Raw genomic sequence first — 121,896 nt, forward strand, 5'->3', positions numbered from 1 at the left:
TTGATGAACAGTTAGTAATAGTTCAAGTAGAAAACGTAATCACCTAATAGTTTAGATAGAAAATTCGCAAAAGAGTGATACTTCGAATATGTTTTCGACTATTATCTCAATATTTGACTGTAAATTCAATTTATTTATTGTATATTATATCAACTCAAGATCTGCCACTACACTGCTAGTTTTGGTAAATCTTTATTACTAGCATAATTTTGAGACAATTAAATATGTCATCTTTTATGTATTGTTTGTCTCACAGCTTATGTTGGTGGGGAAGGGGAAGGTGTTATATCAGAAAAATCATTCAACTTTGGTGATTACTACATAGACATTGATGTGGAGAGGAAAGTGATAGAGGACAAACTTAAGGAACTTGAAGCTCAAAATTTGACATCAAAGGAAGTGACAATGGCCATGAGAAACCTAGGCAATCAAAGGTTAGTTGAATTTTTTAATCATAAAGACAGGGGCGGACTCAGTTTGAGCGAAGGGGTGTCAAGCCACGATACTTCTTGTACATGTCTAAGGGGTGGAGACTAGGGCTACGAGGGTGAAGGGTGAGAAGATGAGGTGTGTTGATCTGTATAGGGAAGACATCATCAATGTGGAATACGTGAAACTTATTTTCCTATTTTTCACTTAGATAGTCATGTTCTTCCTTTTCAAGAAACTTATTTTTCAAATTTTAACCAACCAACGAAACATAAAAAAAGTTGAAAGATACTCGAGTAATATTTTCTTTCATACCAAACATACAATGTCATGACATGCTAAGGGTTTTCATGTTTCAAAATTCTTATTTCCTTTATACTTCATGTACAATCAAACATGTTCCCGTAAAATGAAACGAGGGAATATTTCTATAAAGAAGAATATTTTATTTTAAATTTGATGCCTAGTCAAACAAGTTCATGCTTATATTACATCAACATGACTATTGATCATTTAGGGCAAGGTTACATGGATGGCCAAACACTTATTCCTTCACAAAAGCAATGGGAGAGATGATGTTAGGACACTTGAAAGAGAATCTACAACTTGTCATAATACGTCCAACGATTATCACTAGCACTTATAAAGAGCCATTTCCAGGATGGATTGAAGGCCTGAAGTAAGTTTGTAAAATTGATATACTTTTCTATCTCAATTTATGTGACAAGCTTCAGATTTTGAGAGTCAAACTTATTTACAGTCAAATTTGAACTTTTTGACTTGAGAAATTCAAACTATGCCACATAAATTGGGACAAAAAAGTACTTTTTTAGCTTGTTAATTAGCATCTTTTCACTATCTTCAGTAATTCAACTCTTATATTTGTATATATTATAACTAATTTGCAATTGCAGAACATTGGATACCTTTATGTTGATATATGGTAAAGGTATATTAAATGTCTTTCTTGGTGACCCAAACACAAATGCTGACCTGGTATGTCCTTTCTATACTTGTTCAAAAACATTTAATACGATAAAGTTATTTTCGTGTGATCTATATGTCATGCGTTTGAGCCGTGGAAACAGTCATTGATACTTACATATTTTGTCACAATCGTCATGAAATTGTAATGACTTATAGATTCCAGGTGACATGGTAGTAAACTCAATCCTTGCAACAATTGTAGCACATGGAAATAATAAATCACATCAAAATCACTTCATATATAACATCAGTTCATCTAAAGGAAATCCCTTGAAACTTGATGAAATGAAACTTTACACATTTCATTACTTCACCAAAAATCCATGGATTGACAAAGATGGAAACATCATCAAAGTGAAGGACATCACATTTTTAAGCTGCATGGACAGCTTTCAAGCATACATTTCAAGATATTATTGGCCCTTGTTAAAGGTGCGTAACGTTCTAATTTTATCGGATATTCCTAAAGAAATCTCTTGTTAAAGGTTTCTTTTCAATATAAAGTTTTTAATTTTCTCTTTTTAACCATATATGATAACTGTTCTCGCTCACCTCCCTCCCATCTCGCTCACTACTCTCTTATTTTGCTTGTGTATCTGGTATCCTATATTCATGCGAATCACACCAGATATATCTAGTATGTAACTAGTGTGATTCACATGTATCTAGGATACATAGACAAATTTCACTCGCCCCCTCCTGTTCTCGCTCACCTCCCTAGACCCTATTTCAATGTATCTGGTAGCAAATATATTCATCTAGGTGTATCTGACTTAAAATATGGTATGAAATTATTAATTAGTGAGATAAAATTTAATCATCTCAAACTATAAGGAGAACTAGTAAATATGGTAGAAATATTTATATAATTAGGTAGTTTCTCCTTATTTAATGATAATAAAATTATACTTTCACAATAACACTACTTTTTTTTTTGGTAATAATAACACTTATAACTTGTTCTCTCATATGTTTTAGGTACTACAATTGGTAAATGTATTGACATGGTATTATCTTATTGATGGAACCTACACAAATTTGAAAAGGAAGATTGATAGGGCCATACGTCTATCTGAACTCTACAAACCTTACTTGATTTTTCATGGAAGGTATGTGCACATTATGATTTTTAAGAGTTAAGTTATACGTATTGCCTATCGTCATCAGTGTAAATAATTTTTTAAATCACACTATCAGATGTCTACATGATAGCCAGCCTCCTTAAAATGTAGGATTGGAATCTTGAAAATAAGAATAAAGATATGTGTGATAATTAAAAATTATGTATATTGTCAGTGCATATATTTACTTAAGTACTTATATCAATTGTCGTTGTAAAAGATACTTTACACTATCAAATCATCTAGAAGTTATAAGCCTCTTTTGTTTAACATTTTGTGATCTGTAATCTTGAAAATAAGAAAACCAGAATACGTACTACAATATGCTAATTAGTTGATCTGATAGTGTAAAAGTTTCTTACACTAACGATCTATATTTTTTATACTTTATTCAGCTTTGATGATTCTAATACTCAAAGGTTGAGAATGGCAATGAAAGAGTACACGATGGATGATGTGCTCAATTTTGATCCAAGTTACATCAATTGGGAGGATTACTTCATGAATATTCACATCCCTGGGGTTGTGAAGCGATTAGCCTAACGATCATATTTTGAAGCTGTTAAAGACATAATTACGTAAATTAAACTATATTATTATAATAATTTTAACTAGTTTTGAGATCATGAAATAATTACGTGCTTTATTATAAGCTTCTTGTGTATTAGTTATTCTATCTACAATAAAATAGTTTCAACGAATTTCGTCACTAATTTATCTTTAAATAGCATGTTGCTAACATGACAATTCGTCATTAAATAAGATCAACAATTTTTTGTCGTTTAGGAACAAAAAATACTGTTGACACCCAATTTTGGACCTCCACGTTATAGATTAGTTACTGAGCTTCTTCATTTCGAACGAATAAAACAATTAGTTTTATAAAATCTCAAAAGAAAAATAATATAGTTTGCAAGTTATTTTAAATAGTTGTGTCATTTTTATAATTTTTAAATAATATATGTGTTTTATATAATTATGTATATAATTAGTATATTTTAAGAATATTTGAAAATCATCACAAAAGATTTTACATTTTAGTTAAATATTTTATTAATTTAATTTAGTTTAAATTATAGTTATAATTTTGAGTTAATTAGTTTTTAATTAAATTAATTATTTTATAATCAAATTAATTATTTTATTTCGTTAAGATTAAGAAGCTCATTGATTAATTTATATAAGCTCGTCTTATTTAAATTTTGGCCGATTTCGCTAATCAATTCAATTTGGCTACGTTTTGAACCTTATTGGGTTAGATTGTTAATTCACATGGCTAGTTACAATTTTAGCCCAACTCCATACCTTATCTCTAATTTGGAGACCAATTTTGGGCTTCTTTTTTTTTTACCTCTTTTCAGCAGCCCAAATCAATTCCCCTTCTATTTTCCACTAATCCAAGCCCAATTCTCTTCATCATAATTCCCAGCCCAACTCTTCATCCAATACTTCAGCCCATTTCTTAATTCCAAAAGACCCAGCCCCTATTTAAAATAAGAAAAATCACCTCATATACACATTTAAGAGTCAATATTACAGGTTTTAAATTTACTTTTAAAAAATTCTTGCTTATAACAGTTTAATTACGGGTTATAACATATCACTAATTATTTATAAATTAATTAAATTTTACTTTATTAAATAAGTAATTTTATATTATTATTAAATTATTTAAATAAAGAATACCCCATAATTATCTCTTACACAATTATAGGAATTTTACATTGATTACACTTCCTTATTTAATGTTATACTCATAACCTCCCATTAGTCAATCCCACCACCCTTCCCCCACACATATCCAACTATACACGCTATTACCCCACTTTGACCTTCTTCTCTCCCATTTTTCTCACCAGCCAACTATACCAACATTCAATCTTTCGTCCAAATTTTTTTTCCAACAAAATTACGTTTAAGAAATTCATTGAAACGCTTCAAAAGAGTCCCAGATTGGGTGAAATTGTTGAAAATCCGGCGAATATTCAAAATCCGTCGACTGATGGTTCATCTAAGTTGAAGGAGCGACAAAGAGAGAAAAAATGAAGAAAAAAAAAGGTCACCCCTGCAAATCAAAAGGGGAAGAAGATGAAAGGGAAAATTGTTGAAACCCCTTCTGATTCCGATTTTGATTTTGTTACTGAAATCAAAAAGAAAAAAAGAAAAAAAAATGTAGAAGTTGGAGCATCTTCAAAACCATCAACAAGAAGAACAACAAAAAGTTATTTTTTTTTTAACTTTTGGACAATTTTTTTGTGTTTAAGTATTGATGATATATAATATCATATGTTTTCTTTCAGGCAGATACCGTTTACATATGAATTACTGATGGCCTATTACAATTTCAAGATACTATTTTAAAAATAGTAGTGTGCTTCCAAACTGTACATTTATTGGATGAAATATGTATGAAATCTGATTAATATGTTACGACTACGCTTAAATGTTTTGATTTTGAAAATTTTATGAATTGTGATATAATAATGGTATACAAATGGTATGAATTGCATTTTAACATTAGTGTGATTGTCTATTAACTGTGTTTATGGTATAGATTATTAAATTGGTATGAAAATGGTATGATTTGTCAAACTACTGATTTTTTCTTTAAAAAATCACATTGTGCTTACTTTATATTCTAAACATGTTTTTGGATGAAACATGTATGAATCTGATTAATACGTGTATGCCTATGAGTTTACTACTTTATTGTTGGATATTGTATGAATTGTGATATAATATTGATATACAAATGGTATAAATTGTTTGATTATATGAATTTATCAATTTTTATACATGTTGTTTGGATAAAATATGTATGAAATTTTGATTAATATGTGTGTGACACTAACTGAAGTTAGTGTGGGAATGAAACATTAACTGCAATTTATTTTAAATTTATTTATAGTAGGACATCAGTTGAAAACCAAATTAATATTCATATAAACTTACATTAAATTAAATACTCAGGATACCATAATTACCTTTTATAATTATCACTAATATTTACACTATCTTATGTATTAAGCTGGAATAAATTTTATTTTTAACAGTATGCATCTGTATGATTAATGAATGAACAATGTATAAAGAATGAACGGTATATTAAACACTAAGTTTGCATTTCAAATCAATTATGTTTCATATCAAAACAAAACATTAATCTAAATGACAAAATAAAATAAAAATTATATATAGTCTAAACAAATAAACAATCATTAGTTTTGCACAGGATAATTTGAGCATGCTTCATGTTGTGGCCAACTTGACAACATCTACTGCAAGTAACTTTGGACCTTTTGAATTTCACATCAGCAACCCTCTTTCATATATAATTCATTTCATTTGAAAATCAACATAATTCTCTGTTTCATTAAAAAAGAAACAATTAGTCTAACATTATACAAATCAATTAGAAATATGTTAAATAATATTAACTTTTCATTTCAAAGACAATACACATTTCATCCATAAAAATTATTATAATAACAACAAAATTATACACACTAGTCATTATTTTTTCATACAAATATCATTCATACAGTACATTACAAAACAAATTTCATACAAAACATAATATTTCACATTTAATATTCACTTAATACACATTTCATACAACAATCATCATTCATACCAAATTTATACATTTTCATACTCATTTATTACACATTTCATACAAAACGATTATTCATTCAAACTATATACATTTCTCGTCCCAAATAATTAATTACTGTCACCAAACTTTATACAGAAATAACAAAACTAATATAAACTCAACAATTTCACATTTAATACCAATTTAAAACACTTGTAATACACTTCGTCAAGAATTCCAAATTTTTTTTTACATATTTCTTAACACACTTTTCATACATAATTCATTCGACTTATACTATCAAATTCATTATCAAATAAAATAAATTTTCATAAATTCGTCAACATTATAATTAAATTATTTTTACAGAATAATTAGCACACTTTCATACAAATTTCATTTAATTTATTCTATCAAATTTATTCATAAAATCACATTAAATTTATAATTTCACAAAACAATAACCGTGTACAAAATAAACAAATAAACAAAAAAAACACTAAATTTTTTTACATTTCACAACAGTAAACATATCAACCCTTCGGGGTGGCCCAGTGGTTTGGGCTTGGGACTTCCATGTTGGAGGTCTCAAGTTCGAAACCCCTTGCCAGCGAAAGCAAGGGGTTTGCCTTCTGGGTCGAGCTCGTCGCACCGGGCTTGCCTAGTGCGGGTTACCTCTCCTATGTGATTTGCGAGCTATTGCATAGGAGCGGGGGTTTTACCCTGTGCGCACTCAAAGGGTAGCGGTTGCAGGTTTCCCTTGTCATTAAAAAAAAAAAAAAACATAATATGATATCAATAGTTAACAAAATATGACTCCACCTTCAATTAATCGACATTTTGATCATTTTTGTTTCATTTCACTATCATTCTAAAACAAACGTTAAACAATAATAAATACTAACCCGAAGGATCCCATCTTTCACCATGCATGTTTAATTAAAACTGATACGTAGTTGTCCATCACAACAAAATCAAGAATTTTCAAAGATGAAAAAAACTTCAATTACTCGAATGTGGGATTTTTTTATGTTGAAAATTGAAGAGAGAAACGTTGAATTTTTTTTGTTGCAAATTGAAGAGAGAGAAACGTTGAAAAAAGAAGAAGATAAAATCTGAATTTTTATTTGATTTTAACTGATTTGAGTGAATTAAGGCTACTAAATAATCTTAATTAGTTTAAATCCCTTAATTTGTGCTATTTATTAATTATCTACAAAAGAATGATATGATATGATTTTTAAATTTATCTTAACTGATTTTAAGTGAATTAAGGATAAAAAATATTGTTAGTTTGTTTGAATCCCTTATTTCATGCTAATAATTAATTATCTATAATAAATTCAAATTAAATTACAGGCCACACTTTCAGTTTTTTACTTTATTATCTATAATTCCGTTTTTTTTTAAAAATTTTGTTTTTTTTAAAACTTTTTTCAAATTAATAAAAACATTTCTTTTATTTGTGAATTTGTTATAACCTGAAATTTTTAATGTTATAGCTTGAAAGTCTAAATCTATTGCTGTAACCTGAAAATAGTACTATAATATATGTCATATATGAAATTTACACTTTAAAATACGGTATTAAATAGTTTAGGGAGGTAATAGGTCCTCATGAAAGTTTAGTATCGCAACAGCAAATCCGATCAAAGTTGGGGTATTTTTCATACCCTTATCCCTTTTATTTAGGTACAAAAACATTCTTCATTATTTTGTTATTATAAAGGGGACCTTGCTTCTTAACTTTTATTCAAAACTTATTTTATATATATTAAGTTCTTGTTTGTTTTTTTTTTTTTAAAAAGAGATCATTATTATGGTGTGAATTTGACCGTGATCGACACTCAAAATCATTGTTGGTCCCAAATAAATTTTTGACCTAACTTACTATTATAGTAAGACTATAAATACTATGTGAAAGTTTTTAAAAGATGAGCTACACAATTGATGTAGAAAACATAACTCGAGTAACTTTATATATAATAAGTCTTGAAAGTAGAGTTGTTTGAGAAATAACTGAAATATAATTCAATATGACTCATCTAATTTGTCTATGAACTCTTTATTGAAATGAGGATAAATGCCAGAACAAGATCCACAATTACGTACCTTATTGTTCTACTAGAAATAAATAATAATTAACTAAACTGAACTAGCTAAACTAGAGCCCTTCGGAAGTAAAGATGTCTCACCAAAAACTGATGGAAAGAGATCCTACTGAAAATGCAGTAATAGAGATGAGTTTGACAGAAGATCTTGTGAGGGAGGAGGAGAGAGAATTGTGAAAAAACAGCAGAGGGGAAAATTAGGAGAGAGAATGAACTGATTTGGAGTGAAAGCGTAAATTATGGAGATAATTAAAGGAATAAATAAGTGCAAGAAAAGGGAGACCTTTTATTCCATTACAAATACAAACAAGGAGCAGTAAGGATAGGGGCACCAACAATGATCAATGATTGAAAAAATGATCTTTTGGAATATCAGGTCCATCAATACTCAAAAGTCTTTTGAGAGATTAATGGACTTGAATAGAAGACATCATTATGCATTTATATCCCTGATGGAGCCTTTTCAGAATCCATCAATGCTAGAACAATATAAAATGAAACTAGGTTTTGACAAGGCTGCAGCAAATTGTAATGGCAAAATATGGTACTTTTGGAAAGATGAGTGGATGGGCAGTATATTGTTGGACACCACTCAACAAGTTACTATCCAATTCAAACACAACAATAAGGAGTTTATTATATCGGTTGTGTATGCAAGGTGCAATGCTTTAGAGAGATTGGAGTTGTGGGAGGAGTTAGAGAGTATAGCGGAGAGAGTGCAATGTCCTTGGATTATTCGGGGAGATTTTAATGTCATTTTAAATTGAGGAAAAGCTGGGAGGTTTATAATTTTCTCCCAATGAAGCCATCGATTTTGCAACTTTTATTAGTAGTGGTGCACTTTCTGAAGTGCGATGGTTGGGCAGTAAATTTACTTGGTGGAATGGAAGAATTGAGGAGGCGTGCATCTTCAAAAGATTGGATAGAATATTGGTGAATCAAGCTTTTCTGAATGTTTTCCTTCTTCTGAGGTCCATCATCTAGTCAGACAAGGGTCTGATTATGCACCGCTCCATATGATATGTAACTCAGAAGAGGAACCTTCAAACCTTTCAGATTTCTAAAATTTTGGAGTAAACATAAACAGTTCAAGAATATAGTAGAGGAGAATTGGAAGGTTGATTTTGCTGAAAATCCATTTATCGAATTCCATGTAAAATTGAAAAAGGTCAAGAAAGCATTGTCAATTTGGAATAAAGAGGTGTTTGGTGATATTTTTCAATAAATTGCCACGATTGAGGACATCATTAAGGTGAAAGAGACACAGTTGGAGATACAACCTTCAGCAACTAATAGAGCTGTACTAAGCAAGGTGGAAGCGGAATTAAAAAAATTCTTGAAATTGGAGGAGGATTTTTGGAGACAGAAAGCGGGAATGAAGTGGTTCATGGATGGAGACAGGAATACTAAATATTTCCACTCGTATGTTAAGGGTAGAAAAAAGAAATTACACATGGCTGAGATGATCACAGAGCAAGGGGTGACACTGAGTACTAATGATGAAATTGGGGAGGCAATAGTTCAATTTTCTGAAGAGAGAAGAGTAGAAGAGTATTTAATGCTGGAACATATTCCTAAGTGCATAACCAATGCAGAAAATGAAGTAATGACAAAGCTTCCTGATCAAGATGAAGTTAAAAAAGTGGTTTTCGAGCTTAATGGAAACGGCGCATGTGGGCCAGATAGCTTTACTGGTCATTTCTTTCAAAGTTGTTGGGAGATAATTGGAGAAGATATTACCAAGGTGGTGAGGGCTTTCTTTTGTGGCCAAGAGCTGCCTAAGTTTGTAACTCATACAAACTTGGTGTTGTTACCCAAAAAGGTATCAGCAAAGTATTTCACTGATTTTAAGACCCATAAGTTTTAGTTCTTTTATAAATAAAGTTATATCCAGAATGGTTCATGAAAGAATGGTGGTGGTGTTACCTAATCTTATATCACCAACCCAATCAGGCTTTGTTAAAGAAAGGAACATTACAGAGAATATCTTATTGGCGCAGGAAATAATTAGAGACATTAACAGGAGGAACAAAAATATTAATGTGGTTGTCAAGTTGGATATGGCCAAAGCATATGACAGAGTTTCTGGGATCTTTCTAACAAAAGTTCTGAGAAAATTTGGCTTTGCAGAGGCAATCATTGATATGATATGGAGAATCATGTCCAACAATTGGTACTCAGTATTAATAAACGGCAAAGCACATGGATTTTTCCAGTCCTCGAGAGGACTGAAGCAGGGTGATCCATTATCACCAACCCTGTTTATTATTGCAGCAGAGTTATTAGCTAGATGGTTAAATAATTTACACAGGGATATAGCGTGAAGGGTTATGGCCTTCCCAAATGGAGTCCGGAGATTAATCATTTGTCTTATGCAGATGATACTATTCTATTTGGCTCAGGAGACAGAGGTTCAATTATTAAAATGATGAAGGTGTTAAGAGACTATGAATTGGTTTCGGGTCAAAAGATCAATAAGGAGAAAAGTTTCTTTTACCTTCATGATAAGACTCCTTTAATTGTAGCCATTAGAATGTGTAGATTAACAGGAATAAGGCAAGGAAATTTTCCTTCTACCTATTTGGGCTGCCCAGTTTTTTATGGAAAAAGGAAGATCAGTTATTATGCAAGCATGGTTAAAAAAATTGCCATGAGGGTCCTTACATGGCATAACAGATTTTTGACTTTTGGGGGAAAGTGGGTGCTTATTAACAATGTACTTCAATTCATGCATGTGTACATGTTATCCGCATTAAACCCACCCAAAAAGGTGTTGGAGCAAATACATCAATTTTTTGCTAAATTCTTTTGGGGAAATTTGGGTGGAATTAAAGGAAAGCATTAGGTGACATGGAAAGAGTTATGTTTTCCAAAAGCTGAAGTGGGTTTGGGCTTTAGATCATTACATGACATCAATGATGCTTTATTTGCTAAATTATGGTGGAACTTTTGAGTGTCCACGTCATTATTGGCAAAGTACATGTGGAATAAGTACTGTAAAAAGCTCCACCCTGTGATGGTTACGAGTTCTGGTGCATCATAGGTATGGAGGAAAATGATCAACATTAGGGAGGTAGTAGAGCATGAAATGTGGTGGCAGATCAAAGGAGGAAATTCCAGCTTTTGGTGTGATAATTGGACAAGACAAGGAGCTTTATACTACATAGAAAGGGAAAGGGCACAGGAGGAGGAGCTAGAGGTGAAAGAATTTATCATCAATGGAACATGGAATGAGAACAAACTGAGGAATTTTATATCTGAGAAAATGGTGCAGCATGTACTTACAAACATCAGACCTAATGTTACAGAGGTATGTATTGATAAGGCTTGGTGGAGAGGCAACAACAATGGAACATTCACTGTTAAATCAGCATTCCATATGGTGAGATGCAAAAAGGCAAAAGAAGAATGAAGGAAGTTCATGTTGGTTAAAGGCTTGCCAATTAAGGTTAGCTTCTTTCTTTGGAGAGTGTGGAGAAGGATAATTGCTATAGATGATAATCTTAAAAGGAGAAGGATGCAAGTAGTTTCCAAATGCTACTGTTGCGAAACTAGGGAAATGAAGACTATGCCTCATCTTTTACTAACAGCTCCCATAACCCAAAAGCTATGGAAGCAGTTTGCTTCATGTGCATGTGTCATTATAAGTGAGTTAACCTTACAACAATTGATTTTCAAATGGTGGGAGCACAGTGCATCGAGCAAGTTAGAGCACATTTTGAAAGTGATTCCAACAATCATTATATGGGAACTGTGGAAGCGCTGAAATGCTCATAGATATGGAAATGAAGTAACTTACAACATGATGTATAATCAATGTCAATTAATTGTATATCAGTTAGTAAGGTTAAGATTTCCATGGATTAAAAGAATGTTATTTCAGTGGCCATAGATGGTAGAAATGTTACATAATTACAAACCTACTTTACACTACCATTTGGTGAGTTGGAAGCCACCAAGTGAAGGTTGGGTTACGTGCAATACTGATGGAGCAAGCAAAGGGAATCCGGGAAAGAGTGCTTGTGGGTATTGTATAAGGGATGGAAATGGAGACCTTATATATGCGGAAGCGCACAATATAGATGAGGCCACCAACATGGAAGCTGAGGTAATGGTAGTGTGGAAAGATTTACGTTATTATATGGAAAATAGATATAGTCAAGTTTGATTGGAAACAGATTCTCTAGCTTTAAAAAATATGATAAGAGGATGTTGGAGAATACCGTGGGAGGTGATTGAGAAAGTGGAAGATATCTAGCAAGTTATTCAGAAAATAAATGTACAGGTTTGGCATGTTTTTAGAGAGGCGAATCAATTAGCAGATTTTACAGCTAATACAACGATCAATTCAAAGCAGAAATTAACATTTCAACAGTTCAATCAGCTTCCAAGCAAAGGTAAAAAGATTCTTAACATTGATAAACAACAATGGTCAGCATGCTTAGATACAACATAGAAGTCACAGGGTTCCTCAGCTATGCTATGTACAATTTAGATTTTTTTTATTTTTGGAGCAAAAGAGCTGTACAGGAACATTTCCTAAGCTATGTCAACTAGCAAAAAGTGATACATGGACCAGCAAAAGGAGAGAGTCTAGGAGCCGTATCTGAATTCAAAACGAGCAGTTAGCGGAGAGATCGAGGGGAGGAAGCGCGGGGGCTCCTGGGTTCACTCGTAATCGGGTTCAACTGGAAAACAACAGGGGTCAGATGTTTGCAGAAGAAAAGGAAGAAGAAGACGAAGGAGGTACAAGATGACTTACAAAGCTGAATGCAAGGCTCACACCCTCTTGGGAGCTTGACAAGAACTCTTACCGGGTAGTACACCTACAAAAAGAAAAGAGTGAAATTATCAAAAGAATAATAGGAAGAAGTACTGGAAAAATGAAACCCAAACCTTTGATAGCTGAATGTTTCAGCATTCTTAATCATTGAAGAGCATCAAGGGAACATGGTGGCGGACAGAGATGCAGAAATGGAGAACTGGAAAAAGTGGAAAGAGAAGAAGGATCAAATTAGGAAACTCTAATTGAGTTGGTCCGAATTTTGGGCCAACAATGTACTATTATTCTTTGTTTTGTTTGAACTTTTAGCCCATTAAGGCATTAATAAAAGAACTTCAAGTCCAAATTTTTTCTTTTTTTTAAAAAGATCAATAAATTGTTTAAACACTCGTATTGTGGCAAATAAATAAATAAATAAATAAAATTCAAAAGTATAAATTAAATTAATCAATATAATATGCATAGAATTAATTAAGTAGTTTTTCTAACAATTTTTGCGTGTCAACTTGTATAAAAATAAATAAAGGAGTTTTGCATGACAAAAATCATCAAAAACTCCCACGGCATCACTAACTAACTTGTAAAAAATAAAGGAGTTTGGCATGACAAACATCATAAATAAAATCCCTCTCCATCACACTTATTTGAATCATTAACTTCGATATCAATTATTCATCAGTTTATAAATATTTCTAATATTGTGTAGTATTATTCGTTTTAGACAAAATCCCACCTAATTTTCTCCCTATATACATCTACCTGGTATTAATCTTCTAGCTTTCCTATATAAAAATGAGTACATGAATTCATATCATATATCATTTTTAATATCATTATTCACAATTGTAGAATTTAGCTTCCCTATTTTTACTCTCTTTTTCCTAACAATTTTTACACAATGGAATTATCTAAAATTGAACCATTTCTAGAAGGCAAGACTATTCTCATTACTGGAGCCACCGGATTCCTTGCAAAGCGTACTCTCTTTCTCTCTCTCTATATATATATGTCATCAATTTTGTATTAGTCCACTTTTAAAGAGAATGATATATTTATATATTTGGAAATTATTTAACTTTTTATTTGTGTTGAGTTTCCACATGAATGTGAATATGGATTACTTACCTTCTTATATATACGTTGATTGAAAATCTTCATCTCATAACTAATTTTTGGGATTAAGTTAAATATGAAATTCATTTTCTTATCATAGTATCATATCACATCAATTTCAATTTTAATATCTGATATCAAACCTCATTTTATATTGTCTATGCTTCAATGTCCAATTCTAAGTGTGTGTCCAAGGAGGGTTCGCGGAATTGAGTTCCTTTCTAGGTTGGAATATGGATTATTTGTCTTCTAATACATAGTTTGTCGACAATTCTTTTTTCAACTAACTTTTAGAGTTAAGTACTTGAGTTAGACCCTTTTCTGGGGGTGGGGGTGCTCATTTTTTCTCTAATGAAATAGACACGTAAATCTCATGGTATTTTAAGATCATAAATTTCTTAAATAATTATTTATTTTTTTAATTTCATACATATTATTGTATTTGTTTTTTTTAATTAGTTGTAGTGGAGAAGCTACTTAGAGTTCAACCGAATGTGAAAAGACTATTTCTTCTGCTAAGAGCTTCAGACATCAAACCTGCCAGAAAGCGCTTCAATGATGAGGTATTAGACATGATATTCTTATTAATAAAGATTCATTTGCACGCACCTCAATAATTTTATTGATTTTATCAATATGTTATAAATTATCGATAGTATTTTATAAAGTAATATTTTCTCTGATGGATATAGTATTTCATTATTATTTTATTTAAATTTTATAAAACAAATTGTTGACTTGTAAGTTTGCATTCACAGATTTTGCAGGCTGAATTATTTAATGTTCTAAGAGAAAAAATAGGTGCAAATAACTTAAATTCTCTAGTAGAAGAGAAGGTATTTCCAATTGCTGGTGATATTTCAATTGAGGATTTGGGGATTGAAAACTCAGAGATGAAAGATGAGATGTTAAAAGAAATTGATATTATCATACACTCAGCTGCAACTACTAGATTTGATGAGAGGTATATATTCATATGATCATATTTAATTCGCAGAATATATCGATAATCTCTTATGGACGATGTCTGTAAATTTCATTTAGATATTTAAATTAGATTGTGTTTCAATTAAGTACTTGAACACATAAATTGGAACACTTTCCGTTTAAATTTTGAAGAAAAAATTGTGTATTCTCAATCATCTGTTACGTAGTTAAGTTACCTGCATAAATTATATATACCTCCTTTAGTTACACAAATTAGCTTCAATTATAACATACATGATATTTTACAGGTTATTAAGGCTAATGCGTATAATTAGATAAGGAAGTTACATATTTGAAATGGTTAACTTATCTACATAATGGGCAATTGAGAACATATGCAAATACTTTTGTGCAATTTTAGTTGGAAGATTTTAATCAGAATATTGCTTAATCAGAACAAAACATAGCTCGAATTTCTAAATGAAATTAACTGAGAAATTTAAGAGATTATCGATATATTCCTTAATTTTAATGCAAGAAATTTTGATTTATTTCCCTATGTTTAGTTTCACTAGTATCATTTTTTCTTCTTCTTGTAGATATGATATTGCAATGAATATCAATGTGCTTGGTGCCTCCAATGTCCTCAAGTTTGCTAAAAGATGTGCAAATGTGAAAATTCTTGTTCATGTATCCACTGGTCAGTTTTTTATATGATACACATTTTGGAAGTGAATTAAGAATTTTTATTTAATGAGTTAAAGATTTTGTATGTTTGGAAAATAACTTGAATTGTTGTTCATATCATATTGCATACTCTAATTTAATATAATTAGCATCAACAAAATCATTAATAAGATTAACCACTAAACTCTTTTCACCACATTTTTAAGTTTGCCTAAAAAACTTCACCCTTCTTCTTCACCACATTAATTTTTAAGTTTGCCTAAAAAACTTCACCCTTCTTCTTCACCACATTTTTAATGAGGAATATATCTGTTCTGAATTCAAAGTTACAAATAAATTGAGTTTATAGTCAAATATTAAAATAGTAGTCAAAAACACAATTGAAGTACCATTTTTTCGAGTTTTATATATGAACTATAGGTTTTTCATTTTCTATCTGAACTATCAGTACCAACTATTATAAAACACACCTTGAAGCTGACTAGACCAAGTGTTTGAATAAAATCACTAAAAGTCGCATGAAAACTTAATTTGCCCATAAAATTTAATCCAATGGCAACTGGCTCATTAATGTTGAAGTGTGTTTTGATGAATAGTTGGTGATAGTTCAAGTTGAAAACGCAAACATCATATAATTCAGGTAGAAAATTCGCAACGAGTGATACCTCAAGTATATTTTTGACTATTAGCTCAATATTTTACTGTAAACTCAATTAGGTCATGCTATGCACATGGTCCGAGAGAAAGGGTCCGACCACAATCGTCTTTCATTAATAATTACTATTAATTTTGGTAATCTTCATTACTAGCATAATTTTGAGAAAACCAAATATGTCATCTTTTATGTATAACTTAATTTATTTGTGTATTTATATCCTTTTTATGCTAAGCTTCTTGAAGAGAATTGTCATGTTAGTTACATTTCATTGTTTGTCTCATAGCTTATGTTTGTGGGGAAAGGGAAGGAGATATAGTAGAGAAATCATTCAATTTTGGTGACTCCAACATAGATATTGATGTGGAGAGGAAAGTGATAGAGGACAAACTTAAGGAACTTGAAGCTCAAAGCTTGACATCAAAGGAAGTGACAATGGCCATGAGAGACCTAGGCCATCAAAGGTTAGTTTTTGAGATATGTTTCCTCTTTGTTCCATTTTATGTATGAAAATGATCAATGTGTTTTGGTATGAAGGAAAATGTTTTTTTTTTTATAAAAAAAAACAAGTACATTTCTTACTTTTTTTTGTGTGTGTTTAGTATGTAAGTGATTTTTTTTTATCATAAAGACGGGCAGATCCAGGTTGAATGAAGGACTATCAAGCAACAATGTTTCATTGAAAACTTTTACTAAATATATATATTAATAATATTTCTATAAAAATATATTTCCTTTTAAACTCGATGCCCAGTCAAACAAGTTCATACTTGACAATTATTTTTATTACATTAACATGAGTATTATTCATTTAGGGCAACTTTACATGGATGGCCAAACACATATTCCTTCACAAAAGCAATGGGAGAGATGATGTTAGGACACTTGAAAGAGAATCTACAACTTGTTATAGTACGTCCAACTATTATCACTAGCACTTATAAAGAGCCATTTCCGGGATGGATTGAAGGAGTGAAGTAAGTTTGTAAAATTGATGCTTCTTCTATGTCAATTTATGTTACACAATTTGAATTTTGACCGTCAAACTTGTTTACGCTTTACAGTCAAACTTAAACTATTTGACTCTAAAAATTATTCGAACTTTGTCACATAAATCGTGACATAAAAAATACTTTTTTAGCTAGTAAATTTGCGTCTTTTCCCTACTATCAGTAATTCGATAAACTATATTTGAACTTATATAAAGAAAAATTATATATTCATGTCTCTTATATTTGTATATATTATAACTTTGCAATTGCAGAACATTGGATACCTTTATTTTAGTATATGGTAAAGGTATATCAAATGTCTTCCTTGCTGACCCAAACACAAAACCAGACCTGGTATGTACTTTCTATACTTGTTCAATTTATTTATTTTTATTTTAAAAAAAATATGAGGTGTTTGATTGGAGCAACGATAAAGTTGTTTTCGTCTGATTTATGTGTCACGGGTTCAAGCCGCGGAAGCAGTCACTGATGCCCTCATAAATTTGTAATTTTCTTTTAATATACATATTTTTAACCTTTTGTCATTAATTACAGATTCCAGGTGACATGGTGGTGAACTCTATCCTTGCAGCAATTGTAGCACATGGAAATAATAAATCATATCACAATCACTTCATTTATCACATTAGTTCATCTAAAATAAATCCCTTGAAATCTGGTGATGCCAAACTTTTCATGTTTCATTATTTCACCAAAAATCCTTGGATTGGCAAAAACGGAAACAAAATCAAAGTGAAGGAGATTACATTTTTAAGCAGCATGGATAGCTTTCAGGCACACATTTCAAGATATTATTGGCCCTTGTTAAAGGTGCGTATCGTTCTAATTTTATCAGATGTGTCCCTAAAGAGATTCCTTATTTAAGGTTTCTTTTCAATATAATGTTTTTAATTCTCTTTTTTTAACCATATGATAACAAAAATTTACTCATTCAACTAATCTAGAATTCCATATTCGTGCCACATAGATGATAAGACCCATATAAGGTGAAGAGTTTTTTTTATCAAGAATTTCTCTATATATTTGTAGAGTTTAGTTGTGCGAAGAACCCATTAACAAAAGATCTTATTGATTGTGTGAAGAAACCATTAACAAAAAACCTTTCTTTGATCCCCCTTTTAGGGCTGGGAAGAGAACGAAAATGAACCACATATGATAGTCGTGGTTGATTTTGATTCGAGAATCAAAGTACATTAGAAAGGTACATATAAGGTATATAGAAATATTAATCTTAATGGTGTGAAGCCTTTTTGGAAAAAATTCTTGAAAAATTAGAGGAATATATTACACCATGTTAAGGTTACACTTTGGGGATGTTTTAGCCCAATAACTGGTATCAGAGTTAATGATCTGATAAAACAAGTATGAAATTGGTAGAGTAGTAGCTAGCATGGGCCCGGGGCCTGACATTACGTTTTTGCCCGTCTCCAGGCCGATTTACTTTCTAGGTGGCTTAGAGACACGTATACTTGAAAAGAACCCTATGAACTATAATTTGGTGGCTCTAATCATTCAGATGAACGTGAGTGACATACATTTAATCTCAAGATAAGTCCATGAGGTCATATATCGTATAAAATTTAGTTGAGTGAAAGATTGTGTGATGCCCCAACTTAAGATTAGAAGTCCCGCATTGGAAAAACATTGGAGAGATGTTGGGTACTTAAGTAAGCAGATCTTATCAACTAGTGACACGTTTTAAAGTCGTGTGGGGCTAGGCCCAAAGTGGACAATATCACTTGCGGGCTGGGCCATTACAAATGGTATCAGAGCCACTCCTGCGCCACCCTTGTCGATGTGGGCCAGAGTTCGACTGAGTTTAGACGAATTCCGATAAGGCGGGGCAAACCTCAGTGCTGAGTATAGGCAAATCCCATACGATGAGGCAAACCTCAGCGAGGACGTTGAGTCCATAGAGGGGGTATATGTGACTCCCCAGCTTAAGATTAGAAGTCCACATCGGCAAAACACGGGAGAGATGTTGGGTATTTAAGTAAACATGTTTTATCAACTAGTGACGTGTTTTTAAAGTCATGCGGGCGTAGATCCAAAGGAGACAATATCACTAGTGGGTTGGGCCGTTACAAGTTGTTGATCATACAAATAAAGTTCCACGGTGATAGCCAAAAAAAAAATAGTATAAATGTAACATATGGTTGCAGAATTCTCCTAATGATGTGAGACCTTTTGGAGAAAGTCATAGGGACTTGGCTCTAAGCGAATAATATCACACCATGTTAAGGTTTTTTAGGTTGATCTAGCCCAAAAGACCTCTGATAAGGAATAGCGAAATCTCATTCATCTTACCACATTCTTCAACATGATGTTCTTAATACAATTCTCAATTGTTGGGTTTTGGGTACTTATATTAATCAACCAAACAGGAAGTTATATACTTTTGAGTTTATACTTTATAGTTAGTAGCAATTAATCTAGAATTTTCTCTTAAGTGTTAAGTAAACATGACCTTTATGGTTATTAACCTTAAATGTGTTCCTAAAAAGTACTACTTAATTTAATACTAATAAAGTTACACTTTCACATTAACACTTTTTTTTTTTGGTAATTATAACACTAATAACTTGTTCTTTCATATGTTTTAGGTACTACAATTGGCAAATGTATTGACATGGTATTATCTTATTGATGGAACCTACACAAATTTGAAAAGGAAGATTGATATGGACATACGTCTATCTAAACTCTACAAACCTTACTTGATTTTTCATGGAAGGTATGTGCACGATATGATTTCTAAGAGTTAAGTTATACGTATCGTCAGTTTACACTTTAGGTCATTCAAAAGATATATACATGATAAGTAGCCTCCTTAAAGTGTAGGATTTGAAATCTTAAAAATAAGACTTATTACCAGCTATAACAAATAAAAGATGACTGATGATTAAAAAATATTTATACTGTCGGTGCATATAATTACTTAAGTACGTATATCCAGCGTCGCTATAATATATACTTTACCCTATCAGATGATCCAAAAGATATCTACATGTAAGCTTCTTTATTGTAACATGTGTGAGTTGTAATCTTGAAAATAAGACAACCAGAATATCTACTACAACAGGTAAATTAGATGACTTGATAGTGTAAAAGTTATTTACACTGACGATATATATAACGTAGATTCCAAGCATTATTTGGTTATCAACTTATCATATATTATTTCTTATAATTTTTATACTTTATTCAGATTTGATGATTCTAACACTGAAAGGTTGAGAATGACAATGAAAGAATGCAAGATGGATGATGTGCTCAAATTTGATCCAAGTTGCATCAATTGGGAGGATTACTTCATGAATATTCACATCCCTGGTGTTGTTAAGCGATTAGCCTAACGATCATATGTTTAAGTTGTTGAAGACATAATAACGTAAATTAAACTATTCTTTTTATAACATGATTTGAACTAGCTAGTTTGGGATCATGAAATAATTACGCGCTTTAATATAAGTTTCAACTTCACTACAATATTCCTCAATTGCTTGCACTACAAATTGAGGATTTTGTGCCCTCTTAGAAATCATAAATAGTTCAAACTGATCAACAGATTTTTATTGTTTAGATACAAAAATTGTCTGCCGCTAATTCGGGAAATTCGGGAAAAAGTATCAAAAAGAAAAAAAAATGATCGAATTGATTCTAAGTTGGTAAATTGACATATGAAATCTTTCATACAGTCTACTACCAATATTTAATATAAAATTTCAAAAATGATAGGTTCACAATAACGACATACCTAATATAACAAATAGTGTAATTTATCCTTATCGTTGTCTATCAAATAGTGCATATTTAATATTTTTGTTAATACAACTATATTTAGTGGGAAAATATTAATAATAAAAACTTGTTTATACAACTATATTAGTAATTTCAAAAAATACCACATGGCTCTAAAATATTTTATAACCCGTGTTTCTTTCTTTCAGACCCTACTCAACTAAAAAAAAAACTCAATTCCTCTTTTAGTCAAACAAGCGTCCTAAGCCATTCAAATTGGGTTTGGAGAGGTAAAATAAACAATAGACGAGGTATGAATATTTTAAAGTCACATTTTTTAAATTTAAAAAAAAATCAGTTTTAAGAATATTTTATTTTTTATTTTAGTAAATATAAATCTAGTAACAAATATATATATATATATATATGCATAATTTGTTAGACAATAAAGATTGATATGCAAACCAAATTCCTATTGAATTGAAATATTTTATATTCTTTTAACGAAGGATATATTTATTCTAATGATGACACTGATGAGTTTAATTATCTAAAACATTTCGAGGGCCAAAGTGTAACAACTAAAACTTTATAACAACTCTATAATAAAGGGCAAATATGATCCTTTTCTAAGAATACATGGTAAATATGACCCTTTTTTCGTTTTATAATCGATCGCTAATGAATAGTTAAAATACATATTTTAATTAATTAAATGTTAAATATTAAATATGTAAAATCATATATCACAAAAAATATATAACATGTGAAACTAATAATTAATAATTGTGCATATAATCATATTTATTTAAATTTATTACATAACAATCCCTTCATATATATAATTAATATATAAAACAAACGACTGGTCAATGCAAAATCAAAAGAAATCAAAATTAATCTTTTTTTTCTTTTGTAACTGAAATGTAATCAAATCTGTTATTATATTAATTAGAAGCATGTCACTCACAAAAAACACTTTTCCTGCTGAGTCTTTTTATTTCTATTTTGAGGTTTGAATCAGTTCATTTATTTTATGTATTTATATAAAACAATTTTTTGTTACTGTTAAGAGAATGATTAATTTTATTGGTTTATTAAGTTGATGATGACTAAAATTAGCATTTTTTTTTTGTGCTGTGGTTTTTTTTCTCATTCATATCATGCAATCAGGAGTGGATCTACAATTTTATTTACGAATTTTATTAAATTCAGTAATTTATTTTCAATAGTTATGATTAAAAATTAATTTAATATATACAAATAATTTATTCAGAATTTGGTAAATTAGCTAATTTTTCTAAAATCTGAATTTCATATACTCAAAATTTTAACTTCGTCCCTAAACTTTATTTTATTTTTTTAACCTCCCTTTGACTTGAGTTTTTTTTTTTTTCAGCTTGCAAATGGCATTGAGCATTTTGAAGGAAATCCAATTGTCACTTCTTAATCAAATGTTGCAAAAGGTAGAATCTAACTAGTCTCAATTTCTATACATACTCCCTCCGTTTTAATTTATTTATTTTTTATTTGACTTAGAATTTAAGAAAATTACTAAATAGTATCTTTTTTCAAAAATCTTCTGGTCTTAAACTGAAGATATGTTGATACAATGATCTTAAACGTTGCCAAAAAATGAAAGAGACATTCTTTTTAAAACAAATTTTTTTAAAAATAAGATAAACAAATTGAAACAGAGAAATAGTAAATTTTTTATTTGTTCGACTTAAAATACTTAATTGTCTTTATGCAGGGTTTGATCAATAATGAATTTGAACATTTGATGATTTCAAAGAGGGCAAAAGATCCTCAATCTGTAGTTCAAACAATTGAAGAATATTGTGCTGAGGTTGAAGCTATATTATCACAAATGAAAAATGACATGTAATAACTCTCTAAACTAGAAAAAAACAAATATATATATATTTTATTTAGAATTATACATCATTTTTATTAATTCTATAATAATTTTATGGACTCTATAATTAATTTATCTCATGCAAATATTTTCTTATATGTTGATCATTTGCAGTGATACTCCTGAAGTTGACTTTTCTCATTTGATGGCATCATGTGAACTCGTCAAAGACAAAAGTATAAGGTAATTTTTTATTTTAATTTTTAAAGAATAGAGTGATTAATTTACTGTAAAACTATATATATAATTAATTAATCACTTGATCTTTGTAATATAATTTTTCAAAACTTTTGTTATTTAGCTTTATCCTCTTACATTAAACTTTGGATTATTTACCAATCAATGTGCAAAATCAATTTATTTTTATTTCTTGAAATCCCTTAATTATAAGTAATTGGTAAAATTCTAACTAGTGTGTAGTTATGGTCTATATAGTTTAAAACTTCATTTCTTATAGTCTAGTCTATTCTAATCTGAAGTAGTTACTATGTATAGGCGTATAACAACAGTTTTCTTTAGTACACATGTAAAATAACTTTGTAACCCTAATATGTTATTTCTTAATTTTCATTGGCTTTTGTCTTCGCTATCTCTCATGACTTAGTATAGAGCCACGTAGTTATCAATATCTCATATATACTTTCGTCGTTTCACCTCATGTGAGAGTGTTGTAATTCAAGGAATCAAACAACGATCTTTGGTTATGATTTTCTCAAACTCATTTATAAATATTTTGAATTATTACCTGTGTTAACATATAATTCCTTTCATGTACTTTTCATATATGTAAATCTTATTTTCAAAAAAAAATTATAGGTTTATAACGACCTAAAGTCCACACAAACAAAAAAATTAGATACTTTGAACCTCATACTCCAAAACCCTTTCATTCAATTCAGAAACATTTAGTTCTACATTAATTTATGTATTTCTTATTAGGTAATTAATTTTATTTAACATTCTCAATGTGAAATTGAAAGTATTAATATTATTAATTATATGTTGATGGTGTAGGATTGGTTCTGTACTAGTGAGTTCCACATGCATGCTTCTCATTCGTGTTTGTGATGAGAGAAACAAAAAGAAGTAAGTAACAATTAATTTAATTATTCGATTCACTTCTCATTTCAAGTAAAATGCATGTTCAGCTACATCAGGCATATAAACATATATAATCTCAGGTTTTCCCTAATCTTGGAGTTGTTAAAGAATGATTTTTCAACTACACAAAGCCAATTGGAAGCTTATGCTAGGGTATGTACTCAGCCTAAACACAAATTAATTAATCACAACTTAATTAATTAATTAATTAGTGATGTTTTTGAATTTATTCAATCTTATTAAAAGATGTTAATTGCACTTGCAGATGGAGAGAAGGATTATCATAGTGCAAATTGATGAAGCTGGAAGCTCAAGTTTTTAATTAGAAGGGAAATATTTTAAACTATGTTATAATTGAATTTTTAAACTATGTTTATTTACCTTTTCTATGATAAGTAAAAAAAACTATTTCACCTTGAAGTTTAATTTTTATTTCACCATGGTTGATAGAAATTAGTTGCTTTATTATTCATCCCACATGCAACCAATTATCAAACCTCCCTAAAACATTGCTTGTCTAATTTTATTTTTTTACTGCTATAGTAAAATATTGTTATAAAAAACATATAATATAACAGCACTAATGTGAAGATTTGGTGCTTCTAGAACTACATATAAACTAAACAATAAATTGATTGCGAGAAACAAATAGTTATATCATATGTTTCTATAACAATATTTTGCTATAGCATTTTGTTCTTTTTCAACAGGTTTGATCAAAACATATAAACTAAGTATGTCTATTTTTAGTAATTTTCGTCTTTTACAAGTGAAACCTACTAAAATAAAATAATTATCTTATTTTTAGTTTGATGACCAAAACATCTCCTCTGATAAATATAATGAAATGTCACAGATTATGGTGAGGCTATACGTACTGTTTCCCCCAACTCCTTATGGAAGGTCTCGTAAAGTTTTTTTCAAAAAAGCGACCAAAAGTCATTTCACCAAATATTCATGGGCTAACACACACAAAAAATTGAAAATATCGCCTAATTCCTATAAAAATGACTCCTAAATGCCCAAAAAAGTCGTGGAATAGGGTGAGGCTATACATACCGTTCCCCTATCTCCTTATGGAGGATCTCATAAGAAGATTTTAAAAAAAAATTGAATCGGAAGTCGTTTCACCAAATATTCATGGACTAACACACATGAAAAATTGAAAAAAAATCTCCTAGTTCCTATAAATGGCTTCTAAATGCCCAAAAATGCCGTTGATCATGGTGAGGCTATACGTTCTGCTCCCTCAACTCCTTACAGATAGTCTCATAAAGTTTTTCCAGAAAAATCATTTGAAATCCATTTCCCAAATATTCATGGAGAAACATACATGAAAAATTGAAAAAAACTCTTAATTAATTCCTATAAAATGCCCAAAAATTGCAACAAATCATGATGAGTCTATACATACTGCTCCCCAAACTTCTTATGGAGGGTCTTGTAAAAAACTTTCAAAAAAATCGTCTGAAAGTCATTTCACCAAATTGTAATGACTTTAAAGGTCATTTTGGAAATTTTCAAAAAATTACCATTTTACTCCTCTCGATAGTTGCCTCGAGTCTTGTCTGATCAGTTCACAAAGTTTGTTTTGAAATTTGATTGTAAAGTAGTGATTTTTGAAAGTTTAGAGTTTTGGAGAGTTAAAGTTATTAAAAGTGATTTTTGATAACAGCTAGAACTACAAATCTCGAAATAGAATCTATCAGTTTCATCATCACCTCAGGAACATTACTTTTGAGTTGCGACGACTAATGGCTCAGGTCTTGAGGTATTCAGATGAGTTTTGGAAGAGTTTTTGTGTTTTGAAAGTTGAAAGCTTATAAGATAGTTGACAAAATTTAACATTTGGTGATAGCAAGCTTGGAATGGAATTTCGATAGTTCGGTTAGCTTCAGAATATAGTATCTGGTCTAGATGTATAATTGTTGGTTTGGATCTCAAGACTTTTGGTTTGATTTTGATTCTTTAGATGAGATGCAGGAAAAGTTAAGACTAAAGTCTTACTTTAATCAATGCTTGAGGTTAGAAAGGTTATTTACTAGTTTTAATAATTCCACTAGGTCCAAAGTGATGTTTGGTATAGTTGAAGGTTTGATTTAGTTTCCGAAGCTTTTGGATGAGTTTCATGTCCTTATTTGGAAATTTGGAGATTCTTAAGTTAAAGTTGACTTTGATCAATATCGAGTTAAAGTGACCGTGTTTGGATATTTTGATGATTCCATTGAGTCTGAAATATCATTTTTCAGCTAAAAGCATATTTGGTTTGTGTCCGGGAGGTTCCGAGATGAGTTTTGATTGAGTTTCTAAGCTTTTTTAGGTGTCTTGACATTGTTTCAGTATTTTCTATCAACTAAAAGGTTCGTTATTAGTTTTAAAGATCAAAAAACTGTTTCAAAACTTCTAAAAGTTTAAGCATGAATTATAGGATTGATCTGCAAAGTTTGGTGCATTTTCGCTATCCTGAGATTGAATTTTTATCGTGATTTATGAAATAATTGTATAGCGAGCAGAAATTATATTTGATTAGAAAAATGAGCACAGAATTGAGTACCGATTGAACGAGCATGTTTGTATCATTATTTAAGACATTTAAGAAAAAGAATCGGAACATTTTGCTATCGTATGAGGAAGTTACGACTCTTTTAGTGAAAATTTAAGTTGCTGACGCGTTGTTATAAATATTATTGTACATGTATTTAAATTTTAGACTGTGTTCATTTGGTAATTTGAGCAGGGAGTTCTAGAGTTTAGAATTGAGTGATTCTTGCGGCATTGTTCTCGATTTAATATGGGGGTTGGTATCCAATCCTCATTTCAACATTTTCTCATGATTTATTCTTTTGGTTTCCTTTCCTTATCTTTGTACTTCTTGGGGGGAATTAGGATTTTAACGATTTGGATTCATTTTTTATGAAAAAATATATATTTAGGATCCTTATGTTATAGGTAAGCTGATTTTGACATAAATTTGTTGATTCATCAATTATTTTCATCATAGTAACTGCGTATAAGCTTGAAATTTGGGTTTTATCCTGATAAAGTTAAAGTTTGATAAATTGAGGATTTCAAGGTTGATTTTAACTCTGTTTTTATGAAATTTCATATTTGAACTTTCCAAAGCATGAATAAGATATTTAGATTCTAGTCGGGGTTTCAGACTCGAGTATTGGGGGGTTTTCTCACGAACTTGTGATTTAAATAAATTAGACTTTTTAGCGTGATTTCAATTCATTTTCAATGATATTTTCACTATTGAGTTCCAGAACCTTTGGGTAACTTGATTTTATAAAAATTTCTAAAATTATCCTTCATTTTTGAAATTGGATCTTTTGGGCTGATTTGACCATGTTTCCCAAAATACTTGATATGTCACGACCCGAGCCTACACCTTGGACGTGGCCGGCACTCGAAGACCATTGCTGGTCCCCAAGCGAACCCTCGTCCTGGCTGACTACAAGCGGAAAACTGATTCAAGCATAGAAAGCTTAAAAACTGAAATAAAAGTTCATAAAACTTAAATATAAACTTTAAGTCCAAAGAAAACTCTGTATAATAAAATATATACAACTCGCCATAAAAAGGCAACTTTAGTCTTTAAAACATTTAACAAAATAAATGATACAGACTTCTCAACTATACTGACTATCTATGAAGCCTCTAACTGATAAAGATGGAAGTCGGGACAAGACCCACGACATCCTAACAACTGATATAACTGAAAGGTAAATGAAATCCTCCGAAAGCAAGGAGGCTCACCATAGCTAACTCGAACTCTCGGATGTATCAACGAAGCTCCTGTTGATGATCCTGAATACCTGTGTCTGCATCATGAGAAGATGCAGGCCAAATGGCTCAGTACGTGGAATGTACGAGCATGTAAGAGGAATTCTAAAACATAAACATAAGCTTGAAACTTGATAGAAATGAAACATACTTACCTCTTCTCAAACTTACTCTACTCAAGGAATACTCAAGGGTACTCAAAAACTACTCAAACTTACTCAACTCAGAAGTACTCAAGGATAAGATACTCAACTCCGAGATTAGATACTCAACTCAAGGATATGATATTCGACTCAAAGATATGATATTCAACTCTGGATACTCAACTCTAGATACTCAACTTTGAATACTTAACTAAATATGACTGAACTCATTTCAATATAAAGCAATTTAAAACAAGTGCAATATAAAGAAACAAACTGTTTAAAAATATGCTGTCAAATCTGTGTGTATGCAAGGATACAACATAACTCTGAAATGTATATAAAAATACAATAAACTGATGTATATAAAAAATACAATAACTTCTGTGGGAGTTTCTCTAACCGACAACCATCACATAAGAGCTATAGTGATGATACAGCGATCTACCTCACGCTGCCAGCGCATCCTATACCCGGCCAAAGGTATAGGACCTGAACTACTAATGGATCCACTAGTCTATGTGAAAAGGGTTCATCTAAAAAGTATGACCCTTTTCTACCCATGATGGCTACATGGTTTATGGAGGCTGTGAGTTGTCTGAACTCTCCCCCATATCGATGCTCAATACTACTCCCAAAAATATACTAGCTCTTACGTTTTAAAAAAACATACTTCTTTCTGCTGATTTGAGATAATTGCTCAAAAACTTAGCTCAAAGGCTATCTTGGAAATCTCAGTTTCCCTGCTTGCTTCATTTAGAAAGCTATTACTCTTTTCTGAAAACTAACCCGAAGGCCCTTTGGAAATCTCAATTTCCGTTCTTATTTAAATGTGAAAACATTTATAAACTCTTTGGGAATACTTAGTCCCCATATACTTTTGAAGAAAAGGACTTCAAACTTTACTCTTTACTCTTTACTGAACTCAAAACTTAAGTCTTAAAACAAAGTTAAAACGTTTGTAAAAGACTTCTTAAAATATGGTTCATACCGAATTATGGACATGAACTACTCAATGCAAGGTTTTCAATAACCATAGAGAAAACTCAAATACTTGGAACTCAAGAACTTCAATAATACTACTCATTTCAAGAATGCTCAACTCAGAGGGCTCATGCGGAATTATGACCATGAACGACTCAACTCAAGGACTCAAAGATACTTCTCTTCTCAAGACTGCTCGACTTCTCGACTTATAGGATTCATGCGGAATTATGGGCATGAACAATTCAACTCAAAGACTTTATGAGTAACATGTAATAGTCTCATGCTTAGAAATATAATCTCAAAGGGTATTAGGAACTCAATACTCAAGACTTGGAACTTGAACATACTACTCCTCTCAAAGATACTCAACTTCTGGAGTTCATGCGGAATTTATGTGCATGAACGACTTGACTCGTAGGTCTACATAACATTATGAAACTCATGTATGTGACTCTTCTCATTCTCTGACTTACTTCCTCAAAACTTAGTTCAAATCGATAGTTGATCTCAAAGGATTCACAATTGAACTCAAAGGCTTCCTTGAACTCTACTCTTAACTCTCTCTTGAATTTGAATTATGAATTGTGAATTATAAATTCAAGATTTATGATTCATGATATGAAGGATCTCAATAACAATATAGCTATTCGATAATTAGGAATATAACTTTTAAAAGAAACGTGAATTCAAGAACTCAAAATCAACTTATCTCAAGAATACTCAAATCTAGGGAAAGTTTCCTAGATTACTCTTTTACTGATCTGAAAGTAGATGTAGGGTGTGAGGACGAACTAGTCCAACACTATGATAGCCTTACATACCTAGAAGAACAAGATTCTTGAAGAATCTTGAAGAATCTTGAAGAAGAACTTGATTAGAAGCCTTGAAACCCTAGCTTGAAGGTAAACAATCAAGAAGACCTTTCTTGAGATTCTCGAGTTAGTTTCTTAAAATCTCTATAGCCAAAAATTATGATTTTCATGAGTGAAGATGAAAATCTTATTGTTTTGAGCTTTTTATTAGTCAAGAAATTCGTTGATGGTTTTCTTGGAGGTAAAAAGACAAAAACCGATTATTTTCAATATTTTCCCGTCGGCTAATTCGTAACAGCACTGTATAGGTTACTAAAATAGTCATAACTTTTTACTCAGATATTGGATTGACGTGAAACTGGTGGGGTTGGAAAGTATATTCAATTACCTTTAATTGGATAGGTTATGGCTCACGTAACTCTTAATATTCTAAGAGATATGGTCGTTTAAAGTTGACCCAAGCAGAATCTTATATTAAAACTTAATGAACTTCAAGAACACTTATCAAGAACTTAAATCCTTAAATTTCAAGAACGAAATTACGTTGAATAAATCATGATTGGCATGTGGGTGAAAGAACCCAACACTATGGAAGCTTACATACCTCTTAGGGATCAAACCCATGGCGAAAATCCGCTACAACACGCAAGAATCTCGACGAACGCTTGATCCTCTCCTCTTTTCTCCTCTTTTCTCTTATTTTCTCTTCTTGAACTCTCAACTAAAACCCTAGGTGTATTTTAGAATTATAAAACTGAACCTAATAGTATTAGACCCTTAAAATATTACTAAAAACGAATTAAATCTGGTTGGATAAGGAAAAGACCAAAATACCCCTCTTTATTTTCGGCTAACTTTCATTAACTGGATAGCCGATCTTCAAAAGGCCATATCTCCCTCATCTGACCTCGAAACTTAGCAAACTCGGCGGCGTTGGAAAGATAATTCAAATATATTTCCTACGGTATATGGTAGTACACCTAAATCATCCTGAACTATGAGTTATGGTCGTTTGAAGTCGACCCAAAACTCATACTTAGCTTAACTTACAAAATTTCAGATTTTGCTATTTCCAATTTAATTCTTTTTGAAACTCAAGGTGCTACATCTAGTGACCTTAACACTTAAGAAATTTTAAATTCCTTGGTAAAATCTCACTCACTATGAAGAACGGTTTGAGTCTTAGTTCAAAAATTTTCTAGGGTGTTACATGATATGAGTGTTGTTTAGTGCAAAATATTATTATGATTACTTATTTGAATAGATTTCATTAATTTGGAGACTTAACAAAAAGGAAAAGCTGAAGTCTCGAAGTAATTGTTTGATTGTTTGAGGCAAGTTAACTTCTTAACCTAACTTAAGTATATGAAATTTCGTATTTCCTTATTGTATGATTGGGGAGTAGTGAGATTTAGTGATGGAATTGGCATGCTCACATTGGATGATTATAATTACGAAAGGGGATAATAAATAGGTAACTTGATGATATTGATATATTAAGTGTTGTGGATAATTTGAATGTTTGGATTGATTTACTATTGGAGTTGTATCATGATTGTGTTGATATGGTCTATGTATTGATATGAAATTCATCAAATTCTCATGATTTGTGTGAACATGCCTATTTGCATTAGTAATAAATCACTGTGATGAGATCTATTGTGATAATGACACCGAAGGGAAATGGTTCCAGCAAGTGAGATATGCCGAAGGAAAATGATTCCAGCGGATACATGAACCTTGTGAGTCCCTCATGGATTTCGATCTGATATTCAGTTGATGTGTATCGTAGGACAAATATACATCACTATATTTGTAATTTCATCTCACTGCAGTATAGATCATTATTATCCAGTACTTCTGATTGTTTGTGTGGCAAAATGTGCTTAATGCTTATAACTTTGTGTTGTTGAATTGTATGTGTTGAATAGATGGTATTCATGATATGTGCTTTATTAATTGTGAATTTTTAGAATGGACTAATTATGTGCATATTGTAGTTGTGGAGGTTTGGTTGGAGTGTTTGGAGTACCTGTATTTTATATTGCTTTACTTCATGTTTAGTAGTTTGCTTGCTGAGTATTATGTTGTTTGGTACTCACTCTTTACTTTTATACTTGTGGAGGTAATTACGATCTCAGATCTTCATGATTATTCTCCCTTTCTTCGTTCGAGGCTCACTGTGGAGAGTTGAGAGGTAGTTGCATGTTTCTCGAAAGAACCTCCTACTCCTTTATATGGACTTGTTCTATTATAGAAACAATGACATTGAAACTCTTATTTTCTTCATTTCTATTGTCATACATTAGAGACTTGTACACGCATTTCTATTGTCATACATTAGAGGCTTGTACACGTGATAATCAGATTTTGGGGGTCATTTAAGTTGATCATGAGTTTTGCATCTCTTTATGGTATTAAACTTGTATTCTTGTTTTACTTTCGCAGTTAACGTGCTATTTGGGTTTTAGGCTAACTTATATTGGTGGGATGACACGAGTGTCATCACATTCATTTTGGGTCGTGACACAAATATTCATAGACTATAAGTATTGCTCCCCTTACTAGCTCCTTACGGAAGGTTTCGTAAAGTTATTTCAAAAATTTAGATCGGAATCCATTCATTGAATATTCATGGGCTAACACACACGAAAAATTGAAAAAATCGCCTAATTCTTATAAAATGATTCCTAATGCCCAAAAATGTCATGGATCATGGTGATGCTATACGTGTAGCTCCTCCAACTCCTTATGGATGGTATTGTAAAGTTTTTTTAAAAAACAATTGTCCAGAAGCAATTTCACCAAATAATAATGGGCTAACACACACGAAAAATAGCCTAATTCTAAAAAAATGGCTCCTAAATGCTCAAAACTATCACAAATCATGGTGTGTCACGACCCAACCCACTGAGTCGTGTGGGCACCTACTCTAACACATAAGTAGGAGAACCCTCGATTCTCAACCATTTTAAAAACATGCGGAAGACTTGAGGAAACTAAGATAAAAACAACTTCATGGAGATTTTCATAAAATAAGAGTTTTAACAATTCAAAATTAAGACTTGTTAACACCTCAGTCATCTAGTCTAAACAGGTACAAGAGCTACTAAGAGTACAAAGTAAAACATAATAAAGAAAATACACAGCTCCCACCATGCGGAAGGAAAAGTAGAAGCTGTTGGAGATTTCATTCGTCTTCACCTATGAAACATCATTATTCCTGCAACCAGACTATGCCAAAAGACATAGCAATAGTAGTATCAGTACAACCACCGTACTGGTAGGTATCATCGGTCAACCCAAATATCCACCACATAATATAAGAAATCAACTGGCGAAACATGATTGTTCATTCCTCCACCTTTATAGTTCTTTATCCTTACCATATCCGGATACTTAAATCCCACTAGTACACGTGTCTCTAACTCCTTACTCGTTCCGTTATTGACTTTAACTTATAACTCCAAATTACGCCTATCGAGGCTTAATATCCGTTTTATATTACTACCCCCTCACAAGGAAAAACCCAACTATAAACACTATCAATAAACACCACCCCAAACCTCAACAATAATACTCATGACCACATTTTAATTAACAAGGATAGCACTGGGACCCTTAGTTCCCCCTTACCATACCGCAACCCAATTCGAGACTCTACCAATCACAATTCACTACACAAACAGAGATCTCCAATTAACTTACAACATCACAACCCACACATATACCTATATATATATATATATATATATATATATATATATATATACAAACCTCAACAATAATACCCATGACCACATTTTAATTAACAAGGATAGCACTGGGACCCTTAGTTCCCCCTTACCATACCGCAACCCAATTCGAGACTCTACCAATCACAATTCACTACACAAACAGAGATCTCCAATTAACTTACAACATCACAACCCACACATATACCTATATATATATATATATATATATATATATATATATATATATATTGCGCAACCTAGTTATCATGTCAGGGTTCAATGTACAATTCTACATTCTCAATAATACACATATATGACAAGCCAATGGTTCTCTCATGGAGCCCAAACCCAAACTGTTAGTGTGCTGGATCATGGCACCCGATCCAATATGTATGTCGGTACATGACATCCGATCCCAGTTAGTGTGCCGAAACATAGCACCCGATCCAATGCAAGTTAGTGTGTCGGTACGTGACACCCGATCCAAGTTAGTGTGTTGGAACGTAACACCTGATCCATTCAACATACCACAATCACAATCACAATGTACATTCTCATAATCATACAATCAAGTGTTGATTCATGATATACAATTATTCATTCATACTTATTTACGATTAGTGTGATCAATAATGCAACATTCACATACATACATGCATTAAACTGAAGCAATTACTAACACACATCACACTAACATGAAATCACAATCATCACCATCCCCTAGTTCATATATTAAGGCTTTATCCTACGGTATACGTCTGATTGAATACCTAGGGTACAAGTACAAACATCTTGTTTCGGTAGACGAAAGCCTATGCATGAATTCTACCATCAAATTCAATATACCACGCAGTGAATAATATATTTATAAATACTAAATCAAATAAACCTAGTCTACCTGGGTGCCAAGCAGCTGCACAGAATTATGGCTTCGATTTTTGTTTCTGGACCTCGTGACGGTGGATTTGACTAAGAATTCGCAAGTTATCGACCTCCTTACGCTAGAAATCTTCGTTTCCTTCATTCCCAATGTTAGAAGAGTTTTTTTGGGGTTTTTGGGTAATCTTCGCCTATTTTTTATGTTTTAGGAAAAGGGAGAAAATAAGGTTTCACGTTATTTACATTATGTCTCGCCCATCCCGCTCTGGCGGCTACTTATCCTGCTAGAGCGTTGCCGCTCTAGCGGCATCTGGCCCGCTCTGGGGGGACAATGGCCCCAGTATTTTCTAATGTTTTTTGTTTCCTAATTAACGACAGTTCGAGTCGTTATAATGGATACCAATTTATCCCTCGTTCGTTCCCAAACGACTAGCGAAGGGATAACATTTCACCCTTTTTTGGAGTACTTCTAGACTAACGAATCGGGCCACTACAGAATCACGAAAGATGATGATTTTTCTAATTCTTAGGTACGAAGGGTTCTATACTCAAAAAGGAGGTTATGGAAAGGAGGCCACACACGGAGAAATGAACGCGTCCAATTTACACAGTCTGGCCCTGCTAGAGCGGCAGACTCCCCGCTGAGGCGGTGTCGCTGTGGCGAGGCATCTCTCGTTGTAGTGGGAGATCGGAAACAATAAGGGGGGGAAGGGGAATGGTTTCCCCATTTCCTCCTCTTCATTTTGAACGTTGAAATCAAGTTAATGTTCTTGACCCTCACTCTCTTTACTTCATTACTTACTTAACTAGGCTTGCATGGCATTAAACGATTGATTAGAATAGGTTTTTGGGATAGTTTTCGAAAATGAACATAGGTTGCTTGATTTGTTAGAATAACGTAATATGAACACTTCATTTCCTTAAGTCCCCACCGACTTCACAATGTTCTAGGCGTAAAGATTTCGCGAAAATACGGTCAAAATGGCTCCAAAAGGGTTAGGGAAGTTGAAAGGTCTTCTCGGTATAAAACTTGGATTTGGACACTGTTTAGGGGTTATTTTGCAAAAATAACAGCATATTTAAGTTCTAGGGTACTTAATATACTCTGATCTGCTGAAATTATGTGAAAAATGGGGGGTTTTGGGACGAATTACGCCATGATCACGCGTGATGTTCGTCCAAGATGAAGGCCACTCTGGCGACCTTCATCCCACTGTAGCTCTTGAAGGCCACTCTGGCGACCTTCATCCCACTGTAGCGGCCTCCTTCATTCCCTCTCTGGCGGGATTTGGGCCACTGTGGCGGGACCTGGGGAAACAACAGCCTGGGTCCCTTTAAGGCTAGAAATTTTATTCTTTCCCAACGTGTTTATTAACTTTTTGTAGGCTTCTCTAAATGGCTGGTATCAACGAGGAAAATTTTCCCTTCGTCCGGTTTCTTGATGTTGCCAGTCGGGAAAGGCATCACGACTATCGGGACAATAAATTTTGCTGCGAGAGAGGATTCATCTTACTTAGACTGGAGGAGAAAGTGCCTACCTTTTATGCTTGCCTGATGGAGTTCGGATGGGCTCCACTAACTGAGGCTCCCCCTGTCGCACGTTCCGACTGGGTGAAGGAGTTCTATGTCATTCTACCCACCGTTCACTGGGACGATCCCCATCCTACCATTTGCATCCGGGGAGTTGCCATCCCCCTGAACGCTACAGTCATTAATGAGGTACTAGAGGTGCCCGAGGTCTCAAATGCGGAGTACGAGGCCAAGCTAAAGGAGATGGATCTGAGCTGGCTGAGAGATACGCTGGTGGAGCCTGTGCGCCAGAACATTGTTTATTAGCCTACTACCGAGAGAATCACTAGCGCGGATCGGTCACCAGATGCTAAGAGGTGGCTACACTTGGTTACTAGGAGGATTCGCCCGTCGAGCAATCGTACTGATGTGACATTTCCTCGAATCTTGGTGGTGGCGTGCAATGTACAGGGCATTGAGCTAAATGTGGGGGCGCAGATTATCTCAGAGGGGAAAATGTTCTACCAGGGCAACAAAAAGGTCTTCTTCCTTCCAGGACTTGTGACCGCGTTGTGCAAACAGGCAGGGGTACCTCTCTTAGACACTGATGAGGTACTTTCTATAGATCCCCCCCCCCCCCATTCACCCTCTTCTAGTTAGGCAGGGTTTTACTTTCAGGAGCAAAAGGAGGAGGATAGGCAGGGCCAACAGCAGTCAGGCGGCGACAGAGACGAATGACGAAGAAGGGGACGACGACACTCATCCCACCTGGTCCCAACCCCCACTCTCAAGTGAATAGGTAAAGGAGGATCTGGCAGCCGTTCAGAGGAGATTGGGACGTTCTTATGCTAACACAACCCAGTTTTACCCAACACTGCTTTTGAGGTCGAGATGTTTCGTCACAAGCTGAGTTAGGAGAGAAGGAAAGGTCTAGAGAGGGATCGCCTGATGGTCAGGATATGAAAGGCTGTGAGGATCATATTCACTCGCATTGCCCCCAGACAGGAGATTCCCCGGGTCGAGACCAGAGACTTCCAGAATTACATATTTTTAGATGAGGCCGTGAAAGGCCTAGTACCCCCGAAGAATCTAGATTATTATGATGACACTTCGCAGTCCCAAGGATCCTAACTAGGTTTTCTCCCTTGCTGGCATGTATTGAATAATATTTTATTTTATCTTTTCACTTTACTTGCTTTTTGTAGCACATGGATGCTGGTTTTTCTACTGTTTTTCACAGCCAATAATTAAATGCTAGGTTTTTATAATCTATACTCAGTTGTTGAGCACTGCTTTCAATTGTGTGGATTAACCTATACGCAATTCGTGTCTAGTTGGGTGACTTAGGAAAATGAAGGAGATAGGGATGAGGTTCTGTCCCGCTCTAGCGGGAGAAATCCTGCACTGGCGGTCTCGCTTTGGTAGGAATATCCCGCCCCAGCGGCCCTGACGAAAATATAACCCTACCAACAACATTTTCTGAGGTTCTTCTCTTTTTCTAAATTCCCCAAAGGTTCCCAGCTATAACACAGGCATTTTTGGATAATTCCCTTAGCTGGGATGGTCAATGTCTACCCCAAGTCAACCCAACGATACGCACTCCAAAATTCATTCTCATAAATTCAACACCACAACCACGCACAATTTTGGATATTTAGTATAGCCTGCTGCTATATCAAGGTTCAAACAAACACTTATTGAGCACATAATCGCATCATAGCATTCAAGAAAACACATTATTCACACCAACAGTTAATTCTGACAATAGGAAGTAAACATTCACGGTTTCAAATTACAATGCACAGATAAATCTAAAATTTTAGTTAATTCGGTCCAAGGATGACCATTACTAATCATGCATGCATTTACACAACCCTTAGGGTCAAATACCAATTGGAACCTTCTCAGTTCCAATTTGCTTTGCTTGTATCCCTTCAGTCGTAACCACAGCGTCCGGTTCACTTTGTTGAGATACCAATTGAAATCGAGAGATACCAATTGGACTAAACTCATACCACAAGCGACACTCGCACGAAAGGAGAGAAAAGTTGGAACAACTTCTTAAAATGCTTTCTAGCTTCTTGAAGATTAGATGTGGACGTCAACACTCTAATCCGCAGGAGTCTAGTCCATATTTTGATCTTGTACTTGGAGACCGGTAACCTGGGCTCTGATATCAATTTGTCACGACCCAACTGATCGAGTCGTGTGGGCACCTACTCTAAAACCTAAGTAGGAGAACCCTCGATTCCCAACCATTTTAAAAACATGTGAAAGACTTAAGGAAACTAAGATAAAAATAACTTCATGGAGATTTACATAAAATAAGAGTTTAACAATTCAGAGTTAAGACTTGTAAAGTAATTAACACCCCATGGATCTAGTCTAAACAGGTACAAGAGCTACTAAGAGTACAAAGTAAAACATAATAAAGAAAAGACACAGCTCCTACCATGGGGAAGAAAAAGTAGAAGTTGCTGGAGATTTCATTCGTTTTCACCTATGAAGCATCACTAATCCTGCAACTAGACTATGCCAAAAGGCATAGCAAGAGTAGTATCAGTACAACCACACGTACTGGTAGGCATCATCGGTCAACCCGAATACCCACCGCATAATATGAGAAATTAACTGGTGAAACATGCAATAAGACTGTTCATTCCTCCACCTTTATAGTTCCATATCTTTACCATATTCGGATACTTAAATCCCACTAGTACACGTGTCTCTAACCCCTTACTCATTATGTTCTTGACTTTAACTTATAACTCCAAATTACGCCTATTGAGGCTTACTATCTGTTTTATATTACTACCCCCTCACGGGGAAAAACCCAACTATAAACACTATCACTAAATATTACCTCAAACCTCAACAATAAAACCCATGACCACATTCAAATTAACAAGGATAGCACCGGGACCCTTAGTTCCCCCTTACCATACTGCAACCCGATTTGGAACTCTACCAATCACAATTCACTACACAAACAGAGATCTCCAATTAACTTACAACGTCACAATCCACACATATGCCTATATATATACTACGCAACCTAGTTATCATGTCAGGAATCAATGTACAATTCCACATTCTCAATAATACACATATATGACAAGTCAATGGTTCTCTCATGAAACTCATACCCAAAATGTTAGTGTGTCAGATCGTGGTACCCAATCCAATATGTATGTTGGTACGTGACATCCGATCCAGTTAGTGTGCCGGAACATAGCACCCGATCCAATGCAAGTTAGTGTATCGGTACGTGACACCCGATCCAAGTTAGTATGTTGGAACGTAACACCCGATCCATTGAACATACCACAATCACAATGTACATTCTCATAATCATACAATCAAGTGTTGATTTATGGCATACAATTATTCATTCATACTCATTTATGATTATTGTGATCAATAATGCAATATTCGCATACATACATGCATTAAAATAAAGTAGTTACTAACATACATCACACCAACATGAAATCACAACCATCACCTACCCCTAGTTCATCGACTAAGGCTTTCTGCTACGGTATACGTCTGATTGAATACCTAGGGTATAAGTACAAACATCTTGTTTTGGTGCACGAAAGCCTATGCATGAATTCTACCGTCAAATTCAATACCACACGGTGAATAACAGATTTATAACTACTAAATCAAATAAACCTTGCCTACCTAGGTGCCAAGCAGTTGCACGAAATTATGTCTTCGATTCTTGTTTCCAGACGTCGTGACGGTGGATTTGACCAAGAATTCACAAGTTATCGACCTCATCACGCTAGAAATCTCCTTATCCTTCCTTCCTAAGCTTAGAGAAACTTTTTGAGGGTTTCTAGGGTAATCCTCGCCTATTTTTGGTGTTTTGGGAAAAGGGAGAAAATAAGGTTTCGCGTTATTTACATTCTGTCTCACACATCCCGCTCTGGTGGCTACTTATCCCGCTACAGCATTGCCGCACTAGCAGCATTTGGCCCGCTCTAGAGGGACAGTGTCCCCAGTATTTCCTGACGTTTTTCGTTTCCTAATTAACGACGATTCGGGTTGTTACATGGTGAGACTATACATACTGCTCTCCCAACTTCATACAAAGGGTCTCGTAGAGTTATTTCAAAAAGAAAATCTGAAAGTCATTTCACCAAATATTCATGGGCTAACTAACACACACAAAAATTGAAAAAACTGCCTAGCTAATTCCTATAAAATGGCTCCTAAATGGCCAAAAATACCGCAAATCATGGTGAGGCTATAAGTAATGCTCCCCAAATTCCTTACGGAGGGTCTCGTAAAGTTTTTTTCGAAAAATCATTCGGAAGCCATTTCACCAAATATTCATGGGTTAATATACATCAAAAATTGGAAAAGCCTAATTCCTATAGAATGGCTCTTAAATGCCCAAACGCCATGGATAATAGTGAGGCTATACGTACTGCTCCCCTAACTCCTTATGGAGGGTCTCGTAAAGTTTTTTCAGAGAAAATCATCTTGAAGCCCTTCACCAAATATTCATGGGCGTTAACACACGGAAATCTAAAAAAACTCACCTAATTCCTATTAAATTGCTCATAAATGCCAAAAAATATCACGGATCATGGTGAGACTATATGTACTACTCCCCAATTTCTTACGGAGGGCTTCATAAAGTTTTGTAAAAAAATCACTCAAAAGTCATTTCTTCAAATATTCATGAACTAACTAACACCCGGAAAAAAATTGAACAATTCACCTAACTTCTAGAGATATCACATGATGACAGCTAAAAGAATACTCAGGTGGTATTATCGTAGTGATAGATTCACACATAATTTGATAAGAGTATTATCTATTTGATAGTGTCAAATAAACATTGCACTAATTATGCGGCAATTATAATTTTACCATGCGACAACCAATTAATTAAAATATTGTATTATATAGATTTTAATGTAGTTATGTGTTTCTAATAGAATCCCATAACTTATTATCATTATTTGATAGTCTTTTTGCATCTGGTAGTAACACCATCTAGTTCTGTTCACACCTAATTGAAAAGCAACAGCATTGATTAAGCCTTTGTATTTTGTGTTTGCATCATATATCACTTTTTCAATCTTGAAATTCATATACTTTCCAGTGTTACATTTTAATGTAGTTATTTGTTTCTAACAGAATTTCATGTATTGTAGACTAGCCGTATTTGGAGGGTCATAATTATTGTATTTTTGAATAGTAACATTAAAATCTATATTTATTGGACTTTATGTAACAACGTAGCTATCTAAAATCTTAATGCAATAACTAATTGATACTAACTTTCCATAAACTTAACTTGAAGATTGTTTTTTTTTTAGATTTTAACAGAATCCCATATACTATAGACTAGCAGTATTTGGAACGTCAAAATTATTTTATTTTTGAATGGTAACATTAAAATCTATATTTATTGGACTTTATGTAACAACTTAGATATCTAAAATCTTAATGCAATAACTAATTGATACTAACTTTTCATAAACTTAACTTGAAGATTGTTTTTTTTTAGATTTTAACAGAATCCCATATACTATAGACTAGCAGTATTTGGAGCATCAAAATTATTTTATTTTTGAATGGTAACATTAAAATCTATATTTATTGGACTTTATGTTACAACTTAGATATCTAAAATCTTAATGCAATAACTAATTGATACTAACTTTCAATAAACTTAACTTGAAGATTGTTTTTTTTTAGATTTTAACAGAATCCCATATACTCTAGACTAGCAGTATTTGGAGCATCAAAATTATTATTTTTTTTGAATGGTAACATTAAAATCTATATTTATTGGAATTTATGTAACAACTTAGATATCTAAAATCTTAATGCAATAACTAATTGATACTAACTTTCCATAAACTTAACTTGAAGATTGTTTTTTTTTTAGATTTTAACAGAATCCCATATACTATAGACTAGCAGTATTTGGAGCGTCAAAATTATTTTATTTTTGAATGGTAACATTAAAATCTATATTTATTGGACTTTATGTAACAACTTAGATATCTAAAATCTTAATGCAATAACTAATTGATACTAACTTTCCATAAACTTAACTTGAAGAATGTTTTTTTTTAGATTTTAACAGAATCCCATATACTATAGACTAGCAGTATTTGGAGCGTCAAAATTATTTTATTTTTGAATGGTAACATTAAAATCTATATTTATTGGACTTTATGTAACAACTTAGATATCTGAAATCTTAATGCAATAATTAATTGATACTAACTTTCCATAAACTTAACTTGAAGATTGTTTTTTTTAGATTTTAACAGAATCCCATATACTATAGACTAGCAGTATTTGGAGTGTCAAAATTATTTTATTTTTGAATGATAACATTAAAATTTATATTTATTGGACTTTATGTAACAACTTAAATATCTAAAATCTTAATGCAATAACTAATTGATACTAACTTTCCATAAACTTAACTTAAAGATGGGTTTTTTTTTTTTTAGATTTTAACTACATCTATTTAGGTAAGTCATTAATGAATACCTTAAAAAACAGATTATGCAATTTATTGATTTTTTCTATATTTTAGTCAGGCTAATTCAACAACTTACCATTATTTAATTATGTGGTCTTATAGACATCTATAAATATAAGTCAAACACTGTTATTTTTTATTCAGAGATAGAAACTCACTCATACATTCTACTCTTTTATATTTTGTGTACTAAAATATGTCTAGAAAGAGGGTGTGTTTGACCACTAGCGATGTTGATGAGGGAATTAAGAGAAAACAAAAATTGGATGAAAAATTAACATCACTATGTAAGAAAGCATACGAGCTATCCATTCTATGTGATGTAAAGGTCGGAATAGTTATTTCTATTCCGGAAAAAACCGATGTTTTTGCTTGGCCGTCTTTACCAGAGGCTCAGAAGATAGTAAATGATCATATAGCTTTTCCAAAACACAAGGTAACTATACATAACAACTTTCTTCAATCAATTGTCGAAAAACGGGAAGAAGAAGTTAGGAAAGTAGAGGAAACTCTTGAGAAGATGGAAATGGAGAACCTCTTCAATGAAATTTTCAAGGGAAACAAACTCTTAAATGAAGTAAATGTTGGGGAAATAAAGGGTTTGTTAAAGTTAATTGATGTTAAGAGGGTTCAATTTGAACAAAGGAAGATACAAGTTAATGAGGTTGTTGCTAATAACAATGTTGGAGAAGAAAATAATGTTGGACATCCTTAGAATGTTGATTGTGCATTTAATGCTTTTTATTTTTCTCGTCTTGTCTTTTAATTACATTTTCTAGTTACATGTTTGTTGCTTTTTGTTCATCTTTTCATGTTATTCTCGTCATTTTAGTGATATATGAAATATATTCTATAAAAATGTAGTTCATTTACTACAAAAAAAAATGTTAAATTGTTTTACATTTCCTTTTGAATGGGTGTAACTTTTGAAATTTGCTTATTCTTTATTGTTAATTTACAATTATACGAAATTTCATAATCTGACTTATCAAATCGTTGTTATAATAACAACAACAGAAGTAGTATTATTTTTATCATAAAATACATAGGTATTTAGAGCCATAATTTTCACTATCAGTAAATTGTTAATTTCCGATGGAATTGGTAGAATTTGAGTCACCAATAATGTTTTGAGTGTATTTTCATGTAAACAATCCTTACCAACGAGCTAAATTCCATAAAAAAAAAATTGGCACTTTTTTTATCTAATAGTATATTTTAATTTTTTTTTATTTTTAATTGTATTACAAGTCTATGATCCTACAAAAGAGAGCACGCCTTTATGAAAAAGAAAATATCAATTAAACATTCTTGAGAAAAATATATTTGCTAAACACATAGTCGGAGCCATGATTTTAAGCGTTGAAATTCGAATTTTAGTTAATCCATATATTGCTAAATGCATGTATTCATGTTCTATATATAATAGTGCATACAATACAACAAAAGAAACATACAGTGGCAATAGATTTTCCTTATATCATTGCATCCAAAATTGTCTTTAGCAACAGCTATTTATATATATTATTATCGCTAAATATAATAGAGCGGCAATTTTTTTTATTGCATCTAAATCCTTTATTTATCGTAATTATAGATTCACACATAATTTAATAAAAGTATTATCTATTAGATAGTGTCGAATAAATTTTGCACAAATTATGCGGCAATAATAATTCTACCATGCGACAACCAATTCAACAAAATATTATATTATACAAAATTTTATGTAGTTATTGATAGCTCCAATCTCTCAAGTAAACTATAACACCGCTGAAATTCCAACTCATATCAGACCTTGAAATAAATTTCTTCAGACTGGTGTCACGGAAAGCATCTATGGCTCTTAGAAGTATCTACTGACCATAGGTGAGTTCGTAGAACCATACTCTAAAATATTGCTCTCAAGTCCAAGTTTCACGAACCAGACTAGAGCTCATAGAACCTTCTACAGTTCGTAGAAGGGCCTCGTGGACTCCAAGTCTTGAAACACCCTGTAAGCTTTCTACGATTGAACAAGACTGCTCGTCAAAGTTCCTAGGGGCCATAGAAAGGATCTATAGACCCCAACTTCAGAGATCCAGAACCCAACTTGTTTCCTATGAGAGGGTCTACGGTCTGTAGACTTTTGTACGGATGGTAGATGGCCTTCCGTAGACGACTTCTATCAGTTTTTGACAGGGGCTATTTTTAGTATTTTCCCACCCTTTCTAATCTTATACCCCAATTACCTAATTAAGGTCACAAGAAACCCATAGCACAAAGTTTAGTTGGAAGCTTTCTTATTGATTAAGTGTTGATATAAGATTATACTTAGGTCAACTTCAAATGATCATATCTCTCAGCATTTAATGAATTAGGTAGCTTATAATTCATCAAATTAAAGGCCTATGAATTTTCTGTCCAATGCCACAAAGTTTGCATCATTTTGAGTTTGGAGTAAAAAGTTATGCTCGTTTTAGTGAATCCTTGTCAGGAAGTCGAAGTTCTACGTAGAGCCTTTCGTGAAGGGTTGCTGCACTTTTTTTTAGGAACTTCCTGCACGTGTTCCAAGGCTATTTTGGTCCTTTCCCAAGCTTTCTAACCCCATTTTAAGTCATTTTGGGTGTTTTAACGGAGTATATCATTCAAGTAATTAGATTTCCTTCAAAATCATCAATCTAAACATTCAAGTATCTAGAAATTCTATCAAAACTCACCTAGGGTTCCTCTTCTCAATCAAGAACCCTAGAACTTCCATGTCAAAAATTCAAGATACAAAGAGAATCCTTCCACCCAAGGTTTTCCCAAGTTTTTCCACTCTAAGAACTTCATAAAAAAGTTTCTTCTCTCAAGATCAAGCACCAAGATTCCTAGATCAAAGATTTCCTGATAGAGCATCGAATAACTCTGTCAATTAAGATAAGAATCGGATAAAAATAAATTTTACTTAGTATTTTTGACGTTTTACTTCATTGATCGCTACATCACACTCCTAGTGCAATAAAAGGCAAAATATGCATCACACTCGTAGTGTAATAAATGGTAGAGCATGGATAACATCTTTTTTAGTTGTAAAGAATACATTATCTTAGGAGTAGAAGAGCATGTGATGTATTTGGCAACTTATTAAAAATGGTTCTGAGGTTGGTGGTGAATTTATCAATTGGACGTGAAATCGGCCTTCCTACATATATGGTGAATTGCAAGATAAGGTATATGTTGATCAACCCCATGGTTACATTAAATATGGGAGCGAAAATGAGGTTTGCAGATTGAGAAAAGCATTATATGAGCTTCGTATAACAACAACACTCGAGTTAAAGTGGCATTTCATTGAACACACATGCAGTGATATGACTTTTTGATAAATCAGAGAATTGCATAGAACAACACATAGTTAAAAGGATGAAACAGAACACAAAGGATATTGAACTGATTCAATAAAAATGCAAACAAAGGTTATGAAATAGTAGCAACGAAAAACAGAGAAAGTGAATTAGGAGAGAGGAGGTGCATCTTCGCCCTCAGAGTCATCCTCTTCATTTCTGGATAGAGCCTGCTCCATGGCTTCTCTTGCAGAATTAACAGCAGCGTTAGCTTCAGTAATAGCCAACGGAAGATCAAGGCCGTCTTGAATCTCATGAAGGGTGTTCAACCGGGTTTTTAGAGCCACCCAATTCCTGTCCATTTCAGCTTCATACTTATCAGTGTTGCGTTTCACCTGCAATGCGTTTAGCTTAGCTTCAACTCGAGCTCTGTCATGAACCAATGCCAAATCAGCCTCTAACTTGGCCACCTTTTGTTGCAAGGTATAGTGCGTGGAGTGAAGAATAGCGTATCTGTCCTTCCTTAAAGAGACTTCCTCGAGTAGATTCTTGTTGGCTTTGGTTAGAACGTACAATTCAACTTCATTCTCCTCTTTCTCCCATTGAATCTCTTGAAGTTTTTGGTTCAAAGAGGATGTCGTAACCTTTAGAATCTCATTGTCAATCTCGAGCCTTTGATTCTTTGACCGGAGCTCATTTGCCTCAGCCTGGGAAACCCCACGTTTTCGATTTTCTACAACCCTCGTCATCATACTTTGAATGTTAGTAACAGCGGTCCCACATGAAGGAGGCAACTTGACAATGGGACCTACAAGAATCTCCAAAAATAAAATAAATTAAACACATCGGAAATAGTATAAAACAAAACAATATATAGACAAGTGTTTGTTCTTATAGACACTTACCGTGGTTTTTGTCTATAGGGGCTTTTCCTATTCGACGTTGTCGTTGAACAATTTCTTTTTCACTCCTCTCCTCATTGGGAGGAGACGGATGTGAGCTGTCCGTCAAGGATAGGGAAGATGAATGTTAGGACAAAACACATATTTCATTGCTAATGAAAGAAAACAAGTATCGTATCGAATCGAATTGACCTTAGTACACACATGGTTCCGTGGGAAATATTTTCCATGTCATTTTCTTGTAACATGTTGTAACGTGAGAACCAATTTCTTGGAACCTAATCGAATAAATGTACAAAAATTAGCTTGTAATTATATTTATGTTGATTTACAAAAAAATAATGTGAAGTATTTGAAAATGTAACAATTTATATGCATCAATTGTTGAAAGAAAAAAAGAGGAATAAATTACCATAAGAGCTTTGAGAGGATCAGTGGATGACTTAGTTGCACTATCAGAGAGAGTCTTTTCGTTTGACGACATTTTTTTAATCATATCCTGTAAAATAAATTGAGAATTACAAAATAGACAAAAAGATTATATTAACGTCATGCAATTTAATTATTGTGATCGTGAAAACATACAAGATTGTAGCATGTAGTAAAATCTATAATTAAAGATATATTAAAGTCTAGAATATTAGAAAATATTAATCAAACAAAATGAAAATCACACACACAGACAAGTTTTTTAATAGCTTATATTTTACAGAAGATATTAATATGAAAGTTCAGTACTTTTAGTATATATTTATATTACTACATGTTGTTAATGCCACTAAAGATTTGTGTCGTGAAAATCTATGTTGGATTGTTGCAATTAGAAGAATTCATTTTTATGTAATTAATATTTTGATACATAAAACTTTTTTAATAAAAAATCATTAATTCTAACTGAGACATTCTATTATTTTAATTTATAGTAGTCTAAAAATGTAGTTGCCATCCAACTCTTGCTTATTCATACAATATTTGTCTAATTTGAACCCAAAAAAAAATTGTTTAAAAAATAAAAATAATAAAAATAAAAAGAGGAACGATGGGAAATGATAAAATTAGAAAATCTTTTAGGTTAAAGAAAAATAATTAAAGATTTTCCTTTTTTGTTCACAGCAACTCACCTCTGATTTAGGTAATTGAATTGCCACATCATTATTGATTTCAAAAAGATGTATATTTAAGGACTTGCTACAATAGAATATATTCAAGAAAATATAATCTAGAATTTTTAACACAGTTTATATGGATAAAATAATTTTATTTAAAATCTAAAAATAAATAAATAAATAAATACAGATGTATGAAACAAAAATAAAGAAAATAATCCTAATTTCTTTAGGTTATCTTTGAAAGTGATTAACTTTTAAGAGTCTTACCAACTCAAATTTTCAACTTTATGATTTCTCAAATTTTAAATCTATACCATTTATGAAATTAAATGTTAATGTTTTTTTCCTTTTCCAGTATTGTATATGTTGTGATACAAAATTTGAATTATATAATCTAAAGAAAAAAAACGAATGTAGGACATAGACTCGTTAACTAGGACTCACAAAATAATTTGTAGAAAAAATGAAGAATTAAAAGAGAAAAATTATGCTAAAGTATATATGAGAAATGAAAGAAAAAGAGAGGAAAGCACCTTTTATGAGTTTTGAGGTATGTGGAAAAATAAAGAACAAAAATGTTTATATTTATAGGATTATGGAATTCAATGAGAAAAATGGTCAATGAAGTTGCATCTTTATTTAATTTCTTATTAATTATATTATGACAGTAAGAAAAGGGTAAGGACAAAAAATATTAATTTAAAAGATTGAGAATTATTTTTTCTTGGCAACTTCTTAAATAGTTCCAGATCACACCACAAATATAATATGAATAAAAAATAACTTGTTTAATTTAGGAAAAAGTATAAATATATTTCAAATCTAAGTAAAGTAGTTATACAAAATAACTCAATGTAATACCATAAATTAATTAGAATAAACACTATGGATTGAAATTAAATTTAGATTGTTAGATATTATCACTATTGTGGATTTCTTTAGATAATATTTTTCCTTGGTTTGTAGTCTTGGTTATTTTGATATGTCTTTTTGTATTTTCTTTTTGGTGTACCTTGATCATAGTTTTGCGTTGTATATATATTTTTACAAAAACCTGTCTCATTTTATTTTAATTGTTTTTGTATTTGTATATTTGTACACTTTTCTTGTAATATTTCCATAACATGCTGTATTTTATGCCCAATAGACCAATTAGCATTTGGATTTTGCATAACTCCTTCTCTTTTGCTCCATCTTTCTTCTATTTCTCTTCCTAAGGCTCCAGGGAGTTTGTTAAAAAGCTTTTTTCCTAAGCTTTGGTCAAACGCATTGCCGCTTATAGCGTAATAATAAAAATAGTATGTTAAAAAGTTTTTTATATGGCTCCAATTCGTAATACTAAGTTGTTCTAGTTTTATTAAAGCATTCTTTTGTAAAACTACTAATCCGCTATTTGGGTCTTCTCCTGTTATTAGGTTGTGTATTTTATTAGTGAAATTATATGGGTTTGGTCCCATATTTACTAATTCTTGGAATTCTTGAGGGTAAGCCACCTTATATGCTTCTCACATTCCTTTGATTGATTCTCCTAAAAAGGTTTCCATACATCTATACATAGTTTCTGCATCTGTTTCACTATAATGATGTATATAATCTGCTACCACTATTCCTTTCCATACGTCTATTACTGAGTTCCATCTTGAAGCTTGATAGTCGCTTCTATTGGCATTCTTATTCCTATTGGTCTAACCATTTCTGGTTCTGTTGCCGGGTCTTGCCTATATACCCTGTGACGTGGTAAATTACCTATAGTATATTCTACTGGTGTTATGGGGGTTGTCTTTTGAAAAGGACTTGAACTAAAAGAAGCGGTTTCCATGAATTCTTTTAGACTGCGTGTTGTCTCGTCATCGCTTTCTTCTCGGGTGTTTTCTTTTTGTCTATACCCATAATTATCCATTCTAAATTTGCATTATCTAAAATGTTATTCTACTGTAGAGATATCAATTTTCCCACTTTACAACCTTTACATTTAAACAAAGTTGTTTTATTTTCTTGATGTAATTCTTTAGCTTTTGCTATTGATAAGTCTACTTCGTAGTCTTCTTTTATTTATATTTTGAATATTCATATCTTCCATATTGATGGTTGATTCATTATCTTCTAAATCTTCCTCTATTTCTTTTTGATCTGTATATTTATAGTCAGTGAATCTAATTGATGTCTCTCCTTTAGTATTAGTGTATGTGAGGTGGTCATTTGATCGTAATACTTCCTTTTTACAATTTTTTTCCAAATTTCATTCTCTACCTGCATATTCTTCTGAATTTATTTTTAAAGGGTTCATTAGTTTGATTCCTTTATTTCCCATTATACCTACTGCATCGTCTATCTTTATTTTAAACCTTGAACTGTTGTTTGTGGCTAACTTGCCTATAAAGCCAACACAAACCAAAAGATTGTTTCCACAGTTCATTTCTTCGTAGCCTTTGGTTTGTATGCCTATTTTTATGTATTTTCCAAATTCTTTTGAATTTATCATAAAATCTGGACTACAGTAAAAAATTCCTCCATTATTACTCATGTCTACTTCTGTTAAACCTATTATTGATCTTTTAGATTCGGACCATCTGCTATCGTATAAAGTAATCAAACTATATTAGTAAATTAGTATTACCTTTAGGATAAGCAACATAGAACTCACCCTAAATAAAAGTAATAATATATATGCCATCTAGAATATATAAGAAAAGATTTAAGCCATACGACGAAAGATTATAATTAACCAGGAGTATCATTGGTATCTCTTAAGAATAAGACAGAACTATAAAGATATATACGATTTTCTGATAGAACAAAGACAACTATATTTCGAACAATTAAGGTTATTTTCAGATTTGTTAACATCCTCACAAATATTGAATATACGCCAGGAAATAAAACAAATAGATTTACAAATACCAACTATAGGAGTTAGAGTTTGTCACTACATAAAAGAAATTAGAATAGAAACACAAGATTGCAAAAACAGAACTCTATATTTAGCATAATAGGAAGTATTAAAAGGTTAGAATACTTAGATTTAGAAATAGTTTCAGAAAAGAAATATCGAAAACTAAAATTTGGATCATTACTTAAGTGTAATTTCGCAGAAGGAGACCATATCTTACATAGTGAGAATCAACATTTAAATACTATTACAGATTTAATAATAAATTTAGTAGAACATAGTCAGTCCAAAGACGATAGACTTTTAAAGATAATAGAGACCATCGAAAACCTGCAGCATAAACAAAACAAATCATTAGAAAAGATAGAACAAAACTTTGATTTTCTAAAGAACCAACAAATAGATATAATCTCTAAGGTACAAACCATAGTAGCAAATAGAATAACTGATAACAATCCAATAAAAACAATACATAATCAACTAGAAAACCTTTATAAAGAAACAAAAGAGATTAAGAAAGAATTAGGAAAGCTTAAAGACTTAACCCTTTCATGAACAGTCTCTTTTATAAGGAAGTTTTTAGAAAAACAGCATAATTTCAAGCTAACCCTGAAGGATTATCAGATTATACACCACCAGGCAAAACAGACCTAATAAGTGTAAAACAAAACAATCTAATAATTTTTGTTTTATTAGAATTAAATAAAAATCTAGAAGACCAAATAACCGAAATAAATAAAAAATTAGATAGTCTACTAGAAACAAAAGTCCCTACTAAAGAAAATAAGCAAGAAAACGATATATAAGCTTAAATAGAACAGCTCAAAAGAACTAAAATCACACCTCAAAAGGATAGACTTACAAGAAAAGAAAAACCTTGGACATTTTTTCAAACAGGAATAGAAACTCCCAAGAAAGACAAAGGACCAGTTTCTCTCAAGATAGATTAGGTAATAATATGTTAGCTAGAATAATGAATAATTCATCTCGACCTAGTAGTAGTCATCAGTTGGATGAACTTATAGATGTAGATAGAGACATAGAAATATTCAAACAAAATAAATTAAAACTCCTAAATACACAAGTTCTTTATAATACCGATTTCTTTTCATCAACAACACATCTATACAGACATTATAGAGAAGAACAGTTAAGTGTATCCGAAAACGATAGTGAGAGTATAAATTTAATTAGTAAAGAATTTATGCAAGAAACACAGAAAAAAATACGTTTAAATATATAAAAAATAAGTAAAATACGTTTAAATATATAAAAAAAATACGTTTAAATATAAATCAGATTGTTTGTGAAATATAAGCCGCGTTTGTAAATATGTTGTAAAATCCTACTCAGTACTCCCTCTTCCTACTCAGTTATCCTGTTTAGTAGTAATTTGTTACTAAATCTATGTAATTTCTCCCAAAATTATCCTTTTTTTATTATTATTTTTTATTTTTACTTTGTTCATCTCTTTTCCTTAACTCATGTTCTTAGCATCTGCTTCTTTAACCACACCCTGGGATACACAGTCATTTCGGTTCATAACCATGGCGGACTTTCAACTTCCCTAAGCATTTACAGGTTAATCCATCGGGGTTACTAAGAAGATAAGGAACTAATCATTTACTAAGAGTAATTTAATCATTATATAAACATTTAGTAATATAAACATTATATTAGACATTCATAATAATAGAACAATAATAATATCTACGTGGGAGAAGATTTACAAAGATCTAGAAAACTAATAACTACTTACATGATAATGGCCGGAATGAGGTTTCCCTTTCGGGAGTCCCCGGGTGACCTTGCCGCTACTTGAAAACTAAAACACTCACACACTTTGTACACAAATACTTACTCACTCTTTTTTTTTTTTTTTGAAAGGGAAGGGGAATATGTAAACTATGTAAACTATAAAATGCTTACAATCTTACAAAACTTCTTTTCTCAATGCTCTTCTTGTACTTCATACTCTACCTTCTTCTTTGTGAATGGTTCTATTTATAGGGGTGAATCCGGACTTGAAGTTCGGATTTCAAATTCTAAAAAACTTTCTTCACCTGCCGGGTGCTCTTTGGACCCCATCGTCACATGGCTTTGTGAAACTTTTTCAAATTTGAATGGATCCTTTTGTTGTCTTGTGATAGTGGAGTCCGTAGTGGATATGTAGTGGAGTCTTGAATAGACCTTCTTTGTCGTCTTGTTAGTAGTGGACATGTAGTGGAGTCTCCTTTATCATAATGGCTTGTGATGTCACTGCTTACCTATTTGTTTGTCTTCTTGTGTTGATGTCATTGCTTACGTATTTCTCTAGGTATCCAAGTTGTGTAGTGCGTCGGAATCAAAACTCATCCCTGAATCAGTCTTCATTTGGGTCGTAGTGCTGATTAAATTGGTCTATCGATAGATCATTTTCATCACTGCTACTTTCTTCGTGGTCTGAATTTGTTGCATCTGGCTCTGGATTTTCTCGTATAATTTTTTCCTGTATTACCTCCATAGTCTTTTCTGTGAGTAACTTGTAAAGGAAGCTTTTTATTATTTTTCTATCATTTTTTTTTCTTTTTTGGAGGAATCCCTTTGTCCTTTTGCTTGTTTCTGTTATTGTATTAAAACTTGCTGGTAGAATTCTTACACTTTTTGGTAAAGTGTCAACCATCAACGGATTTGATGAGTCTTTACCCGCTACACTTACTGGTATCAGAGCTATTAAGGTTTTGAGTACACATTGTATTAAGAATACAACTTATTTCAAGTTAATAGATATAGTATTTTATAATATATGAAAAAACACCATTTTGCCAATCAATTAAGGTTAAATTATTGATACTTATATAGAGAATTACAGACTAAATCTGAGTTGCTAAAAATAAAAGAGGTTTTAACCCTATATCTAGAAGTACTAGAAACAAGAGACTTAACAGACAGACTTTGTAGAAATGGGGGTCTATATTCATCTAATCGACCAACCTTAGTCAACCCAGAGCTATTAAGTGCATTAAAGTGTGAAGTACATAGCATAGAAAGTAACATCCAACACGCAAATAGACGCATAGGAGTCCAAAGGAACTATATTAGTAAATTAGTATTACCTTTAGGATAAGCAACATAGAACTCACCCTAAATACAAGTAATAATATATATGTCATCTAGAATATATAAGAAAAGATCTAGAATCTTTTATTTTTAGCAACTCAGATTTAGTCTGTAATTCTCTATATAAGTACCAATAATTTAACCTTAATTGATTGGCAAAAGGGTGTTTTTTCATATATTATAAAATATTATATCTATTAACTTGAAATAAGTTGTATTCTTAATACAATGTGTACCCAAAACCTTAATAGCTCTGATACCAGTAAGTGTAGCGGATAAAGACTCATCAAATCCGTTGATGGTTGACACTTTACCAAAAAGTGTAAGAATTCTACCAGCAAGTTTTAATACAATAACAGAAACAAGCAAAAGGACAAAGGGATTCCTCCAAAAAAGAAAAAAAAATGATAGAAAAATAATAAAAAGCTTCCTTTACAAGTTACTCACAGAAAAGACTATGGAGGTAATACAGGAAAAAATTATACGAGAAAATCCAAAGCCAGATGCAACAAATTCAGACCACGAAGAAAGTAGCAGTGATGAAAATGATCTATCGATAGACCAATTTAATCAGCACTACGACCCAAATGAAGACAATTGGCTCAAAGAAGTCCTCTCATCCTGAGGTGAGGGTGGGATGCCTATCGAAATCAGAAAAGATGGAAAAGGCTATCTACGTCCAATTCAAAGTTTCTTGCATTTTCCGATGTAGTTGGCGACATGATTCTGACACACTACACAACTTGGATACCTAGAGAAATACGTAAGCAATGACATCAACACAAGAAGACAAACAAATAGGTAAGCAGTGACATCACAAGCCATTATGATAAAGGAGACTCCACTACATGTCCACTACTAACAAGACGACAAAGAAGGTCTATTCAAGACTCCACTACATATCCACTACGGACTCCACTATCACAAGACAACAAAAGGATCCATTCAAATTTGAAAAAGTTTCACAAAGCCATGTGACGATGGGGTCCAAAGAGCACCCGGCAGGTGAAGAAAGTTTTTTAGAATTTGAAATCCGAACTTCAAGTCCGGATTCACCCCTATAAATAGAACCATTCACAAAGAAGAAGGTAGAGTATGAAGTACAAGAAGAGCATTGAGAAAAGAAGTTTTGTAAGATTGTAAGCATTTTATAGTTTACATAGTTTACATATTCCCCTTCCCTTTCAAAAAAAAAAAAAAAGAGTGAGTAAGTATTTGTGTACAAAGTGTGTGAGTGTTTTAGTTTTCAAGTAGCGGCAAGGTCACCCGGGGACTCCCGAAAGGGAAACCTCATTCCGGCCATTATCATGTAAGTAGTTATTAGTTTTCTAGATCTTTGTAAATCTTCTCCCATGTAGATATTATTATTGTACTATTATTATGAATGTCTAATATAATGTTTATATTACTAAATGTTTATATGACAGTAAGAAAAGGGTAAGGACAAAAAATATTAATTTAAAAGATTGAGAATTATTTTTTCTTGGCAACTTCTTAAATAGTTCCAGATCACATCACAAATATAAATTTAAAAAAATAATAATATGAATAAAAAATAACTTGTTTAATTTAGGAAAAAGTATAAATATATTTCAAATCTAAGTAAAGTGGTTATACAAAATAACTCAATGTAATACCATAAATTAATTAGAATATACACTATGGATTGAAATTAAATTTAGATTGTTAGATATTATCACTATTGTGGATTAATTAATATATATATATATATATATATATATATAGTTAACGAGAAAGGAGATGTCAACAATACAGACCATAGTTTTAATAGCTAACGAGAAAGGAGTGGTCAACAATATAGACTCATGCAGTCTTAAAACAATGCTAATCTCTGATATCGTTATTAGTATAATTTCTTCGTGGTCTTGTCTATTGATAATTAATAATTAAGCAAACAAATAATTAACTAACACGTCATTAGTCAGAAATTGCAATTCACACTAACGACATAATTGTTGACAAGTTATATTGAAAAAAAAAAATAACATTTTGATTAAAATCGACTCTATAAATTAAGTGAAGAGGTTGTAATACTTCTATGAGTGAGGACAATTCAATGTAATATTTGAAATCAACATAAATTATACGGTATACGTCAAAATTAAACTTCAAGGATTTAAAAAGAAAACTCTAAAAATTAAAAAGTTAAATGTCATTAGTACTCTTCTTTTTAACAAAATTATCCAAACTTGACGTGCTAATAGTTGTGATTAGTCTCCTCTTGAAAAACTAAAATCCCTATTTATCATTGAAATTATCCCAACAAAAAAATTCATCTTGAGTTAACTTCACTAGAATTTTGAATATTGTGTCTGAATACATTTCATTCAAAGTTTATAGCAATAACAATATACACAGACCTAATTTTTACTTCAAATTTAAAATATCTTATTAAAATTTAGTGAAAAAAGATGCACAATAAAGTTTCTTGTTGTTCATTTTGTAATATGGAGAAAATCAGATATGACATATATATACTAATCAAAAGAAACTTTCATTCATTGTTGTATATTTAAGTACAGATTAGTTATGATGATATTTTTTAGGTTTATCTACACTAGATAGCAATAATACATAAAAATAAAAATAAAACTACAACTATACAAGTTTATAGAGAAGATAATGAATGATCCAGGGTTTGAAGTTTATTAATTTTAATAAAACATAACCTTTTTTTTCTTATCGAGGTTCTCGATAGATTATTTATACATATCAAGTGAATTTCTCCGCCCTTGTGGCTCTAAGCACGCCTGTATTCATCCCCGCAGTCGCCAATAACTTTTTGAAGATCTCTGCCCTTGTTTGTAACTTGTAGGATGTTGCTAATGTCTTCTTCATCAAGAACAAGAGAAAACACAGCATTGGCATCTTTAATATGTTGTGACAGACCAAGCCTAACACCTATCATTGATCCTGCCACGGCTGGCTGCAGTTGTGCAACAGTTTTTGTCAAAATGAAACAGATTGACATGAATCTTTTTCGAGTTTAAGTTATATACACCGTTAGTGTATCAGGTCATCCTAGTTTGTCTTATTCTCGAGATAAAAGATTCCACATTTAGAGTAAAAGATACTTTGCATTGACGGTGTATATAACTTAAACTAATTGTTCTCTTTCGGTACGCGAGAAAATGATGAAAACTGGAAAATACCTGATCCAGTATAAATCTCACAGCAACTGTTGGAATGGAGACTCCATGTTTGTTGGAAACAGTTTTCAGTGTCCTGAGCAACTCTTGAAAGAGGCTCCACCCTCCCCAAGCATCAATCATCTGCAATTGTTTTTTGAAACACAGTAAATTTGTTGATCCAAATACCTCATATAATACAATACGGAACTATATCTTGCTGTAAAAAAAGAGCACATTTCTAATGCCAACAAAACACGAGGGCACATAATACAGTTTGTTAAGCTCCGGTTCCCCAAATATAGGTGGATCTAGGATTTGAAGGTTATTAGTTATGAAGTTTCTATGTTGGCATAACACATTCAAACATTTTTTCCAGGGTAATTACCCTTTTGTACTTCTGTAGTGAAGGAGTGTTCAATGCAGGGCCAGCAAAAGGTATCGTTAAGTTGGTATCGAGGAACTTTTCAGATAATAACCCTCCCATTACTGTTCCATACCTGCATTCAAACAAAATTTAGTAATACATCAGAGTCACGTTATTAGACAATCACATTAACCGATTAAATAAATCATATCGTTCTAACAAGTTGAGAGAGAGAGAGACGTTATAAGTTTGACTCCTGTAAGCTGACAAAGCTCTGCCATTTTCTGTTGAGGACGCATGTCAACAATTGAATGTTGTACCTGCAGAAACAAATCCTTTTACTTCAAAGCTGAAAATACGAAGTAAAGAGCAGAACAATGCGAACTGCCTAGAACTCGATACCTGATTGCTAACAACCGGAATCCCATTTTCCAGAATTATCCTTAATCTCTCAGTGTCAAAATTAGTCAGAGCAATGGTCTTAATCTTGCCTGCATGTAAGATGTGTCACTATGTAGCCTATCGACAACTCTGAGATGAAAGCTCCAAGACAGAAATATACAACTAACCTTCTCCTTTGAGATCCGTGAGGTGCTTTAGTGCGTCTAAGTATCCAGGATTAGAGTAGTCCCACCTGGTTTTCAAGCAGAACAACAAAGAGTAAGAGAAACTAACAGTTTTGATTCCGAATTATTTCAGTTGATGACCGTAAAGACTATGATGCAGCCTGGATTAGTGCAATAAATAAAAGAATTCTTCTCGGATCCCAAGGGCCAAAATTTGTCTGATATGACTTGTGAGACAGTTCAACTTGAAGTTCATAAAGGTAAAGATCGTGATATACTACATATTTAGGAAGTGGAACTTAACATGTTGAAGCAATTTTGTCCACTTAAAGGATAACATTTCAGAAGGAAACATGAAAACTCATTTCTCAAGATATTGCTCAAATGCTTCATCTCAGAAGATCGAAAACCTCAAGGAAACGAAATTTCATTACAAAATAATTTTGTATTGTACTCCGGTAAGAGTAGAACAAGATAAGTTTTTCTTGACCTACTGTCTTGTGCAACTTACAGTAAGCTCTTTTTGTGCTAAACCACTTTAAATCCCAAGATGATAAGAAGAGCTGTAACTACTTGGTGTTATTTCATATCTAAACATCAGATGAACCGTCTATTATTAATTTATCACTGCCATTTCCTAACACGTGAACAATGACATATTAGCAAAGACTAGAGAAGGTTATTACCAATGAAATTGAAGCATGTCCAAGGCTGCAACATCCATCCTTCTTCTTGAAACATCAATGCTCTCACTGACAAAACTGCGGGTCATCTTGACCGGTGGTGGCACCCATTTGGTAAGACTGGAGGTAAATCAGAAGAATAACTTTACGGGTTGAATTCCTCCCTCAAGCTCAACACAGAAAATTCTAATGCCTTTGTTACTCACCCTCTCACAGTTTCTAGAAGTTCTGGTGGGCGCTCTCTACGTACTCTGTTAATGAAGATGCCATAAAGATCTTCCGCAGGTCCATCTGCAAGGCCAACAATGATAAGAAAATTTTTTTACTTACAAGCATCAAGTCTTTGTTATCCAACTCAAACACTTCTCTAATCCTACAAAATATGTTCCGTTAGCATGTATCAACAAAATTAGATCGATTAATACAATACAAGTCACGCGCCACAGAGAAAACATTCCACCAGCATGAAATTATGACTTAAGCAATGTAAGCATAGGAGCAACAATAAACAAGAAGATTAATTTTTACATATATCAGCCAAGTCAAAAGTGTTAAGTCCAGCATCAGCATATTGAAGCATAGCATTAACTGCAGTGTCTCGTTCAATTCTTCCCCATCCACCACTAGTCTGCCACGTCCCATTGACAACTCTACATATATCCAGTGAATCTTTCCCATTCTTAACTATAGCCCGTTGCTTATCTTCAGTTAACAAGCACTGGAATGGCCTTGGCATTAATGTCCTTGCTTCATTTGCTCTAAAAGACTTAATCTTGATAGAGTTCAACGAGAACTGACGAAAACTGTTGTTCAAGAGCTCTACCATTCTTGATCAATAAAATAGTTTAAAGGGTAGTTGAAGAACCATCCCACTTTACCTAGAATGACAACCAAAATATGACTAGTCACTAGTTCATTTGAAATAAGGCTTCTCTTATCTGGTTTTGATCTTTTAGCTCCTTATCCATTGTCTGTCCAGAAATATTTGGACAACATTTCCAAATTCTCTCTCCTTTTTAAAAAAGGAAAATTAACTTAAATAGTCACGCACCCAAAAAAAAATAGCCGAGAAATGTATAATATATGTATACTAGCTAGCATTTTGTTAGTAATATTTTAGGCTGAGTGGTCAAATGTGTAACTTCACCTAACATATATCCTTGTCAAAATGAACGTTGTTGGCATGAGAGGACCATAAGTGCAAATACAACATCTGTGGTAAGAAATTGAAAATTCTCAAAAGAAAAAGGGGTTAATAGGGAAAATCCAAAAAATAACAGATATGCAGACGTGTCCAAACATAACACACAAGAACATCTAACACAAACTGTGACAATAACATGCAACGTATGACCAACATGGGTTGTGGTGCACTGGTGGATTGTTTCACCCTTAACCAAAGGTCTTGAGTTCAAGACTTGGGTACAGAGAAAATCATGTTGGGAGTGCCACCCCCGAATGAGCCCTGCAGAGCGCAATCCGAATTTAGTCGGAGCTCCAATGTGGGCTCCAAACACCGGGTGGAAAATCAAAAAAAAAAAACGCAACGTATGAGGTTAACAAACCACAATCACTACTTGCCATACGTATAAAATAGCGGAATCAAATTTTCATTAATTTTTCTTTCAAAATATAAAAAGTAGGCAAAATAAAATTCAAAATTCATTATACACAAGAATAGATACTCATACTTCCTCCATTTCAATTTATTTTAACTTGACACGAATTTTACAAAGCAAAGAAAGAATTTTGAAGTGTACAATCTTAAACTAAAAATATGTTAATGGTTCGTAATCATAATCATATAAAATGAAAAATTAAAACCACATAATTAGTTAAAAAAATATAAACTAATTCATACAGTGGTCAGCCATGTCGAAAGTAGAAAGCCCAGCGTCTGCATAATTAAGCATAGCTTCAACGGCGTCGTTTCGATCGATTCTTCCCCATCCACCACTAGTTTGCCACATCCCGTTCAATACTCTGCATATTTCCAGATTATCGTCGCCGTTCTTCAGCAATTCCCGCCGGTTTTCTTTCGCCGCCGTCGCTACCTCCGCCGCCGGCGACGGCGAGCAACACCTAATCGGAACCGCACATTTTCTCCTACTCCTTATACTTCTACAGCTGCTAGCGTAGCTTAAAGGGGTGAATTTTTGGAGATTGCAGAATGCTTGTTGTGTATAAATGGCAGTCGACCCCATTTTTGCTCTCCGATTCGAGTTTCGACTAGCTTTGAATTGAACCTTTCGTTTTCAGGTGAAGGTTCTGGATGTATACTTGTGTAATGACGATTATGACCCTACTATATGTTCAAAAGTCGAGTTAAAAACGTCAAAAATATATTTAAACTATATCTTTTTATTGAGTTTCGTACTTGAATATTATTGAGAGCGTGAGTTTATTACTGATTATAATCCAAAAGTTAGCGAAACACATCTTGATTAACTTCGGATCGGATGATTTTTTTATACTCATTTTCTTGCTTAAAAATTCTGCTACATGGAAAAATAATTCCATTTCCCAAAAATATTAGATTAAAAGTTAAGGTTAAAGATTAAAATTATTATTGTGTAAATTATTTTATTTCAATCATGACATTCATAATCTTCTTCTTCATTTTCTTACTAGTGCTCTCGTCTCTGTCATGACATCAATATTTTCGATGGAGAGTATAGAATTTTAAAAAATTAGTATGTCAGCAAATAGAGCGTATGTCAGGTGGACGAAAATTTTACAAACAAATGCGTCTAGAAGTATTTTTAGACAAAATTTTGATCTAGTGAATGTGTAGGTGTGTTTTGCTAAGCATTAACTGATGATAGTTTAGGTAGGAAACTCAATAAAGTGAAATAGTTTAGACGTGTTTTCGACCCTTATCTTTAAAAAGTATGATACATAAATGTGTTTAATTTAGTTTTACTTGACATTTATGCTCTTCAAATTTGATTATGCTCACATAGACATTTAAATTTGGTATATAGTTGAGCAAATAGACATAGTGTCTTACATGACAATTCACGTGGAAATTGAAATACACTCAAACTATTTGTGTTGCGTAATGTACAATGTGTGTGTCTACTTATTCAACTTCATACAAATTTAAATGTTTAATTGTATAAATTCAAAGTTTAAGGACATCAATACCAACTGAGACCAAATGAAAGGATACATTTATACTGATCGAGGCCAAATGAAAATGAAATGAAATATTTATATTTTATTCCATTTTATTTGATATATACTTGAACAACATAACTAGTTTTTATCCTACATTTTATACTTTTGATAGCTGGTTAAAGGTTTAAATTATTTATCTATTAAATCTTACATAAATAATCATGTCTGATAATATGCTCTTATTATGAATACAATTTAATATATTTAATTAAGTGTTTGACTTGTAATTTAGAAATTATATAATTAATACATATATTAATTATAAGATAACCTATAAATTATTTTATACATGATAAAAAATAATGAAAATTACAAGAATATAGTATTTACTACTTTATTAATAATATATGTATATATTCCTTTTTAATTACAAAACTAGTTTTTTAATTACGAACATAACCAAAAAAAATGAAATTTATTTATATATTATTTAGCAGTATATTCTTCCCTATTTTTGGGGATAATGGGTGGATTTAATGAAAGTGATAATTATGGTATTATTTCTCGTCTTTCCAACCATAATTGTAGTCATATAGTTACCTATTTTATATATATAAAAATATATTAATTTTCTCACTTCTTTAGTATTTTTTCTATCTATGTAAAAGATAGTTCTCTCTTTCCTTTTGACTATGCAAATTCGATTTCACCTTTCTTAAAATTGCTTCTTTCTATGTAAAAATATTCAGTAATTTAACTATACCAACACATATACTACAAACACATACACATACACCAAATAATTTAACTATACCAACACATATACCACAAATTAATATAATATATATCTTTAATTACAATAAACATATATGAGAAACCACTATAATATTTAATTTTCACTAAAAAGATCATTTGTATTATAAAGAAAAACAATTTTTTGACTAGATAGAATATATACGTAATAGATAATCATTTTTTGTCTATTTAGATTTTACAAAATCATTTATAAATTTAGTGTATAATTACATATAGTTATCACTTGTGTATCACATACTACAAGTGATTTTAGACCTCTTGAATTTCACTTCATTAAATTTCTTCTTATTATCATTATTTGATAGTCGTTTTGCATCTGGTATTAACACCATCTAGTTCTGTTCACACCTAATTGAAAAGCAATAGCATTGATTAAGCCTTTGTATTTTGTGTTCGCATCATATATCACTTTTTCAATCTTCAAATTCATAACAGAGGCACTACATAGTAAATGATTATATAGCTTTTCCAAAACACAAGGTAACTATACATAACAACTTTCTTCAACCAATTGTGAAAAAATGGGAAGAAGATATTAGAGGAAACTCTTGAGAAGAAGGAAATGGAGAACCTCTTCAATGAACTTTTCAAAGGGAAACAAACTCTTCAATGAAAGTAAATGTTGGGGAAATAAAGGGTTTGTTAAAGTTAATTGATGTTAAGAGGGTTCAACTTGAACAAAGGAAGATACAAGTTAATGAGGTTGTTGCTAATAACAATGTTGGAGAAGAAAATAATGTTGGACATCCTTAGAATGTTGATTGTGCATTTAATGCTTTTTATTTTTCTCATCACTTATTTTGTCTTCTTGTCTTTTAATTACATTTTATAGTTACATGTTTGTTGCTCATTGTTCATCTTTTCATGTTATTGTCGTTATTTTAGTGATATATAAACGATATTTTATTAAAATCTAGTTGAATTACTACCAAAAAATCTTAAATTGTTTTACATTTCCTTTTGAATGGGTGTAACTTTTGAAATTTGCTATTTTTTTATTATTAAGTTACAATTATATATACACTAGTTCTGGGAACGTGAGTTTCATGTTTATCCCAAAATATTTCATGTAAATTTTGTATTGCAAATGACATATTTTATCCTCTTCAAATCTATTGGTATTTACTAAAAAAATCACCTTTTTTACGATAGAAAATACATCTTCCTAATAAAAAGAGTAGATTCTTAATTATAAAATTGATTAAAAGCGCATAAAGTAAAAATAACAAGTTATTGTGAAAATACAATATTCAAATGAGGATACTAAAATACCACATGCTAGGCTAATGTATATAAAGCAACAAACCACTGTAAATTCTCAATAATAACAACAAAACAATAGAAAGTTGTACAACAACAACAAATAAGAAACATAAACACTAAACAAAACAAATAAAAAGGGACAAGCTAAGAGAAGAGAGCTTAGAAAATTTTATATTAAATAAAAAAATTTGAAAAAATTAATATATAATTTTATATTAAATTAAAAAAATTGAAAAAATAAAATCTTATATCACATGAAAATTATATAAAGTAAGTATTTGGGAAAAAGAAAGAAAGGATTTATATTATGAAATAAGAAAATAAGAATGAAATAGAAATAATAATATAATATTAAGGAGAGAGAGAAAAAAATCGTTTTTAAAGAGTAAAATAGAGAATTGGATTGGAGTTGATTATCTGAAAAAATATAAAATTTTATATTTGGAGAGTAAAATAGAGTTCAAGGTTGGAGATGCCCTAAGTGTGTATAATAGTATGTCAAATATCATTATTTATAGAATACGATTGAGGAACACAAAAAGTTGTCATGAATATGACATTAATCCATTTGAGATCATAAATGAGAATGAGAGATGCGACTAAAAACCACAATGAATATAATTAGTGGGAGTTACATATATTCATATAATGGAGAGTTAGTAGTAATAAAATTTATGGTAATATACTTCACACATTAATACAAATATTTATATATGTAAAAAGAATATAATATAAGCTTGTATGATTTTTTTCTTTTTGTGAAAGGACAAACATAACCCATTCATATTTTCGATTAGACTATGAACAAAAAAAAAATCATTAATTTACTCCAACATGAAATTAATACAAAGAATATATATTCAAGATATTTTATGATGGTTAATTCATGTACTAATATAATGATTTACTATTTAATATTTAATTTATTAAATAATTTATAACATTTAAATTTAATATAAGAATAAAATCGTAATTTAACTTTTGCCTAAAATTCTCACTTTTAATATAATATGATATACTGAAGAAAAAAAGAGAGTATAATATGATATGATTTATTATCCATGCAAAATACAATATAGAGTTAATGCGAGTTTTGAAATGTTATTGATCGTAAATTATTGAATATCTAATCTAACAAGAAGCACTATTAATGCTATTGATCTAAGTAATTTATTAAGTAGTTAATAAAATATCATTTCCTTAATTTAAATCTTAGTTTAATATATTGACAAATGCACATGCTTAGTTAGACATTTCTATCTATAGATTAAAAATCGAAATCCTTAACTTAAAAAATAAATTATTTAAATATCTTCCTTTTTAATTAACTTATATTCCTTATTTAATTTGATTTAAGAAAAAACCTTCATCCAACAAAAGATAATGTTTCTTGATTTGTGCATAACAAAAGGTTGTTTCTATGATATACTAAAATTCAATTTGTTTAATTATGGTTTAAGATTTAATTTTCTTTGTTCGATCCTTCAGGATGACCCAGTGATTTAGGCTTAGGACTTCCATGTTGAAGGTCTCAAGTGCAAAATCCCTTGCCAGCAAAAGCAAGGAATTTGTCTTCTGGGTCGAGCCCGTTGCACTGGGCTTGTCTAGTGCGGTCTATCTCTCCTATGTGGTTTGCGAGCTATCTCATAGGAGTGGGGTTTTACCCTGTGCGCACCCAAATGGTAGCGGTTGCCTGATTTTCCTTATCATAAAAAAAAATTTTTGTTCATCTTTTCAAAATTGATTTTAAGTACCTAATAATTTATTAATATTGTTATCTATATAACATACCAGTTTTTTACTTTTTATTTTTAAGAAAAAAACTTTTTAAAAATATTTTAACACACTTTGACTTTTTTAGTAAGGAAACAAATTATCCAGAATTAGTTATTCCCAAATTATTATCTCCCCTCAATATAGCATAAAAATAACACTACAATTCAAGATAATTAAACCCAAAATAAAAAACGAAACAAATAGCATTCTAAAACTATTGAGGAGACTAATTATCTGTTATCCCTCACCAAACTCGAGGTTTAGCATATTCCCTATATTTTCATCAATTTGGTTGTGTTTTTTTTTTTTTTTTTGGCATTTTTCTTTCGATTCCGAAATCTGGTAATTTATTTTTTCTCTTCTCACCCTTTTGAGTTTCTTGCTTAATGAAGTACTTAGACATGATAGAGTAATTAATCTTGAACTGAATGCAGAATTTTTATAGCTTAAAAGTGTATTGACAGAGCTTGTTAACACTAAATTCCATGTATTGGGGTGGTAGTTTAGCTTCTTGAATGCACAATGCTTAGGATGACTTGATGCCCACATAGTGTTTGACAATATGCTTCACTGAATAAATTACTTATTGACATCTTTATCGAAAACAATCTCTTTACCCCCTTCACTTTGGATGTCGCACCCATGTTGAATTCTCCAAAAATACACTACTTTTGGAGAATTCGACACGGACCCAGTGGCATTTTTTAAGAGTTCGAGCAACATAAAGGTAGGGGTAAGGTTTGTATACAACAGAACCAACTTGTGGGATTGCATTGGATATGTTGTTGTTGATATCTGTGTGGGAGTTATCTAAAGTTTGAAAATGGTGTGAAATGTTTTTCATTTCAGTTGCTTATCTGTATGATAATGTTTTGATTGATTTGGATTGTGATTAATCTCTTTGTTGCTTGCTGGTTCCTTAACTCTATAAATTTAGAATGCTATAATTTTTGTTTGGATGAGAATGAGCTGTGGGAATTGAAGTTTGTTCGAATTTGCAGATAATGGTACTAAATAGGAGATTATACTTGCACGATGGAAAAATAAAAGATCTTTCTCTTCTACTCTCATAACTTTCTTTTGGTTTGTTTTGTAGCAAAGTGCAGCATTCTGTTGCAAAACCTTTTTTTTTTTCGCCAAACACAAGAAATACAGTCGTCCACGTACCAAAGTACCCTGTGCATCTGTATTGACTTGGGATCTTGGAGAAACTCATTGAGGGTCTGTGAAAAATCACTTCTTTGGTGCGTAGAATTGAACATCTGCTGGGTCATAGCAAAAGGAGGACACCATGGATGGTAACTCAAAACTCTTTGCATATTATTTCTCTCTTCAACAAATTTTTTTTAATTTTCCCCTTTCCCCAAGCTTTCATTTTGATTTTCTTGAGCCGAAAGAATGTATATTATTCAGTAAATTAGAAATGTTTTCTTGAGCCGAAAGAATGTATATTATTCAGTAAATTAGAAATGTTACCATGGTTTTCTTGTGTCAATTGTCATAGGCAGATTATTCATGTGTTAAGAAATATTGGCTGAAATGGTATTATGGAAACTCATTCTTGCATTCAGTTGTGTAATATTGTGCATGTCATTTGTACTAACATGAATTTATACAAAGTATTTGCTTGCTTAAAAACAATGTATTTAATAACACACTTCAGGCAGGCTTAAGCCCTGGAGTTTGGTGCAACACGTTGAGATATAATATAATTAAGTAATTAAAAGTTATATTCTCTCTAACAATGGCTCTAAGCTTTTAGATAGAGATGGCCACACACTTCTTCACGGTATGCACCTCTACATGGTATGAGATGATCATATAGATTACACAACATAAGTTGGTGCTTGACCTCAACTAATCTTTGGTTCAAGAACCAAGGCATTAAGCATGCGCCGCAATGCAAGGGGCTATGTTTTAAAGAGGGAAGCACTAAAGATAACTATAACGTGAAAAATAAAAAAATAATTGTTAATGATTTAGTGTGTATGAAGGTACTGGGATTAGGGTCTGAGCTATAGGAAATTAGAGATTTATAATAACAAAATTACAAAACTACATACTAGTGTTAATTAGAAGTAAGATTTTGTCTTTGTAGTTGGGTTCACAATTTAAAATGGTGTTTGAATTTAATTGGCACTATTTTTACTTCACATTTCACTTAATTACAAATATGTTAATTTCTTTGTCCATATATTATTTTTTTTGCATTACATACAGTTTTAAAATCTTAGCATTTTTTTCTTTTTTTGCCTTTGAAAATACCGTTTGAACGAAAGAAAAGAACAGACATATAAAAGGACCTTTTTAGAGACTTCAGCCTCAGCTTCTGAGACTCAACATTACTTGTTCTTTTGCATTTGGTTAATTATATTGTGAAAGAGGCAGTGCAAAGGATTCAACAGTTTGACTTATGCTTGATATTTTGTTGTATTGTCTTTTAGTTGATTCACAGCAGACTATGGAGGAAACCATCCTGGTGGGTGATGATCTGATGATGGGCCCTCCATCACCAGTCATTCCACCTGAGATAGCGTCTCATGTACTTGAAGGTGTTGATCTCTGTGACGGAATCTTGAGGAATCTGTTCCTCTGTATGTCTTCTTTTCCTCGATGATCCTTCTCTGACTCATGTGGTTTAAAATACTCATCAAGTCAAGGTTTTTCTGATTTAGGCTTACAAATCAATGATATCGAGCCATTCTGTCAGGATGAGATTGCTTTATATCGGCAATGTGCAGAGAGAAGGGTGAGAATGATAACAAAGGAGTTAATCTTTTAAAATGTTTGCTCATATAAAGTTGATTTTCATGTATTTTAAATGAGATTTTGGTTGCTTGAAGAAATAAATTTATGTTGTTTAGAGATTCTTATGCTAGTAGGAAATATAGAAAATTTCTATTACATCTTTTTTTTCTTTTATATAATGTTTGCTTTCGATGAATTTAAAATGGGAACATGCTCAGTGAGTATTCATATAGCTGACTTCAATTTTCTTGGGATTGAAGCATAGCTGTTGTTAATCTGAAGTTGTCATCTGTAGGATAAGGAGCTCAGGCAACGCCTTCAAGATAGTGAACAGAAATTAGGGATGTCAATGCCTCTTGATCAAGCAAAGGAAAGAGCCACTCAACTAGAATCAGAAGTCACATCACTGGAGAGGTTTGTTAGAGTAAAATTTAGTAATGATATTACTGATTCTGTCTTTTCCTTGACAATGACTCATTAAGTATTTAGTCAGCTGAAACTTACAGGCTATCTCTGAGCATTGACGCAGCTCATATGCATGAAACTGCCATTATCACGTGTGCAGTTATTTGTAGTAGTTGCTTTCTAGTGAAACAAAAATAACCCACTTTACTTAATCATTGTGTTTGAAACGGCCTCTCTACCTGTCCAGGTAAGGGTAAGGTTTGCGTACACACTACCCAGTGTAATCCCACAAGCGGGGATTGGGGAGGGTAGATTTTATCAAAAAAGCATACAATATTGGAACTCTCATCCGTGGATACATAACTGCTCCTATTTAACATTTTTGTCAGATTTGACAATTTGATGGTATCATTTGACCTTAAAGGTAGTTGGTAATCCCACGTTCAGCAAAAGAAATTTCTAATGTCTGATGAGTCGACCAATTCCTCTACCCCGCTGCTGCCCCTTCTCTGTTTACAGCATCTATGTAGTAATATACAATAAGTATGTTTTCTAAATACCTTCCTTTTGTTCTAGGCACTTAATTTTGGCTAGCGGAGTTGAAGGTATGGAAGGTTTTCGGCAACGATGGAGTCTACATGGTCGCGTAACTGATATCAAGTATGATAACTGATTCTTCTGTTATTTTCCTGGGCCCTAACTTTGTTATGGTACTCTTGGTTCTAGCATAATATTTATTTAGATAATGTGAATCTGTAAATACTGTTCTATTTTCTTAAAGTAACTCTAAGCATGCTATTACTTGCGCTATATAACTATAATGGAGTAGAACCATAAATTTGGCAGTAGTATGCATTCAATTTAGTGGATCATTTGTTTGTGTACTTTGCATGTGGTACAGTCAGTCATGTCAAATGGTTAGACATTCTATCTCAATTTTCCAGTCAGAATCCTATATGCGATGGATTATTTTGAGGATCGTAGTATTCCTTAAACCATGGTAGTGTATCTTATCTTGCCAATTGAAGGTGCAGCTATAACTTTGATTAACAATATATTATGCATAAGCTGAATTTGGTTTGTAAGAGATGAATCTAACTTAAACTTGAACCTAGGTTGTTGAACAAAATCAAAGCTGGAGTATTTGCAATCCAGTTCTTGAGGTTTATGGTGTCCACTGTTCTTAAATCAATGACATGTCTTTTTTTATTATTATTCAATTAAAAGTGAAATTTTAGGAGAGAACTATCTGAAAGACCATTGTTGACAACAAAGCTATATACGCAAACAGTCCTTCTATTGATAACTATGCATATCCTACTTCCTTGTGTCGAAGATTTTGTTTGAATTTAATCCATATGCAGGAGAAGGCTGGAGGCTCTGAAGGGGGGAATGGAGAACAGAAAGAAGGATGAGCCGACTGAAAATATCTCTACCAAGAAAAAATGGTCCTTCTGGTGAAAACAATAGTTACTCCTCCTTCACCATCCAACAAATTGTTGTTTTTGTACTCTTTTATCGCCATTGTTGTTTCGTTTTACACATGTGAATCCAGGATTTGAAGATTTAGGGTTCCTACAGCAACCTCATGTTAGTATACAATAATATTTGGGTTCACAGTTAAAGATGAATATAGATATTCAGTGAATTTCTTGATATGTACATGTTCTGTGCAAAAATACTTGGATTCATGTGAACTCGTATTATATGTTAGAAAACTTAGAAGTTGTGTTCTTAGGAGAGTTGCATTTCTAGTACCACAAAACATCAGTGTTGTCTTTTCCTCGTTTGATGGCTTTCATTCTTCCAGTTTTGTTAAGTGAATGACATTATCATCTTAGTGTCCAAAACTATGTTTTTGCTATTTACTGAAACACAGCAACAATAAGTCAAAAGTGCGATATTTTCAGACATGGAAGCTTACAGAATTTCACAGATGCAGTGGAACGATAACGAATCAATTCCAAGTAATATATTTGTCATGTAACAATGTCACAACAGATACAAGTCAAAATTGTGACAAGATAACTAGTCCACAGTACTGTAATCTTGTATGAGACAGGATTATAACTAGAGGTCTAGAGCCCAGTAGTGCATGAAGATATAGCTTAGTGAGTCGTTCCGTAAACTAAATATAGATTAGAGCCACATGAGTGTCGAAATCTCACCAATTGTTCGGTTTGATTCTGAAACTACACACCTTACACCTAATTTTAACAACCAACAAGGTTTGATACAGTAGGCTTCCATTGCCATTTACTAATCAAAGTATAAAAGAAAGATGACTATATACATTTCACTGTTCTTGCAATATGAACATCATACAGCTCAACTCTTGTAGCATAAAAAAATTTTCTAGTGCATGATACATAAAATCTTGTTAAGATGTTGAATTGGTGGCCACATATTAGTAATTATCTGCATGCTCTCTGTATATAGCAATCAGTTCTCCACCAAACCGGCAAATCTGGAACTAAGTATGAGTATACCGGATGCAATACAAATGCTTTTTTTCCTCTCTGAAGAAAGAGTGCAGCTGTATAGATAACTGACACTCCTCGAGGGCATTTACGAAAGCCCATGCAGACAGCTGAATTTCTAAAACAGATCAGCTCTCATTTCATGGACTCCTCGAATACCTGGACGTAATTGTGTATCAATAAAAAGTAAATCTTGTTTTGGACGCCATGAGGCAGCCTTGCACCATGCAGAGCAGCCAGTAAATGTTAAGTGCTCAAACGATTTGTCACTGATAATGAGGTGCACTTATCTGATACTTGTAGTTATCTGGCTTCCAAAATCCAAGAAGTGCATTCTTGGAGCAATTGAAACTTTTGATTTACGGCTATGTTCAAGAAGACTTGCATTTTATTGCGGAAATCTGAGACATCTTCCTTGCAGCTAAATGATCCGGCACAAGCACAGTGATCTGATAAATGTGCAGCTTTAATCTGGTGGCATTTTAGGCATACTAGATCCTGAAGATGGTATAGCCTCTCTCTCTGCCGAACAATTTGAACAAGAGCATTTTCCATTGCTTCACGATCATAAGGTTGCCCACACTGGGGAACAGCACAACGCCACTCCTGAGAAATCAAAGCTCTGTCTCGACACAAGTCAAGGTCTCTGCAGTCATTGCAGTAACTGAAAGCAACAGATCATGGAAATTAGAAAGCAACTAATATCCTGGATATTCTACAGAAGACAAAACCCAGCAGTGGCAGATACTCCCACCTGCTCATGTTTCAGGTGAAAGTAACTCATATTTCCCCTACATTTACCTGCAAATGACATTTGGAAGGGTATATGATACAGAAAGACTACGAAATTCTGCCTCTGGAGCAAATTCCCTCACACGAACAAGTTTTAATAAATTTTTCCTCATGATCTGCATAATAAGAAGCAATAAAACTAATTAATGGCGAGCTGCAATTAAATGTTATTGTTGCAGAAGAATCAATACTAGTGAATCCAACATATATTTGGCCATTAATAGACTGTCACACGCTACTTTAAAACACCACATTTCAACAGGTATCACTAAATAATTTAGCACTATGTGTTATGCAGAGCCTTCATGAGACTTATTGGATGGGAGACATAAGACTAAGCAATCGATGTACGTGTGGTTACTATACAGCAACCGGGGTCCCTCTGTACGCTAGACTAGACTTTCAGTGCCGGACGGAAAAAACGATGTCAATAGGTTTTACTAATACATATTTAATACCAGAACTTCAAGCTAGAAAAACATTTAATACCAGAACTTCATGCTGCACATTCTGGTCAAGGGCCAAAACTGCACAGACATGCTTAATGAACTCTAAAGCTGGATCCCCCTTTTGGACATGGCTAATAGATTGTGAGTTTGCATCTGGTGTCTCCTGTATCTTCTGAGAGTTGTTCATCACTTTCATTTGAAGATTAGGGTCACAAACAATTTTCAGAAGTTTGTCAGTGAAGTAAGTTCCAATCTGCAGGCAGAATTTTCTAAAGTTAAGTTCTCACGCATTAAAGAACTCAGCACAAAATTGACGAAGACAAGGGATGCCTATGAATGAGTCCTAGCAGATACCTTCTTCTTTAGATCTTCTGCCATTTGCAAATCAAATGTTTCAGCAAGTGCAGCAGTGATTGATGGTGTACATAAATCACCATCGCTAGCAGATACTCGATGTGTAGCTTGTTCTTGTGCATATTTCCATGGACCATACATAAACTCCGAAACAATCAAAATGAAGCGATCCTACATGAAAGACCAGCATAGAATAATAAGGCAGAATATTTTATCAAGGAGACTGAGGATCAACTGTGTTCTGTTGCAATATGGTGCGAACTAGTTAACTGGTATTTCAAGATCGGGGTGTCCACTTGTATCTTGTTGCACCTTCATTCATACAATAAAAGCAATGTTCCTGTACAGTTTCTAGCTGGGGAAATACCTGAGTTGCCTTCGGTAAATTTTCTGCAATGTTCCAGCTTGACACGATATCGACTTGAGATTCACCACACACACTTTCTTCACCTGGTTCTGAGTTAACTTCTAAAGGTTCATCACTATGTCTAGCTCGAATTCCACCATAATTGTACTATCATAAAAGGAAAATTGTAAGACGGAACTTTAATAAATGAGGATAGAAAGAACATATTTGTTGTCCGAACCATCAAACGAAAGTTAGCTTACGAACTCTTTACCCAGAATAATGGACTACCCCATGAAGCAAGCAGCATCCAATTTTTTTCTATCCTATTTACAAATGGATTTTACCTACTGATTTGATGCATTGCAATTTCATTTAGATTATCATATCTAAAAATCATTTGGGTTGAAAAGGTAATACAAATCATTTCCCAGCACAAAGAAAGCTGGCTAGGGCATTGATAGCATGAAAATACTGCCAAGATTCTAGTGGGCAACATATTCATCACCGTGAACTCAAACAGGGATTCAAGTAAATTAATGATTCGAAGAAAATGTGAACCATTAGGATACAGCTAGAGACTCAAACTGATCAGCTCCTATCTAAAATTCTCAATGCATGTATTAGCATTGACTTAAACACAACAAAAGGATCTTTTTGTGATTTTAAATGCATAAATCTGTTTCTTGGAGAAATGAAGGAAGAGACAGAACACAAAGCTAAAATGTTAATAACAAGAACAAATCAAGTCAACTGCCACAGCTAACCTGATCCATGAAAAGCAACGAGTGCCAAAACTGCAACGGCTCAAGTTCAATCCACTCAAACAATTCTCTGCAGATAGATAAGAGTAAGGGAAGAAAGACCAAAAAAATAAAAAATAAAAAATAAAATAAAAATAAAAATATATATATGTGTGTGTGTTGAGTAAACAACTTCTGATTCAAGAGACTGACCTTGATTGTACATTTTTAATAACATTATCACAGTAGGCTTTGGCAGCAAAAATATCTGACTTCCCAGTGTCAATTATGATTTTTGAGAAGTTGGCAAACACAATAGCAGCACCCAATTTTCGGAGTTCAGCCACAAGCAATGCAAACATCTTTTGCATAACCTGCCAATTATGAAAATATTAAAGCATCAGTTTTGATGAATGCAAGAAGAAATGGAGAAACCACGTGTGAATGAATTAGCATGCTGGGACACATTCCAGAGAAAATAAATGACATCAATGTCCCAGTACTAATAGCACGAAGGCACGTCATGCATCTCGACTTCCAAATAGAACTCTTTATGTTCTTTTTAGACAACCCAGAAGTTCTTATTCAATAAATTACCTTGTGAAGCATACTGTGAAGAGCTGGGTCATGCAGTCTAGATCGGGGGCTGCAATAGTTAGAAGGACAATGTAGCATTAGCAATCAAATATAATTGTGAACAAAACTGAAAGAAGCAAGCCAACCTGCAGAGCCATCGGTACAAATGTTGCAGCATTGCATCAGCAAATATGTTTCCTGATGTTACTGCATCTGTAAGGCACCTTTGAATCAACTGCTTAAGTACACGAAATGCTGGTGCACAGGATGTTGTTGCGTCAAAGAAGTACTGTTCATTAGTAAAATCCGTCGTAGGGTTCAAGTCCTGGTCCAATCCAAACAGAGTGCCTCCTTCCATTTCGTTTACTTGGTTGCTTTTCAGTAGAGCATCAACAGCCAGATGATGAATCTGATCACAATATCAGAAATAAGAAGAATCTTTTAGCAACAGTGTAATAGTATTATCTGTGTATTGGAAAAAAAACTACCAGACAAAGGAAAGAAGTAACTCAAGAAAATTGATGGAAATTAAAACCTTCAGCTCAACAGTAACTTTTCTATATGCACCAGGATAAGTAAGAACTGGCTGATTGACCTGCTTTCATAAAGCACAAGATAGCATAAAAATGTGGTCAAGAAAAACATCAGAAGGCTAAAAATTCTCTTGAATAATCAGTAAGAGAAATAAAGAAAGCAGATATTATTGTAAGAAGTTGATATGTTAAAGTTGACCTCATCCATAAAAGATGATACTTCATCATTTATGCCTCCTAAGTCAGGGATTCCATTATCAGATATCCACAAGACCTGTGAGAATCAAAAAGATTTATACAATCACGCAAGGATATCTAAAAAAATGCACTTATAATGCACAAAAAAACTTAAGTTGCTGAGAGTTCAACACAAATTCTTGCTTGGAGAAGTGCAAAATGAGAGGAACATAGGAAACAAACAATTTAAAACAGTTACGTATGAAGGTGGATATAATAGCACTCTATATCATCAGAAAGAATAAACCTGTCATCAAGAAGAACAGTGCAATATGAATGAGATAACCTGTTGCTGATCACGAAGTGCTCTGGAAAAGAAGATATCTGCTGTATGCATGAGCCAATCAACATCAAAATTCCCTATGGGAACCTACAATTGAGGCAATTGGAAACTTTAACAGTCAGAACTCTCTTGATTAGGCAATACTAGAGAGGAGAGAGTAAGAAAGAAATTACATGGGCATATCTTGAGAGAGTGATCCTTTCATTTAACCACTGGGGGGATGTCGCGCATCGCTGCATTCCAATCTTTGCTGCTACATTTTGCCAACCTAGTGCCTGAAAAGGAGAATTCTTCATTGTTTCATTGAGTATAGATAAGGATCAGATGTACTAAGCAATTGCTCCTTCTTAATCAGGTACTATTAGCATTTGTTGGACCTGATATTGACTATCCCGAGCATTACATGGGATGCTGATGCAAGGAAAATCCTCCAAAGCTCGTATGCCAGACTTCAGTAAATGGGCATTAGGGCACTCAATCATGGCAACTGCAGGTCCATGATGCCTGAATGTCAACCAACGGATTTACATGAGACACTTACCAAATGATATGGAGCTAAATATATGTCAACCAACGGATTTACATGAGACACTTACCAAATGATATGGAGCTAAATATAGAAGAAAATGTTTTAGAAAAAGCTGAATCTCTCGTGATAGCTCAATTTCAATATTTCAAGATAGGAAAAATCAAACAGAAACATAAATTTGATAATTCCAAAAATATGTCATCAGTCTATTCCCCCAACATTCAAACTTTATGATTGACAAGAGGGCATATTAAGAACAAATAGAATGACAAAGATTAAGATAATGAAAAATAACCTATGCTCATTAACTGCTCTCTGTAGAATCCTCTCAGCATCCTTGATGTACCCGACATAATCCAACTAAAATAAGAGCCAAAACACAAAGAGGATAAGAAAGAGAGCATAGACAAACTGTTAATGCTATTTTCAGGAAACAATGACCTTACCTTGAAACTAATACCTTCCTTTTGTGTGATAGGCTGCCCAGACAATGTTTGGCAAGCTTCATAAAAATGTCTTTCAAGAACGTTTTGTGATAATTCCTTGTTTTGAAATGGATTGACAACCACAACATGTATCATCTTGGACGCAGGAAAATGTCCCACATAAATGGCTCGTACATCCGACACACTGAAATATAATTCAGATATTACATATTAAGTCATGATAACTCGTTAAATCTGTAATGTAAACTTAAACACTTGTGTGACTAAATCCAGAAGAAACAAAATTGTGTGCGAAAAACGATGCAGGATTTCAGAAGCAACATGCCCCCAATAGAAGCTAAACAATTAATATTGTTCTAACAAACTGCTTAATCAATGCTAGTGATGATTGATATGTTTGCTTACACATGAAAAAATTTGAAAATTGATTATTCAAAGTAAAATATTGAGGCTCTGACTTGGTGCATTTGGATTAACGAACTACAGGTTTTTGGTTTAGTTTTTGGGAAAATTAAGGGTTCTTTTTTGGACCACAAATGTAAAAACGCGTCTGTTTGGATAAAAAAAAATTGATAACTAGTAAGATTGTATTCTTCAGCATTAAGAGCATTCTGCTACCTGCCTACCTCTGCACCAAAGACAGACAAATTCAACTCTATTTTCAAGATTGAAGTTGAAGTCCCCGCCCCCTAAAATCTAATATGATCTCACTAAGAAATGGGAATAATCAATCTAAGAAACAATCCAAAGAGCTAAGCAGTAAGCAATATCCAAGTCATTTACATAGAAAGAGGCGAGTACAGTTTCACTTGCTTGGTAACCTCTTTCCCGGTCAAATATAGGAAAGAATCCAAAGCTTGCAAGGATATTAGGCTTCAAATGTTGTTAGGACGGATAAATTGGGAGGCTAGGACGAAATAACCTACCTTGAATACAAAATAAATTACTAGACGGATTGGTTGGCCCACTTGTATGTAATTGAATAGAGATCAAGGCAAATTCCCCTGATGGAAGTAAACATAAGGATTCCTCACGAACGAATGCAACACATGGAAGGCTTACGGATGTAGTACTGGACGGCAGAGTAAGGCAAGAACTTTGGATACCAAGTAGATTAATGGATGTACTACAAGCCAGCAGAGAAAGGCAAGAACATTGGATAGCAAGTAGATTTAACACAAGACAAATTAGATCATCAATGGTTTTGGAACTTCTGAGCAATTTTTAGAATATTAGCAAGCACTTCAAATTTGTTTGCTGTGACTCTTAGAAGGAACCAGGTTTGGCAAGTGAACGGGTTTTACGTGGTAATTGACAGGTGTCATGTCTATATAGTACCCAACAGTCGAGCATGGGTCATGCAAAGAGGATCTTTTAATACATGGAGAGAACCTTTTATAGTCAAGTAAGATTGTATGAATATATTAAAATATTTGATTTGATGAAATAAACTGTTCTATCTATCCTCATAATAGTTAATACAGTGTCACCCACCAACATGTTTCCTCTTTAGGACAAGTATTACCATGAACATTGAACTAAACATAATATATCATGAATCATCAAAGAAAATAAAATATCAAACTTGAAATGGAAATCTTTCTGTAAATTTTAGCAGGTATATAATAGAATCAAAGGGGTCCTAACTTACCTATGATACAAGTAGAAGAAAGTTATGGACTGATCCAAATACGGGCACTCAGTTGTTGTCTTCATATGCAGCTCACTCAAACTCCAACCATCTTGTGGATTCCTTTTCTTAGTTGCTTTATCAACTTTACAAACACAACCCATCTGAAGAATAGCACTGAACTCTAATGGAACCTTTGTTTCATATATTCCCTGATCAAAGAATCTCGTAAGCCATGTTGCAGCATATACAGACATTTAACATTCAACCAGAAGAGTAAGAGTTAAAGAGACAAGTTCTTTTTCAGTAAATATATGAGATCACAATCATGCAGTCCAGAAACATATATATATATATGCTGAATGACTGGAGTGCACAGGAAAAATATCATTTTTACCGAACCCCAGCGGGTTCTCTATGATGAAACTGGAAGTGAATCCTCCACAGTTTTGAATTACTTCTCGGGTATTATGATTGCTATAAACAAGGGGAAGATCCACCATTTTATGTTGAGAGAATCTTTTGTTCATGAAAAGCCGTCTCATATCAGATTCATAAAGTATTGCGCTACTGTTATTCATTGTCCTCATCTATTAACAACTTAAAATTACATTACTAGTAATGAAAATTTTCTAAACTATAATTTTGTTGGATCTTTTTTGTTACAATTTTGTTGGCATACAGAATTCACAAACTATGTACATAGTAACGGAGGACTTCATTTTTTAGTGCATGATTTAAAACTAATTTTACAGAAATAAAATGGTACTGAGAAATAAATGTAGGCCATATTGTACCAATTAAAACCATATTTGAGAGAGTTCTTTTTTGATTGATAATGCAAGTAATTTATTGATCTAAACCAGCAAAAAGATTGCTGGTGAAAGCACATCTAAAAGGGGTAAGTACTAACAGTGAGTGTGAAGAGCTAAGGAAGGAATGTTGTCTTAGCTTTCATACCTGGCACAGTATACAGTACAATCGTACTTGAATTTAGCCTTTAAGGAATGTTGTCTTAGCTTACACATTAATATATTGCCCCTTACGTTTCTTAATCCATTCTACAGGTCATGTAATCTGGCTGCCTTGCACAGTTGCACTTAAACATTTTAAGGAGATTCAAGAAAAAATTATGAAGTTTCAAATTTATCAATCTAAAATTTGTCTAAATAATTTGAGTTGGATCTATACCCACTCTTATTATTGTCAATTCATGATATTCCATTTTTCAGCAAATCCTCTTAATAAAGTGCAAGACAAATATCAAACAATTATAAAGTAAAACTATGTCATCAAAATCTCAAGCTACAGATTTAAGATTTTGAATATAGAATGGCAAAAGAAACATCATGAATGGGAAATTCAAGAACCTAACAGAGAAGACATGTATGTGCAATTGGACAATTAAAATCATTACTAACAGTACACTTACAATACAAATTGATTCAACTTTTTAAAAAGAGAACGGAAGGCAAACACGTTGACAGATCTTATAAAAGAACTTGACATCAAAAGTAAACTTCTGATTACACTTGCAATTGCCATTTATGAGTGAAGTGCATGCACCAAGCATGTTCAGGTTTATGAACAATACAGAACTTTAGGCGGAAGAAATACTGACCTCCACTTCTGGGTCAGCAAGGTGAGCTGCTAGCTTTTTGCTTTCTGACTTGAATTGATCCTCATCAATAGTGACCTAGTAAGAAATAGAAATTGTGCAATGACGGAACCTAAAACCTTCGCAGCCAAACGCATTAAAGTATGATCAGAACTGATAATGATCAATGTACCTCAATTAAATTGTAGCTATGGCGTCCATGAGGAAGAATCTTGTTGACACGTCTTCCAGGAAATTCCTCAGTTATAGGAGCTTTGGAGTTGAGGTAAAACACTCTGGGGATAGTTACTGAAATTTTGTGCATGACTCCTTCCACAACTACCCATGCAAAAAATTGTCCATGTTGTGAAGTCGGTTCAAGTTGAACTATCTGAAGGAAAGACAGATTACATAAGAACCAATGGAAGAAATGGATTCAGCAGAATACTCATTAAAACCATATGAGCAACATCACCTGCCAGTGATTTCGTGTGAGGGCTAATTCGTGTCGCTCAAAGTAGGAATTAACCCCAGTTTTTCCCTGGCGTTTGCGATTTGCCATGCTATGAAACATGTCAGCACTGCCACTAACATGGTTTACTGTCCTCGACGTATCCAACCTAACAAATACAATAACATCAGAAGAAGAACAAGCCACGATGCACCACAGAGAGTTCAATTGAAAAAGAAATGCTGAGATATTTGGATGAATCTGTTGTGCCTGATTTGATTTAGAAATAGATATTTGGATTTGAGTATCTGTTGTGCCTGATTTGATTTATCTGTGCAAAAGTATTCAAGTAGGAGATATTTATCAAAACCCAAGACAACAATAATAAAAGTTATACAGCAATGTGATATTCCTTATTATTTGGATAACGAGGTAGCTGCAGTAGGTGTGACCGGTGAAAACTGTGATGATATGAATGATAAAGGTAACAGGTTTCCTCTACCCATAAATAGAGGTCATTCTTCCTTCATATTTGCAGAGGTTTCCTCCACCGATAAATAGATGTAGTTATTTTGTTATATTAGTCTAATATTACTCCCTCCGTCCCATTTTATATGAATTAGTTTGACTTGGCACTATGAAGAAATACCATCATACTCCCTCCGTCCCATTTTATATACCATCTTTTTGGGACTGACTAAATAGGAAAGTAAGTTATATAAACTGGGACAGAGGAAGTATGATGGTATGTTCTTATGGTACCAAGCACTATGAAGAAATAACCTCAGTTCTCACTGTAATTTTCAGGGAGTTTGTCAAAATTCTGCACCTACTCTTTCTATGCCCCTCAAATTCTTTACTACTTCCTTTCTTTTTTGTCTGGCTATTGGATTCTTGTCATCACATCCATTCTAGTAACTATTTTTCTTATAATCATGGTGTCAGGGCCAGCTTGCGTGCACATCACAAGGTACTTGCTGTCTCCCACCAGCACAGGTACTAACTTTGTCTACCAGGCTTGGACAGCTAGGACGAAATCACCCAGTGTTTTTGTCTCCGATGAGATATGAACCTGAGACTCATAGTTCAACCCACTTCATTAACCAATGTGTCATACCCGTGAGTAGCATTTAGCCACCGATTCCCAAATATTTTTGACAAGTCATTTTTGTGTGAAGTTTCACCATACGTTTGGCCATAGATTTTGGGGAGATATATTTGACTTTTTAAAGAAACATGTTTAATACCCATAAGTTCCAAAACCTATTTAAAATATCCATAAGTTTGTATTATCATTTTATAATAAGCACGTTCCGCGAAAATTCATGACAACGAACACAATTAATATGAATCTGAAAAAAAGAGGAAGAAAAAAAAAAGGAAAATACCAATGATATATCTACAAAAAACTACTATTACTACTTGTAATTGGAAGTGACTTTGGAGAGCAAACTCGGACAAAAACTGTATAAAATATGTATATAGCTGTATAAATTTTGTACTACGAACTAGGACTGAAATTCTGTTCAAAATTATAAATGATGTGTGTTTTTATAAAATATAAAAGTGGGGTAATTTTTAAATTTTTAAAAGTTCCCAAATACTAGTTTTTTCTAGTATTTGAGAATTTGGATTGTTTACCAGAAATATTTGCCAAATAATGGAAGTCGTATGGCCAAACAATATTTGCCAAGTTCTTTTCCAAATATTTTTGGGAAAAACTATGGTCAAACAGGTCCTTAGCCCATGAGTGCCTTCTCTAGTGACTATTTACTATCGCACTACTCTTCACTGTTCTACTTATTAGTAGTAATAATGTTATTTTAGTATTATCTTATTCTTCAATTTTTTTATCCTACTATTTTTGCTTTAGATACTTTCCTTTTTCTCGGTATTTTCATCATTGCTTCTTCACTTTTGTATTGTTTGAAACAATTTTCTTGAGCTGAGGTTCTATCGGAAACAGCCTCTCTACCGAACACAAGGTGGGAGTAAGGTCAGGGTACACTCTAGACTCCCCAGGCCCCACCTATGCAATTATGCGATCACGCTGGGTATGTTGTTGTTGGTGTATTGTTCACTGATCTGGTTTACTATTCTGAGCACCATGCCGAGCACTATTCTGCCAAACATTATTCCTCTGCCAATGTATTTTTTCCTTGGGCGATTGCATCTACTTTCTAGTTTTCCATCTGCATCATATTAGTTGACAGCAAAGGAAGCTTCTAGGGATGGTATTTTTAAAAAAAATCATAATCTACCATTATTATGTCAACTTGACATTCACTTTGGAACAATTAGAGAATGTGTATAGACTTCTTCAGTCAATTCAAGTTCGTCCTGATACTTCTCGCTCTACATGCTACCTGATCATACATTTCTATTAGTAGATCCAGGTGTTGGCAACACGAGCCTTTCACATTTTAATTCCAATCACACTTCTCCCCCTGATCATTCTTACATTTACAAAGCAAATGGATCCTTAGCTCCTATGTGAAACACTTCTCACTCTGATCTCTTCTTCAGAATAGTCTAGTAACTATAATTATTGGGCTGCAACCTTAGTTTTCTTCAACACATGTTTGACAATTGACACATCAATAGAAGTTGTCTTACTTTCTATGTTTGATCTTTGGATAGTTGTGTTTGTAATAAATATGCTACATATTGCAAATTATTCCTCTTATAGAGAATTAGAGATAAGCATACCTTTGGCGTTTCCTTTCTTCACGAATCTCTTTCCATTTTCTCTTTTTTTGCTGTAGCCATCCATGATAATCTACATTCCTGTCAATATCTTCCACATCAGCAATTTCTTGTGATGGTAACATCTTGGATGGACTGCTAGCATGACCATTTTTCTGTTGACTGTCCAATCGATCACTAGTGTTCACTAGATGTTCTTTGTTGACTCCATGACGATGAACAACAGGCCTTGGACCAAATATAGACGATTTACCACTGTGTCTAAAGTCTTCCAGGTCTTCAAAATTTTGCTGATTTTTAGAATGTTTACTGGCCACTGTGTCATCTTTGTTCACTGAACTGAAGATATCATTCAATTTTCGTTGGCGAAATTTGTCTTCTTTTTCACGAACCTTCTTATGCAGCCAATCAGGATGAACCACCCTTGGGACAGGGTTTGAAACCTGAAAGCACCAGAATCATGTACTGGAATTTGCAAATTACTGCATCTTAATCCATAAAATTAGACAGCTAGCTGTACCTTCTGCATTGCAGCAGGAATTGTGATAATCTTTTGGATTGCTGAACCAAGTCGTTGCTTGTAATAAGACCAATCAATAATGGAGCGTATTCCGATTTCCGATGATATTTTGCACCACTTTTTGACATAGAACCTCATGATCTCTGAAGAGCCAAGTGTATAAGCAACTAATGCTCTTTATGTAAGGTAAAGGGCAAATTATAGCAAATTAATGCAAAAACTTACCTGCATTAGTTTCAAATATTGCAACAGGAATAGCACGTTCGCTTACTGGGGTTCCCTGCACGATAAGACAATTGTAAAATTAACTGCAGAAAGAGAGTAGCCAAAATTATGGGAAGAAAGAAAAATCAGAGTAAAAAAATTAAATTCTCTATCTCTTCAATGCTAGTTCAACCTTAATCTGAGAGGCAACTGCGTGCGTCTTGGAAGTACCTTTTTAAGCAAAAATGATAGGAATGCCTTCAAAAGAAAACAACTGGCCTTCCATAATTTCTTCAGATTTTTATTTTTATTTTTATTTTGATAAACAGTACTTAGGTAGTACTGAAACCATATTTACAAATGGGACTCTAAAACGCTTCTATCTCTATCTATAATGAATCAAGTACATCAATAATAGGCAGACTCATTAGAATATATCTAGTTACACCAAAAACAGAGCAGCAAGATAAAGTTATGTTTGATCTTCTGCACTTCATTTTCTACACCTTCATAGCATCTGGAATTCCTCTCCTTCCACACTGTCCACCAGATGAATGCCGGGAAAAATTTCCAGCTACACATATTTTTAGCTATTCCTCCTACTTCCGCCCAACTTCTCAGAACTTCAGAAACCTTGCCTGGCATAACCCATTTTAGGCTTTTAAGGTTCAAAATTATACTCCATAACCTGAATGTGAACTTGCAGTGTAGAAATAAGTGGTTGACTTTCTTTAGATTTTAGGATAACCAATCATATTAACTTAACCTTCACTGGTTCTAGCTTAAATTTTCTTCCTTTTTCCCCCAATATTCACATGGAACAAACTTATATCAAGTGTGGAAACAATCACCATCTGAGGGGCTACCCAAATGAATTATTCTATGAAAAGAAAATGGGCAAGAATAGTATGTATTGCAACATCTAGTTTGTGAATGATGCACAATAGAGGAGCTCACAATAAAGCTGAGGAAGGTCTGTAAGCAAGTGAAGTAGTAAAAATGGCATGTACATAAGGCTGAAAAATCATTGGGGAGAAGTGATTAAGATTAACGAGGACATGACCTTAGATAGGAGAAGATGGAGGTCGCGTATTAGGGTAGAAGTTAAGTAGGTAGTGGCCCTATTCTTGTTAGTTCTAGTTTTAGATATCTATCTTCATCTGTTTATTATGTTTCGGCTACTGCACTATTCTGTTGTTGTTCATATTCTTTTCTTCTCGGCTTTGTACTGCTTCTCCTATTAGTTGTTATGTTTTTGTCACTGTTTTCTTCTTCTTTATACCTGAAATTGATGCACTTGAGTCGAGGGTCTATTGGAAACAATCTCTCTACCTCCACGAGGTAATGGGAAGGTCTGCGCACTCTACCCTCCCCAGACCCCACTTGTGGGATTTCACTAGGCATGTTGTAGTTGTAAATGGGGTAATTTGGCCCTTAGTAAGACTTTCACACTTAAGATAAACTAGTATAGCTTCAGATAACAACAGTTGCAGTAAATGAAGTCAATCGGTTCATGATGTCAAAGGAAGAAACATGAAAAAATTATCGATCAATACTGAAAGAAGCAAAAACTGGATATTTGTGTCTAGTGGAACACTGAGGGCAAAAACTTATAGGGGTTTTGGGAGGGGCATAGCATAGCATGTTTCCTGGCCAAGATGAGAATTATAATTTTCTCAGAATTGACCACAACTTGTCCAAAAAGAACTATTTTGGAAGTTAGAGACATCTTAACAGGACTTCATGCAAATGAGATAAGAATTATGCAGCTAAGAGCAAATTAATCCATCTCTATCAAAGAGCATTTGAAGCAGCCCTTTCTAGTTTCCCTCATCTTTCAGACCAATTTCTTGGATGTGTCCATTTCCCTTCACAATATTATGGCTAAAGTAAAAGCCAACTCTAAAAAATAGCCATGGAAATATATTTATTGAGTAGATCAAAAAAAAGTTCTTCATCAAAACTCTAACTACAGAGGGGAACTACCAAATCAAGCTGAAACAGGTATACCTTTGGCTCACATGCAACAATATATTGACAAAGCAATCCTTTCTCTTTGACCATTGCATCCCCCAGAAAATCAGCAAGCCGTTTAGCTGTAGTTACTGCACATGACTTTTGCTCACCATAATCGGCCAGGGACTTGCTCATTGTGCTTGATTCAGATATATATCCGAGCAACTCACTGTCTGCAATATCTTGGCCTTGATTCTGGAGAAACAACAGACTTATAACTGCAACTATAAAAGATTTTAACAAATGCCACTTTTGATCGCTCTTGCATAAGTTATTATACATTGCATGCTTAAAATTAAGAACTTCACAGCAGTTTGCTAAGATAAATCTTCACTTACATCAAGCAGGTCAAGCCACCGATCTGCCACAGCAGCAACTGCTGAATAGCATTCCTCTAAGGTTGATCCATGGAGGAACTTATCAAAAAGCTCAGCCTGCAAATATGTTCACTCAAGAATCAATTTGTATGACAACATAAAGTAGATAAAACAAGTAACCACTAAAATATCAGTAAATCAGATGTTGGATCCTCATTGACCATACTATTCTAGATTGAGTTGAATGGGCCATAGTAGCTTAAATAATCAACTTATGCTAATTGATGGAATACCAAAGAAAAATCTCACAGGATTAGAGTTGTGCAACTCTTCAAGATTGAACTATAGCTGTTTAGAGGCAAGAATGTGGCTACAACTCTCACACAGTACAGTAAAGTATAATAGAATAGAAAGGGATAAACTGTTGGCCAGTTCATAAAATGCCAGCTGGATATAATGGCAAGAGTAGCAGCTTCTTTTGTCCAGAATAAAATATGAGCAACAGTAATGATGAAATGGTCTTAATTTCCTCACTCATTACTATATAGAATTCATACCTAACTTTGTTATAAATGGAGAAATCAAAAAACTGTGCATTATAAGACATTCATAGGTGCATCCAAAATAACCAGATGTTCCTTTCTCAGTCATTAGCTAGGACCAACTCAAAGGTTGCAGGTGAAGCAAGATGCAATAATTCAAGTCAGGACCATAACCACTAAAGAAGTAAACATCTATTTATAGATGATAGAATTCTCAATTTCTAAGATGCACACCATGTCAATCTTCCATGATAAATCAAAAACATAAGGGGGCAAAACAGAGGTATCTTTTTTTTTTTTGATGACAAGGGAAACCCGCAGCCGCTACCCTTTGGGTGGGCACAGGGTAAAACCCCGCTCCTATGCAATAGCTCGCAAACCACATAGGAGAGGTAACCCGCACTAGGCAAGCTTGGTGCGACGAGCTCAACCCAGAAGGCAAACCCCTTGCTTTTGCTGGCAAGGGGTTTCGAACTTGAGACCTTCAACATGAAAGTCCCAAGCCCAAACCACTGGGCCACCCCGAAGGGTCAGAGGTATCTTCCACATCAGGCTCTCTCAAAACCTCCTAAATAATTCTCACTAGTTTTTTTTCAGATCAGCCAGTAAATCCATCTAATACTAAGCAATGGGAAGGCCAATGCCTAAGGATATTAACCTACAAGACAATGTGAAAGAATCATCTGACTTTAGATGTAAACAACCAGCAGACATGAATTTATAGTACGGTAGAAAGAATGCATCTTATACTCCCAGATAATCTAACTTGCATCCTAATTAAGTCAAACTAGTTCTCTTTCAATTACTTTTCTCAACATCTAAAGTCACTGATTTAGCCAACAATGTATAAGGACTTCTATATAAGAATCAGGAATTAGAATCCCTTTTGGGCCTAGAATAGAAAATTCCCACAAAAAATGTAATAAGATTTGTCATAACAACGTATTAAGTCCACTATGGAAGGAAATACATTGGGTGTACACATAATATCTACTGGTAGCTGATATAAACCAGGGTCAAAAAGTTTAATATGAACTACTCCAAATCGAGATAACCATATATTCCCCCTACATATGTGTACAGTAAACGTCGTTTCAGAAAACAGTACACTAGTATGGGATTCCATAAGTTGAACTACCTAGATATTTGTCTCATAAACTGGACTACATATTTTGATGTAGTGTACCAGTGGATATATAGATTAACTGTTACCAGTCTCAAACTGTTAGATAGCATCTTTCATAAGAGTACTGAGCCCTGAAAGGCACAGCCTAATAATCTGCATATTACTACTCCATTTTGTCAAACACTGAACAATGATTAGTGACCCATTTTATAACTTAAAAGTTGCTCTAAATTCAGAAAGAAAAAAATACACTTTGGATGAGGTTTCTTTAAATGTACTGGTGGACTGGCGGTATCATTTAAAGAGGTCTAGTCCAAGTGTTCTGCATCTTAAAAACAGGAGCAAATTGTTGTCCCCTTATATAGTAAAAGGTCTTAGAATTTGACAGATGTGACATAACAATAAAACAAGATGGAATCAGGAAACAGCTGGAATCAGCAACCTAAACAACATGAAGGGGAGGAGATGCTTTCAGAAAGCACAACAACTACACTTCAGTCCCAAACAAGTTGATATAAGCTTAATGAACCCTCACAGACCATGTCTCTCAGAAAGTAAATAGGAGAAAAATATCTTTTACTTCAAAGAAGAGAATAAATAGTGTATTAAACAAATGAAGTGAGTACCTGAAATACTTTGATGAGCTTTAGCTCACCTCTACGTTTAATTTCAAAACCTTTAAGTTCGGCAAGCGTACCATCATCATTGAAAACTGCATAGCGCTTCTTTATTAGAATACCTTCTTCCTTGGAAGCGGGAAGAATCATTGCCTACTTGCAGAAAAAAATAAAAGAATAATCAACATAGTTATCATGCCTTATTAAACAGCACAAAGTTCCAAAAAGGGACAACACAACGAACACGAAAGTTTGCTTATAGATGTGTGTAGGTGTTTGTGTTTCACCTTATATGGTCCATCCACTTCAAACTCAATTGAGCATTCACTGTGTATTGTATACGTCTTATTGATGGGGTCCTTGAGCGTCTGAAAATGGAAGAGGAAATAGTTTCTTTAATGCAGTAGAAAACAGTGTTTCTAGTTTATTTAAGGTTACAAAAATGATAGACTAATAGTCTTGCAAAAACAATCTGAAAGTGAAACAAGCAGAGTACAGGACTAGCGTCCCCTCCAACCTGGTACTGATCATTGGTATTGTTTCTTGCCACATCAACATTCAGCATTACACAAGGATAAGAGATTGTTAGCTTCTTCTTTGGATCTCTGAAATACACATCCATAATCATCATGATATCCAGTAAAACAGCAGAAAAAATACCATTCTTAATATAAAGGACAAACCTCTACAAAACAGAAATCATCTCAGAAAATAAATATCATACAGCACAAATTACAAGAACAGAAGAAAGGGCAACAGCAATAACACTTAAAGAAACAATGTTTCTTAAGAACCAAAGCATACTTTGTCTTGAAGGTACAATTCTCAGGGAAAGAGCCTGGTAATGCACACCAAATACCATCTGTGTCTAATTCGAGGGGCTTTCCAATTTTTTCAACCAACAATCGAGCATTCTGAATGATTTTTGCACCTGTATATGTGACAACTCCAGCCATCTCCATTGAGTACCATCTTGCACCCCTGAAGGAGAGAAAAAGAGACTGTAGTTACACTGCTTGAAGGCATAGAACAAGGACAGAACAGTGTGCCGGAAACAGAGAAAGAAAATAAACATACTTGCGCATGACATAACCATAAAAGGAGTTTAAAATGCATTTATGAGCCAGCTGCAATGAATCATACACAACTACCATGTCCTGTGAAAATCAATGAAAATGTAGAACGATTAGTGACATATAGCATTCTCTCTACTTATCAAAGACAGAATGAGTTTAAACAATAGAAAAGACACATTAAAAAGGCACCTGTGCTTCTTGAATCTTTATGGAATTTCCACTAGCCTTTGCTTCAGACAGCTTACCTTTCCAAACTTTATTGAGCCCTTTGTATTCATACCTCCTATCTCGGAAACTTTTAACAGAAAGCAAAAATTCATATGAGCAAACTTGGGGAACAGCTGAAAAGCTCCAAACTGATATTGTTGACATAGTACAGCTATTAAAATACTAGAGATAAACAAACGATCCATAAGCTTGTCTTACCTCCGTACAGTATCAACATAAAAAGGATTTTCTCGCATGCAGATCCCTGCTTCTCGAACTTCTGTGACCGGCTTTTCAAGAACTCTTTTATATGCCTTAAAATAGTTAAAAAGGGACTACTCAGTTTTCCTAGAAAAAGAAGTTAAAGAAAGATGGCATAGCAAAGTTAGCAACTTACCTTTTGACAGTATTTCTTTAAACGGTCCTTGAGCTTTACTTGTTGTTCTGCTTTAGGCAAATCAAGAAAAGACTTTGATCGTTGACCATCTCCTACTTCAACAAGTTCAGACTCGAGTTGTCTCTTTATGTGGTAATAATCACTGATGTTTCGTATAAACGAAATATCAAGTTTCAGTAGCAATCTATCTGAAGTTGCCAATTTTGTACTAAATGACTAGAAAATATACCTCCTTTTTGCCATGTACATTTCACCACGCCAAACCCATTCAAGCTTCCGGAGACACTTTTTGCCAGGACGATTAAAATCGCATGCAGTGCATATCTCATCTGATACTATTGATGGTGGCTGATGGAATCAAGTAATTAAAGTTAAATTCAAAAGGCTACCAAATATAAAATGCTACATATACAATTAAGAGATAATGCACCCAACATGAAGCACCTCCTCAATAAGACAGCAGAAGTAAAAATCAGTATGTGTCAGCTGTTCAGCACATCATGTTTTAAAGCCAATTGGGTGTCAGCCATAAATGATCCACACAAAGCCCATTGCAAGCATCTAAAAATAACTGCCGAATTGTTTTCTTATTTTTTTTAGGCGGCTTTTTGAATTGATTTCTTGAAATGACACAATACAAAATATATTGATGATACTCGTAAATTAGAATTATTACTTTTTAGGCTGGCAACTACTCGTAAATTAGAATTAGAATTAATTTATTAATGGTCACGCCCTAGAGGCTGCACTTAAACAGCAGCAAAGTCAACCAATATTCACAGCATGGACTTCCAGGACAATGGATAAGTATAATTCGAGGGTATAGCAGTTGAAAAATTAGAAATATCATTCTAATCCCCTTCAGATATGATTGGTTTAGTGTTACGTAAACCCCTAGAATTTACTATTTAATTGATTCTCAATCTTCTAACTGGTCTCCGATTGAACCTTCTACAACTTGTACATTCTTCTGCCTTGTCTCCCCCAGAATCTCTTACGGACGGAATATTATAGTGAAGACTGAAGACTCCCACATTGGTCCTATAAAGGGATGGGTGGTCTCATTAATATAGTTTGGGCAATCATCACCTTTTGAGCTAGCTTTTGGGATTGAGTTAGGCCCAAGATCCATTTCTTTACATGGTATTGGGCCCACATTAAATTGCTAACGAATCACATATCCAGCCTTGTGCATGAGGGATGAAGAGTCCCACATCAACCATTTAAGGGCTGGGTGGCCTCATTAATTTGGGCAATCCTCACCTCTTGAGCTAACTTTGGGGGGTGAGTTAGGCCCAAGATCCATTTCTTTTTTTTTTATGACAAGGGAAACCTGCAGCCGCTACCCTTTGGGTGCGCATAGGATAAAACCCCTGCTCCTATGCAATAGCTCGCAAATTACATAGGAGAGGTAACCGGCACTAGGCAAGCCCGATGCGACGAGCTCGACCCAGAAGGCAAACCCCTTGCTTTCGCTGGCAAGGGGTTTCGAACTTGAGACCTCCAACATGGAAGTTCCAAGCCCAAACCACTAGGCCACCCTGAAGGGTGCCCAAGATCCATTTCTATACAAATATATTCTTAAGATTAACTCTATTCATTCGAAATCTGGTGTTCCCAGAATGCCCATAGAAATTCATCTTCTAATGATTAACATGTGATATTATCTTCATCCCAAGATTTACAAAATTTCAAATTCTAATGACTGTCGCTATCCCCAGTTACAAGAAGTTAATCGTTAAGGACCAACCTGCTGACTTTAAAGCAGAATGCAACAAGAAAAAGAAACAGGTTTAAAAGTCACACAAGACAGGCAGAGAATAAAACCCCACAAGTCTTCAACCTCTAGCATCGTGTATCACTAGAGTCTTTTATTGTTCTTTCCTCACTCCCCAATTTTCACATGTCTAACCAAGCTGCTGGAATCTAGATTGAAAATTTCAAGTTTACTCTGTTCCACATCAGCACAGTTATCTGTGCATACATAATACTGCTTTAATAATCAAAATACTGTGCTACCTTCTCTTTGCATCCCAACAAATGAAGATGTTAAAGATATAGTCTTGTTGTTTGGTAGGTAGTAAGCAAGTTGTAAAAAACTACTCCTCTGATCTAAACTAACCGCCATCCTTCCTCTGGGACATTTTTAAACTTGAAATGGTAGACTATTTTATCCTAGTCTATTAACGATTTACCTTGTCAATTTTGTAATATACAAAAAATTAACTTTTCTGCCCATGGTTTCTTCCGTCTAAAACAGAAAACTGGATTTTCAATTCCTTTAAACTATTCAGAACAGGGAAAAGAACACATTCGATCTGGGAAGAAAGAGTAACAAAAAAGCCAGACTTACTAACATGCCAGAGAAGAACATTCTTCAAGAAATGGACTGCGAAAGCTGACATACCTGAAGCCTATTTGTAAGTATGATGTTTGGATACATGGCAGCTACATCAAGATGATATATGAGGGGGCATTCTTCCCTTAAAGGATCATCTCGTAAGCTCATTAGCTGTAAATAGATGGTTAAGATGGTCAGAGAGGAGACAAAGTTCTGCAAACATCTAAAGATTTTCTCAAACTATTAAGCTACGCAATAAGAAAGAAAGTCTAAATAAGAAAAAAATGAAAAGAAATCAGAAACTTCCAAAACAATAAATTTGACTCCTGTCAGATATGGCCATGGGTGCCGGCGGAATACTTGTCAAATCTCTCTCATGTGACAGACAAATGCCTCAACTCAGCTGAAATTATCAACAAACGAAACGAGAGATGCACTACCTTTTCCATGATGGCATTCTTCACTTCATCATAATTTGTGACAGATTCCAAGTCCATCTTCCCCTCAACTACAATAGAATACTGCAGATCTCTATCAAGGTTGCTGATCAATAGCTGGAGTGTTGAGAATCTTCATGTTAGTAACTAATACAATGGAACAGAAGAGCCTAGAAAATATCAAAAGCTAACTGTAATAGACACCAAAGATCTCAAAAGGCAAGTCTTTAAACAATTTAGGATGTAGTTACTGTACATAAGAGCAATACAGCAAGCTAAAAAAGGACACTTCACAGTGAATTACTACATTCATCTACAGCAGCAAGAAGAGAATTGGGAGATCAATTGGCCTTTGGAAAATGCTTCAGAGAACAAGAGCACCCCCTAAAGCAGTCTATTTTGAATGTATAGCTGAAAAAGTGGCTTGTCAAACGCAAGCTGCACTTCAGAAAGAGGCCTGTCTCTCTGCAATATATGTTTCTTATGCAAAGCCTCATTGGAAGCAAACAATCATCTTCTGCATCCAGCTTATCCACCACTCTCTTCAACCTTTCTGTCAGTACCTTAGAGATCATCTTGTAAAAGCTACCAATCAAGCTGATGGCCTGAATCTTTAAGCTCCTTTGCTCCTGTCTTCTTAGGAATCAGTGCAATGTAGGTTGCATTAAAGCTTTATTCCAAATATACCACTTGAGTGAAAATTATGAAAAGCCTCCATTATGTCTTAACTTAATAACCTCCCAACACTTTAGGTAGAACCCCATTGTAAATCCGTCAGGGACTGTCTATACCACGCGTCTTCAGACACTCAAAAACTTCTTGCTCTTCAAAGACTGCTGGTGGTGCCTCTTTCTCATCCTCTGTGATGGACTGATGGTAGGATGGTTGCTAACATTTTCAAATTGCCTCCAGTTTTCAGTTTCTGTGAACAGCTTCTTGTAAAAAGACATGAATTCTTCCTTGATTCTGTTTGATTCAGATATAGTCTCTCCTTGTAGCTCTAACTGATCAATGTGATTATATCTCTTGTGGGCATTAGCATTCTGGTGGAAAAACTTAGTATTCATGTCCCCCTCCTTGAGCCATAAGGCCTTTGAAGTCTGTCTCCAGGCCACTTCTTCACTCTTCAAACATCCTTTACAATGGGTTTGTTGTTGTTGTATGAAATTTTGTTACGTTTGTGATAAGACCGTTGAAAACCAAATATATTTTCCTCTTCAAAGTCAATTATTCATAAAAATATAACCAACAGACATCCATGTATTTGGCCAAACTTTCATGCTAGTCCAAAAAGTTTATAGTATTATCAACTAGATGGTTTGAGGAGAAACAAGACTTCTATTCCCTTTTTCTCAAAATAGATTACCTACTTCATTTCATGGGTCAACAGAAATAATTTTAGATAGATTGTTATAAGAAGTGATTCTAGTAATAGTTTAAAATGGTGAAAAAATAGAGTAACTAGAAGAAAATAACTCATGAAGTAGTATTACATAAATTCGTCTAATCTGGAAGAAGAGAAAGCTTTATAAGATTGTTAACCTCATAGGCAGAGGGATCGAGTTTAAAACTGGTTGGGATGTCAGATCTGAATACACCACTTTCTAGGCATTCCACATGACCACCAATGTATGTCTCACTGTCAAGGAGTTGACTACCATAAAACTTCTCTGGATCAGACTGGTGCTTGTTTGGACAGATAACATTTGCCTTATAAGCCTGTACGCAGGAGAAATGCAGAAGAAAAACAAATAAGGCAGTTAGCATACAGAAGAAAAGTGGAAAGCATCAGTGGAGATTTCCTTTGTCCTCTTTTCCAAGTCAAACAGAATCAAAACACTGAAGAGGCACCAACCATAAAACTAAAATCCATAAACAAGGAACTTCCTGAGAACCAGAAAGAAAAAAGGAGCTTCTAAAGACACCTACCTGAACCATAAGAAGCATTTCACACAAAGTCCCACTTCCTTTGCGCAAGACTTCATCTGGCGGCATGGGTATTATGGTTGCAAGGGAGAAAATGAAGGGATGAACGTAAGTCATGTACAAGTAGTATGTTGAAACAGCATCTGAAACAGAATATGAAGCCATCATCTGCAAAATCATTTAAACACACAAAAGTTAGGTTATCCAGAATTCCAGGCTGGTTTTCCTCCAGTGAATAAATGAAAAGACGATGAATGCATTTTCTCCTTTACCAAAGTAGCACTCATAAACAAGTTAAAACCAAAATAAGATTAGTACTCTACTCACCATGAATAACAATTCAGATAATCACGGTTGTTTGAGGGGAAAATATAATACTCCCTTTGTTCCAATTTATGTGTCGCAGCTCGGATTCTGAGAGTCAAGCATCTTGATTTTGATCATGAACTCGGACATAGAATCTTTAAATTTTTTGAAACAAAATTTCCATTTTTTAAAAACTATGTAAAAATAATTTTATACGTCACAACAATTAACAATTTGAAAATATTTAAAAGCCATATGAAAAAATTGTGGTCAAAGAAAAATTTCTTCAGCAAATCACAGTTGTTTGAGGGGAAAACATAGTACTCACTCTGTCCCAATTTTATATGTCACGGTTCGGATTTTGATCGTGAATTCGGACATAGAATATACAAGTATTTTGTAATAAATTGTACGTCTTATAAAACTAGGTAAAATACGATAAGTCACAACAATTAACAATTTAAATATTTAATAGGCATATGAGAAAAATCATGGTCAGAAGAAAAACTCATTTGACACTCGAAATCCGAACACCACCATAGAAACTGGGACAGAGGGGATATTAGAGAGAATGGAAATCAGGGTCACGCAAACACAGCTGTTAAAAGAGCTCTGCTCTTGGCTGCTTGGCCATAATTCCATGGATGAATACTCCAAAAGAAATTGGTAAAATCAAACAAGAATCCTCATACTAGGAGGCAGAAATTTTTTCACATAGTATCTTATTCTTCAATTTTTTCTATTGCTTGTTGCTTCTTTACTTTGTTCATCCTGTTATTTCGTCCAACTTCTGTTGAGCCAAAGATCTACCGAAAACAATCCATCTTACTCTCCCCAGACCACTTGTGGGATTACACTGAGTATGTTGTTGTAATCTTCATACTAGGAATCTACCAAGGTAATTCTTTCCATTTTCTGGTTATGAATCTTAACTGTTATAGTAGATTCATAGATGGGAGGCTGCAACATCTCCTAAACAGTGGGGAGGACTTGGGTTACAGACTTGAAGACTTTTAACGAAGCACTTACGGGTAAATGGTTGTGGAGGAGAAGCTTTATGGAGAGGGGTGACAGGGAAAATATAGGGAGTAATGGAAGGGGATGGAGAACAAATGTGATCATTATACCTTTCGGGAGTGGTGTGTGGAGGAATATAACAAAGGGATGGAACGCTTTCGATGATAACATTACTTTTAGGGTTGGGGATGGGAGAGGAGTTAGTTTGGGGGGCAAAGGTAGTGTGGAGGCTTGGTGCTTAAGGATGAATTTCCAGTATTGTATAGGGTCTCCTGCCAAACGGAATTATATTCATCAAGTAAAGGGGACTCAAGGGGATGGAACTTTTTGGGATTTGAGGTGCAGGAGGAATTTCCATGATCGGGAGGTGACTGAGCTTCAAAGAATACTAGATTTACACCAAAAGCAATGTAAGTCAGTCAACAGACCCGATGCTTGAGTTGGGTGTCGGGGAATAACACTGTTCTTTTGTCAGGTTTTCAATGAGAAGCTTTTGGTGAGGTGGAGGATAGTTTTCTATATGGTGCAGTATGGATACCAAAGGTGCTGACTGTCGAGGAAGGTGTGCTTCATGTGGTTTGCTACTAGAGGGGTGATTTTGATGACAAAGAACCTTAGGAAGTGAAAGGTTGTCTACGTGAGTTAGTGTTTCATATGTAAGGAGGCTAGTGAGTACACGGATCATATTTTGCAACATTGCAGATTAGCCACGAGATTGTGGGAGCCATATATTTACATGGTTTGGCGTCACTTGGATAATGCCAAGACTCATGAAGGAGTTGATGTTCAGCTGGAAAAGTGGAGCTAGGAGAAGAAGGCACAAGGCGTGGAATGTTACTCATCTTACTCTAATGTGGTCATTTGGAAAGAGAGAAATAGGAGAGCTTTTGAAGAGGTGGATAAGAGCTTTGTTCAACTTCAACTGAGAAGTAGTCTCGATCCCTCTTATTATATTTTGGTGTACCCATGTAGTTCCTGATTTTATAGAGGATTGAGTGTCTTTTGGAGAGACCCATATTTTGTAGGTTTCTCCTTTTTTGGTATATCTCTTGTTTTTTATAAGTTAAACGATATTATTAACAATGGGAATGAAAGCTCCCATATACAAGAGGTAAACCAAGTTGGCCTTGTTTTTATCAATGAAAATCTTACTTGATCCAAAAAAAATGGGGTACTAAAAGAGTGATGAGAAAGCTAATAAGATTCCAAAATGCTTTTGAGTAGATAAATGGATCACAACCCTCAAATCAGAGAAGGGAACTTAGCTACCACATGCAGTAAGAAAAATTAATCCTCAAATTCTAGCATGTAATATGCAAAAGGAGGCAGAAATTACAAAGTAACGATGGCTCAGAAGAAAAACATCCCTTTTAATGGAAAGGATAGTCTTTCGACTAGAAAAAATTTCAAAGAGACATGTGCTCATGCAGCAGGGGAAGAAAATGACTTGCCAGCTAAGGCTACACAAATCTTGGATCCCCTCAAGATACTCGTAGTCATATGACATTAAATGATGATTGTGAAATCCTTAGATAATGGAAAGCTATAAACACAAATTTTTCATCATAAAATTGTAAAGCATGAGTTTGGGTCTGTGCAATCTGCAATGTGGCTTTCCTCTGGGTCAAAAGAACAAGTTATCAATCATGTCTAACACTTCTATAGATAATATCATCTTTGAAATTCATGGTGAACTTACTAAGATATACCAGTTTGAAATAACTCATACCTGTGGTTTTTCCTTTGCAAAGCGAACCATATCCTCAGGATTAACTTCTAGAGGATCATAACCCAACTTGGCCTTCGTTACAGCCTGAGTTGGAGAGGAATAAGGCAATAGTTAATCAGATGCCATAGTGAAGAGTCTGACAGAAAGTTCAGTCTAAATAGGTCGAAATTATTAATAAGCCAAGAAACTGAGAAGAGATATAACTTCTTCATTTACCACAAATGAAAAATCTCTTGAGCCAACGTATCTGGTCATAATTCTAAACATAAGGGGAACTCATTCACTTCTCATTTTTTTACTACTTTAAGAGAGCCATATTTCTTTCTTTACATTCTTAGGTTGATTATGTGAGCTCTTTGGAACACTTTATTTTCAAATTTTTTTTTTTTTAAAAAAAAAAAGTACAACAGGTACACCTATGAAATTTTGTAGAATCTCAAGGGAGTGGGAAGCTTTTCTATGAGGAAAAATAACTCTACAATTATCCACCCAAAATCATTATGATCTGAAAATTTGATTTTGAGCCATACACAGCACATGGGAGCTCCAAGATGCAAAAAACAAAAATGTAATCTGATTGTAAAGGAACTACCACCATCCAGTTTGATAAATATCTTTTACAAGCATACAAGTTTCAATCCAGGCTAAGCTGCTACAGGGTACGGAAAGAAGAGAAGACACTTTCAACAGATATGAGCTCTTAGGCAAAAGACGTGTGGAGTCCACAGAAAACATAAAATATTAATATCACGTAATCAACTGGAACAATTAACAAAAGTAGAGAACTAATGTGAATTTCACACTGTGAAGACAAGAAAGATCATACTGGAATACATGAAGGCTTCAGCAAAAGGTTAAAATCAGGTAAAACAAGAATAAAGAGCATAAGCAATAAGAAAAGAAAAAGAGGTTACGAGTTACACCTTCAGACCTTGGCTTCCTTGAGGAAGATAACTATCACGTTTAACCCAAGCAAAACAGTCCAGATGGCAAGCAAATTTAGCACGACATTCCCCTTGATTCTTGTCACAGGAAAACCCAAGCTCCTGCAGTGAAAAATAAAGAACAATAAGAGGCCATTGAGTGTATTAGCAAAAATAATGCATGCTAGTAGACAGTAGTCCCTTGTTTGGTGCACTTTTTTATGTTATGTATAACTAATGCTTGCATTAGTTATATAATCTATTGTGTATTGCAGAGTGTATTACTAATACCATGAATTTCTAGGTATTAGTAAAGCAAAAGGATTTAATACATGCATTAGCATGGTTAAAGGCCCAATTACCCCTCAAAAGCACTTTTACATCTTTTCCTCCATAATTGTGAAGGATATTTTTGTAAATAAATACTTTTATACAATGCATACTATTTTCAATACACCAAACCAAACAATGCATAAGAAATAATTTATGCATAACTAATGCAAGCATAACTACTACAAGCATTACTAAATACTAATACACTCTATTGAGCATTATTTTAATACTCTACCAAACCACCCCTAAGTGTGTAACATGGGTTTCAGGCAGAAATGAGAAACTACAAAAACATAAAACAAAGAAAAAGAAGATGATACTAATTTCGAAAATGATGATTTTACAAATTATTATTGAGATTACAACTCAACAGAAACAGACAACCTTTGTGAAACTATATGTTTGTAGGAATTACAGCAATCCTGCAAGAATTTCAGTGAAAAATCGAAAAACAAAATATTTTGGGTATGGGTATGCTGAGCCAAAAGGACCTTATCAAACACCTTAGCAAGAGAAACAACTTGTATATTTCTGTCCTAAGACCAGAGAAATTACACAATTATGAAGTTGGAAATGGACTGAGAGCAGAGCTAGATAATGAATTGGGTGCATCAGGAAAAATTTCTTAGACTTTATCAACAGTCGTATTATTTGGGAATTGTCAGGAAAAAAAAAAAATGGCAAAGTAGCATTGCTCTGGAAAACCATCCACGAGATGCTGAATCATAAACTACTTGAGATTACAAACACAAACACTCTTAACAGTAAGGAGAAACATACATCCTTCAGGCTCAAGCCATAATGAGTAGCTCTTGTCTCAACAAATGGCCAATCAAAGAAGTCACCGTTATATGTTACATAGATACCAGGCTTCGCCACTTGCATGTGCGCGAACCAGTGCCTAAGGAGCCCTTCCTGCAACAAAATAATGTTGTAGAAGAGTGAATGTCTCAATGATGAAGAAATAGAGTGTACAAAATTTCAGAAAAAACAATACCTCATTTTTCACATTTGACACTTTAAAATGCCCTTCATATTCTGGTTTTGGGGTATACTCTATATCCTCAATATCTTCCCCAACACACTGGAAATTCAGAAAAAATTGGTTATAATTGCATAGAAAAATAATTAATTTACTTTCCCAAAAACAAATTAAATGGATCCTTGTTTGTAGATGTATTGCTAAAGAATTCACTTCAAGGAGGAGTCTCACTAACAACAACCAGCTACATAATCTATACGAAGACCCTAAATGGGCAAACCCATTGAAGAAGACCTGAAGAAATCATGTAGATCATGAAGCCTAACATTAATTTACCACATTTTTATAACAGATAGGAGAAGGAATTCAACAAAACCTAGTTCAGATTAGAAAGTAAGTGTAAGAAACACAAATGCTACAGAATAAGCACCTCTCTGTTAATAATGAGATAGCCTTGGCCATCAACCATGTATGAGATCATCATTATGGAATCATATTCGGCATCAGGAAATTTAAGAGGAAGCTTTGTGGTTTCAATATCAAAGGCGCAAACATGAACTTCAGCTCGCTGCAAGAGATCAGTCCTCTTCTCCAACATAACATCGGAGCTAGATACACTCACATCATACCACTGACCACATCTAACATCTAATAAATGTAAATTTCAACGTTAAGATCAAAGCACATAAACAGTTAATTCAAAATTTTAGAGACTTCAGAAATCTTAGCATTGAAAAGTACATTACCAGTGTCAATGGCAAAGCGAACATGGTAGGGGACATCATATTCACGTAGATCAGTGATATAATCTATAAAATCTTGACTTCGCTGCTTGCTGCATGTCAGGAAACAATCACTTCAAGATGGACGTACCCCATAACGAAACTTAAATGAAAGGATTGGTATAAATTGATAAGGAAATTAAACAATGTCAAAATAACTGATGATCATCTAAAGATATGTGAACTTCAATAAATACTTAATGGATGGTCTATGGTTATTGATATTATTTCAAAATATCAGAGACTACCTTTTCCCCGTCAGTATAGATTCATATGCTTCTATAGTATCAAACTTCGTTTGATTTCTCTCAACAATGTGTGTTAGATCACGCTTCACGTCCATCAACTGTTGGACAGTGTCAAATGATATCTTTAAGTATGATCTGTGTAGGCCAGACAGATGGTTTTTCTGAAAAAGAAGAAATAAATATCAGAAAGAGATCTTGATGGCATAAAAATAGACAGTGTAGGTATGAAGCAGCAGTGAGCCAACATGATAAAATCATATTTGCAACTAATTGGTATCACCTAAATAGATCTCGTCTTTCATTGTGCCCTATCTTTCGCTAAGTGTGCATAGGTTCTAAGCGATTGTAGGTCTTTCGGTGTGATTCCATTCCATTTGATTTTAGCTCTACCGCCCTTGTAACACCTTTCTCACCCCTATGGACTGATGGACTGATGCATATGGGGCTTGACACATGACATAAACAAATCATCTCAAGTGACATTCTCTCATTTTATCATCAAATGTCTTCATTTTTAATACTGTCTAATCTTGTATGGTCGCACGTCTATCTTTCATATGCATTTCCTTCTACCATCCCATTTTAATTCTATTTCACATCTTCATACATTCCATTCTCTTGGGAAAATGAGCCTAGGTATCTAAATTCACCTTAAATTCACTCTTCTATGTTGAATAAACTTGCAGTGCATACATTTAGTCTTCTACTTAACCTACAACATAATTGGTTCCATTAGTTCTTTTTGCAAAGTTATCTCTTTAATAATAGTTACAAAGATAACTTGCAAACATTAAGATAGAAGTTGTTTTTATGCACATTTCACCGTAGACAACATAAATGGTTTCATTAAATTCTGTTAAATTAGGTCTTAGGCATAATTCACACCCAAAAAGCTAGCTCAAAGGAAGGAGGATTGCCCAAGCCTTATAAGGAGTCCACCCATCTCATTAATCACTAATGTGGGACTTTTGTCATTCTTCAACACCCCACCTCAAGCCCAGTGCTTAGCATCTAGTGCATGGGCAATTTTTTATTGGGCAACCCATCATTGGGTGAGACGGGTCCTGCTCTGATACCATGTTAAATTAGGTCTTAGGCCTAACTCACACCCCAAAAGCTAGCTCAAAGGAAGAAGGATTGTCTAAGCCTTCTTATAAGGAGTACACTCATTTCATTAATCACCAATGTGGGACTTTTGTCATTGCTCAACAAATTCCTTTGGTAAAGATATTTCCTTATACAAAGTAAATGAAAAAAGGAGCAAACGAAATGGCGGGAAGATTTTCTACCACCTCGGTGTTACTTACAACTTATGAATAGATACCAAAATACCTGATGAAACTTCAAAAAGAGGTCTAATATAGCCGAGTTAACAAGATTATATCAGTGACATTGATGTCTAATAGTTTGAGCAAGTTTCAAACGCATGAAAGGTGAATAAACAAAAAAAACATGTTTTTCACAATGTTTCTTCTTCCCAAGACCCACAGACATTTTTAAATCCAATTCTCTTTCACACTCTGCCACCTCATGATTAGACATATGACCTACTTTCTCTTGTGCATACCATTCAAACAATGACGACCCACAGATAAATATTTTAGTAATAACATGAAATGGGAAGTGATGTGATGCAGAATCAGGCCACGTGCTTGCTGAATTTCTAGGCACACTTTACACATCCAATAGCTCTTTTTATGGGGTTTCATAGTAGGATCCCACTCATACACACTCTAAACTTCCATTAACACGGAACTTTTATGAAAGCAGTCATGAAACAAACAAATCCTAAATTTGATGTTAACAGACTTACAAGATCAAGATCCTCTTTCTCTAAAACTTCAATATCTGCAATTTGAGATTCATATCGCCTTCTCAGATATGAGTCGACATCCATTTCCATTTTATCCTGTTGAACAAATGCGCAACAATCAGCAAATATATGAAATTTGGAAGAAGAAAAACTTTCTTTGCTTGGAGTACAAAAGGAATTTAATGGACTGACCTTTGTTGCCACGTAAAAATATGGCCTGAATTTGTACTTTGCTTTGAATGTTGAACCATCCTTCAATCAGAAAGTTCACGCATAAAAACTCACCGAAATTAAAATTTTAATGTTTTCTCTTATTGAATCAATAAACAACACTTCCACTAAGAATGTCCAACCAATAACTCACATAAATTAACAAATTCAATATTTTCTCTTACCGGATCAATAACTAACACTTTCACTAAGAATATCCAACCAATAACTCACCTCAATTAACATGTCCATATTTTCTCTTATCGAATCAATAAACAACACTTCCACTCAGAATATCCAATCAATAACTCACCTAATTGTCATTTCAATATTTTCTCTTATCGGATCAATAAACATGTCATTTCCATTAAATATATCCCATCAATAACTCACGGAAACTAACATGCTGTATCCTTTCAAATGAATAAACAAACAAACAAAATGACAGCAATATTCCATCAGTATGAACTTTTACCTGACAAACAAAATAAAGATCAACACAACTGTACACTTTGCGAGTCTCCTGATCCTCCCACGACGACTACAACATTAAACCAAAACAAAAAAAAAATACTCAAAATTCACATTTTCACTAAAATTCAAAAAAAAATGAGGTAAAATTTGAGGTGTAACAATAGTAGTACAGAGGCAAGAGTTAGAAGCCAGCCGAGTCGTTTATCTCCTTCAGTGAAAGCATCGAATCCTAGCTTGGATTCGAGCTGTTCTTCGGAGTTAAGTATGAGTTTCTGCTTCTTTGAAAACCTAGAGTCTCGCCGGTCCCAGCGCCGGCTATTTTCAGCGGCGTTCATACTTTTTTCCGATGGTAACTCCGGCGAATGAGATCGGAAGTTTCGAGATAAAGTTTAGATTTTTTTATTTCACAGTCTACTAGGGCCTGAAAGAGGGAAAATCTTTCCTCTTTACAGAGGGAGCTAAGGGGGTACGGGGGTTTAGAGGGGTGGAGGTACTCTCTTTCCCGCGCTTTTTTTTTCCATTATTTTCTTTATTACTACTCCTATTTAAAATATTTAAAATGTGAAATGACAATGTTGCCACTATTTATTATATCTTCCCGCTGCGGAAATGAGTATGTTCCGGTGGATGTGAGGGTATATTAAGATAGATGGGATGAGAAATAAAGATATTCGAGATAAGGTATAGGAATGGCCTCGATAGAGGAAAAATGTAAAAAGAGAAGTTGAGAAGGTTTTGGACAAGTGAAGATCAAGAGATGCATGGAGCCCTAGTGTGGAGATGTGAGAGGTTGACTATGATGGTTTTAAGAAATGTAGGAATAAGCTGAAGAAGTATTAGATGGAGGTTATTAGACAAGATATGACGTAGTTGCAGCTTAACGATCTTGGATGGGAGATTGTGAAAAATACAGCTTAGGGTAAAAGGTTAGTAGGCAACTGAGTATTGTTTTGCTTATCCTTCCATGTTGATAGTCGAAACATTTCTCGTATAGTTTGTTTGTCTTTCAATTTCTACTACTATCTATTGTCTCTTGTACTTCAAGTTGTACATTATTTCAGTGTAGTTACTGTTGAGTTAATTATTCTAACTTTATTAACTAAGCGTAATGCAAAGATACAAATGCAAAATACATTTCAAAGGAGAAGATATATCCGTTCAAAAAAAAAAGGAGTTTTTGTAAAAGTGATGCAATGACAATCCGTTTCTCAAAAATTAACTTTCCTATTTGCAACTCCTTCTCTTGCAATCATATATAAAAAGTGAATTTAGTGAACCTAAGACATACTATGTACAGCATAAAATAAAAATAAAATAAAAAATCCTCCTTTTTAAATTCTTAGCTTATTCTTAGAATATTTTTTGGGCAATCTCCAAACTTTCAGCTACGAGTACACGTGTTTGAGAGTAACTGTAGAACCTTAGAGAGCGGCCGGCTAAAACGGTTTGCACTAGAGTCGGGCCGAAATCGCTTTCAAGGCAGTGGCTTACCACGACACAGTATTTGTAATAAATTATTTACTACTTTGTAATTTCAATCCAATAACAATATTGTAGTAATTTTTCCAATAGCTACTACTCTTGTTTTTTTTTCATAATTCCATATCATGCATTCTACCGTGTTTTGTCATGATATTGTCACTTCCCTTATAATCTTGTACATTTATTTTGATATATTTTTCCTTCAGTCACAGGTCAATCTGAAATAGTTTCTCTACCTCTCAAAATAAGAACAACGTTTGTATATATTTTATCCTTTCACATTCGACTTGTGAAATTACACTATGATGATATTTTTATTTAATACACAAACTTATATATTTGTTGATTATTATTCTTTTGAGTAGTCAAAAACGTTATAATCTTTAAAAGAAAAAAAAAATTATACAAATGTCTTAAATGTTATTGCCTGTTTCTTGTGTTTTTTATTGGTTTTTATTTTCTTTTACTTATTTATGTGTCGATTTTGTTAGACCTAAATTTGAAGGATATAATAAATATTTAAAATAATTTTAAACTAAACTTGTATATAATTTGAAAATTATTTTTTGAACTTTTAATTTTAAACAATCATGTCATTTTTATAAGTGAGTGTCATTATATGTAAAATGATAAATTTAAATTAAAAATTTGCGAGATTTAAAGAAATAGTGAATGTATTTTTAAAGAATGACACGTGAACGAAAACAAAGTCATTTTCTTGTAACAAAACTACAAAGATTATTTTCATACCAAACAAAATCCTATTAGAAGGGCAGGAAATGACTTTGTTGAGTTGTGATTTTTCTCTAATAATAATCTATTTAAATAGTTCGAATAAGAGACGTAATATCTCCTTGAACTTATTTGGTTTTTGTCGGGCTTCGAGCTTACAAGTTGAACGTGACCGGCATTCGAGAACCATTGGTGGTCCTAAGCGAACCCTTGGCCTGGCAGAAGACTTACCCAAGCAATGATAGGGGCTCAAAACAGAATTAAATCGGTTAAACTTAAATATCCATCTCATAAAATCTGAAAATTACTCGATAACAATACTTATAGTTTGTAGAACAACTCAAATAGAGTAAATACTGAGAGACAATCGACTGTGTCTATCTCTGAAGCCTCTACTATTATAAAGAAGAACATCGGGACAAGACCCGTGAAATCTCAAAATCACTAACTAGAAAGTAATTGTGAAGTCGTCCGGAATGGGCTCACCAAAAAATAACTAGAGTATAAAGTGATCTCAACGAAGCGTCTGTTGATGATCTTGAACACCTGTATTTGCATCATAAAATAGATGCAAGTCGAATGACATCACTACATTAAATGTACGAGCATGTAATATAGTTGAAGCGAAATAACTGAATTAAAGGACTGCAGTAGATAAAATATACTCAAGCTGGATGTAAAGAACTAAAGGAGTTAAATCATTTAAATCTTTACAAAATACTTACTTATCTCTAAACTCAACATAATAAATGATATATTAAAATACACTTTAACTCTATTGGGAGATTCTCTAGCCCACAATCATCACTATGAGCTGCGTGATGATATAACGTCTCACCCATAATGGCATAACTGTCATATACTGTGTCGGGGTATAGAACCTCTCAACTAAGTGGATCCACTAAGCAATAATGATTCATCGAAAAAGTATGATTATTTACCCATGTTGGCAGACATGGTTTATGAGGATTTTGAGTTGTCTCAACTCATCCTCATATCGGTGCTCAATACTACTCCTAATAATATATATATTCATGCTCAAATGTATAAAACATATTCTTTCTCTATTGAGGTAATTACTCAAAATATCCTCTTAAACGAGGAAACTGCTTTGAAATATCTCTAGACTCATAACTCATCTAGAAATCAAGGTTTCTCTTTTCTCAATGCAAAAATGATACATTTGGGAATACTTAGTTCTCTTATACTCTTTCTCAAATCATGTATATGACTCTTCTTTACTTTTCTCATAAATCAATTTAAGACAATGATTGATTAAAAGGATTTCTCAATAATAAGGTTCATGCTGGAATATAGACATGAATAATCAATTCAAGAATCTCAATAAATGATATATAACAACTCAACAATTAGGAATAGAATTTTGGAATTCAACGATACTACTCATCTCAAGAATAAAAATCCTAGATTACTCTTTCTCTAAATTTTGACATATGTAGGGAGTAATGACGAACTAGTCCGACACTATGATAACTTTACATACATGGGAAGAATAATATTCTTTGCGAAATTGATGGAAACTTGAAAAATGCTCTAAATCTTAACCTTTTCTCTTCTTGGAACCTTGCTATAATGATTTGAAGTGTTAAAAAACGTAAAAAAGATGTTTAACACAACTAAGACCCTTAACTAGGTGTAAAAATGATTGGAACTTAGGCTTACGAGGGATGGAAAAATTCTGAAATACCCTTAATTAACAAAAAACATAACCTCAGGCGCGTCTGACGAAGGTCCTGACGGCCCGTCGCGAGTGTGACGGTTCGTCACAGTCAGGCTGTCATCAAGATCTGAAACATATGCTCAATTCCTATTGGCGCGATGCTACTGTTGACTGTCCGTTAAGAGGTTTGTTGCCTGTCACCTGTAATCGTCAAAGTCACATAAAACACCTGAAATTTTTGCATGTGTGACAAGCCAACTACTGCTCATCAAGAGGTTGACTACCAGGGTTGCCGTCATCTTTTTCTAATATGACAGTCTCTAGTAAAACGGCCATAACTTTTTACCTTGAACTTGAAATGAGGTAAATTCGGCGGTGTTGGAAAGGAGACTCAAAGTCCTTCAATTTGGTAGGTCACGGGACACCTAATTCATTATGATTTAAGATATATGATCGTTTGAAATTGACGTAAGTAGAATCTGATGTTCAAACTTAATCAGTAATAAAGCTTTCTACTCAACTTTGTGCTGGGGTTTTTTTTGTGACCTTAATATATGTTAAGTGCTTATCATACGTCAAACAAGACAAATTGAAAGAAATTATTTTATTTAGGTTAAAGCTTTAACTGACTTAATCCACGCAAGTTATGATGTATTCAAAAGACTTAACTCTGTTCAATTAAACACTCAACATAGTCAAATAATGTATTTGTCTGGTTTAATACATGATCTAAGTCAAAATCAAACCAATATGATCAGAACTCAAAATAAAATTCATTTTTGAATTACCAATAACCCACAAGTTCAATATGGTTAGCTTCCCATTTTGAGTCCATTTAAATGTCCAAATCCACAAAATTGCAAGGAAAAATCACCATATAAACTCAAAATTAAGTAGGATTCATTTTCTTTTCAAAATGTAAATGAAATCATTGCTCAAATCTCTTAAAGTTAAGTTTCCAATTCTAAAATGGTGATAAATAAAACAAAGCAAGCTATGCATCCTATGTTGATTTTTGGCATGTGTCATAGATCGTGCAACACACGTTCCTCACATGCTCAACATGTCGTGCGATGGTCGTACATCAAGCACTCGATCACACACCTGATCTCATGCATAATCACAGGGTGCATGCATCAGAGCATATTCTACATTTTTTTTACAAAACAATAAGATTTGTATTTCGTAGTTTCATAATCTCACTCAAGCCCCTTGAGTACAATAACAAGCATGTCAATACGATTAATATAATTCGATTGATTTGTATTTCGTTCAAAACATAAATAAAATACGAACACTCAAAATGAGAAGTTTTGTTTTGTTACAATTCCATTTCTTTTTAATTTTCTTACTTTGCTACTCTAACTCTTTTTTTCTTCTACCTTTTCTCTTTTGCTTTTTCATTATTTATTCATTCTATAGTTAAATAAGTAAAATTCTTTTTGAGAGGTATCAAAAAGATATTTTGTGATGGAAAGAAGGGAATACCAATGACGCGTGTGCAGAAACTTTCCCGTATATAGACAATAATCTTTGTTTTTTTAGTTATCGTTATAGTAATAAAATACATTCTTCTAATTGAATTTTACAAGTGATTCTTGAATTTCAAAATATTACAAAATTACAGTAATAAAAATATGTATTTAAAATTTCTTACATCCAAAATAATTTCAAAATACAATTCCGAAAAAAGTAAAAATTATCCATGATCAAATGCGCTATTAGTCAAGTGAATACTTCAAGGAGCAGATAACAAAAAAAAAAAGTATATGGTGCAAACTAAAGAAATAAACCATAACTAAAGGTGCAAAAAGCAAAATACTCGATATAAGTAATTTAACGGTTGAGATTTAATCTCTGCATAAGAAAGGGCAAAAAGCCCTAACTATATATTCATAGCATTCACCACACATTTTCCTCTTTCTCTGTAAAGTCGGAAGCAGCAGCAGCCCTACGCCATTAAAGCTTACAAATCTCACAAAGTAAATTCTCTCTTTCTTTGATTTGATTTGATCTCGAATTGTTTATCTAACGATACGTTTTTGTTGTTTTTTCTTGTGTTTGTGTGTAATTATTATTATTCTTGTGTGTATTTGTAGATAAGAAAATGAAGGTTATCGCTTCTTACTTGTTGGCTGTGTTGGGTGGCAATACCTCCCCATCTGCTGCAGATTTGAAGAAGATCCTTGCTTCTGGTATTGTGTTCATTTTTTTTCTTTTATTTCCTTGTATATACATTTTTTTGTATATTAGTTGATGTGGGGTGGTTTGAAAATGATTCTTATGAATGTGAATATGAAATAACCAGCTGCTTTGTGGAATCAACCGGTTAAGGTTACGTATATTAGACCCTTGTAGTCCAGCCCTTCCTCGGACCCTATGCATAGAACTTAGTTCATCAGGATTGTTTTCGTTGCGTGTAATTCCAGAAGTGGGGTTTGTAGGTAGTCAAAGAGGATATTGACATTCGAGTCATGATTAGAAAACTCATCTTTCATTGAATTTTATGTCCTATACAAGATAAGTTAAGGTTTGCAGTACACACCAACCTCCCTAGACCCGACCTGTGGGATTACGTTATGCTGGTTATGTTGTTGTTGTTTACTGATTTATTGATGTAAAAGTATCAAATGAATGGTTGTAACGTCAAGATGAAGAATTTATCTTTCCTTGTTTGTAGTCTCTTCTATTTTTACTGATTTAGAGCATGACATTTCTGAATGCCGTGTTGTTTCTGTGTTGGTTTATTGTACTGGATCCTTGCAACTTATTGGCACATGTATTTGGTTTATTTATGGATGTACTTGGAGATGTTTACGTGCCTAATGGAGTAATGCGGGTTATTGCAGTATTAATTATAGTTTTCCGGACCTGCTATAAAAGAAATTTTGATTCCTGGAGAAAGAGTGAAGACTATTTGAGGAAAGTAACTTTTATTTGGGAGGGGGGATTGAAGAGACATGACATTTTATTAAGTTATTGCTAAACAGCTACGAAGCACCTATCTGTTAAACTTTAGAGTAGATTTAGTTTGTTTGATACTGAGAGACCTGGCTTTTCTATATTTGATGTACTGTTAATTTTTTGTTATGTTCTCTGTTTAAGAATTGGAGAATCAACAACAATATTAACAACACATCCTGTAGAATTCCACAAGTGTGGTCTGGGGAGAGTGTTGTGTACACAATCTTACCTTGGGAGGGTAGATAGGCCGTTTCTGATGGACTCTGTCATATAATACCTTCCTAATGTATCCATGTGAGACTGGATTACTCTATTATGCTTACTTTCCTTACATAGGATAGGATAACCCTGTCGTTGGTTTGTATTTCATGGATAATAAGCATCATGATCAATGTCACTTTATTTTGTATACTACTGTATACTTTATTTAGTTTTGCATTCTCAACTTTTTTTAATGTGTGCTGCAGTTGGAGCTGAAGCTGATGATGATAGGATTGAACTCCTCTTGTCCCAAGTCAAGGGCAAGGACATCACTGAGCTGATTGCTGCTGGCAGGGAGAAGTTGGCTTCAGTACCAGCTGGTGGTGGTGGTGGAGTTGCAGTAGCTGTATCTGGTGGTGGTGGTGGTGCTGCAGCACCAGCTGCTGAGGAGAAGAAAGAGGAAAAGAAGGTGGAAGAGAAAGAGGAATCTGATGACGTAAGATTCTCCGTTTAATTTAGGAGGCCTTGGCTTTTTTCTGCTGTGGATAATGTTTCTTGTGTTTTTACTAATATGGTTGTCTGGTTTTCAATATTGCAGGACATGGGCTTCAGTCTCTTCGATTAGAGGAATGTTTTACTGGTTTCTGTATGAAAGGCCCTGTTCCCCAGTTCCCTTTGAGTTTATTCTGGGAATCTTTTTGTCAATTTACTGATTTCGCTTTTAGTTTAGTTAATGAACCTATAATTTGCTTGGTAAACATCTTGAGTAAATGGGAAATTACTAGTATTGTTGGATTTGATTTGCTTCTTTTTTGTTGATGTATTTGTTGCCAGTTTCAACTCATCAAAACCTGCAATTCTCAATTTATAATGACTTAGGCAGTTTCAACGCTTACAGTAATGATCCACTGTTAACATGGAAATCTATTCCAATTGGAAAAAGTCATCTACAACTAACAGAATACATGTGTAATCTGTAATGATCCATAAGCTGGGTCTTACCCCTACCTTGTAATGTAGATAAGTCATTTTCGAAAAGCTTGTGATCACAAAAAGTTATGTACACAGTGAGAACTTACAAAAACAGACAGAAGGGATAATTTGAATACATAGTAGGATCTTGTATAATAATTAAGGAAAGAGAAATTTTAAACATTGCAGCTACAATTCAAATATATAAAACTAGGACTTGAAAAGTAGTCAAAAAGGTCTACAATTGTAGTTTTAGGCGAGACCATGCGAAGACAGTACATTATAATTGATGCTATCTTTATTGGTATAGCAATGCAACACTAGGTCTCAAAACTCCATAAATTACTGTCCACAACACAACAAGAACATTGATAATAAGCTAGTTCTGCTCTGTCCCACTAATGAATCTGGAGTGGAAAATCGTACACTCCCTGACAATGAGCTAATACCAGATTAACCAACAACTCCCAGTCGCTAATATCCTTTCAACTTGAGTGGAGAGTCAAGTTCTATTTCCCCGAGGCACAAAATGTTTCTGAAAACTGAGGCACTATGTTGTATAGTGGGTTTTGAGATCAGATCAGGGTCCAACGAGGATTGCAATACTTTCCAAAATAAGTCGTAGTAATCCTTCCAATTCTCCGGAATAAGTAGATGCAAATCATCCAATAATGGAGCATAGCCACAACAAGAACCCGTTTAAGACTTTGGAACAGTCACATTCAATATTTTTACATCCTGGTATGGCTTGTCACCTTTGTCTGTCTTCACTTTCTCTAAAGACTGTCATAATCCAAAAGAAAAGGAATTGTTAATTAGGTCCCAAGAAGTAACCATACATTAAATATCACATGAAAGATACTGCAGCAGTTATCATTTCGATTTGAACAACAGCATATTCACCAACTTTCTTCCTTTCTGGTAAAATAACTAGATATTCTGCTGAACAGGACAAAGCTCTGAGTAGTCTATTCATTCAGTAATCAATCCATAGCAGAGACAGGAGGGGGAAACTTTATAAGTTAATACCTGTACAACATCCATTCCTTTCACCACTCTGCCAAAAACTGTGTGCTTATTGTCCAACCATGGAGTGGCAACAGTTGTTATGAAGAATTGAGAGCCATTGGTGTTTGGCCCAGCATTAGCCATAGAGACAGTGAAGGGTCTATCATGTCGCAGACTGCACAGACCAATATAATCGTTTAGATGAACTTTACTCAGACCATAAACTAGAAAACGTGTCTATCAGCTATATGGAGAAAATTAAGTTAAAATTAGATGTCATGAGGCTGTGTCAGCTGTTATTTCACGCAATGACTAAGCTATCCACTCCCTAGACCCTAGAAAAATCTTCTCGGAGTCGACAAAGCAAGCAAAATGAATCTCCAGAGTCAAGCAAGGAAGAAGACTACAGCACATGCTAAATATTATGATGTGCTCCAGAAGTATACTCGTGGCTCCATGAATGGAGCACAAGCTTCTGATTAGACTCAATCAGTCACTTCCATAATCATAAGCATTAGAATTGCATGTTAATATCAAAAGCATAGAACTGCAAAAGATCCTTTTCATTGGTAGGGAGGAAATCGTTGGGTCATCTAGTTAAATTCATGAAAGCTACACAGCTGTTGCCAGGAAGAATTAACAATATTATAATTTGCAACTGAATTTAAAAATTCAAACACTGACAAAATCATGGCCATCAGCATATTAAAGACGAGTAAAGGAAGGCAAGCAAAAGAGATTTCATTTTTGGCCAGTCGTTAACTCTTATTTCTAAACTATGCATTGGCAATCTTCTATTGCATATTAGGTGCTGCAAAAGCTGCAGCAACCTTAAGAACACGGATAAAAAATTACATTGTACTATTACTATGGATCCATTTACTCCATGGATTGAATACTTGATTTGTCTTACCATTTGACTGGGGTTGTTTATTCACTTTTACTGCTGCAGACACTTAAACATGGGCTGATGTTCAAAGAAAAAAGAGGTCAATTAAATCCAAAACACATTTTACACTCAAATGGAACAATTTTTTATTATGAGCCTAGACTTCCGGTTCCCACAGCCTACCATCATGTTCATTATTCCAAAAAGCTACATAAGCAGCATCAGTAAAACAACGGCCCTTCACATGACACATATCTAGGAAGGAGGGAGTAGAGGAAATAAGTTAAGCATGTACAATTATGCTTTTATGCATATATGCAAAACAATACATTAACATACCTTTTATGGAACTCATCTTCAAACTCCCTTCCCCAAATAGATTGGCCACCCGTGCCATCTCCTAATGGATCTCCTGTCTGAACCATAAAGCCTCTGATGACCCGATGAAATATCAAATTATCATAGTATCCATTCCTGCAGTGTGTTGTAAAGTTCTCCACTGTTTTTGGACACTCTTCAGGGTATAGCTTCATATGAATGTCACCCATACTGGTATGCATGATCTAGGTCCAAAAGAAAGAAATGAATCAGCAAATTTCTGTCCATTTCTCAGGATTAGTACAAATACATAAAAAGGAAGGGCCTCTACCGCTCTACGCGAAGTGTTAATGGAAGAACATACGTTGCTCGGACTCTTAAAAAATCCTACCAGGTGCATGCTGGATCCTCCAAAAGTAGTGGATTTTTGGAGGATCTGTCACGGGTGTGGCAACATTTTTGTAGAGTCCGAGCAACATAGGAAGAACTATAATCTTTTATGAATACCACAATAATGCAGAAAAAAACTGTCATTCTTCAGTTAAGAAAGTTGCCTAAGAGCGCAAAATAGGTTTGCCCATCTCGTTCCAGCTTATGAAGACCATTCTCAAGGTAGCGGTTTTATAGCATGCTATCCTGTTATCTCATTCATTAATTGATCAGGAATCAGAAAACAGAAGTAGAAGAAGGTAAGTCCTTTATTCAGGATTCACTGACTTGGTTTATACGGACCACAAAATTTAATCTTACTTAAAACCTATCCCCAGTCGATACCAATCATTGTCGCTCACATACAGTTCCGCTCCCACAAACTCATGGACAAGGATATCCAGTTCAAGAGGGTGTTTGGATTGGCTGATATTTGGTCAAACCTACTTTTAAGACAGTTTTTGACTTCTGGAAGTGTTAGGCAAATATAAAAATAACTTAAAATAAGTCAAAAAATGACTTAAAATAAGTTACTAAGTGTTTGGCAAGGTTAAAAATAACTTAAAATAAGTTAAAAACCAAAAGTAGGCCTCCCCTTATTTTTTATTTTTTGACTTTTTATTTTTGACTTAAAAGCTACTATTTTTAAGCTAATCCAAAGCGGAACCTATCTGAAATTTTCTATTTATTTGATATATGCCAAGTAAAACCACAACTTACCACATTATCTGGAAGGGATGTAGTAACGGACTTCCCAATGTCAGATACAGCCAAAAGTTCATCAGGAGGTGGCTTTTCATTGAAGACATCTCTTCCCTTGGTAGGATCATCAGGTTCCTCAGGTTCTCTCTGACTGTTATAGAATAAAATATGAGTTGTTAATAAGCATAGATTTGAAATTTAAACAAGAAAATGTGGTTTTACTCAACAGAAGAGATAACAAGAGGGTGAGGGCTGATACTTCATAGAAGTATGGAACATCAATTTAAATCACCCAATTTCGAAGAGCGCAGCAGCTAACTGAACTTTCCAACTTTTTCACAGCTCAAGATAATTATCATACAACTTTAAAGCTTAATTCTAGTAGAAAAATCGATATTTAAGCATCTATCAGAACAATTCATTTTTCATCATACACACATCCTAGTTTGACTAGTTTAGATAAAGCTGTCACCATGTTTCCTTTACCATACCACTAAGGTCTAGACTGAACAGGTCAGTGCAGTGGAGAAGGTCCAAGTTCATCATTGACCAATGGATTGAAAAGCAACAAAGTTCAAGATAGCCTTCTTTTCATTCTCTGTACTATATAGCATATACGATACCTGAACAAATAGATTCTATGTTTCTTGAAAGCACAGCAAAGTAGAGTGGGATCTATCAAGGGCTCCTTGCTTTCATTTGCATTTGCTGCCGCAGCAGGGATTTTTCTTACTTTTTTACTACTTCTATCACCTTGATACAAAGCAATTCTCAAAAATCTATCATTGCTCTCCACCTTCCCCAGGATACGAGATACCTTGTTGGTGTGTAGATTTATAACCTGACAATAAGAAAAAATTAACCCAAAATAAGAAAATGAACATCAAAGTAGCATGAAACTTATAATAACTCCAGTAAGGCACAAGTACAAGGAACAGAAAATATAAATGCATCTTGACAGTATAATTGGACATTTTCTTACTTTAATTCCTAGGAGAGTTGCATATATAATGAAGTTGGAACTTTCATCAAAAACAGCATTAGGTTGTGGTACATATTCTGTTTTCTCAATTTCTTTTTCCACAGCCATTCTTCGTCCAAAGTCAATTGCTTCAAGTCGGTATAAAGGAACATCACTCCTCTGGAGATCTTGTGCCACCTAAAAGATGGAAATTTTTCGATTATCACCCAAAAATAAAAAGGAACAGAAGAAGACAAGAACCACATCGGTACATAAATAAGTTAATAGATTATTTAAAGGAGTAATCTCTTACCTCAAGAGATTCATCATACACACGTCTTAGTTTACCTGTCTTGAACCAAAATATACGAATCCTGCGATCTGGTGAAGTTACCGAGAACTGTTTACCATCAGGGCTTACCTGGAAACAAAGAGAAAAGGATAAAAAGTTTTTGAAGACTCTGTCTACAAATTGGTAAGAATAAGAAATTTGAAACTGCTTATAGCTAACTTGACATGTACTCATGCACATAGTCAAAGAGTAGTAGTTATTGTTGTTAAGTAACAGGGTCTAAGTACACATAATTTCCAGCAAAGGTTTTCCTGTAATACCTCTATAGAAGAAACAGCAGTTTTGCATTTCACAATTTCAAAGAGATCAGTATCACTCTTCAATCTAAAATTCACCCTGCAGGCAGAACATAAGAAGAAAAGCATGAGAGGTGACTATTACAATTAGGAGCAAGAGACAAACTCTTGAATATAGCAAAGAAAGTGAGTGGACCTATAAATTAAATAATCTATGCTCATCTTCTTAGATAGTATAATAAAAACCATAAGCGGTAGATTTAGTACTACTCTATGGAAGTGAATACACACTAAAACAACAACGCAGACGGTCTAATAATAAATGCCATAAACTGCCTTTTTTGACAAGGCTATATTTCAGAATTCAAAGTTGATACTCTTCGCCAACCCCAAAAAAAAACCATCCCCAAAACAAAAAAAGGTAATAGAGAAAAGGGAAACACAAATTTCTTGGATTCCATACACAGAGATGTAATACCAATATTCAAATGGATCTTTCTAAAACTCAGATTGGGGTTTGAGCTCCCTGAAATCAATGATTATTGTCTCCACCAAGGGACCAGATACAAGGAAAATTGCTTTTAAAACTTGAACACATACACATTCTCTGGGAACTGAAGTGTGGCAGGACTCCAGTACTCAATGATCCCTTTGTCATCTGCTGATATCACAGTATCAAAGACATGATTGTATTTCATGACTTTGATGGGGCACAACTGTACCTGATTACAAGGAAACTAAGTTAGCAATTTGATTCTTGTGACTGCTGGTAGGAACTTCATATTAACATAACAAAGAAGACCAATGAACTGCACAAATGACATATCAACCTTAGTATTGAGTCAAGTCAATGAAGATACCTCTTTAGATATTATAGGATCATTTGTACCAGCTCTTGCATCGTATATATGCACCAATGAGGAGTTACGATCACTAACGGCAAGTTTAGCCTTGACAGCCCCTTGTTTATATACCCATTCAACACATCCAGGTATGAATGGAAGACGAATCATGGACATCATGTCATAATTCACTACGTCATATATTTTCAGAGACTTATCACTTGAGATTGTACAGCAAAGCATACCATCAATGCTAACCTGCAAAGAAATTTAGGTTAAGTTGAGGATTGCTCTGTTCAAGCATGCTGATAATAAACCGGAATAGAGAATACTGCTTCCAGTGAGCCTTTGGCTACTTACTGCAAGGCCTTCAATTGGTCCAAGATGAGATCTAAAATGTTTTGCAAACTCGATACCAATAGGCTTTTTCTTCCAAAATTTCAGGTGACCTGGACAATAGAGAAGAGAGAATTTGATGATTTAAGCAAACATCAAGAATTAATACGTCCTCTCTAAGACTCTTACCATCAGTACTCCCACTAATGAAAAAATCTGCTGCTGAAACAGCAACATGAGTAACCACGTCTCGGTGCATGTAACTTTTTTCATACCTGCATCGAATAATACACGGTTTAGTAATATTTCCAACATGACCATGTACAACCTTTTAAAGTTGAGGCGTCATTATCCAATTCAAAGAAAAAGTTGAGTCATTATGATAATTCATCCTTATTTTTAACGGTTATGATAATTCATCTCTTTTTAATTAATATGGTTTATTGTCACACCCAGCCAAAAGCATAGACTGTCTGTGCATGCCACAAGGTGCCTAAACAGAGCAAGACAACAAAAAAGAGGCCTGGAGCATACACAATACATGTTGAACGATGGTCGTGTGACTTGTGGTTACGAGTTACGACCGACAATCGGGTCAGGCAGATATGTGCAAGAATGTTCCCAAAGAGGGCGAAAGTTTCAATGGATCCTAGAAGACTCAAGAACCTTAAAATATCAAAGGGGATCGATAAAGAACAAGCAAAGGAGACCAAAGGACAGCCGAAGAAAGCTAGCAATTTGAGGAGGATTCTAGAAATACATAGAAGGATTTACCCTTGGGTACATTAGGTAGCCCAAAGCCCACCAAATTTAGTGTGGTTTCCATCAACTTTGAAGGTTCCAAAGCCTTCCTTAGGAGCCTATAAATAGTAGGAGACTGAAGACCACACCTTAGTAGGCATGAGCAGCCATTTATACAAACTAACATACGACACATCAAAACCCTTGGTCTAGTAGCTTGTGAACCATTTAATGCATATGTCTTTGATAATCAATAAAAGGGGTATTTCGTTCACTTTCCAAGCTTCTCTCTAGTTTTCCTTTGTGTTGCCAGACACCACAACCATTCCGCTAAAGCTCTCCACCATACTTGAGCTAAGTGACACATCAACACTAGTAAAGGACTAGGTCAAGTAATGGACTAGGTTGGTGACATTATGATTTTGGTTTCAAATCTTGCTTGTCAAATTTCAAAGTATAGTTGTCATATTCCTTTGTTAATTTCGTGAACTTCTACAGTTTTACATTTAATCTTTTGTGATTTCATTTGAGGTTCAACGTATAATATGCCTTGGATTGCTTGTGAATCCACATTTTCCTTATTTTTTCATTCATTTCCTCATTTATAGCGTAGCTTTAGTATGATTTTCTTTCATTCCAATCTCTATCCTCATCCTTCATACCCGTAGTATTAGCACTATTCTCATAAAATATAATAAACCCTAAAAGCCCCTTAAACAAACATTGTGAAGTTAAACATATCAGTAGATGATAGTAGTACTACTTACAAGTTAGCTGAAGGAAGCGAATCGAGATAAGCTTGCTCAAATTGAAGAGGACGTTTAGCACGAGCACGAGGAGCTGGACCCGGTCCAATAACCGTTTCGGTTTCCTCCACCGCCGCCGCCGGATTTCCGTTCTCATTCTGATCTGCTTCCTCCATCTCTCCCGTCACCGCTGCCGGATTTCCAATCTCACTTCCGATTTGCTGCAGAAATTTGCTTTCTGAGAGAAGGAAAGTTTTTTTAGTTTTTGAAAAGTGCTGAGCTTATAATCTTAGCAGAAATAAGTCACTCCCCGCCGATTTGACTCGGAACCCGAGGCTCCGAACCGGGGTTTGGCTATGAAAATTGTGAGTATGTAAGTTTTTTAAATTTTTTTAAGTGTAAAAAAATTATATCGAAAATAAAAGTCGTACTTGGTTATGAATATAAATTTGAGCTATTTTTGAATATTTATGAGTAAATTGAAGTGAAAATAACTTTCTAGTGCTTTTCAAATTTTATAGCCGAATATGATTTTCGAAGGTTGATCCCATGAGAGGTGTTTAGAGAGGACGATGTGTAAAGTTAAAGTTATTTTCAATAGACTCTCCAATAAGCATTTTGAGCTCTCATTCCATTCCATTATATGTCATAACATAAACAATGGATGTATATTTCATTTCATCCATCAACTTCAATATTGTGTGTCTCCTATCGTCTATTTCTTAAATGTTTCAAAAATCTTAGAATAATAATATTAACAACTAATCAAAATACCACATTACTGGACATGCATTTCATAAATTGTAAACATTTGATTAGTCAATTAAAACTCACTAAGCACTTTTACATGTAAATTTTATGTAGGATAGCATGGAGAATAACTAATTCATGCATAACTAATATAAATGACCCCTAAGTGTGATGTTTGGTTACTAATTTACAATTCTCCATAATCGATACATATATAAGTTACAAGAATCTCTCTATATTACTATATATAATAAGTTATTGTAGAGAGGAGCTTGGGATTAATTTTCTCTATTTACAAATAGAGGAACTAAGTTTCTTTTATTGAAAGCACACTTCATTGGCCTATCACAAAGCTGACCCACCTACTTTTATACACTCTTCTTTCATTATATATATTTTTTTTCTTTTTAAATAGTACAAAAAAATAAATTTAAAATATTACAAACTCGGTTAACTCTCAAAATTTTACGCAAACTGTAAAATTAGGACGAAGGGAATAACATATATTATTTGAAAAATTACATTAAGAATACCATAAACCACAATAGTTAACAACTTACAATATTTGAAAAACATATTAACTCTCAAAATTTCACATGTGTCACATAAATTAGGACAAATAGAGTAACATATATTATTTGAAATTTACATTAAGAATATTATTAATCACAACTTAAAGTATTTAAAAATAGATAACATATATTATTTGAAAATAATGTAAAAAATATTATAAATCATAATAATTAACAATTTAACGGATATTGTGCCGTGCTTGCATTTAGAAGTGAGAATGTTTAGGAGCTTAGGGTCAGTCGGTCAATTGACCGATTTGCCCTTCTTCTTCAACTTCCTCTATGAATACTATTAATTGCAACTTAAAGTATTTAAAAACATATGAATTAGAGCAGCTTGGGATCAAATTTTAAAATTTACAATGAGAGGAACTTGCTTTAGGTACTTAGGGTCAAGTTTAGAAATTTATAAAGATGGAAACTAATCTGAAATTTAACCTTCATATACTACTTTATCTGAGGGGTTGCTCAGCTGGTAAAGGCCTGGGACAAAGTCCTTCAGGTCGCCGGTTCGAGCCCCAGCAGGGCCACTGGAGGCATTACAAACCGGCCGTGTCTCCAGGGCCCCGTGGAACTAACCGTGGTGGACCCGCCTTGAAACAGCGGGACCCGGTGGGTATAGCTAGTCGGGTTCGCAAAGCGACTCCCGGAAACCACGGTAAAAAAAAAAAGAAAAAAAGTGTGTGTAGTGCCTTTTCCCTAACAAACTTTTCACTTCTCTTTGCAAGTATCTAAAATTACTTCTCTGTACGTCTTTCGCTTCACTTTCCCTAAAACAAAATTTACTTTAAAACTCAAACAATCTCAAATTTAAATTAACACTGATTATTTAGAAAAATGTGATTAACTTTCGAAATTTCACACGTACTACATAAATTGGGTTAAAAAGTAACATATATTATTTTAAAAATTACGTTAAGAATATTATGAATCACACATATAAATAGACAAATAAAATAACAATTATTGGGCACGGGCTCCATTGTATCTAGTATATTTATATAGAGAGAGTAAACGAAGATATAACTAATACAGGTATAATTACCTTCTTGTATCACTAATATATGTATAACTCTAATCAGCAACCAAATGACCCCAAAATATATATTGACGATGACTACAAAATATTATAATAATTTGATCAAATATTTTTAAACCGATAGACTAAAAATGTTAAAATTTAATTAATATTTTCTTTGATTTGGATATCCATTCAAATAAAGCCCAATTTCATGCACTGAAAGGTACTTAGCCCAGTTAGCTAAAGCCCACCAGTTTTTTCTGACCAATATTTGGTTGATACATACTCCATAGCCATGGTTGATCTTATTTATTATAGACACGGAGCCAAGATTAAAAGTTTGGGGGTTCTAAATTTTAGAACATAAGAGAAAAATATTGCAAGACTTGTTTCCTTTAAAAGAAAAATGAGGGTTGAACCCAAAACACGGGTAAAACTTATCCGCACCGGGTGTTTACACCAAGCCAATACATGCATGCCATGTGTTTAAATTTATAGTTCATTTACT

General features: G+C 33.6%; 10 protein-coding genes across 12 annotated transcripts in view; 7 read left to right on the plus strand and 3 right to left on the minus strand.

Annotated features, from left to right (window-relative positions):
* Window positions 1-3,145, plus strand: part of LOC125818169 (fatty acyl-CoA reductase 1-like) — a 5,079-nt gene extending 1,934 nt beyond the window's left edge. The window contains exons 5-10 of the mRNA XM_049497709.1: window positions 257-434; window positions 947-1,108; window positions 1,344-1,425; window positions 1,573-1,848; window positions 2,395-2,525; window positions 2,933-3,145. Of these exons, the coding sequence (XP_049353666.1) occupies window positions 257-434; window positions 947-1,108; window positions 1,344-1,425; window positions 1,573-1,848; window positions 2,395-2,525; window positions 2,933-3,080 (977 nt within the window). The 3' untranslated portion in view covers window positions 3,081-3,145. The remainder of the gene's footprint in view (window positions 1-256; window positions 435-946; window positions 1,109-1,343; window positions 1,426-1,572; window positions 1,849-2,394; window positions 2,526-2,932) is intronic.
* Window positions 3,146-10,138: 6,993 nt separating this feature from the next.
* On the plus strand, window positions 10,139-10,567 carry LOC125818351 (secreted RxLR effector protein 78-like). Its single transcript, XM_049497877.1, has one exon. The coding sequence runs from the start codon at window positions 10,139-10,141 to the stop codon at window positions 10,565-10,567; it is 429 nt and encodes a 142-aa protein (XP_049353834.1).
* A 3,357-nt stretch (window positions 10,568-13,924) lies between these two features.
* Window positions 13,925-20,885, plus strand: LOC125818128 (fatty acyl-CoA reductase 1-like). Its single transcript, XM_049497656.1, has 10 exons — window positions 13,925-14,003; window positions 14,599-14,702; window positions 14,898-15,103; window positions 15,666-15,766; window positions 16,695-16,872; window positions 17,224-17,385; window positions 17,673-17,754; window positions 17,956-18,231; window positions 20,025-20,155; window positions 20,630-20,885. Exons 1-10 carry the CDS (start codon window positions 13,925-13,927, stop codon window positions 20,775-20,777), a joined length of 1,467 nt encoding a protein of 488 aa, XP_049353613.1. The 3' UTR covers window positions 20,778-20,885.
* Window positions 20,886-22,568: 1,683 nt separating this feature from the next.
* Window positions 22,569-24,503, plus strand: LOC125818353 (histidine-containing phosphotransfer protein 1-like). The gene is made up of 6 exons (XM_049497878.1): window positions 22,569-22,628; window positions 22,916-23,046; window positions 23,195-23,263; window positions 24,095-24,166; window positions 24,262-24,334; window positions 24,447-24,503. The coding sequence occupies exons 1-6, from the start codon at window positions 22,569-22,571 to the stop codon at window positions 24,501-24,503; spliced, it is 462 nt and encodes a 153-aa protein (XP_049353835.1).
* Window positions 24,504-42,753: 18,250 nt separating this feature from the next.
* Window positions 42,754-43,272, plus strand: LOC125818354 (MADS-box transcription factor 56-like). The gene has a single exon (XM_049497879.1). It carries the CDS (start codon window positions 42,754-42,756, stop codon window positions 43,270-43,272), a length of 519 nt encoding a protein of 172 aa, XP_049353836.1.
* Window positions 43,273-56,484: 13,212 nt separating this feature from the next.
* LOC125818141 (flagellar radial spoke protein 5) lies at window positions 56,485-60,879 on the minus strand. 2 transcript variants are annotated; one of them, XM_049497672.1, is made up of 9 exons: window positions 60,492-60,879; window positions 58,837-58,921; window positions 58,634-58,750; window positions 57,951-58,015; window positions 57,784-57,872; window positions 57,622-57,701; window positions 57,403-57,514; window positions 57,039-57,158; window positions 56,485-56,812 (listed from the first exon to the last, which is right to left on the minus strand). In XM_049497672.1, exons 1-9 carry the CDS (start codon window positions 60,832-60,834, stop codon window positions 56,627-56,629), a joined length of 1,197 nt encoding a protein of 398 aa, XP_049353629.1. In that variant the 5' UTR covers window positions 60,835-60,879; the 3' UTR covers window positions 56,485-56,626. The 2 variants fall into 2 exon arrangements, with proteins under 2 accessions (XP_049353629.1, XP_049353630.1); XM_049497673.1 differs by lacking the exon at window positions 60,492-60,879 and adding an exon at window positions 59,159-59,518.
* Window positions 60,880-66,735: 5,856 nt separating this feature from the next.
* LOC125818155 (uncharacterized) lies at window positions 66,736-70,259 on the plus strand. The gene is made up of 6 exons (XM_049497692.1): window positions 66,736-66,903; window positions 68,050-68,199; window positions 68,281-68,354; window positions 68,649-68,767; window positions 69,335-69,418; window positions 70,123-70,259. The coding sequence occupies exons 1-6, from the start codon at window positions 66,897-66,899 to the stop codon at window positions 70,217-70,219; spliced, it is 531 nt and encodes a 176-aa protein (XP_049353649.1). The 5' UTR covers window positions 66,736-66,896; the 3' UTR covers window positions 70,220-70,259.
* Window positions 70,260-71,335: 1,076 nt separating this feature from the next.
* LOC125818108 (DNA polymerase epsilon catalytic subunit A-like) lies at window positions 71,336-103,851 on the minus strand. 2 transcript variants are annotated; one of them, XM_049497633.1, is made up of 49 exons: window positions 103,624-103,851; window positions 103,455-103,520; window positions 102,962-103,021; window positions 102,770-102,865; window positions 100,957-101,117; window positions 100,673-100,761; window positions 100,357-100,574; window positions 99,942-100,028; window positions 99,725-99,859; window positions 98,612-98,734; window positions 97,689-97,772; window positions 94,640-94,804; window positions 94,253-94,429; window positions 92,714-92,827; window positions 92,340-92,444; window positions 90,162-90,280; window positions 89,933-90,074; window positions 89,755-89,849; window positions 89,518-89,623; window positions 89,330-89,409; window positions 89,057-89,233; window positions 88,770-88,857; window positions 88,540-88,620; window positions 88,262-88,405; window positions 85,989-86,084; window positions 85,645-85,845; window positions 83,656-83,710; window positions 83,431-83,573; window positions 82,914-83,353; window positions 80,229-80,373; window positions 79,947-80,144; window positions 79,778-79,852; window positions 78,178-78,368; window positions 76,527-76,710; window positions 76,376-76,440; window positions 75,929-76,055; window positions 75,725-75,826; window positions 75,555-75,638; window positions 75,231-75,305; window positions 75,034-75,093; window positions 74,645-74,907; window positions 74,520-74,568; window positions 74,136-74,296; window positions 73,947-74,013; window positions 73,201-73,347; window positions 72,834-73,004; window positions 72,520-72,732; window positions 72,040-72,146; window positions 71,336-71,902 (listed from the first exon to the last, which is right to left on the minus strand). In XM_049497633.1, the coding sequence occupies exons 1-49, from the start codon at window positions 103,786-103,788 to the stop codon at window positions 71,542-71,544; spliced, it is 6,657 nt and encodes a 2,218-aa protein (XP_049353590.1). In that variant the 5' UTR covers window positions 103,789-103,851; the 3' UTR covers window positions 71,336-71,541. The 2 variants fall into 2 exon arrangements, with proteins under 2 accessions (XP_049353590.1, XP_049353591.1); XM_049497634.1 differs by lacking the exons at window positions 100,357-100,574; window positions 100,673-100,761; window positions 100,957-101,117; ... (2 more) ...; window positions 103,455-103,520; window positions 103,624-103,851 and having other exon boundaries at window positions 98,620-98,734; window positions 99,942-100,016.
* Window positions 103,852-109,270: 5,419 nt separating this feature from the next.
* LOC125818160 (60S acidic ribosomal protein P2-2-like) lies at window positions 109,271-111,313 on the plus strand. Its single transcript, XM_049497696.1, has 4 exons — window positions 109,271-109,330; window positions 109,448-109,543; window positions 110,780-111,009; window positions 111,112-111,313. Exons 2-4 carry the CDS (start codon window positions 109,456-109,458, stop codon window positions 111,136-111,138), a joined length of 345 nt encoding a protein of 114 aa, XP_049353653.1. The 5' UTR covers window positions 109,271-109,330; window positions 109,448-109,455; the 3' UTR covers window positions 111,139-111,313.
* Window positions 111,314-111,665: 352 nt separating this feature from the next.
* LOC125818124 (peptidyl-prolyl cis-trans isomerase CYP71) lies at window positions 111,666-119,378 on the minus strand. The gene is made up of 13 exons (XM_049497652.1): window positions 119,067-119,378; window positions 117,748-117,833; window positions 117,583-117,671; window positions 117,241-117,480; window positions 116,981-117,102; window positions 116,405-116,480; window positions 116,106-116,213; window positions 115,814-115,990; window positions 115,455-115,672; window positions 114,850-114,982; window positions 113,722-113,945; window positions 112,515-112,668; window positions 111,666-112,268 (listed from the first exon to the last, which is right to left on the minus strand). The coding sequence occupies exons 1-13, from the start codon at window positions 119,219-119,221 to the stop codon at window positions 112,185-112,187; spliced, it is 1,866 nt and encodes a 621-aa protein (XP_049353609.1). The 5' UTR covers window positions 119,222-119,378; the 3' UTR covers window positions 111,666-112,184.
* Window positions 119,379-121,896: the final 2,518 nt, after the last annotated feature.

The sequence above is a fragment of the Solanum verrucosum genome, unplaced genomic scaffold, assembly GCF_900185275.1.
Source record: "Solanum verrucosum unplaced genomic scaffold, falcon-dt-bn FXZP01000253.1, whole genome shotgun sequence".
In the NCBI taxonomy this organism is placed as follows: Eukaryota; Viridiplantae; Streptophyta; class Magnoliopsida; order Solanales; family Solanaceae; genus Solanum; species Solanum verrucosum.

Bases quoted from the DNA above. Each gene is read 5' to 3' on its own strand.
- LOC125818351 (XM_049497877.1), top strand. From the start codon at position 10,139: ATGGTTCATGAAAGAATGGTGGTGGTGTTACCTAATCTTATATCACCA.
- LOC125818128 (XM_049497656.1), top strand. From the start codon at position 13,925: ATGGAATTATCTAAAATTGAACCATTTCTAGAAGGCAAGACTATTCTC. The intron at 15,104-15,665 runs GTATATATTCAT...TTCTTCTTGTAG, and splicing joins ACTACTAGATTTGATGAGAG to ATATGATATTGCAATGAATA. The intron at 17,386-17,672 runs GTAAGTTTGTAA...TTGCAATTGCAG, and splicing joins GGATGGATTGAAGGAGTGAA to AACATTGGATACCTTTATTT.
- LOC125818353 (XM_049497878.1), top strand. From the start codon at position 22,569: ATGGCATTGAGCATTTTGAAGGAAATCCAATTGTCACTTCTTAATCAA. The intron at 22,629-22,915 runs GTAGAATCTAAC...GTCTTTATGCAG, and splicing joins TTAATCAAATGTTGCAAAAG to GGTTTGATCAATAATGAATT. The intron at 23,264-24,094 runs GTAATTTTTTAT...TTGATGGTGTAG, and splicing joins GTCAAAGACAAAAGTATAAG to GATTGGTTCTGTACTAGTGA.
- LOC125818354 (XM_049497879.1), top strand. From the start codon at position 42,754: ATGTCTAGAAAGAGGGTGTGTTTGACCACTAGCGATGTTGATGAGGGA.
- LOC125818141 (XM_049497672.1), bottom strand. From the start codon at position 60,834: ATGGGGTCGACTGCCATTTATACACAACAAGCATTCTGCAATCTCCAA. The intron at 58,016-58,633 runs GTAATAACCTTC...CTTGAAAACCAG, and splicing joins GACATGCTTCAATTTCATTG to GTGGGACTACTCTAATCCTG. The intron at 57,873-57,950 runs GTTAGTTGTATA...TCTTACATGCAG, and splicing joins CACGGATCTCAAAGGAGAAG to GCAAGATTAAGACCATTGCT.
- LOC125818155 (XM_049497692.1), top strand. The intron at 68,200-68,280 runs GTATGTCTTCTT...TTTCTGATTTAG, and splicing joins CTTGAGGAATCTGTTCCTCT to GCTTACAAATCAATGATATC. The intron at 68,355-68,648 runs GTGAGAATGATA...TGTCATCTGTAG, and splicing joins GGCAATGTGCAGAGAGAAGG to GATAAGGAGCTCAGGCAACG.
- LOC125818108 (XM_049497633.1), bottom strand. From the start codon at position 103,788: ATGAACGCCGCTGAAAATAGCCGGCGCTGGGACCGGCGAGACTCTAGG. The intron at 103,521-103,623 runs GTACTACTATTG...TTAATGTTGTAG, and splicing joins GGCTTCTAACTCTTGCCTCT to TCGTCGTGGGAGGATCAGGA. The intron at 88,621-88,769 runs GTTGGAGGGGAC...TTCCATTTTCAG, and splicing joins ATACCAATGATCAGTACCAG to ACGCTCAAGGACCCCATCAA.
- LOC125818160 (XM_049497696.1), top strand. From the start codon at position 109,456: ATGAAGGTTATCGCTTCTTACTTGTTGGCTGTGTTGGGTGGCAATACC. The intron at 109,544-110,779 runs GTATTGTGTTCA...TGTGTGCTGCAG, and splicing joins GAAGAAGATCCTTGCTTCTG to TTGGAGCTGAAGCTGATGAT. The intron at 111,010-111,111 runs GTAAGATTCTCC...TCAATATTGCAG, and splicing joins AGAAAGAGGAATCTGATGAC to GACATGGGCTTCAGTCTCTT.
- LOC125818124 (XM_049497652.1), bottom strand. From the start codon at position 119,221: ATGGAGGAAGCAGATCAGAATGAGAACGGAAATCCGGCGGCGGCGGTG. The intron at 117,103-117,240 runs GTATCTTCATTG...CCTTGTAATCAG, and splicing joins ATCCTATAATATCTAAAGAG to GTACAGTTGTGCCCCATCAA. The intron at 112,669-113,721 runs GTATGTTAATGT...TGGTCTGTGCAG, and splicing joins GAAGATGAGTTCCATAAAAG to TCTGCGACATGATAGACCCT.